At 50.1% G+C, this 130,966-nt stretch overlaps 1 protein-coding gene across 1 annotated transcript; it reads left to right on the forward strand.

The window, feature by feature from the left end:
- The first annotated feature begins 11,406 nt into the window (after positions 1 to 11,406).
- On the forward strand, positions 11,407 to 93,645 carry PCM1 (pericentriolar material 1). Its single transcript, XM_078148557.1, is given in 41 exon segments — positions 11,407 to 11,499; positions 16,292 to 16,411; positions 17,308 to 17,553; positions 18,236 to 18,505; positions 19,609 to 19,623; positions 19,626 to 19,781; positions 19,963 to 20,061; positions 20,063 to 20,080; positions 30,941 to 31,118; positions 35,569 to 35,678; positions 36,357 to 36,573; positions 41,527 to 41,725; positions 42,607 to 42,783; positions 43,254 to 43,411; positions 43,818 to 44,050; positions 44,553 to 44,704; positions 44,798 to 44,927; positions 45,191 to 45,343; positions 46,092 to 46,282; positions 48,883 to 49,077; positions 51,089 to 51,308; positions 51,383 to 51,528; positions 52,164 to 52,354; positions 56,775 to 56,949; positions 58,553 to 58,911; positions 61,420 to 61,584; positions 67,177 to 67,233; positions 68,820 to 68,992; positions 69,321 to 69,452; positions 77,312 to 77,432; positions 79,846 to 80,007; positions 81,643 to 81,779; positions 84,061 to 84,195; positions 86,545 to 86,742; positions 88,719 to 88,781; positions 89,275 to 89,425; positions 90,573 to 90,730; positions 91,544 to 91,631; positions 92,211 to 92,464; positions 92,877 to 92,969; positions 93,128 to 93,645. Coding segments are annotated over 40 exon segments (6,321 nt in total). The 5' UTR covers positions 11,407 to 11,499; positions 16,292 to 16,315; the 3' UTR covers positions 93,278 to 93,645.
- Positions 93,646 to 130,966: the final 37,321 nt, after the last annotated feature.

The following is a 130,966-nucleotide window of genomic DNA, read 5'->3' on the forward strand; positions in this document are numbered from 1 at the left end:
CAAATAAGCTTTGGATTTAACATACACCCTCAAAGTGGGAAAGAGTGGAGGAAAAGGTAGCGAACATCACAATCGTATCTGCTCTCTTTCAGGGGCAAATTCAGCCCTGGCCGGTCAGGACCCGCCTGCCTGTCCTCCGGACCTCCCGCTGCCCCTTGGCACTGGGCCAAGGCCCAGCCAGCAGAGGTGAGGGTAACCCGGCCCCAGAAGCTCTCATCTCTCTCAGTTCCATTCTCTCTTTTTCCCTTCTTAAGACTTGAGCCCCGGAGTCCCAGCTCACTTCTCTCTCTGGGGACACTTCTGCTCCCTCTTCCTTTTTGGATGAAAAGAGAAATGACTATTTTCAGAGAAGTCCAGACTCAGTGTTTCCAAGGGGTCCCACAGACAAGCCCTGAAGACTTGACCTCTTTCTGTCAGCAGATCTGGTCTCTGATGACGGCTGCATTCATGTAGATGTACACGTGTGCAGCCGTTAGACTGGGAACTCCCTGAGGACAGGCACTGCTTTTGTTTCTCTTTGTATCCCCAAGCCACACACAGTGCCTGGCATGTTAGCAGGAGCTTACGAAGTACTTGGTCATCAGCAGATGTGGCAGAGACTGGCCCGAGGGGAGAGGCCTTTTCTTTGACCACACTGAAATGCAGAAATTGCTGCGAGTACCACCATGACTTTAATGAACCCCTGCAAAGAACCCTTACCGCAGCAAGAGGCGGGGTTTAATGGACAAGACAGGAGGAGCTTCCTTAATCACCTTCTGCATCTTTTCAGTCAGTCGGAACATCCGAGTCTGGCATGTTCTCCTTTCTGACCCCTTTGCTACTGTTTGCAGTTTGTTCTGGGGCTGCCAGCGATTGACTCCAGTTCCAGGAAGGTCGGCAGGCTGTGTTTGCTTTTGCCTTCCCCTTTCCCAGTGTCTGGAATCCAGCCCTGGCCGCGTTTGTCTCCGCTGCCATCACACGCTGTCCACGGCTCCGTCGCTCGGGGGTCAGCAGGCAGCTCATGGAGAACATGGACCTGGTCTTCCTAGTGGATGGGCACACATCGAGTCAGCGGGGCGAAGGCTGTGAATGCTGACCACCAGAAACGGAGCAGGGGAGCGATTATCTGCAGAATTCAAGCCCAGAACCAGACAGAAGTCATGTCTTGGTATGATTGCCTCAGCTCCCCACTCGTCCCAGCTGAAGAGCAAGCTTGATTTCTTAGTCTAGTGAGCCAGATTTCACATGATGGGAAACTGGTTCCTACAGAACCCTCAGAGGAAGGCTTGATGGGGGTGGGGTGGGGTGGACGCACCCTGGAGTCACACAGGACAAGGGGGTCTACAGGGGCTGCACTCTGCCTCTGAGAGAAAATCCACCCCCTCAAGGATGCGCCCTGGCTACCACACCTTCCAGATGCCGCTCCATTAGCCTAGCACACTGGAAGTCTGTAAAACATTAGTAAGTAAGCGGCAACATCTACTTGAAAGAAGAAATGAGGAATTTTGGCCAAAGTTTCAAATCAATTCAATAAAGTTATTAAATACCTACTATGGCCCAGGGCCTGCGGAAAGAGAGAAAAAACCAAGAACTCCTGCCCTCGAGGAGCTTCCATTCTTATGGGGGGTGGGGTACAAAATGCACCCAGACAGTTAAGCAGAAGACAAACCTAGGAGGACATGAGCACCGTTAGGGGAACCAGGAGAAACAACACAATGACACTGATACTCCCAAGAGTCACAGCTTATCAACAACACTGACCTCAGTCCTTCCAAGTCATCGTCTGATGGCCAGCCTTGACCTGGATTTGTCTTGGGCTTGGAAGAAGTCTTTTGCCCAACTTCCCAGAGCCAATTCCACTAGGCAGGGGATTCCCAGGAAATCTACTGAGGTGGTTGTCAAAATGGGATGAGGCTTCATTCCAGTCCTGATTCACTTCACGAGGTTCACCATGTTCCCTTAGTAGCTAAAACAAGGCTAAATTCCAGAACACCCCAGAGCAAAGCCTCAGAAAGGACCCCATGTACTTTCATTGCCTTCCAACCAGGAATGTCTTCTGTCTACACTCCTTGCCAGGGGAAAAGCCTGCTGTAGTGGGAGATCTAAAAAGCTCCCTGGGGTGGGCAGCCGGAGATCCCTCCAGCCCTGCCCAGGCAGCCTCTGGCTTTCTCTTCTTGGTCTAGTCTTAGGATGGAACACGAAGGTCACCAGATCCGATCCCCTCTACATGTGCCAATGAGAGCCCATCCCACCTCCCAAGGCAGCCCCTCCATCTGCTTTGGGACATAGTTAGGGAGGTTTCTCTGACTTCCAGCATATCAGATCTAGGGATCAAACAAAAACTAGAGAGGATCCCAGGAAGTAAAGTGGATAAGTTGGATTGTGTGAAATTGAAAACATTTTGCACAAATCAATGTAGCCAAGATTAGAAGAAAAGTAGAAAATGAGGAGGGAGGAGAGATTTTTACAGTAAGTTTCTCTGATAAAGGCCTCATTTCCCAAATACGTAGGGAATGGAGCCAGATTTATAACAGTAAGAGCCGTCCCCCAATTGATAAACAGTTAAAGGATATGAACAGGCAGTTTTCAGAAGAAATCAAAGTTAGCAATAGTCATGTGGAAACAAATGCTCTAAATCACTAATCATTAGAGAAATATAATTTAAAACAACCCTAAGGTACCACCACATACCCATCAAATTGGCCAACATGATGGAAAAGAAAAATTGCAAATGCTGGAGGGGATGTGGAAAAATTGGGATGCTACTGCATTGTTGGTGGAGTTGTGAACTGATCCAACCATTCTTTAGAGCAATTTGGAACTATGCCCAAAGGGCTATCAAACTGTGTATACCCTTTGACCCAGCAATACCAAAAGGATAAAAGAAAAGGGAAAGCTATCTATACAAAAATATTCACAGCAGCTTTTTGTGGTGGCAAAGGATGCCCATCCATTGGGGAACAAGTTATGGTGTATGATTGGGGTGGAATACTACTGTGCTATAAGAAATGATGAGCAGGATGCTTTCCGAGAAACCTGCAAAGACACGAACCGATGCAGAGTGAAGTGAGCAGAACCAGAACATTGTACATATTAACAGACTCCTTGTGTGATGATCCACTGTGAAGGACTTAGCCACTCTGCTCAATACAATGATCAGGACAGTTCTAAAGGACTGCTGACCAAAGAATGGTGTCTACCTTCCCAGAGAGAACTGGTGAGTCAGTGCAGATTGCAGTGTGCTTTTCCCACTGTCTTTGTTTTTCTTGCTTCTTTTGGTAAGATGGCCAATATGGAACTACGTTTTGTGTGACTTCCCATGTATAATGGGTCTAGAATTGCTTGCTTTCTCAAAGGGTGAGGGAGAGGCTAGAGGAAGAGAGAGAATTTGGAAATGAAAATAAAAATAAAATAAAATAAAATAACCTTTTTTTAAGGAAAAAATTCTAAAATTCTTGTCTCTACTTCCTTTTCTCTTATTTCTTAACTGTGCCCTAGCCTGAGTATGACCCAAGGCTCTCCTGGCTCCTTTTCCTCTTCGCTAAGTTCTCTCAATAACCTCATTGCTCTGGTGCATTTATCGATCATCTCTTTGCTGATAATGCCCAGATCTACATATTCAGCCTCGTCTCTCTCCCGAGTTCCAGGCTTCTATCACCAGCTGACATTTCCAGGTGGATGCCCCAGAGACATCTGAAACTCAAGGTCAAAATATACTCACCATCTTTTCCCTTAAACCTTCCTTTCTTCTAAGCTCCACTGTTTCTGTCAAGGGCTCCACTATCCATTCTGCTTCCCGGGTTCCTGACTTCAGCATCGCCCTCAATTTCCCAGTCTCCCTCACTCCCTCACCCCACAAGTCCAAGCAGAGTCTTGTCCCACAAATTCTCCCATCCATGCTCTTCTTCCCTCTGACACCTCCCACCTCAGTTCAGGCCCTCCTCACCTTCACCTGGACAATTGCAGAGCTCTCAAACTTCTCCTCCCATCTCTCCCCACCTCAATACACCCTTCACCCAGCTTCCAAGGTCATCTTCTCTAAAAGCGGCTCTGATCACGTCACCCCCTACTCAATATGCTACAACGGCTCTCCAGGTCTACTAGGAGCAAACACAAACCTCTCTGCATTTGGCTTTTAAAGTTCTTCTCAAACCCATCTTTGCAGCTTCATTGTATATTACTCCCCTGACAGTGCCCAGTGCAGTGCCTGGCATACAGTAGGTGCTTAATAAAGAATTGAGTGACCGAATAATCAAGACAAAATAATAATAATAGCTCACATTTATGTCGTGCCAGATACTGTGCTGAACACTTTGCAGATATCATCTCCTAGACTCCACCAGGCTTTTGGTCGCCAGGTCACTTTTTCACTTTAACGAGATGAGGTAGCTGGGCCCTCTGCACTGCATGTGGGATGCTTTCTCAGAGGGGATCAGGAGCAAACCTGCCTTGCTTGTACAGATTGGTCACCTGAGGGATCGCTGGAAGACTTTTCCTTGTGAAATCACGTCAAACTGTTAGACGTGCACCAAAATGTCATTCTTCGGCTGATCTCAAGGCTAGGATTATGACAGCAACCCTCTTCTGCTTCTGGGCAGCAACCGAGGAAAGTTTTTACAAAGTTCTTAATGAACTAGAGTGGGGTATAGCAGCATCTATATTTCTGAAGTTATTAAAACTTCATAAAACTGAACCAAGCCTTTGGGACACCCTGGAAATATATTCGCTTTATATTTATGTTGCATATCAATTTGTATATATGTTGTCTCCCCCTTTAGAATGTAAGGATCATTTTTTGTATTCGTATTTTTATTTCCACTAACCTCTGTCAGTCAGTCAAAATGCATTTATTAAGCACCTACTAGGGCAGCTTGGTGGTGAAGTGGATAGAATGCTGGGGCTAGAATCAGGAAGACTCATCTTCCTGAGTTCAAACCTGGCTTCAGACATTAGCTGTGTGACCCTAGCTTGCCTCAGTTTCCTCATCTGTAAAATGAGCTGGAGAAGAAAATGGCAAACTACTTCAGTATCTTTGGCAAGAAAATCAGACATAGGAGAACATATACACCAGAAAATACAGAGCAAAGAAGCTCTCCCACTGGTAATGTAAGGGAGAGAGAGAGAGAGAGAGAGAGAGAGAGAGAGAGAGAGAGAGAGAGAGAGAGAGAGAGAGAGAGAGAGAGAGTCCCAGACCTCCCCTAACGGGGAGTTCCCTGAAATCTCTAGTATGACAGGCTGGAGACAGATGTGATGGAGACCCATGGCTCCTCTCATTGTAACGTGAAGTGGGGCTGGCACCACCCGTCTTCTCTCTTGAAGGTGGAAGTCAGAAGCACCAAAAATGACTGCAGAGTGTGAAGAGACTGCAGCAAGTGAAGAGGCTGGAGCTGTCTGTCCTCTCTCCCCACCTCTATTCCACCCCTCACAGCAGCCTTCATCTCCACCAATGAGAAGAGCCCCATACCAATGAGCTCAGGTTACAGAAGAAATAAGACAGGGACCATTTTCTGTCCAAGAGCTGAATCTCGTTAAGTGGCCTCTTGCCCACTTCCTTTTTTTGCTGAATTCCTCCAATGTCATTTGAAAAAAAAAATTAAAATGCAGGAATGTTGATATTCAAGTGTGGCAAAGGTTCCCAGACATGTCTCCTCCAGAAAGTCAGTGCAGAGTGGGGAAGGAGGGAAAAGGGAGGGAAAAAAGGAAGGGAGGGGAGGGAAGAAGAAGGGAAAAAGAGGAGGAGGGGAGGGAAGAAGAGAGAGGAGGAAGAGGAGGAGGAAGAGGAGTAGAAGAAGAAGAAGAAAGAAGAGGAAGGATGAGAAGAAAGGAAGTCCCTCCTATGTGCCAGGCATGATGGCAGGGCTCTAAAGGTAAAAGCTAGACCACCTCTGCTCTCATAGAAAGTCCAGGCTAGTTGGGGAACCACAGGGTTTGAGAGAAGGAAGGGAATTCAATAGTCATCTAGTCCATCCCATTGACAAAGAAATCCCCACTACAGCATATCCAGCAAGTGGTCATGTAGCCTCTGCTTGAAGACCCCCAAGCTGCGGTAGGGTGGGGGAGTCCAGCCCCTTCCCTAGACAGCTTAACCCACCTTCAGTTAGGAATGATCTCAAACCTCAATGTGCCTTTTTACTCCTTCACTACCAAGCTCCTGGTAATGCCCTCTACCCCACGACAGCCTTTTCAGTCCTTCTAGATGGGGCTCATCCCCTGCCCTGCCTCCCCTAGTCTTCCTCTTCTCCAGGCTAAACACCTTCCACTCCTCCAACCGACCTCCATCTGTCATGGGCTCCTAGGCCTTTCCCATTCTTAGCTGCTCTCCTCTGGACCCTCCCCAGCTGATCAATGCCTTCTTAATCTGTGGCGCCTAGTACTCCAGATGAGATCTGATGAGACAGAGTACAGCAGAACAGACACCTCCCTATGCCTGCAAGCCAGGACCCTCTTAATGCAGGCCGAGGCAATCAGCCTCTCCCCTTACTGACCCGCCTCGGATACCCTCCACTGCTCCAGCCCTCCATCTAGGATCCTAGGTCTGTCTCCAAGCCACTCTCCTGGACATTATTATGTCCTATGGGCCTCTGGAGATATCGGAGCCAGGAGATCAATGATGCCCTCTCCCCCAGCAGTGACGCTCCAAGGTATCACCATGCTGTGGAGGTGATTCTGACTGGGTACGCCCCTAGAATCTCCACCCCCACAACTTCCTTGAACTTCCCCACATGGTCACCTGAGGCATCAACCCATCCCAGTAATCCTCTCCACTGGCCTTCCGGTGTGGCCTACACCCAATCTCTCAGTTCTCCTCCGGCCCAGCCCAACCTTCATTGTCCACTGGGTCACTTCCCACCCTTAATTCTACGTAGACCCCCTTCTCTCTTGGCCACGTGGTCCAGGTCTCTGGCATCGGCTGGTCTTTCTCTGTTACCTCTCAATCACCCCAGACTATTTGGCCACCGCTAGACCCTTTCCACAGAGGGCAGCAGGAGAGGGAACTGCAGCCTGCAGAGCTAGGGAGGCGAAGGCAACAAGCCAGGCCTGGGGTGATGATGAGGGCCTGGAACTGCAAGTGGGGCAGAAAGGAAGGAAGACAGACAGAAGCACTTAAGCATCTACTATATGACAAGCACCATGCCGGGTGTGATCCTCACCACAGCACTAAGGCAGGTGATGTTATTAACCCCATTCTACAGGTGAGGAAACTGAGGCAGCCAAAGGGGAAATGACAGAGGGTCAAGCAGCTAGGGAGAGTCTTGAGGCCAAATTTAAACTCAGGTCCTCCTGACTCCAGACCCAGTGCTTTGTCCAATATACCACCCGGGTGCCTCAAGGGAGGAGAAAGGTATGGAACAGAGAGACTGACCCACGCAAACCCTGTCCTTTGTGTCATTCACTTGTTTCAGCTGTCTCCGACTCTCTGTGACCCCATTTGGGCTTTTCTTGGCAGAGATACTGTAGTGATTTGCCATTGTCTTCTCCAGCTCATTTTACAGATGAGGAAACCGAGGCAACCAGGGTGAAGTGACTTACCCATGGTCACGTAGCCAGTCCGTGTCTGAGGCCAAATTTGAACTTGGGCCTTCCTCAACCTAGGTCTAGCACTCTATCCATTGCACCACCTAGCTGCCTCTTGGCAGATCTGCCCTTCCCAGCGGGTTATACAGTGCAAATACTGTCTGACTGCCCCCCTTGCAACGAGCAGAATTTTGGTGAAGCTGCTTCTGGCATGCGAGCCGGAGGGACACTCCTTTCCCTTCAGAGAAGGTCCAAGCAAGGGTGTGCTGGAGCCAGCACAAACCAAAGCTCGTTGTTACTTTTTTTTTTAATTTTTTTTCGATTGTTACCTTTTCAGTGGGAGCATATAAACCTCAGAAAAGGGCAAATGCTACAAATCTAGACTTCTCATTTTGTGGACTGACCTTATAGAGTTTAAAAAGTGATGGAGAAAATAGTAACAATTCAGATTACAATGCGTTCTGGTTGATGGGGGCGGGGCCCAAGCCAAGATCTTTGCCCTTTGCGCCAAAGGGAATCTGACTCACAGGCCCCAGACCCTCACCTCCCTTGAAAGCCCTAGCTTACCTTTAGATCTTATTCAGATGCACCTTGAACCCTTACCCTGAATAGAATCTGGCTCCTGTTTGTCTACAGGACCCGGAAAACCCTTAAACCTTCAAATTTCCTAATCGACTCCCCTCATCTCCCTTTGAAAGCCTTAGCCTGACCTTTTAATCTTATTCAGATCTGGCTCCCTCTTGTCTATAGGCCGCAGAAAGGCCTTCCTTTATCTCCTTTCGAAAGTCCTTGATTTTGTACTGATGCCTTTCAAACTTCTGCTTTCTTGTTCCCTCCATTATCTATTCCCATTGTCTATTCAATCTCTCAGACCTCCCCAATTAGAATTCTTACCTAGACCCTTTTCCCAACCCCCTTCTCTGGCCACCCAAAGTTACTTCAGTATTTAAGATCCACCTTGGCCCTCATTCAGATGCTGAGAATCTCACGCTCAAAAGGCTGAGAACCTCTCATGCCTGCTCGTCTTCACGGGCATCACCTGGCCAATGTGATTTATCACTAATAAACTTTTCCCCTGGCTGAAGAAGACTTGAGTTGAATTCATTCAGCAGGGCCCGGTACCGCAATCTTGGGGTCCCAGCACCCCAAAACCCCTAGACCTCTTCACTGGTGTTGTGTTAAACATTGAACAGCACATCCCTGGCACCAGTATTGTTTGCTGCTGCACACTGTGGGCACGAAGCATCTTATCATCAGCTACATACAAAGGCCTGGGCGCACGGTCTCCGGTTCTCTTCCCTGGCGGCTTTTGGGGGAGGAGCAAGCACTGGGGGCTTCCCAGCATGAAAGAGACATCAGTCCTCTCTCCCACAGGGCTTCTGTGTGTGCATGAATAGCTATGTGACTTTTCTGCTTTGGCCTTGACTTTATTTTTCTGGATTTTATGCGAATGATAATCTTGAGAGCTTTGAAAGGCCCAAGAGCCATCACAGGTCTAGCAACTGGAGTCGACAGCTGCAGGAGCTGCCAGTGGCCACAGGAGCCAAGTGGGAGAAGCTAGCCCAGGGGGGGCTTCAGGTGTGAGCCCCCCCCCCCCGACGTTGTGCACGTGCAAGAAGGGGAGGGCACGCTCTGCACTGAGGAGGAATGTTTTGTGCGGGTCCCTCCAAGCCTGAGCCCACTCTCCAGGGACTGAATGTTGCAGAAAGGACATTGTGCCTGCCTCCTGATTTGGTGGGGCATTACTGTGCCTCAGTCCTTGCTACAGTAAATGTCCCCTTGCAAAAGCTAATTGGCTACCACTGGTTAATTAATATTGAAGACATGGTAACCGTTAAATGATGTTGGGCAGCACTCTGGTGAGGGATTGTAATGGTACTAGAAAACCTGACCCAGCCTCTCAACAGTTACCCCAAAAACTGAGGGGGAGAAGCAGCCCACAGCCCTTTGGAGAGGGTGCCCAGAGAAAGGAATGAGAGAGAGAGTGGGACAAAGGACATCAGACAGGAAGGACGAGAACCAGGGGAAAACAGCAGAACGGAAGCCACAGAGGTTAGAGCATCCTAGGACATGAGAGCTGCACTTAGAGGATGAATGACAGGAAGCCAGCAAGGACTGGAGATTTGGTCTAATCCCTTCATTTCACAGAAGCAGAAATTTGGGTTTCTTCAAGTGGAGGAGACGCTGCACTTCGGGCTGCAGCCACCTCAGGCCCCAGGTGTCCAGAGCCCCCACCTAGGAAGGAAGCAGCCTTGACTTTGTGGGAAACCGCACTTCGAGACAGCAGCAGTAAAGGTTCCAGGCAATCAATGGGGAGGAACGAAGCGTCCCTCATGCTCTGGAAATCCGGGAGCAGAAGCCCGCAGAGGGTTGGGGGGCAGGGCTGAGCAGGACTGGGATGGGCTGAGAGGTAGGAGCTGCCGGTCCACCTGCACCCAGTCCTCCGGGAGCATTCCAGCTCACAGCGCAAAGCTAAGCTTCCTCCCCCCACCCCCCATCTCTTTTTCTGTAGCTCTAGAGGGAAAGCAGCAGCCTTTCTGATCCTCTTAGTGGGAAATCTGTGGATCTTTGCAAACTCCTTTTGTCCAAGTTTGCTTTCCTCCGTGCTATTAAAAACAGTGGGTAACTGCTGAAATGTGTGTGCTGTTTGGCTGCAATGGGAAGAGAGATTGGTAAAAACCTGCAAGTCAGAAGAGCTAAAGAATTGGGTTTTCTTTCTAAAAATTCCCATTTCGTGCTGCCAGAGTGAGGTTTTGCGCTGGGGGCTTGTGTCAAAGCATGAATGGAGACGGGCTGTTTTCGCTAGGGCTTCCTCTCTGGGCATCGAAGTAGGGGCACTGCCGCAGCTACCTGCTGGCAAGGAGCCAGGCACCTGCATCAGCACCCCTCCAGCAGGGTGGGAGAAGGGCCGCTAAGAAGGAAGATCCCGCCCCAAGCACGGGGAGGGGAGGTGGGGGGAAGGGAGGGACAGGAGGAAGAGGAGAGGAGGGAGGAAGGAAGGAGTAGAAGGGGGAGGGAGAGAAGAAGAGGGGGAAGAGGACGTGAGGGAAGAGTAGAAGGGGGAGGGAGAGAAGAAGAGGGGGAAGAGGAGGTGGGGGAAAGGCGCAGGTGAGGGGGGAGGGGAGGGAGGAAAGGGGTAGAGGAGGGAGGGGAGAAGAGGAGAGGAAAGTGGGAGGGGTAAAAGGGGAGAGTGAGGAGTGGAGGGAAGAAGAGGTGGGGAAAAGGGGAGAGGCGGGGGAGGAAGGAGAAGGAGAGGAGGGAAGGGGAGTGGGGGAAGGGGCGGGCCCGGCGGCCAGGCCCGCTGGCAGCCCCCCCAAGGCGGTGAGTCAGCACGCTCGCTTGGGCCGGGCTAACTGCCCGCAGCTGCCCCGGGGCAGGGAGCAGGGATGCAGGTACCCAGGATGGGGAGGTGGGCGCGGGGAGTGCCCCGCCCTGTGAGGTGGGTCTTCCCGCATCCGGCGGGGCGGCAGCAGAGGCGGAGGTCTGAGCGCGGGGGCGGTCACTGGGCGGGGGGGTGGGGTCATTCAGTGTGGGACGGCGCCCCTGGAGGGGGCGTGCTGCCCAGACGTTGGAAAGCCGAGGCACCCCCAAGGGACCGCTCGAGAGACCCCCAACTCGACCAGATTCCGGCTGCACTTCAGCTCGGTGACGTGCGAGTAAGGTCCGCTCCCTCCTCGGGGCCCCCCTTGGCGCTCAGAAGGGGGAACCCTAAGGGGTGAGACGCGTCAGCAGCCGGCCTTCCGCAGGCGGCGCACGCGCGCTCTGCACTCTGGGACGTGTAGTGCTCCCCGCTCCACTGCCGTGACGGCCGCTCGTCTTACGTCACGTCGCGTTACGTCGCATCACATGATCTCTCCCCTACGCCGTCGGCGGCCTGCGTGCGTAGTGCGTGGGTTGCCGAGGCGACGGCGCAGGCCTGGGCGCGCGCCCCTTCCCCTCCCCCCACCTCCCCCCTTTCCAACCACAATGAGCTTCTAAGATGGCGGTTGGCCCGCAGGCGCCGAGGTAGAGGAGGAGGCCGAGGGGCCCAGGAGGTCGGGGGAGGGGGCGCCGGGGCGAGGTGGAGATGCGGGGGGAACCCGGTCAGGGTGCGTGAGTGGGGCCCGCGCGCTGGGGCGGGGACCCCGCGAGACCGCCCCACCCCCATCCCGGGAGGGGGAGGGGCGGGGAGTAAGGGGGCGGTCGCTGCTGACTGAGCGCGTGAGGCGCCGAGGGCCTCAGTTTACCCCGCTGCGACTGTCCTGAATATGTAAATGTGGACACGCCCGGAGGGGACGTGGGCGCGGTGTGAGCCCCCCCAGCCCTGGAGAAGTCCCAAGGCGCCCTCCCCCCCCCCCCGCTCCCCCTTCCCTGCTCCCCTCCCCCTCCCCCAGCCCCGCTGGCGGGCGCGTGCGCAGGACCTTTCCCGCCTTCCTGGGGCGGGGTCCTAGGCTCTAGTCGGGCAGTGTCCTGAGCCTGAGCGCGGCGTTCAGGCCCTCTTGCTGGAGCGGCTCCTAGGTCAGGGGTGCTGGAGGGAGGAGAGGAGGAGAGCCGGGGCTGGCTCTGGGCCTTGCAGGGGCCGGGGAGCCCGGAGTCCCCCCCCCCGCAGAGGAGGCTCCTGGAGGTGGGGGAGGGGCCGGGGGATCATTTGGAGGAAGAAACGCCTGCAGCCGGGGGGGGGGGGGGGGCACGGGGCTGGGCTTTGGAGGAAAGTGTGCGAGAGAGGGAGGCCAGGAAAGACCCAGGAGAAGCCAGGCGCTCAGGTCTGGGGGCGGGCACCGGTGGGAGGGGCTCGGGGTGCCAAGCCGGGGCCTCTGAGGCCGATGGAGTAGAGCCTCGGGTCAGTGACGAGGCCTTGGGCATGCCGGGCCAGAGTGAAGCGGTCTGAGCTGCTGTGGGCACGTGCGGGGTGTCCTCGATCAGACAGATGATGGAGACCGCCGCGGGTGCTGGGACAGTGGGGAAGTCTGATGTGGGCAGGTGGAGTTTGAGATGCCTCCGGAGCCTCCCTCCAGTTTGAAGGCATTGATTGACGTCGGAAGTCCTGGGTTCAAATGCCGCCTGGGGTGGTCACTATTGCGTGACTCACCTGCGGAGCCAGGGCCTTGGAGGCGGCCTCTACAGTCCCTTCCAGCTTGAGCTCTGATCTCAGGTCCTGCGCTCTGTCTACATCTGTGGGGACAGCGAGCGTAGAGCGGGTTCTCCCCTTCCTGGGGTCCCAAACCCTTCTCAGAGTCATGTTTGCAAGTGCCTCCACTACAAGGCATAGGGTGGAAGGAAACAGTGCTCGTGTGGTCGGGAGAGCGGGGTTCGGACGAGGCTGGTGACATTGAAATGGTTCTGTTTGAGCATCAGTTTCCCATTTGTAAACCGACGCTGATGTGGGGCTGGTGGCCACCATGACCTGACCTCTCAGGCTGCTCAGGGCATGTCAGGAGGCGCCTTCTCAGGAAGGTTGTCAAGGCTAAGGACAGCTCTTGGCCGTCCCCTGGAATCGATCTGGATCTGTTTAGAGGCCGTCGTGGCTGAGAGGAAACTGGGGCTGCTTCCTTGGGAGAAGCCGCGGCAGACCTGACCTCTCAAGAAGAGTCCCAAGGAATCACCGAGTCCGCACAGCTTCCCTCCCAGGAAGCCTTGAGTGTTGGTTTTCTGTTTCTGGGTTCCCATTGGCAGCAGCCTCACACTGTATGTTTGGTTACCAAACTGTCCAGAGTAAACTGGACTGTTGTTAAGGAGAGGAGTTACCCAAACAAATAGTTTGATCTTTTGAGAATCCTCCCAGGTGAGAGACTGTTTGTTTCTAGGCAGGTTAAGATTTTAGGTGGCACAAAATAAATATTTAGGGAAAACCCACCTGGCTTGTTTTCCTGCTGTTCCTTTGTGTTCTGTTGAATGCTGGTTCCTCTGGAAACTGGGCTGAAGACGCAGTTGGAGTCAAAAGAAGTCAGTGCTGGCCAAGAGGAAAGAGGAGTTGTCAGAGAAGTAGGAGGGAGCCCAGCACCTTGGAGTGCTGCATTTCAAAGAGGAGGGTGGTCTGTGATGTCTGCTGCTTCCACCCACCCTGGCCAGGGGGGAGTCTCCTGCTGATGGAAGCCATGGGGCCAAGATGGAGCCATATTTGGTGTGTATTGATGCTTGGCTTTTAGCTGGTGTTCTGAGCTGCACAGGGCTTTGGGGGGTGCATAAGCTCCCTCCTAGACTCACTCAGGTGCCCTGATTTGAGAGCACATGACCCCAGCCATAATAATTTGTGACATTTTTAGAATTTGGTGTGCTGCCTTGTCAGCCTCTGTTTCCTGTCTGTGAAATGAAGGTGCTGGATTCAGTGGCCCCTGAGATCCCTTCTAGATATTTACCATCAATATGTGTTCAGTGGCGGTTGGGTCCTTTTTCTAGCCCATTGACATTGAAGAGTAAGAAGCAATAATGGGGATAAAAGACTAAGGATTCATTTTTAAGAAGCCTACTCCAGATTGTTCTTCTGTTTTGCTGTATCTTAGATGTTACTACCTGAAGAAAAGGCAGATTTTCGTGAGAGGGCAGTTAGTAAACTCGGAGTGGGAATCCCAGGGTTGGAGATGTTGATGTGGGTGCTTCACTGCTCATACTTGTAGACTTCTGTTAGCTCATTCATGAAATGAGAATGGGATGGCAGGGTGAGCTGGGAGAAGGAATTGACAAGCTAGCCACCTCCCTTCACAGATGTCCAGGGGCAGAAAAGGAGGTGGTAACTTGCCCCATGCCCTCACCTGGCTGGCTCCAGAGAATAGTTGTTGTTAGGGGTAAGCCAGTGGCAGATCAGGTACTAGTGATGAGGGCAACATTGTGAGAGGCTGAGAAAGCCGAAGCTAAACTGCTCTGGCTGCTCTGAGCTCAGGAGATGGCGTCTCATACCTTTGCTTCCCATTCGGACTGGATTTCTGAGCCCAGGACTCTGGTTCTCTTCTCCAGTGCCATCCCACAAGGATTTCTCAGGCCGTATCCTAGGGGAGACGTAAAGACAAAGGAAGCAGTGCCTGCCTCTGTGGCATTGGGGGTCCAGGACAGACCAAGTGATGAACGTGAGGGGTGAACGCGGCCTGTGGGGGCATCTGAGGCAAGAAGGGTAGGGCAACTTTCCTGGAGATAATGGGTAACTGGAGATAGTAGGTAGGATCAGCTAGAGGAGAGGTAGGGCAGATGTGAGGAGGCGGAGCAGGACAGAATGGGCAGAGAGAGTGGTCCCGATTAGAGGAAGCCTCAGAGGCCAGGCTGAGGAGTTTGGATGGTATCAGTAGGCGGGTGATAGAAGTAGGGAGGTTTGGAGCAGAAGAAGATGATAATCACCTCTCTGGCTAACCCGAGTGGCAGAAGCTGGAGGCCACAAGAGTTATTTGGAGGTAAATGGAAGATGGTAACAGGCCTGTACCAGAGTAAGAGTTTGGGAAGTGATGGAGGGCGCATCAGCAGGGCTCGGGCAAGGAGAGGGGAGAAGAGAGACAGACGGTGCCAACATTTCCAACTTCTGGTGCCTTCCCTCCTGAGTTAACTTTATGTTTGTAATACCTATCACCTGATACATACTGTAATACCGATTTCTTGCCTTGCGAACGGATTGTTTCCTTCCAGCCATGAGCTCTAAACCCGCAACACTAGGATGAGCCGCGTCTGTGCCCTTGGGGGTCCTCATGCCATGGCTTTTTCCTCTCACTGTGGCTAAGCAAGAGTTGGCTAGAGATGAAGTTCCGTTCTCATGTGGTCTCCAGTAGCACTGTAGCAAACTGTAAGTGGGACTTACAGCCTGCTTGTATGGAGAACAGCCCCTAGCATTCAGGTCCATTTATTCCTTTGGTGGTGTGTGCCGAGGTCCCTTCCCTGTACACTGTTTCATTTTATGGACTGAGGAAGACACAAAGCGAATGGAGACTCTAAGAGGGATGGCCGTGATAATTGCCAGCTGGGCAGTGTGTATCATCAGGCTACAATAATGATAAGATTAGGATTTACCAAGTGCCACAGCAGGTATAACTTTGGAGAGTCTAATTCTGCTGTGGCAGAGTGGGAAGAAGAAGAAAAAATGGTTCCTAGTGACTGGCCTGGCCTGGAATGGGAGGACAGTACCAGGCAATCACAGAAGGCTTCCTGGAAGAGGCCCATTGGAGCCGGGCCTTAAATCCAGGAACAGGACAAAAGTGCACAGATGCTTTGTATTGAACACAAGTGAAGGCTCACGAGCGGCTCAAATCAGGGCATGGGATATGTGGTGGGGTGAGGCACAAGGAAAGTCAGTTGTGTCATGACATTGGGCAGGCCTTGAATGCCAGGCTAAGGAGTTTGGGCTTTATTCAGGTGCAGTTGGGAAACCAGTGAAGGGTTTTGAGCAGAAAGGTGACGTGGTCAGATCTGTATATAAGAAAGATTAATTTGGCATCACTATGAAAGAGGAATTAGAAATTGGGAGACCAGTTAGGAATCTGTTGCATTAGTCCGGGCATGTAGCTATGAGGGCCTGAACTAGGGAGGTGGCAGTGGGAATAGAAAGAGGGAGTGAATTTGAGATGTGGACCTAGAATCATGAGGACTTGGGCATGGTTGCATTGGGGAGGTGGTCGAGCTGAGAAAGGCAAGCTGAAAAAGAAGCCTGCCCCCAGGCAGTGTGGCCCTGCGATGTGGGATGTGTGTCTGGCAGCGTCCAGTTTGATGGGCATGATATCCTCTTTGGAGAGCCTTCTTTTGATGGTGGAGCGTCGTTAAAAGAGAATAAAACTTTCTCTTTTTTTATGTACTAAAAAGTCTGTCTCCTGGCTAGATCTGTTTGTAGCTTCTCTTTCCTTTACAGATAATTCTTGATTAATGGGACAGCATGGCCACCGGAGGAGTTCCTTTTGAAGAAGGCAGGAATGGTCAAGATTTGCCAAGCTGGAGTAACGAGAGTGTGGACGACCGGCTAAACAATATGGTACGAGTAGCCTAGAAATCGCAGTCACGTCGGGGGCCGTGTTTACTTGTAGTCACTGTTCCCCAAAGGATGAGCCCAGCTTAGCCCATGAAAACCCTGTCGCACGGATATGTTTATTCTGTCAGGAGAGCAGTATTAAGGGGGCTTAGTAATTGTTGAAACATAGAAGGGACTTTGGAGGTCTTACAGATGAGGAGAACAAGCATTGTGAGGTGACTGAAGTCACCCAGGTAGGAAGGAAAGAAACCCGGTCAAGACTAAGTGCGAAGCTCATGCCATTGGGGCCCTCTCCCCTGTCCCCTCAGGGTCATAGGCATTTAGCGGCGTCCATGGGCTCCAGCTGGCTTAGGTTGGCAGAAAGCAGTAGGTAGCTGTGGCCTCTGATGAAAGGATTGGTCATTCCCTGGTGGGCCACCGTCAGGGCTACCTCGTGGGACTTGGTTGCCTCCGATCTAAGTTTTCTCAGGATTCATCACAGACTAATGAAGAGTTCTGTGATCTCAGCAGGTTCTCTTAGTATGCATGAGGTAGAACCCCTGGGCTGCTATATTTCAACTGAAGCTTGGACACAGGATTATGGACCTTGGGTTAAAGTCAGTTCAGGGAGCATTTTAGTGCTTTAAACGTGCTGGGGACACAAAGACAGTGGTTAGTATGTGACAGGTGAGGGTTAGAGCTGGGGCCAGAGGGAGACCAGTTTCAGGGTGAGTAATTTCTAAAAAATTGGGCCAGTGAAAATTGTATCAGTCTATGAAACTACTTAACTGCCTGAAAACTGACACATTATATATTAGCATTTTAAGGCCAAGCAAATTTTGTTCCCTAAATAAAATATCTACCTTTGATAAAGGACTAATTAACTCTGACTTTATTGTTTTTTCTCCCTCCTTTTCAAGGATTGGGGTGGCCAACAAAAGAAAGCAAACAGATCAGCAGAGAAAAACAGGAAGAAATTTGGTGTCGAGAGTGAAAAGAGGGTAATGAATGACATTTCCCCTGAGTCGTCCCCAGGAGTTGGACGGAGAAAGATGAGGACTCCTCACACCTTTCCTCACAGCAGATATGTGACGCAGATGTCTGTTCCCGAGCAGACAGAACTGGACAAGCTGAAGCAGCGGATAAATTTCAGTGACTTAGATCAGGTTTGTGCATTGCTTGGGGGGGGGGAGATACCGTCCTTAAACCCAAGGTGGGGGCAAAGGCCTGTTGGGCTGACTCTGGGATGACTGAGGGCTGCTTCCTGGCAGGCTCCAGCAGGTCGGCTCTGAGGCCCGAGAACCAGAACGGTCTTGGTGTCGTACTCAGCTCATGCTTTGTGACCAGGCACACGGCAACATTGGTTCACAGGGCTGGTTCCAAGACTCATTTTAAGATGTGCTGTTCTGTTTGTCAGGGGCCTCGGTTCAGTGATGCTGGGTTTGGTGACTCCTCCAGAAGAGGTTGAGGTTTTTAGAGGGGGGTTTAGTTTTCCCAGCTTTGGGCCTCTCTTACCCAGGGAGCACCCCGTGCTGCGTGAGATTTGTGTCCTGGCAGATTCAAGCCCAGGGTGATGGAATCAGTTAGCGGTCTGAACTGGGTTTTTTAAGCCAGCCTCTTACACTGATGTGCCCGTGGACCCTTGGTTCTTAGACCTGCAGCCTCCCAGAAATCCGTGGACAAGTGCACATCATGACTGTCATTCAGAGGCATCAGGTGTATCCTCTCTGGCCCAGTATAGGGAGAGCCAGCTGAGAGCCGTGCCCAAGCAGTCTAAGGAGATGGTGAACTGAACGAGCAGGCCGTGGGTGCTCATGCTGGTGGGGGCGGGTTTCTTTTTCACTCTAGAGGAGCATCGGAAGCGACTCCCAAGGCAGAGCCACAGCTGCTAACAACAGACGTCAGCTTGCGGAAAACAGGAAGCCGCACAACTTTTTGTCGATGCAGATTAATACAAACAAGAGCAAAGATGTGGGCACAAGTCCTCAAACAAGGGAGATGAGTGGGTCGTCCCAGTGTAAAGAGCTATTTGCATCTGCTTTGAGTAAAGATCTTTTACAAAACTGTCAAGTCTCCGAGGAAGATGGGAGAGGAGAGCCTGCGATGGACAGCAGCCAGGTAATGCGCTTCTCACCTGTGTGTTCCTTCTGTGTTTTGCCCATGTTTTCCCCTCCCCAAAGGAGGAGGCCTTTGAAATGAAATCTGATGTGCTTGGGAGTTGCATGCATGCTTAGTTTTGTTAGGTTAAGTAGAAACTGATTTTTATTTGTTTTCTCCACTAGAGAAAAACATTCTAACTCGTCTTCCTAAGATGTTCAAAATATGTGAAAGTTTGCAGGACTATGGAGTGTTGAGGTTGAGGACCGCTGCTGCACACACAGGCCCTGTAGAAGTGACTGATCTGCAGAAAACTAGAGTAGAATAAAAGACGCTGACGTGTCTAGAGGGTTTCTAGTCCAAGTTCATTGTTCTTCCCTTCAGAAGAGCTCTGAGGACCTTCCAGTTACATTGGTGCCAGTGCTGGTGATTGTTGATAGAATGTTGGACTCAGTCCCGTGTCCCTGACGGTCACAAGCCTCTTCTGAAAAAGGACTACAATCATAGGTGTAACACCTACTTTATGGGCTGGTGGTCACGCTTGGAGGAGCACATTTGGGCAAAAAGCATTTTGTAGGTTTTTAAAGAGTACAGTGTAAATGTCAGCTGCTCTGCTGACTTTAGGGTAAGCCTTGTGACCGTCAGTCACTGTCGGACACATGTTAGATGCCATTCCTGGTGCCCGGCACATAGGTGTCAGCTAGTCCATGCTGGTGGACAGACATAGAGGACGTACGTGTGTCAGTGAGGGACACCAGCCAGAAAGTGCTTTTGGACTCCATCTCCCCTATCGGTTTGTTAGTGTTCTAGAGTCATTTGGGTTCTTTTTTGGACTTTAGTGTCTGATTGGAAGCAACTGCTTCTCCCCCCCCCCCCGCCCCAGCCTATTGTACTCTTGGGTTAATTTTAAAAAAACAACTGTGTGAGCCTAACTCCTTTTAACATTGCTCCTTCAAACGAACGATGTTGCCACCACGAGTGCTGGTGCGGGTACTCGGATCCCGCTCCATCTGCCGTGTGAGTATGAGGCCTGCAGCGGGTCGAGAACCTTTGGGGGTCAGTGACTGGCTAGTGCTCAGGTCTTCCCCACGTCCCCCTTAACTGACGGAATGTCCTCTCTGCAGATTGTGAGCAGGCTGGGGTTCAGATTCGGGACTATATTGCCAAGGCTAGTTCCATGCGGGATGATCTGGTAGAGAAAAATGAGAGATCCGCCAATGTTGAGCGCCTCACACACCTTATAGATCATCTCAAAGAGCAAGAAAAGTCCTACCTGAAATTTCTGCAAAAGATGCTTGTGAGTGTTAGACCCTTACCCCTGGTCCACTTTCAGTCCTGTGCCAGCGGGACTCCTGACCTGATGTGTGCTTTGATGGCATCGTGGGAGTGGTGTGTTGTGTTCAAGGCCAAGTGCGCCCATTTCATTTCTGTTGTCCCTTTTTAATAGCTGTGTGATTTATACCGCTACAATATTTCAGGCTAGAGAAAAGGAGGAGGACGATGTTCGCACTATAGATTCCGCTGTGGGATCTGGTTCTGTAGCTGAGAGCACATCGCTAATCATAGATGTGCAGTCTGGGGGCTTCAGACACCACGGTAAGCTGCCTTTCAGTCCTTACGCTGCTGGGGAGGAAGATGCCAATTCTTGTTGCACTTAGTGAGAGTCGTGACTTGGGTTGGAGCACACAAGCACGCACAGATGTGGCCCAGTAGGGAGCTCTCAGCACTTTCTGTGTCTTGGAACCCTCCGGGTCTGAGCGATTGGGCTTCCCTTTAATTAGCAAAGCTTAGGGATGTCATTCCAATACAGTTTCCTCATTGAGGAGCAGTTTTACCGTTTCTGAAAAGATGACGTTGTGGGAAGAAATCACTGCAGTCTCTTGCTGTCGTGGGAGATGTCAGTGTCTCTGGAGGCTTTCAGCTGGAGAGTTCCCAGAGTCCCATGTGTTTTGAACCTTTCAGGTGTCCCCATCTGTTCGAGGTTAGCCTGGCTGCTCACAGACCCCAGTGACCCCCAGACCCTGCAGATCAAGCTGCTTTACCCAGTGTTGAGGGGGCTGGCTTGGGCACTGGTAGATCAGAGGAGGAGATTGGACTCAGATGTTCCAGAAAAATGGGGGCTACCAAACATGGCTTTTCCTTGGAAGCTTTGGGCTGCGAGTAGGGTAGACTGATCATTTAGACTCAGAAAATGGGAGAGCACCAGGCCCGACTTTACCAGTGGCCCCTCCGTACCATGGTGCCTCTGAGGGTCCAGTGATAGCCACACAGCTCTCAGCACCGAGCCTGGCATACAGTAGGCGCTATAGAACCGTTCTCTGTTATTCTTACCCAGGAGCTGGTCTTTGCTCAGGCTCGATAGTTGAGCTTCATCAGTGAAATGCCCCTGGTGAAAGAAGGGAGCTCACAGAGTAGTCATTGGGAGCTTCTGGGGGGTATGGGGCAGGGTTTGAGAATAATGCACAAGATCCCCAGCATTAGGAAGCAAGTTACATTTCCTTTGGCTGCTTCATCTGTTAATGTTCACCCCACTTCCTTTCCTCCCTTCCTTGAAGAGGAAACTGCCTGTTTTCCCCTTCTTTCTGCCGTGGTACGACCAGCTGCTTGGACAAGTTGAGCAGATCAGGTGGAAGGGGGCTTCAGCAGAGGGACATTTGTTCTTCCAGCTAGCACAGATTTGCCCCCAAACCAACCTTCCCACTTTATTTATTTTGCCAGTTGTGATCAGGGGTGGGGGGATGGAGATATTCATCAGGATGGTGGTGGAGAGGCATTAGCTTCCAGTCAGAGGATGGTGAGGGGACGGGCAGTCAGACCTCGCCTGGGCAAGGGCCACTTGGCTGCCGCTCCAGGTCAGCCAGGATTCCCGCAACTTGAGGAGCGCTCTGCCTCTGGGAGGGCAAGGCCTGGGCGGGGTGGGCTGGTGAGTGGGTGGGCCTTGGTTATGAGGCTGCCTGTAAATATGTGTTAAACAGGAGTGTGTGTTAAGAGAATTAATGCACTACACTATTTAATAAAGGAGGCATCTTGTAGTCTGAGAATTCGGCCGTGCATTGAGGACAAACTAGGGGATTCAGCTTCCCAAGAACAGGTTTCAGACATTGACGTCCCTCCAAGTCCCAAAGGGAAAGGTGACAGACCTGCTCAGAATGACAGGGAGATATGGCCTGATAGGAAGTATAGCCAAGGACGTGGATTATCCGCAAAGGTACAGATGCTGCGCCCCTCTTGGGGAGCGGTGCTGGGCATGGGGGGGTGGGCAGGGATGGAGGGGGGCCTCTGTTGTGTGCCTGCTTTCTTGACTTTCTGTGGTGATCACCATTGCCGATGGTCCCTGTTATGAACCTCCAGGATTTGTAAGGGTTTTTCACATTGTATGAACCTGAAGATTAACCACTTGTCAAGCCCATCCCCTCTCTCTATGTGGAGGGCTCTGCCTCGAAAATATTTTCTGAGCTTCACAGCTTAGGAAGAGTTGCCTCTCGAGTGTGTCTGATGGTCTTGGATTCCAAGTGAAGTTCGTATTGGGGGAGCAGTGGTGGGGACCAGCCCTGGGGTAGCAGATCAGATTTCCTAGAGCTAGCAGGACTTAAAATCCAGCAGATCATTTTTTCCCTGCCTTTTGTCAGAAGGAAATGTTTTTAGTGTTTCCTTTTGCTTGTTTATATGTTAGTTGAAAATTCTTTCAACTCATTATTCCATAATCAGATTGAGTGCTGGGATCATTTCCTCCAGAGTTTCTCACAAATGTTTTCTGTTTTAATTTGCCATGTTTTGTCCTTAGTGTGTGTAGGATTCTAAGATAACTGCCCCTTGAAGTTAGCCCCATGGAAAGTAATTTAAGATAGAGTGTGTTTAATTTGACAGGAAATGCTGTTTTGTAAGACTTTCTTCCTTGGGATAAAACTCCTTTTGTTGGCTCAGAAATATTTCCTTTTTATTTTTATGGAATGGGGATTAGACCTATGATTTCATTTTTGTTGAAGATTCCCCCGCAGGCAGCGCCTTCTCCCAAGGCGATTGGGCATCCCTGGCCAGCGGCCAGCTCACTTAAGAGTCTTTGGGAGTCGCCTCAAGTCCTGTGAGAAAGGATTTGCTCATGGCCAGTATGTCAGGACTTGAACCCAGACCCAGGCTGGCTCTCTATGCACAAGACAGTGCTTGCTGCCTTTCTTTTATTCATGTGATTACTTTAAAATAAAGGCCAGACCAGATGGCTTAACCGGCGTTGTGTTGGTGACTTGGTGGACTTGTGTAGGAATTTGAAGTTGGTGATGAGAGGACAGCTGGTGGGAATGTGCCAGGTGGCTCTTTGATCTGTAGCCTGGCAGAAGGGGGAGGGCAGCGGGGGCTGGGCAGAGCAATGCTGGCAGAAAGTGGACTGGAAAAGGAGGCGCAGAGGGGCCTAGGCTATGGATGGACTTGGGGAAACCCGTTGACCTGTCCTTCAGTTATTCAGAAATAGCATTCTGAGAGAGGGCCCTAGGTTGTGCCAGACTGACTGCCAGAGGGTATATGTACACCCCCCCACCTACCACACACCACAAGCACATCACATGCACACCCCCCCCACAAATACCACATGTACATACACACACCACACATGTGTACACGTAACACACATATACCGCATACACAAATACCACATGCACACATACCCCACATATATACACTACACACACCACGCATGCACATATCCCACATACATACCACATGTACGCACATCACACACACAGAGTTAAAGACTCCTGTTAGAGAAGGGTCGTGTTGCTTACTGGTCTGTTTCCCTAGGGCGTGGTTGAGCAGATCGTGGCCGCTGCAGCCACAGATTCTAGTTGGTAAATATTCTTTTCAGACACGTCTGTAGGCAGTGTGTTTGGTTTAATTTACTGTTTTCATTTGATGCCTTGCCAGATGCTGCTTTGGATAAAGTGTGAGCTGAATATAAAGCTAAATTTGTATTCAGGTCAGATGATTCAGTTGCTTTCTGTTTGCTCTCCTGTTACCCTAGTTCAATGTAATTTTTCAAAACAATCTCCTTCTGAGATGCAATATGGCCAAGCAGCTACAGAGAGCTGGCCTTGTTGGCAGGAAGACCTGGGCTCAAGGCCTGCCCCGACACACCCCCCTGGGCAGGTAAGGGAGCCTCTCAAGGCTCCCAGGCAACTTTCAAAGATTGATTTACATTCTTGAGTGTGTTCTGGTCTGCTTTGGTCAAGGGTTGTGTGCCCCGGTCCCTGTACCGTGAAATCCCAGAGAGCTCTGTTCCTCCCCCTCCCACCCCCCAGTACATTAATTGAAAAAACAAACTTTGTGGTTTTGGATTTGCTCCCGTTTCCCTTCAGTTTTCCAGTTTTAGCATTCCTCATGAATAATGCCTCCTCCGCTTTATTTTGTCAGTCCCACATCAGTCAGAGTGATTTGTAATCCTTAGAAGAATGACATCCTTAATGCCAGACTCACCTCTTATCCATTTCTTTCCTCTGCCAGATGTCTCTCACGTGTCTTTCTCCCCAGGATCCCCTTTTCAAATGTTGTAGGATTCTGTCATTAAAACGGGAAAAGGAAAATCAGGATTCTACCAGAGAGCCAAAAGTTCACCTTGATCATTCATCAGGTTTAATTCACGGCAGCTTAGTGACTACAGAATGTTGGCTTAGCACCTGGAAGACCTGGGTTTGAGCATCACTTTGATACTCCCAGGTTGTGTGCGCCTGAGCAAGCCCCTTCTCTTTTCAGCACTTAAGTCTGGAAGCAGCAGAGGAGGTGCTGACAAACAGGCTGTTTTTTCCCAGTCTACCCTTGATTGTTACCCCTAGGTTTTAAGTGGAGCTTAAACTGGGTGAGTTACCGAAACATTGGAGAACATGCGTCCCCCACCTCTTGGATCAGTTTCTTAACCGTTAACGACGTGTATAGCATGGTACAGTCCTACAGCACCATGCCATCTCCTCTGGGCAGGTTTGGTAATTCTGGGACTTTGCAGCTTTTCAGTTTGTCCGTATCTTGGTTCAGTGTTCTTCCTTCCCTCTACGTCGCTCAGTTCCCTCAAAGTCTTCTAGGCCACTGGAGACTGAAGAAAAGAAAACAAACCAGCCTAGACACCTTTGGGGAGTGGATGCTTTACATATGGATGAAATTGCCCAGGCCTCAGAGCCTGCGGCTCTTGTAATGGCAGTCTCGGAGTAGTCTGGATTGAGAAGAAAGCGTCAACCTAAGGACCTTTCTCCAGTCTCTAGAATACCAGCCCTTGTATTACCTTGTCCATGGCAATTATTTTTTCTTTATAGCAAAAGTTAGCAGCTTTGTTTATTTTTTGGGTTGTTTTTTTTTTGTTTGTTTGTTTTTGGTAAAAGCAGTTTTTGCATTGTCCTTCCAATTTGAAGAAGCCTCTACATCATCATAGAAGGAGCAGGGACAGCCCGCTGCCCGTCAGGTCCCTCTGAAGGCTTTTGCCTCTCTTCAGACATCGTCACAAATGGTGTTTGTCAGTTCTTGGTATTGTCTTAACTTCTGACCACACTCACCTTTGTACTTTGGTGTGACTCATCCTGGTTCATTGTGGGCTTGAATGGTCCTTGAAAGGCTTGGCTTCAGTATCTGTAACAGTCACTGAAGCGTGTTCTTTGTGAGCTACGCATTTTACATTTCCATGGAGTAGTATCCACTCTCAAAAAGCACAGAAGTAATAACTCAGAGGAAGAAGAGCCATGAATCCATATCTGTAGGGCTGGCCCTCCAGCTGGCCCTCCACCGGCCAGACTAAGCAAAGGCCACTGGGGTAAGCTTTGGTTTCATTTGGGCCAGGTCAGTCTGGTGTCAGTCGAAGCACGCACCTGGTCATTGCTGCCACTCCGTGAAGCCATGTCGGCATTGTTACTCACACACCACTCTGTGTAGAAGAGAATTAACCAATGAGGCCTTTTCTTAAGACGTATTGTCATTCCCACCCCAGCAGTCACTGTGCTTCTGATTAGTGACTGTCAGAAAAGTCCTTCCTTCTCTGGTCTCACTTTCTTGAAACTTTGCCTGGTTGCTTCAGCCCCCACTGATCTTTCCTTCCTCTGCATTCCTGAAGCACTTACAGTCTGTGCTACCCAGTCTAGCTCTGAATTATGTGCTGTCTGGCTTTATTTGTTCATTGTTTCTGATAGGCTAGTTCTGGCTCTGCAGTGGGGGAGTGCTTTGAGCACCTCACCGACGCTGCACACATGGAGGTACATGCTAAGCATCTGGTCCCATGGTAGGTGCTCACCATCTCCTTGGTTGCTGGGGCAGCAGGCCTCCGTAAGTCAGCAGGAGGACCAAGGGGCTGCCTGCCTAGATGGTAGGCCCAGGGCTTACCACCTCTCCCTGTCCTTCATCTTCACCCGTGCAAAAAGGATTTTTATCCCCTCGCTGTCATTTTGGGGGTCAGTCAGGTAGTCTCTCTTGGCTTCTCAAGTTTCTTCCTCTCTAAAATAAAATAAATCCTTAACATTTCGGTTCCCTGCGCACTCACTATTTCCTGGAATCTCTGGATAAGCTTAGCCTTGCTCCAACATGAGAGGGATGCACGTAAGGGCTCAGCTTTCCATAGCTGCATACTGTTTTTGTGTTTTCTATGAAGGTTTAGCTCTTTTCTCCTAGTTTTATTTTCATCTTGCATCAGCTAATCATGTGTATATTCACGCTGAACTTCTTCCTAGGCCTCTGAGGGCCCCGCTGATCTACTCTGGGGGTCAGTTCCTGCACTTTGGCTGTGTCTGGTGAAAAGGAACCTTGGGTTTTAGCAGGAGTGGGTAGGGCATCATGGCAGCCTCCAGAGACAGAGGGGTGTTTGAGAACAAGCTGGACGGTCTCCCTCCAGTATACCACGTGTGCATGTACCCACTTCCTCATGTTGGGTGGTCCCATCAGCGATGGAGATTGCAGCCTGTTCCTGGCTGCAGAACCTTGCCTTGGTTCACCACAGCCCCTGCAGAGCTGGCCCCTGGGCTGCCTACCTGGTCCCCTTGGCCTTGGCCATGCTGACCAGCCCATCTTTTTGGATGCCCCCCACCTCTCCTTTGGCCTCTGTGTCTTCGGTTCCTGGAATCCCAGCCCTAGGGCTGGAAGGGACCTTTGAGACCATCATGTCCAACTCCCTCCTTTTCCAGATGAGGAAAATGAGGCTAGTGCAAGAGCACCCAGTAAGTGTTGGAGACAGGATCAGAGGATCCGAGTCCTGGCCAGTGCGGCCACATGGTGCTGTCAGCTTGGGGGCATCCTTGGAGCTCTGCACTTTCCTGAAGGCAGCCCACCGTGACTGTACACTTCTCCCTCCTCCGGAGGGTCGAGCCAGCCTCTTGAGTGGCTGCAGATCTCTCCTAGGAGGCTCATGGCTTTCCTGCCTCCCCCACAGCATCGGATGCCAGCAGGGGCATGTGGAGGACCTCACCATCAGAGGAAACGCCGCCTTCACCACGAGCTCTGCTATGGCGAGTGTCAGTCACCTGTTGGGGGCCTTGTGAACAGAGGCTTGGGATGTGTGAAGGGAGAAGCCTGCAGGGCCGTCCTCCTTGACTAAGTTTTCATCACCACCTTCTTTGTAAAGGATCAGTAGGCATGCACGGGAATCTTGTGTTTGCTCCATCTTCCATCTGTTGTCACCGCACTGCTGTCTGCCTCGGTTTGCTCAGCTGTCCAAGGGAGTCATAATGGCACTTTCCTGCTGGGGTTGTCATGAGGTTCCAGGGAGGTCATCTTTGTAGAAGCGCTTAGCCTGGGGCCTGGCACTGCCAGGGTGGATTTCTGTGGATGCTTATACCCTTCACCCTTCCACCTGCCTCTGTGTGTGTTGGTAGATGTGGAGCCGAGAGGGTGCTTCCTGCTGGAAAGGAGGCATAGAGGTTTTTGTGGCTCCCTTTTTTCCCTACGTTAACAAGGCCCAAGATTTCTCCCCACTGCTTTGGTATGTCCCCGTCTTTCTTTTAGCCTAGCATTAATGCCCTCGGCAGTTGTGGCCAATGTGGTCTGGCCCGGCTGCTTTTCCTGGAGAGGCAGCCTTGTCGGCCCCCCTGCCTCCTCTGCTCCCAGACGCAGACAACACTACTTTCCAGCCTTCCCATTTTACGGATGAGCAACTGAGGCAGGCGGGGTCACCAGAGTAGGCTTCCAGCCCACAGACCCCTGAGCTTTTCCTCTTGTACCACCCCACCTCCACTTCCAGGCCATTGGACCCCCTTCTAGCCTGATAGTGGTGAACGGAGTTTGTTTCTTAACCTCTGCTAATCTTTTTACTTGTGGACTTCCCTGTTTCCATCCTTCCATGCTGTCTTCATCATCATCATCACCAGACATTTATTAAGCGCTTCCTGTGTTCCAGGCTCTGTGCTACGCGCTGGGGATGCAAAGAAAGGTACAGATAGGGTGCGTGCCCTCCAGCAGCTCTCCTGCCCCGTGGGGGAGCCGAGGTGTGAATCATGATGTAAACACGCATTCGTGCAGAGTAAGTGAGAGGTGACCCTCGAGGGAGGGAAGGCAAAAGGGGAGCTTGGCTTCTCTCGTCTCTGCCCGTTTGTCCTTGGCAGTAGCCATTAGTGTGTCTGCTGCATACCAGATGGTCCCCTAGCCCGTGAAATGCTGCTTCTTGTAAGATCAGCAATGCTGGTCCCTCTCTTTGTATCCCATCCATCCTTTCACTGCGGCTTCCTTCTTCACTTCTCCCTGGCGACCAGACCCCCAGGAGTGACACCCTTCATTTCCTCCAGCAGCGTGTGCGGCCCCTTAGACAAGGCCTCACATTTGGGGCAAGGGCCAAGTCCAAGTTTTTAGGCTGCCTGATAACTGGGGCTCAGCCCCCTCTACTCTGGCCACGCAGGAGCGGGGGCCATTTTATTTTAGGGAGACTTCATCCCCCAGTGGTAGGCCAGGCTTCTGCTAGTGGTGAGCCTCGAAAGCAGACTCCTCCTGGTTCTGAGCCTTTCCAGCCTTGGCTGCCTGGAACCCAGTGTCATCCCCAGCCCACAAGTGAGCAGAGGAAGGCGGGGCCCCGAGCGACACTTTTACAGGTGACCCTGACGAGGGAGTTTCCAGCAGGAACGCCCCAGGTGGAGGGGAGAGACATGGCAGCCCACAGGCATTGGCCTCAGAAAGCTCTTGTGAGCCAGACTCTGAGTGAGCGGCCGTCTCCACTGCCTGAGTGTGGAGAAATGTAAGGTGTACAGCAGCAGCATCTAGTTATGCTTCTGGGGTGTGGTCCTCTAAAAGGTCAGTCACTCCCTAGGAAGAGGAGCCATCTGATGGTCATTTGTAGAGGATTTCCCTGAGGTACTCGCCTCATCCGCTGTAGTGACCACAAAGACTGGTTCAGTGCTGGGCATCTTCCAGTAAGACAGAGAACATCTCTGTTGGGTCAGGATATACTATAGCCTTGATTACCCCAGCTACCAGAGGTTCTTTTTGAGGTCTGACTTCCACCAGGTTTCCTTCTCTTTTGTCATTTCTGGCATTCTTCTCTCCTTTCCCCCCCCCACTTGTGTTGTCTGTAGTTCTTAATAAAAACTGACAGCGAGTGCAGAGCATAGGAGGGGGTAGCAGCCTCTTCTTTCAGCCTTCAGTCTGGAGGGCATGTGCAGGTAATGCAGAGCTTTTCTTCCCGTCCTGAGACAAGTCAGATGTGTCAGGCGCCGGATACACAGAGGGTGACCGATGGCTGATGAGAAGGAATGGGGTTTTGTGTGGTCAGGTTACACAGGGCAGGCAGGGTTGGAAAAGGCAGAGTTGGTCCATGGAGGCCACGCTCGTTGGCTGGCACCTGCTTGTTCTCTCTTCTTCAGTCCTCTCGGCCTTGATTATGTTACCAGAATGTCCCTGACCCAAACTGTGCTGACCAGACAGGAATGTTCAGAGCTGACATGGTTATCACTAACTGCCTCCAAGTCCCCATGGTGTATACAGATAGCTACAGTATAGCTCTCAGCAGTATAAAGTGGGTGGGATTATCTGTTTCATATGCACATTCATATTTCCTACCACGTCATCGTGGAGCTCGCATAATGGTGGACTCCTTTTCAATGGCAGTTGTAGTACAGAAGGAGAGCATCTCAGCAGTATTATAGGGGGACTTGAGAGACTTCTTACTGACCAGGAGTTAATGAGGGACTGGCGTTCCAGAAGGCTGTAAAATCATAGTTACTCTCACTTGCTTGGGGTGTTCTTTGTTCAGATCCCGACAAGTATGTAAGTGTTTGTGAATGGAATTGGGAGGGACAGTCACACAGAAGTGACTTTCTTTTCTTCTCCCTGATTTCTCCAGAGAACCAAAACATGTCCGTAAACTAGTTCAGTGCAGCTTGACTTCACAAAGAGGAGGTATATTCAGTGAACAACCTAGGTTCTCTTTTGCAAACTCTTTAGACATCCTTATCCACTTAAGAAAACCTTGACCCTACCAGACTTTTGGGGGGTGGAAATTTAGAGTTAACGTAAATTCAGATTTGGGGGAAAGTTTCTAATAAAAATGTTAAGTATGAGGCATCTTATATTCTATTTTAAGATACCTCACTGGGAAATAATATATCAGAAAGTCAGTGATAAAAAGAAAAGTCTGTTACAATTTGTGCCACCATTTTCTGACTTGCACATTAAGCTATTATATCTTTTGAGGGGTCTCATGCTTAAGTATGTGACTTTAAGAAGTCATGTTTTTCGTCTGGAAGGGTTGCCTTTATCCTTTTTTGACTAGAGTTTTTGGAATGAAATTTAAAATCTGCTCGTTAGTTTTAAGTGGGATAGGGCAGTTGTATAGATACTACCTTTGAGCAGGACCACACCGAGGTTAACCTTGTTGGCATTAGTAAGAAACTGGCTTCTCTGAAGGTGGGGCATCAGGGTCAGTGATGTGATCCTCATTGTGAGAGAAAAAACTTGAAGACCAGTGACTTACCTTAAAATGGAACATTGCACATTTCTGAGCTATTTCCATAATCTAAGAGTATCTACCATATTAATAAGATGAAATTAATAACTGAAGTTTCATATAATTGAGTTAAAACTTTACCATATAAAAGTATCAAGTCAGTCCTTCCTGTCTTTGGTTAGTAGTGCCAGGAGTATTTCTGAAGGGTTTGGGGAGGTTTTCTTTTTGGTGCCAACTGTAGAGAAGGTGTCCTAATGTGGCTTGTCTGAAAGACATGGTGCTGGGGTACTGCCCAAATGTGTGCTTTTGTGGTCCTTCTCTAATTCCATATGCCCTCTCTCTGTTCCCCTGAATGTGTCTTCTCCCTCTTCCTTGTCTCCTTCCTGTGTTCACTGCCTTCATAGAGAGTGCTCTGTTTCTGGAGCCATTCAGATCTTACGCTCTTACTCCAGACTATGAAAAGCTTGTTCTGAGGGGTTTATCTTTTACTAGTGTAAAGATGTAGTTGTGTGTCTGGGGGTGCAGTCGAACACTTGGACAACTCGGAATTAAGCATGGATTGATTTATTCCTCAGGCCAGAGATCCTCAGCAGCAGCCCAGGGAAGAGCTGGAGAGCTTGAAGAAACAACATGATTTGTTAAAAAGAATGTTACAGCAGCAGGAGGAGTTGAGAGCTTTACAAGGAAGGCAGGCAGCTCTCCTGGCTCTGCAGCACAAGGCTGAGCAAGCCATCTCTGTAATGGATGATTCTGGTAAGCCAGGGAGAAGGGGGAGAACCAAAATGTTGGAGGTTGGCCCCCAGTACTGGGCTCCTGATCTTAGGGTTGAGTCAGAGACCTGTGCAGCCAGAAAAGGTGTCCCTAGCAGCTCCTGGACCGTGCGGCTCAGGCTGGGCCTGGGTTTGTGCACCCTGTTGTGGGGCTAGGATCCTCAGTGCTCCCACTCCCAGCTTGTATACTCAGCACTTGTCCACAGCTGAGGTAGATCACAAGTTCCGTGGCACTGAACAAAGTGGCCGTGGTCTCTGATGCCACGGGTGTATCCTCAGGTATTAGGTCACAATATCAAGCAGTTCAATCAGAAAAATCAGATTCTTCTCATTTTTTATAGCACCTCCCCTGTTCAATATTAAATTAAGGATGGTTATGTATTTCTGATTCCTTTCTCTTTGACAAAGGGCTTGCATCTAGGTGGTGCGTGTCAGTGGAGAGAAGGAGGTATGTTGTACAAAGGTAGAAACGACAGGATTTGGCAGCCAGTCAGATTTAGGAGGAATCGGGGGGGACACCCAAGTTGTGAGCCTGGGAGACTAGGAGGAGACTGTTGTCTTCTACAGTGATAGGGAAGGGGTCGGGGAGAAGTGTTTAGGGGGAAAGAGAATGATCTCTGTTTTGAACATGTTGAGTTTGAAGTGTCTACCATACACCCAGTTGGAGATGTTTAATGGGTGGTTGGAGAGCTGGAGATCTTCTGAGAGGTTAAGACAATGTAAGTACATTGAGGACAATCTTGGGAGCTGACGAGATCCCCAAGTAAAGCAGTGTGGAGGGAGAAGAGAAGAGGGCCCTGGGCAAAGCCCTGAGGGACGCCTACGGTTAGGGAGCAAGATGTGGAGGAGGCTCCAGCAAAGGAGACAGGGAAGGAGTGGTCAGAGAGGTGGGAGGAGAACCAGGAGAGAGGCTTGCGTCCTGAAAACTGAGAGAGGAGAGAGGGATCACCAAGGAGCAGGAGGACCAAGAAGAGGCCACTGGCTTTGGTAACGAAGAGACTGCTTGTCACTGTGGTGAGAATGGACTCGGTGGAGAGAGAGAGAGCAGAGGCGGAAGGCTCAAGTGAGGATTTTGGAGAAGGTGTAGACATGGGCATGTTTGTAGACAACAGAGAAGGAGCCAGGGCACAGGCAGAGTTGGGAGATGACCAAACGCATGGACAAGTCAGTGAGCCTCCGTTGACTTCCGTGGGACCAAGCGATCTCTGGGGTCCTCTTCATTTCCTGATTCCGTGATTGTACAGTGTCAGAGAGTAGAAAGTAAGTTTAAAGAAGCTTGTCTCTGATTTTAAAAGTAAAGTGAAATCATGAAATGTGCAGTGTATTTTACTGTGGATTTTTTATATCATAAAGAGTTGTGGCATAGATTTAAAATCAAATTCTCTGTGTCTCTTAGAAATATCTTGGAGGAAACTTGTGAATAAAAAACGTAATTATATGTTGTTATTGTTAATAAGGATAGAAATAATAAGGTTTAGAAAACCCTTTCCTTCCATCCCCATCTCTTCAGTGTCAGTGTTCTCTCCCTCCTTGCCAATCACCACCCGGGTGGGGGGCTCTCCCTTTTTAGACTTTCCACAGAGGTTCAGCCCTCCAGTTGATATGGCTTCCACGTGCTGCTGCAGCCTGAGTGCCTAACCCTGAATGTGTGCCACTCCCTGCTTCGACTCCAGGGCAGGCCCAACTCCTTTGCTGATCAGACGTATCCTCAGCACTAACCTTCAGCCGTTAGATCATCATTGGCAGAAGGCTGCTATAGCCTATCGAACCTGTTGTACACAGCTTTTTTTTTTTTTATGCCTTTGGGTCATCTGTAGCATGGATTCTGCAGAGACTAAGGCTGTGAATCATGAAACAACTCCTCAAAGCCTCATCAGAAACACTATGTTGAAGTGACGGGTTCAGGAGAAGGGAGCGGCACGCCTGAGAGGGGTGCCTTGGGATCCTCAGATGCAGCCCAAATGTCTGGCTGGAGCCTCAGTCCCAAGAAGCCCTTTTCCATTGGGACCTGCCCAAGACTCTAGAAGTAACAGGGTCAAGCTCAAACCAAGACGGCCCCTGTGGACTGCATATGAACTTAGGAAGACACGTATTCTATCTGTGTTCTATTGTATTTTTAGTTGTTAAACAATTCTCCATTCCTTTTTAATCTCTTTGGGGGCGCTCTGAGGCCCTGTTCTAGAACAGTGAGTGGGATGGCATGGAGCAAGGCTGTTTGTCCCCGCCGGTGCCTGGAGCCTTGTCAATCAAGCCTTGTCAATCATCTGGCTATGGAGGAATGTCATGTGACCTTGATGGTATAGGAGAGACTCCTTGCTGAGGAGACTGGCCTGCCTCTGAGGTGCCCAGGGAGGAGCCTTTTCTTTTCGTATGTCACTCGGCCCCTTTCAGCCAGTCTTTTGGCTGTAAAGATTTGGACCATTTCCTGGTTCAAGAGCCTCTGATGTGCTGGGTTCTGGGAAGGAGAAAGCGGGCTCTCCCTCAAGGCACTTCTGTGGTGCTTAGGGAAACTGTCTATACATAGAGGATGAAACACAAACTGCTTTGGGGAGGGTGAGTGCACTGACGAGCAGAACCAGGAAAGGTTTCTGCCATGAGCCAAGCCTTCAAGGAAGAGGCAGACGCGAGTGGGATGTGAATTGCAGGTGTTGGCCTGGAGACAGATGGGAGAAACATGTTGGGGGACGTGGCTGCAAGTCAGTTTGGCAGAACTAGGGTGTTGAGAAGGCGCATAGCATGAAGTCTACAAAGGAAAGCTGAAGCCAAGACAGCGATGTGTCCAGGGGAAGCATTTATGGTTGTTTCTAGAGGCATGAGGGGCCCTCAAGATTCCTAAGCAGCAGAATGGCCTGGGGAGACCTTTCCTCTCAGGGTGATTTTTGTGGGTGTGGGAAAGGAAGCAGGGGGACCACCCTCCAGAAGGTGAGAAGCGTGTGAACTAAGGAAGGACCTGTGTGAGATTATGGTGTGGGTGTGGAAGCGAGAAGACCTGGCATCAGATTGAATGTTGGAGCACAGGTAGAGGGAAGATTGGGTCGGGCATGACTCTAGGATTGCAAACCTGGGCGACTAGAAGAATGGCAGCCTCACTGACAGAAGTTCTGAGTTGGGGAGGATTTAAAAGGGAAGGCATGCAGATGCAGTGGGATGTCTGGGAAAAAATTCTGGCAGGCACTTGATCACTGCCTCCTGCTTGGTCCTCTGCTCCAAGTCTCCCCTCTTTGATCCGTCTCCCACCCAGCTGCTGTAGTGATTTTCCTCTAGTATGTGTCCAGTACGTCACTCCCTGTTCAGTAAGCCACAGTGGCTTCCTGTTGCCAGCCCCTCTCTGCAGCCTGTGGGGACTTGACTCTGCCGTCCAGCTACCCTGGCCTTCTTGGTGCATGCCATGAAGCATGCTGTCCCTGGGCCGTGTCACAGGCCAAGCCCAGGTGTGGAAACCCTGATCAGGATGGCTTTTGAAGGGAACAGGGAAGAAAAGGCTACTCACTAGCTTCCATTGTAAAACTCACACTTGCATAGCACTCAGCCAAGGGCACCGGGCGCTGGGGGAGAGCCTCAGTCTGGACAATAAAGGGATTGCTCTGCTGGAGCGAATGCCCAGTTTGTAGTGGACTGCCCCCACAGGTTTCCATTTTGTCAGTCAGGAAGCATTTCCTTCGTGCCAACCATGTGCCCGGCACCCTGCTGAGTGCAGGGTTACAAAGACAAAGAACTGTGTCTCTTACAATCCAGTGGGGGAAGACGGCATACGAAAGGAAGCTCAAAGCAGGGATGGGGGCGTGGGAGAGAAGTCAGAGGGATGCAGCCGGCTGGGCCTGGGCCTGCATCTTGAGGGGGCTTTGGGCTTCCTTGCCCACCCAGCTGCACCCAGACTGAGAGTCGCGGGAAAGGCCTCTGGCACCCCTCCACTTTGTATCCCCCCCAGCCCCAGCAGTGCATTCTATGGTGTCTGACTGATTGTTGGTCCGATGTCTGAAAGGCAGCATTGTGGCTCGGAGATGCCGTCATGCCCAGCAACAGCAGGAGTCACGTGCCGGAAGCTGCTCTTTGGGCATGAGCTCCTGCTGCATACCTGGCACTGTGCTAGGGTCTGGGCGTCCAGCTCTGGTAGAGTAGAAAGAGGGCTGAGCGATGGGCTCAGCTCTGCCACAGCCCGACAGTCACTTCCACAACCCCATCATCATTTTGCTCGTCTGTAAAATGGGAATAGTTACCGTTGTACCATCTCCCAGTTGTAGATGGAGTGAGATCACTGAGTTAGTGCATCGTGTACACACCAGCTCTGCTGGTGTTTTTGAACAGTCATACTGTGAGTCTTGGAAGGCCAGGAAGGGCACCCCAGGGGCCTGGGAGGAGGGAGGGGCTCTTACTACAATATTCTTCCTCCTGTGGTCATGGGAACAAAATGAGCTTTGTTGTTTGCTTTCTAGTTGTAACGGAAACCACGGGTAGCATATCTGGCATCAGTATAACATCGGAGCTCAATGAAGAGCTGAATGACTTGATCCAGCGTTTTCATAATCAGCTGCACGACTCCCAGGTACCCTTTTATCTCACACAGCGCAAGTTATGCGGAAATCTGCCTTCCTCAGAAGAACATTCCTTTGATGTTAAGGATAAGAATAATTGACTTCCCTTTGTGCCCCTGTGTTTGAGGGTTTGTGTTGGTGGGGGGAGGGGGGTTAAATAATCGTGACTTGTCCCTGAATATCCCTGCATGCCATTTGGGGAGAATTTTAAGTCAGACTTTATAAAGATCTTTAAGAGAAAGTGTGTGCACGACTTGAGCCTGTTTAGGGGAAGTGGTGAAGGTGATTCTTGGCAGGTAGGAACAGATGAGGGTGTCCCGGTGCTGGTGTGATGGTGGAGAAAGGACGTCGAGTCTTCAGCCCCTGCTCTGGGTAGCCGAGTGCTTCGGCTGCCCAGGGCTGGGCATTCCCGCCGTGAATACAGGAAGGTTTCAACGTGTCCAGTGCCTGGGTTGTAGTGGGGGTGTCATTCCACTTAGTGGTAGCATTTGGCTCCCTCACAAGGTTCGCTTGACTGAGGCTACTAGTCCTCTCGGGGGGGGGGGGGGACTAGTGATCTGTAGGTTTATGTGGAGGAAAACAAGCAAGCCAGAACATAACCTTCTTTTATTCAGAGTAATTTAATGCTTGTTATAACACATAAACGTGTATCTGAATAAGGATGCATGTATGTTATTTTCCTCTTTAAGGCCCCAGCTGTTCCAGATAATAGGAGACAAGCAGAAAGCCTTTCATTAACCAGGGAGGTTTCCCAAAGCAGGAATTCATCTGTCTCAGAACAGCTGTCTGATGAAAAAGTTCAACTTTTTACCAAAATGCGAGTGTTACAAGAAAAGAAACAGAAAATGGACAAACTGCTTGGGGAACTTCACACACTGCGTGATCAGCACCTCAATAACTCTGCTTGTAAGTACATCTGAGTCAGCCCCAGGGGCCTGACAGGACGAGGAGGCTTGGTCCCTGGCTGTCTTCAGGGGCTGCCAGGGTCGGGGGGAGGGACAGGATGTTGTCCCTAGCCCAAGGAATAGCTGTGTAGAAAAGTCTGCTGGACCTGAAGTCTACCCAGTCAGGTATTCATTTCTTTATTTGTTTAATTTTGGATTCTGTTTGATTTTGAGTCGTCTGTTGTCCCCGTCTCGCCGACCCCCCATTGCGAAGACAAGAAGTACAAAACCCATTATAAATGTGAAGTCATGCAAAACAAATTTCTCCGTGCAGTTAGCCATGTTTTTTTCCCCCTCCCACCTCCCCCCCAAAAAAAGAAAAAGAGAAAACAATCTGATTCATTCTGTTCTCTGAGTTCATCATTTCTCTTTCTGGAGATGGATAGTAATATTTTTGTCATGAGTGTTTTGGAATTGCCTTAGATTCGTGTTTTGATCAGGGTAGCCAAGTCGTGTGCAGTTGATATTGTACAAGATTGTTACTGTGTATGAGGTTTCCTGGTTCTGCTCATTTCAACTTTGCATCAGTTCATATAGGTCTTCCCAGGAAACCATCCTCCTTCTCAGTTCTTTTTTTTTTTAATTTATTTTTAATTTACATACTGAAACTTAAATGTACAATAAGAAAAGAAAAAGAAACATAATATAAACCTGCATATTAAAACTTAAATACAAAATAAGAGAAAAAGCATTGCCATGTGCACAGCAGAACGTAAGAGAGGATGCAAAATAGACCACAATAAATTTCCAGTTCAAGAAAGCCTCTATAATAAATACTGCACATTGTGTTCAGAGCTGCCAGCTTCTCTTTGCTTCCTTGTCATTTTTTTTTGTTCTCCGCTGTGCGTTTTTTACTTTGTTCTTTTTTCCGCCTTCCTCTCCCCACTCCCCCAAGAAGGCTACAATTAAGTGTAGATACATTTTCATATATATATATATGTATATACATACACATACATATACACACACAAACATATATACATGCTTATGCACATGCATACACTTACAGACACCTTTACTTAGATATCTGTAAACATAGTCATATATAGACATAGGCATTCATTTGCATCTATGTAGGACTGTACTGTACTGTTTCTCTGAGGGTAGATAACACCTTCCTTCATAAGCCCAAGTCTTCCCATATTTTTCTGAGCCCACCAACTCATCATTCCATACAACACAGCAATCTTCCAACCATATATGGTCTAGTTATTTTAAATAGTCCAAAATGCTATTGATTAATATGACTAACATATACTATAGTTTCCCTGTTCTTCTTTTTTGATTAAATCTATTTGAGATTTAATTTTGGGATCATGATTACTACTGCAGCTTTTTTCCTGAATAAATTCTTTTTTATTCTTTTTTTTTTTTTTTTGGTGAGGTGATCGGGGTTAAGTGACTTGCCCAGGGTCACACAGCTAGTAAATGTCAAGTGTTTGGTCTGAGGCTGGATTTGAACTCAGGTTCTCCTGACTTCAGGGCCCATGCTCTATCCACTGCACTGTCTACCTGCCCTGCTGAATAAATTCTACTCATGATCTTTATTTTATGTTTGTGTGTCTCTTATTTCCTATCCCTCCTGACTCTTCTACTTTACTTCTACCCCTTACCTTGCCCTCCTGTTACTTAACCTACCCCCCTCCAAAGATCCCTTCCTTATCCTTTTTCTGTTAATCTAAACACCCTTCTCTACCCCCCCCTTATCCTATTCCCTCACCTTCTTATTTATACATTTAGAAGACTCTTATACCGTTCTAAATGTAAATATTGTTCTCTTTTTAACCCAGATGTGATGTGAGTAGGGTTCCCTCTAAAAATCCCTCCCTATCCCCTTAGCTTTTTATTTCTTTCTGAATTTAGAAGACTTATACTGTGTATCAGAATTATTTTTTTTTTTTACTTTTTGGCTTTTTGGTGAGGCATTCAGGATTAAGTGACTTGCCCGGTGTCACGCAGCTAGTGAGTGTCAAGTGTCTGAGGTCAGATTTGAACTCAGGTCTTCCTGACTCCAAGGCTAAAGCTCTATCTACTGTGCCACCTAGCTGCCCCTAAGATCTTTTTTTTTATTGTAGCTTTCGGGTAGTTCGATTACTCTTATGTTTTCTCTTCTTGATCTGATCTCCAGGTCCATTGTTTTTCTTATGAGATGTTTCACATTTTCTTCAGTTCTTTCATTTTTTATGTTTTGTTTTATTATTTCTTGGTCTCTTATAACTTCACTGGCTTCCTTTTATCCAGTTCTGATTTTCAAGGAGTCATTTTCTTCCTTGAAGATTCTGGATCTCCTTTTCCAGTTGGCTGACTTTCTTTTCATAATCTTGTTTTTCTTGGCTTGTTCCTTTTTTTTTTTCTTAGTCTCTCTCATTTGATTTTTAAAGTCTTTTTAAAGTTCTTTTATGAATTCTTTTTAGACAAGTGACCATTTAACATTGGGGTAGGAGAGGCTTTTTTTGCTTCAGTATACCTCTTCTGAAGATGAACCCCGCTCTTCTCTATTCCCATAATAACTTTCTATGGTTAGGTTCCTTCTCTTTTGGCTGCTCATTTTTTTAAGTTTGTTATTTATAATCACCTCTAGTCCTGGGGTATGGGGGTTGGTGCCTCTGGCCTCAGATCTTCCTTCAGTTCTCTTCTCTGGCCTGGAACTGAAACCAAGAACTCTGCCCTCCTGTAGGTGCCCACAGCCAGCGGCATCCCCCCCACTGCTTCTGCACTCACCGGCATGTGCTGGTTCCTTCTCACCCAGGAGCTGGTATCCTTTATCAGCAGAGGTTTCCTCAATCTTCCCCCACACAGACACCTGACTGCCACACTGCCCAGGAGGTGAAAGTTCCAGTGGCTGGGGCTGAGGCAGCCTTCCAAGCCAGCTGGCCCCAGCAGCACTAACCTGGAGGTGTTCACACTTCACAGGGACCAAACCTGGGTCCTTGGATTGGATTTTTCTTCATATCTTCTCCGGTTGTCTATTCTGCTTCAACTCTTGGTTATTTACTGCTCTACGTTTGCCCTGACATGCTGTTTTATCTTGTTTGTGGTGGAAATCTGGAGAGCTTGGAATTTTCTGAACCACTCTGCCATCTTTCCCTTATCATTTCTTATGGCACAGTAGTATTCCTCCACAATCATGTACCATCACTTGTTCAGCTACCCCCTCTCTCTCACCACAAAGAGAACTGCTATAACTATTTTGGTACAAATGGGTCCTTTCTCTTTTTTCTTTTTTGATCTCTGTGTAATGCAGACCTAGTAGTGGTATTGCTGAGTCAAAGGGTATGCACAGTTTTATAGTTCCACAGTGCTCTCCAGAATGGTTGGACTGGTTGACAATTCCACACGTAGTGCAGTAGACATGTATGAAGTTCCTACTCTGTACCAAATACCATGTTCCTCCTGACTTTTTCACTACCAAACTCTGACCTTCAGAAAGTTCTTTTGCCTCTCAGGATCTTTGCATTTGGATAAATAAAATGGCCATGGAACAGGATGGGTAATAGCATCGCACATTCCTTTTCCACAATGGATGGATGGATGGATGGATGGATGGATAGATGGATGGGTGGGTGGATGGATGGATGGATGGATGGATGGTGGATGGTGGATGGGTGGATGGTGGATGGGTGGGTGGGTGGAATTACCCCCAAAGGTGAGAGTGATGTTGACTTACAATGCAGATCACTTGGTGCATCTCGTGGTGCCAGAGTTGGGGCTCAGAGGACACAGACCTAGAGTTGAAGGGCCATCAGGTTCAGCCCTGCCATTTTGTAGATGGAAACTGATGCTCAAAGAGTTAGTGACTCACCCAAGATCACACAGGCAGACCCCTGCGTGGATCCCTGCCAGGATTTGAATCCAGGTTCTCTGGTTCTAGGTTCAGTGCTCTTTGTTCCTTTTACACAAGAGACACAGAGAGGAAAATAAAATGGGCATGAAGTAAGAAGTTAGGTCATATGCTGAAGTTTGGAATTTGGAAAAACTGAGTAAGAGGAAGGTTAATGATACTTAAATTATTTTCTTTACTTTTCCTGAAGAGATAGTGAGATAATTCAGTGGATAGAGTCAAGAAGACCTGAGTTCAAATCCTCTCTTGGGTAGTTAGTCTCAGCCTCAGTTTCCCCATCTATAAAATGAAGGTGTTGGACCTTGTGACTTCTAAGGTCCCTTCCAGCTCTGATCTATGAGTTGTGATGCGTTTCTGAGAGAGTTGGAGAAGAGATCTGCTCCTCTCCAACCTTCCCTGGGCTCACCTTTGGTGCCTTGACTGCACTGTTTGAGAATGGGTATGTGCCATCCCCACCCATATTTTATAGCTACCTTGGCTCTTATTGTTTGCTTATTGTTTTCACCATTGCTGAGAAGTGAAGCTCAATATGGTTGCTATGGGAACATTGAGGCAGCAGAGACTATGGAAGGGGGCCTTGGAATGGGATGTGAACCCACTGGGTCTTTGTGAAGGGCTAGAGTTTGCAGGGATGCCTAAGCCAAAAGAGGACTGTAGGATGTTTCAGTGAAGGGGTGTATGGGTAGGTAGGTTGGTGGATAGATGGATGGATGGGTGGGTGGATGGGTGGATAGATTGATGGATGGATGGGTCAGTGGATAGGTGGATGGATGGGTCAGTGGGTAGATAGATGGGTGATGGGTGGATGATCAGTGGGTGGGGGGTGGATGGATGGATGGATTGATTGGGTGGATGGATGGATGGTTCAGTGGATAGAAGGGTGGATGGATGGATGGGTTAGTGGGTGGGGGGTAGATGGGTGGATAGATGGGTGGGTAGGTAGATGGATGGGTCAGTGGATAGATGGGTGAATGGATGGATGGGTCAGTGGATAGATGGATGGGTGGATGGCTTGGCATCACTGAACATGGTCATACTTTGGCTTCCAATGGATGCCGTTTTTCCTATTTCTAGTTTTGCCCTCACCTTCCCCTCAGAGGAGTGTGGATCAAAGGAGCAGCGGTTCAGCAGCCTCTGCCCCAGTGGGCTTGGTCCCAGCTGCCAACGGAGAGCCCTCCAGTCGTGCCCCCTCATCTGCTTATCCGCCTGATGCGCTGGCTTCTCGGAATGAGAGTGAAACTGAAGAGCACCTGAACCCGACGGAGAAGCTCCAGTAAGGGCATGACACCCTGTGGGGACCTTGCACGGGGTCAGGTTGGGGGGGCACTTGGAAGGTTGTAGGAAAGACATCTGGGAACCAGGGTGTGCAGCTGTTAAAGGTTCCTGGGTGTCGTCGTCATCAAGGGGGAATGCTGTTTGTGCTTCAAGTCCTTCCAGGGAAGTGCAGGCCATGGCGTGGAAGGCGGCGTAGGCACCGGTAGGCTTGCTGCTCGGAATCGCCTCGTCTTACGTTTAGGGATCAGGGCCCCATCGTCGGTCCCTCGGAGCGGGCACTTTACCAAGAGCTGTTTCTGGCAGTGCTGGCTCAGGGCAGGGCGATTTCTGTAGACCATAGGGCAAACAAGCACCTCCTAGAAGTGAAGGCCCAGGAAAGCCTGAGTTGTGTACATTGCCATCATCTCCTGAACCTCCCTGGGCCTGTCTGAGAAGGAGACTGTTCCCCGTGCCATGTGGGGACACTGGTTTCATCACTTTCTAGCTCCAGCTCCACCTACTTAATTGAGATACAGCTGGGGCTGACCCACTTGGACTTTGGGGCTGCTTTGCGGGGCATGTGCTCAGTTCAGGACGTTGGAAGGAACGGCATGGGTTCATCTGTGGGGATTTTTGTGAAATAAAATGTTTAGATGTGAGGCAGCTAGGTGGAGCAGTGGAGCGAGCACTGGGGTCCAGAAGACCTGGGTTCAGGTCCAGCTTTGCACACTGCATAACCGTGTGGCCCTGAGCAAGCCACTTGACCGCTGTCTGCCTCAGTTTCCTCATCTGTGATTATAGTGAGATTATTCAGATGAGATGACACATTTAAATCACTCAGTGAATCTTGAAGCTTTCTCTCAGTTGGTTATATGGAGCCTGGTGATCTCTGTCCTGCAGAAAATTGAATGAAGTTCGGAAGAGACTGAATGAATTGAGGGAATTAGTTCATTATTATGAACAGACGTCAGATATGATGACCGATGCTGTGAATGAGAACACCAGAGATGAAGACGAGACGGAAGAATCTGAATACGACTCGGACCACGAGAACCCTGGGCCCATCACCAACATCCGGTGAGAAGGAGGATTCCGCGTCCTCTCTCCCCCAACCTGCGCATTTCTCGTGGGCTAGGGTCTCTGTAAGTCAGGCTTTGGGAAGGACCTGGGGAGCTCCAGCACCTCCTGGGCGTCGAGGAGTCTGAGCACCCGGCAGTCAGTGAGTAAAGGCACTGATGTGCTCCCTGGGTGCCAGGCCCTGGGCTCTGCCCTCTGTGGGCTTCGCCTCGGAGCGGGCAGGGCAGCCCTGGCATGTGCTGGTGGAGCCCAGGCGTGGGGCTTGGCTTTCCCCTTCCTCCGTAGTAGCCAGGTCCTCCTCACTGACGCTGCAGCCCTCCCAGAGGAGCCAGAGTGAGAGGGGGTGAGGGTGGGGGGATGAACGTGCCAAGGCGCAGCGGTTCAGGGGTTCATCCAGAGACAGGAGGCTTGGACTTGGCTGAGCAGGAGCCCTAAGAAGGAGCTGCCTCAGCGACTCTGGCTCCCTTTAGGAACCCCCAGGGCACTGCAGGTTGGGCCGAAGTGAACAGTAACATGAACGCACAGTGCGTCGTCAACAACAGGGACGGGAGAAGCCTGAACGCCAACTGTGAGATCAACAACAGATCCGCCGCAAACTTGCGCCCCCTGAACGTGTCCTCCTCTCTCGGTAAGCAGGCGCCAGGCACCTGCGCTGCCTTCCCCGGCGCTGGACGAGCGCTCCCTCTGACGTCGCGGGGCTGTGTCTCAGGCTCTCACACACGCACACAGTGCCCCTTGTCTGTAAGAGCACTTGTCACCTCCAGGATCCTGGGCAGAATGCTGTGTTTGACATTTGGAGGCGTCCAGCCTGTCCAGTCTCCTGGAAGTCCCACCTAAACTCTCACCCACCCCTCTTTCTTCCAGCGCCTTCTTCCTCATCATTGTTTCCTGTTTATCTCCTATTTATCACATTAGTATCATCTCAGATTCATTGGTTGTTCTCCCCTCCACTAGATTGTTTGTATCCCCTGGGCCTGAAATACAGTAGGCACTTAATAAATGTTTCTCCACTGACGAATTGATTTTCCATGTAGAGTGCCGATATAACAGAGAGGGAGTACAAGATCTCGGTGGAGGACAGGGGGAGGATGAGGAGGAGGAGGAAGAGGCTGAAGAGGACGGAGGCAGCGAAGCGTCATTATCCACTCACAGAAGCAGCTTGGGGGACGATGCCCCCGAGGACCCTGACTTTGAACAGAAGGTCAGCAGGCTGATGGCTGCTAAGCAGAAGCTGAGACAGTTACAGGATCTGGTCACTATGGTGCAGGTGAGGCCGGAGGGGAAGAGGTGACCCCCGCACGAAGGGTGAGACCCATTCGAGTGGAGGTGGCAGGTGACAAGGGGCTGAGCTTTCGGGCCCTGCTACCTCATGTGTGTCCCGCTCACTATAGACCTTCTCTTCTGCTCCTCCTGAGGTTGGTGAGGAAGCAGTCCACCCTTGAGCTTTCTTTATCTGCTTTGTGATGAAACCTTATCCTACAATGTATGGACCATTCTCAACTCGGGGGCTCGGGCAGCCTGGACACTCTGCAGTTGGAGGGTGCCAGCCAGACTCCTCTCTTGGCTGGGGTCTCGGGTGGTTCGGTGTCTGTTCCCAAATCACTTTCGTCTTCACAATCTTGTCCGAATCCTAGTCGTTGTTTGCCAACTCAGCTCTGTGGGGGCTAAAAGAGTGATCCCAGAAGGCCATTGAGGCTGGGATGGTTGGTGTCTGTGGGTGTCGGGATCCCATTGATGGAGCTGGTGGTTTGGGGTCACTCGTGTCACAGGAGGACAATGGTGAGCCCGGCGCCATCTCAGCCAGCACATCTCACCTGGAGGACTTCTTCCCAGTGGAGGAGCCGGAGGCCAGTCAGCACTCCAATAACGTGAGAGCCAGCAGCAGTAAGGCGCAGGAGGCCGGGCTCAACGACAAGGCGAGGTATGCTCTCTCAGCCATGGGGACTCTGGCTTCGGCTGTGGCCGCCTCTGGTGCCTGGTCAGGGGCACATGTGGCACCTCCCTCTTGTGGCAGAGAGAAGTTCTATGAAGCCAAATTGCAGCAGCAGCAGAAAGAACTCAAACAGCTGCAGGAGGAAAGAAAGATGCTGATTGAGATTCAGGAGAAAATCCAGGCCCTGCAGAAGGCGTGTCCTGACCTCCAGGTAGCTCTGGCCCAGGGCCGCCTCCGCCAGCCGTGGGCAGGTGTCCCGCACCAGGTTCTCTCGAACTGGTGGGGGGGGGTGTCTCAGAGAGACTTAGCCTCAGTGTCCCCATCTGCCCTGTGAAAGGCCTCTGAGATCACTTGTGATCTCGATGCTGAGGACCCCAGTGAGTCGTCGTTCCTTGGCTCCCATTGGGGGTGGGGCAGAACCATGACTTACAATGTTCACCTATGGGAGGCAAACCTGTTTGACTCCCTTTCCAGCTTTCTCCTGCCAATGTGGGTAACTGCTCCTCTAAGAAGCACGTGCAGGCGCTGACCTCCACACCAGCTGTGAATGAGCGTGACAACAGCCCTGCCCACAAAGCAGGCTTTGCAGCAGAAGAACCAGCTGGGGCAGTGGGGGCAGATAACGAGGTAGGTGGGGGTGGAGGGGTATGCGTGGTGCCTCTGCCTCTGCTGTGAGGCTCCTTTCAGGTCTGCTTTGAAAAGTCTCTGGAGAGTCGAGGCTTCACGTCTGCTCAAGCAGCCACATGGCTGACGTGCCCGCCCTCCCTGAGCAAGATGCAGATTTAGATTTAAAAAAGAGAACTCTTGGAAATGTTGAGGTCTCAATTTTTCAGGCTTAATCTGAGTCTAAAAATAATTATCAGTGTGTATCCGAGACACTGTTGGCACCATTTCATAGCAATTTCAAGGTGTTTTTGGTTTCTTTCATCAGATTGTACATATCAAATGGGGAAATTTTCTGAGAGCAGGATTGTCCTGGGTTTGACTTTGTTGTCTGAATTCGTTTTCTAGAGAGCATACAGTCTTTTAGAAAAGTGTGTGGGAAATACTGGTCTGGCATCCGTTTTCATCAGCCTAAGTGAACATCTGCCATGTTTCTCTTCTGATTGAGGTGCCGGCTCGACCTTCATTGTATGCCTTTTGTTTCCATGTCCATGGCATTTATTAAGCGTCTGCTGTGTGCTTGCTGAGCGCTGTGCTGAGCTGAGCCCTCAAAAAGGAAGTTTTATTGGAAGCTGGTGTTTTTAGCCCATACTTCAGCCTTTGAAATGGCTATTTTTAAACGGCAAATCAAGAAGTAGGTGTTGGCAGCGTGTATTTGCCTAAGTGTTTTGTTGGAGCTCACTTTGCTTTCCTTTTTTTTTTTTTTAAACAGCTGTGGTCAGAAATGCGAAGACATGAGATTTTAAGGGAAGAATTACGACAGAGAAGAAAGCAGCTGGAAGCCCTCATGGCTGAGCACCAGCGGAGGCGAGATTTAACGGAGACGGGGTCCACAGCCGCCGTGTCAGTCAGGAGCGATGTCTCTGAGAATCCGTGCACCCCGCGGCAGAGCAGAACGGAGAAGTAAGAACCCCGCCTGAGCCACTTGTTCTGCACCCGGCTCCTCTGGACAGCTGGCCCATCTCAGTGCGCTCTCCCTGCCCTTCCTGGCCATGGGGCCAACTCTGGAACACTCTGGTGCACTGTCTCCTCTCCTACCCCTCTCCTTTCTCTCCTTCTCTCTCTCTCTCTGTCTCTGTCTCTCTCTCACCATCTTCCCCTGAGGCCTGCTGGGTCTCTATAACCCAGCTCCAGAGCTCCATTTCTTGGGCTCTACCTGGTCTGACCTTGGTCTGGTAGAGTGAAGGGAGCAGCCCCGGTCTTGGGTTCAGAAGATGCTGGCCCGAACGCTTCCCTGGGTAGCTTGGGGACCCTGGTCAAGGCGTTTGCGCCTTGGTTTCCTTCACTGCTGAAGTGCAGAGGCCAGCCTCTCTTGGGTGCCACTATCTCGTGCTCCACTGAGCGCTCAGGGGGCCATGGCGCCCTTCTCGTGTCTATCCCATTGGCTCTTTTGCGGTGCTTATATCCTTGCTGCCGCGTCCCAGTCGGGGGAAGCATCGTGCGTGTTGCTCATTCTTCTGTGCCTTCTCGTTGGCCTCAGACGCTGTGTCTGCCCAGAGCCACAGGCTCCCGGTGCCATTCTTTCAAGGCCGGGCCTCGCTTTCTGTTCATCCTGAGCGATTGTCAGGCTGGGGGTGCCACAGTGCACAAAGCACCCGGCCTGGAGTCAGGAAGTCCAGCCTCAGACAGTTCCTAGCTGTGTGACCCTGGGCAGGTCACTTCACTCTATTTGCCTCAGTGTCCTTAGATGTAAAAGAGGGATAAGAAAAGCACCTTGCTCCTAGGGTGTTGTGAGGATACAGTAAGATAATCATGGGAAAGTGTTTAGCACAGTGGCTGACATGCAATAGCTGCTATATAAGTGTGAGCTAGTCCTGGTAATGGTAGTGGTAGTATTCTGCCCAAGCATTAGTAGTTACTATTATCCTTCCCTGGCTCTGTGTCGTCCATACAGCTTTAGAAACATCTACATCTGACTCTTTGGACTCCTCCCCTTCTCCTCTTCCTCTCTGTGCTCACGAGAGCTTGCCTTTGCTGCTGGGCGGGGGTCCTCAGTAGAGTTCTGGGCGGCAGTCTCTCCCATTTCAGCTCTGTGCTGCAGAGAGCAAGGGCCAGGCCAGTGGAGGACGGGCTTTTATCTCCTCCTCGTCAGAGGCTCCTAAAGGAGCATTCTCCCATTGGGCCAGGAGCGTGGCAATCAATAGCTGTAGGCCCAGACGGAGCTGCCTCCCGCAGCGTCAGCACCGACGTTTCCTGTGATGCTCTGGCGGGCTCATGGTCGCCTTCTTCCTTTCATCCACGCATTCTGTACTGTGCTCCAGTGATGCCCTTCCTGGCCTCCCCTTGTCCTGGTGCTCGGCCCACTGAGGCCCCACAGGCCATCTTGCATGGCTTCAGACTTGAACCTGTCTCATCACACCTCAGATCCTACTTGCGGCTGCCGCCAGCACTCCCCTTCCTGAAGGCTGCTCCCCAATGTGTAAAACCTCACAGGACGGTGGTGGGGAGGGGCGCTCCCTGCATCTTAGCCATTGGTACTGGGCATTTGTGTGGAGACGTGATAGGTCACGTCTTTCTGTGACTCTCTTCATCAGCATACAGTTTGCAGCACACAGTGCGGAGAGCTCTGGGCCTGCCTCCAGGTCATTGTGAGATACCCATAAAGTGCTTAGCACAATGTCTGACACATAGTAGGAACTTAATAAATGCTGGTCCCCCTCCCTTCCTAACCTTGGTTAACCTTGGTAAGTGCTGTTTACAGTTGAGGAAACTGAGGCAGGCAGCGCTGAAGGGACTGGTGCAGTGCCCGAGGCTGGACCTGATAATAACAGTAGCGGGCATTTCTAGAGCACATCCTAGTGCCAAGGACTCTAGAGTCTTGGTCTCCTCGGTTCCTCACGTCGGCCCTGAGAGCTGGTGCTGTTGTGACCGGCCCAGAGTGGCGCACAGCTGGTGAGTGCCTACTCTTCCCCGCTCCCAGACCAGCGCTCTGCGCTCTGCGGAGCTCCTTCCTCCCTGTTCTTCATTTGTTCATTTCAGATATTCTCCGTGGTGGTCTGTCTTGGTGGGTCCACCTCCTCCTCAGTTTAAAGCCCTTCCATAGCACATTCATTTGCACCAGCCTTCTGTAGAGGTGGTCCTTCCCTGGCCATGAGCCTGCCTTGACTGCCTGTTCGCTCCCCAGATGCGCCTGCCTCTCCTGATGTGCTTGCCGGTCATGACAGCACCCCCGGAGCTCCTGCGGCCTTCAGCTTCATTCCCATGAGGCGCCAGACGGCCCAGGACCAGTGAGGACAATAACTGTCCTAGAGCCAGAGACTGGAAGTCCAGGTGGCAGCTGGGGCGCCGTTCTTGGCGTGGCTGCCCTTGGCAGCAGCAGACAGGGATGGAGAGCTAGCTGCAGGGAGCTAGGACTGGAGCTGCCAGAGCTGGTCTGGGAAGGCCAGGGGCAGCGCCCCTCCAGCAGTGACAGCATTAGCCATGGCATGTCTGTAACAGGGATTATGGCTGAAGATATTTGGCATGTGGGCAAAATTGACTGTATTTTATGTCATAATCATTAGAACAATGGCAACTTGGGGAGGTTCTACCCAGTGTGCCCTGGATGAAGAAGGCGAAGAAGACGGGTACCTTTCTGACGGAGTCACTCAAGCAGAAGAGGAGGAGGAGGAGGACGCCAGCTCCAATGATGGCTTTGCTGTGTATCCTCCTAATGGCGTGACTCATAATCCCCGTGGGGCCAAGGAGGACAAGGCTAGGTTAGTGTGGGGCCTTTTCTCTGGAGGGGCAGGGCAGAGGAAAGACCGCAGAATGGGGAGTCAGGAAGGCTGGGTGCCTGCCGGGCCTTAGTGGTGCCCTGGGGAGAAGGCGTGTAAGGGCCTGGTCACCAGATCCCCCAGGAGGTGGCAATGCCTGCAGGGAGGCTGGCCCACCGAGCTCATCTGTATCCCACACTCTGCCATCTTGGGGGTGACCTAGATGTGGAGAGTGCTGACGAGTGGTTGGGATGGGGTGAATGGCCCACTTTGGCTTTTGTTTTTGTTTTTCTGTGTGATCCTTGTTTTAAGGAGTAGTACCTGGCTTGGTCTTCCCCCAGGTCTTTACACCCTTGCATTGTCACGTGAAGCTGTGACATTTAGCAGTGTTGTCAGGGTCTCTAGAAGAGGGAAAGTGTGGTTTCCAGTCATTTATCTGAAAACAAAAAACCTTGTTTTCCTTACATTTATTTCAACTTTCAGTGAGTGATACCATTTCTTACTTTTGCTAAAGCACTGTAAAAGGTTGTCAGGTATTTACAGCAGTGGAGGAGCTTTAGGCAGCATCATGTATTGAGATCCTTGTTAGAAGCAAAGGGTCTGACTTAATCAGACAGATGATTGTCCTTCAGGATGGACTGGGGAGGGGTTCATGGTCATCTCCTGCTGTTCTCTTGGGTCCCCCCTACTGGTGGAATGCACCTCCACCTGTCCCGTCATTGCTCACGGGTCTTGTTTGGGAGGCATTAGCTTCTTCAGCCCCTCTTTTGGAAAAGCTTCTTATCCGTAGCTGAAACCATTATCAAAATTAACTGCAGATTCCAGAGTCCCCAGTTCCAAACTTGTGTTCCCCAAATGCCCTTTTATGAATCAGCTGTATAAAATGCTGAATGCGTGTTCCCATAGAATAGGAAGGGGAACTGAACTGTGATTTCAGCGGCACCACAAAGTCTCAGTGAGAAAACTCCCTCTGCCCCAGCAGAGCTCAGTCCCTTCCCTGAGCATTGCCTGGAGTGAGACGGAGGGTGTGGCATGGTCCTGTGGGGGGACACTACCGATCGACGTGATCTGAGATGCTGTTTATTTTACGATGTTTACTTTGTTCCGTTACATTTGTCCTAATTACATGTCCACACAGTTGGGGCATATTGGCCCTCCAGAGTTGACCCCCATGGCCCAGAGCAGTGAGTGTTTAAAGCCGTGTCTTCTTCCCGGCTTGAGGTCTCGCTTTCTGTCCATCAGGCCTTGCACCTTCCCTCCTTTCTCAGAGAAAGAATGCTGTCAGTGGGTTTTACCACCCAGCTTGCTTTTCAGAATACTTGTCTGCCCTGGTCCCCAGGGAAAACCATCCCCCAGCCACGGCAGCTACTTAAAAAAGGAATGGAGCACCTCAGGGAACCTTTCCTCTCTGTGGTTCGGAGTTGGGTTTTTAGCACCCTAGTGCACAGGTGAAACAGCGAGGTCAGAGTGGGGAGGGAGAAGACGGACGCACATCGCCCAGGGCTCCTTCTGGCTGTGGCTGGAGAAATCAGCGAGGCCTTTCCCTCCATTGAGATCCCTTTGCTCCATGTCGGCCTTCACAGTACCAGGAGATGTTCCATAAGGATTCTGCAGTATCTCATTCACGTAAAAGTCCTGCCTAGCTGGCTTTTGGCTACATCTCTGTGAAGAATCTCAGAAGCACCATGGCCTCCTTTGTGTTCTGGTTGGTCAGGACTCAGCAGCCCACGAGTTAGAAGGAACGAGCTGCCTGTCGAACGGTGGCACGCACCTCGTGAAGTGACCCCCCACGTGCCACTGGGGCTAGGATGGGGTGGGCCGATGTCTTCACCAGGGCTGAGATCCTGCTCAGTTCTCGGCCTCCCCTCCAGACATGCTTTGTTTAGTCTGCACGCAGTGGAGATGCTGTGGCCGAGCAGATGGCGCTGGCCTCCCAACCTCCCCTGGCTGGCCCCCCGCCTCCCCCTCCCCATGAGGTGGCGCTCAGTGGCCCATGTTATCAATTACCCCTCAGGTGGAAGGCCAGCCGTCCTCTCTCTGCAGATGGAAATTACCGTCCCCTGGCCAAGACGAGGCAGCAGAACATCAGCATGCGGCGGCAGGAGAACCTTCGCTGGGTGTCAGAGCTCTCGTACGTCGAGGAGAAAGAGCAGTGGCAGGAGCAGATCGGCCAGCTCAGGAAGCAGCTGGACTTCAGCGTCAGCATCTGCCAGACTCTGATGCAGGACCAGCAGGTGGGCTGGCGGGATGCAAGTGGGGCGGCGCTGGGTGGCGCTGGTGCACCGCTGACGGGGCCTTTCTGTTCTAGACCCTCTCGTGTCTGCTGCAGACTCTGCTCACGGGACCCTACAGCGTCATGCCCAGTAATGTGGCATCCCCCCAGGTCCATCTGATCATGCACCAGTTAAACCAATGCTATACTCAGTTAACATGGCAGCAGAGTAACGTTCAGAGGTAGGAACCAGCTCAAGTCGCCAGGACAGCGGGGGCTGGGCCCTCCTGCCCCCTGGCTCTGTGAGCCTGGGCAAGGGTGGCCGACTCTGCTGGGCCCTTATAATGCTCCCCTCCATTGCTAGTGAGTCTTTCCTCTCTGTACTTGGGGAGTGACGGGAGCAGGGAGGCTGTTTACTTAGGGCTCTCTAGAGTGCTTTTGGACTTTTTAACCCAGAGAGGTGGGACTCATGACAGCTCATTTTAATTTCTGCCACTAACGGGCTGGGTGACTCTGCGCTAATAAGCCTCAGTCACTAACCTGTGTGGCAGAGACATCATGAGGAAGGTGAGGGACGCCAGGCGTTGCACCAAATGGCTGGTGGCATTGGTGGCTAGTGGTGGGAATCCCATTTCCCCTAGCCTCAGTTTTTAGACTGCTATTCGAGAAAAGAAATGGAGTTGCTTCCCTCTGCTCCAGTGAAGCCAGGGGCAAGGGAGGCCTGGAGGCAGTGGTGTGTCCAGGGCTGCCTTTCCAGTAGAGGCCCCCCCCCGGGATAGACACACATGCCCCCGCCTCCCAGGAGGACTTCCTGTCATTTCTTAGTGTCCCTCTTTCTGGGGCAGTCACAGAAGCAGACTCATCATTTTCTTTGCAGGTTGAGACAGATGCTGAGTGAACTGATGCGCCAGCGTGAGCACCAGCCTGAGAAGGCAGGCAGGAAGGAGCGAGGCAGCAGCGCGCCACCGCCCCCCTCACCGGCTTTGTTCTGTCCCTTCAGCTTCCCTGCCCAGCCCATGAGTCTCTTTAACCTCCCGGGATTTTCCCATTTCTCTTCATTTGCACCAGGTATATTTGTTCTTCTTTTCTTTTTTCTTTTTCTTTTTTTTTTTTTAAAGGCAGTTGGGGTTAAGTGACTTGCCCAGGGTCACACAGCTAGTAAGTGTCTGAGGCCAGGTTTGAACTCGGGTCCTTCTGACTCCAGGGCTGGTGCTCTGTCCACTGTGCCACCTCACTGACCCCTGTACCAGGCATATTCGGAGACCATAAAGGGAGCTCAAACAAATGGCACGCTGTTGAGAATTACGTCTTTACTGACCTGTGAATTTTTTTAAAAGGCCATTGTTAAAGGGGGTTGTATGTTTTCAAAGACTGCTGGTAATGTTTTCACGCTGTCCACAGCAAGGACTTCAATTGTTCTTCTGTTTCCTGGGCTTATTGAACAGCTTAAATCAACTGGGGAGTGCATTTTGTAGGGACTGCTTTTTTTCCGTTGAGGGTTTGGAGGGCCCTGGAGTGTTTGCTCTCCCAAGATGGCACCTCTGATCGCTGTTCTCTTTACCCAGGAGCAGACCTCTTGAAGCCCATGCCTGATGTCTCACTGGGGCAGGGGCCTGCTCTCTGGCAAGGGCCCACTCGGTGCTGGGGGTAACGGCCCCAGCCACGGCCTCCCGGGTCTCTGCTGCCTCTTCTGTCTGGAGGCAGTGCAACCCTGAAGCCAGTCTGTCTGGAGCAGCTGCAGGCTCAGGGTGAGGTCTGGAAGGCCTCGCTTCCCAAGGGGCAGTGAAGCACAAGCCTTGACCAGCCCTCCTCCCCAGCAACATTCTTCTCGCTGTGTCGAGAAGGGCTGTGGAGCCTGCTTCTGGGGAGGAGGAACACTGTCCGCCCCCCCAGCCACCCGAGTAGGAAGAGCCGAGCCCTGGCTCCTTCCGTTGTATCGCACCACCACTCTGCCTTCTGTCTGTCTTTGTACCCACAGCCCTTAGCTCGGTGCCTGCATAGAGGGGCTGCTTCCTCTGTGCTAGCCGACTGACTGGCCGGCAGCATGAGTCCGCTGTGAGACCTGGAGTCCGGTCCTGACGATAGCACGTGTTTGCACCCCCTTGGTGGGGCTTTTGCCCTAATGACGCCAGAGATGGCCTCCTTCAATGTCTGCAGGGCCTGGGGGCAGACGATGTCAACAAGTGGAGTTGGTAGATTCTGCAACTCATTTTTACCATTGGAGTTCTACCCGTGAGAGCCTTGTCTAGGGACCGGTATTGAGAGACCATAGGCTCATTGGAGCAGAGCCCAAATATTAAAATAGCAGCAAGTGTGACGTGGAGATGCCATCAAGGAGCATCCATCAGTTCCGATCACCACTGTTTGCCATGCCAACTTAATGGACATGAAGCACCGCTAGAAGGAGGACGCGGCGCTCGACGTCCTTGCCTGACCGAGGGAGAGTCTTTGTGCCGTTTGAAAAGTGCCACAGAGGGGGACGGTGGAAGATTCTGAGTACTTTCCCCTGACAGACTTGCAAAGAGTAGCGGAGGGTGAGACCCAAATAACCACCTGCGTTCCAAGGGAATTTGTAGAGGCGACTGGAGGTAGAGCCCCTGCTCACCGTGTTTCCCTGGGTCTAAGATGTCCGGGGTGTGACCCTTTCCTCTGATGAGGCAGAAGCCATCAGAGCCGACCGGCCATTGCTCATGCTGCTGAGGAAAGGGATGTAAAATAAGACCAGCTCCACCTATTCCACTGCTCCAAGGAGAGCAGAGGAGACTTGCTGTTGATGTGCTCTTGGCCTGTGCCAAGAATCTCCTGACGCTTTTGGGATATTTGGCGAGTTGTTCCCTTGCTGCCCTTGTGACGGCCTTGCCTCTAGCACAGGTCATCTCTGTGAACACCTGTGGATTCCCCTGACCGTGCTAGAGTCTCCTGCGCTACACTGGTAATGCCTCTTCTGTGAGGGGTTGGGGGGTCAGGAGTCAAGGACGGGGCCCTGCTGCCGTTGATAGCGAGAGTCCTTGCAGAGCTTTTCCTAGTTTGTCGTCGTCATTTTCCACCTTCTGTTTCATCACTGAATGCCTCGGGATGATATGGCTGCTTAGACCTCTTCTCAAGCTCCCTGTTAACGTGGGTTTTCCTTCCTTCCTCCTCTTTGTTGTATGAGTCGGGCTGGCTCGTGGTCTTGCATCCTCCTTCTCTGTAAGGTTGTACAAGCCTGTTGATAGTCTAACTCAGGGTTTCCTTTGGGGCCCTCCTCTCGCTCTCTTTGGCAAATAGACTTGGGGTTTGCTGACTGGGCTTTTTCATCTCTTGGCCTCTTTCTCATGGCGACAGATTGGCTTCGGCTGAACTGCTGTTTCAGAATGGTTATAATCTGTATTTGTGTCCTTCTGTTCGTCCAAAGGAGCTGGTACAGACAGCTCAGGAGGGAACTGGTGCTTGATTCTTGGGGTGTCTTTTCCCTGTTTTTATTCTCATTTTGTGCAGATTTTTATCTGTGCCCTGACAAGCCAGTGGTTGGATTTAGGAAGGACTTCCGCATCACAAATAAGTTCCTCTTTGTTTCCAGTGTGATCGCTTTCAGCTTTTGTGGTCTTGTTTGGGGCTGGACATATTTGGTGCCTTCCACTTCTGTTCTTGAAGAAGTGATTTCTGATATACAGGTGTCATGCATTATTCTTGATCCAGTTGCTCTCCTCTTCCCAACTTGGTATTGAAGACATCAATGATGGATTTCCTTTGGAGGGTCTTAGCAGGTTCTCTGTAGAATAACACTCTAGTCTCCGCAGCAGATGGTGGGGCTTCAGCTGCAGCTGTGTGTGGTGCTCTTTTGTGCAGATCACTCATGACGATCCCTCTTATACAAGCTGGATAAGTGGCCTGTATCCCAGCGATTTCCTCTTGCCTTGGGATATAACATGAGATCAGCTTCTCCAATTCCTTTATGCATTTTCCCAGAGAGAATCTGGGATCCTTTGTTCTGTTTCACTGCAACCTGCTCTTACCTTCTGGCTTCTGTCATGGCAAGAATGGGTCCAAGATCGATAGCAGTCAGGACCTCCTGTCCCATGTCCACTTGTCAGCCACTGTGGGCCTCGATCTCACACTTAGGTTACCAACTGCAAAGGTAACCTCTATCAGAGCCCTCTGTGCACCCTTTCTGCTAGTCTGCCCCATCCTTGCACAATCAGAAGGGAGCCGGGGAGGAGTCGGGGCCATTGTGTGTTTTTGTTGACTAGGCCGTGGCCCACGAGATCTGCTAGTCCGAGTGGCCGGCTTAGAAGCCCCTGGGCACCAGTCGCTTATCACGTGCCTGGCGTGTAGCAGGTCTCTCCCTGTCAGAGAGCTTCCATTCTGATGGCCAGAGTAGGGGTTGGGCTCGTGGGTTACCACAGCCTCCTGGTCCCTGGGGCATCTTCTCCGTAGCTTGGTGGGTCCTCGGGTGGATGCAGCTTGGAAGAAGCACTGAGGTGGTACGCGTGGGAAAAGAGCTTTATTGGGGCCCACGGTCATTTGGGCGGTCAACAAGCATTGATACGTGCTTCTCATCCTGGCACTAGAGCTTACCAGATGTCTGGCCTTCTCTGGGCCTCGGTGACCTACTTGTAAAATGAGGGTCATTTCTGGCTCTGACTCTGGGGTCCTGTATCCTGAGTGAGCTAGCCTTGAAGAAGCCCTGAGGAGCGACAGATGGGAGAAACATCAACTCTCTGCTGGCATGTTTAGAGGGCTCTCTCATCATCCATGGCAGTTTTAGGGCACAGAACCGCATTTGCTAGGAAAATTAGAAATGGCTTTTAAGGCTGTGGAGCTAGAATGCCCAGCCCCTGCTGGAGCCCGCACAGTTTTGAGAGCATCAAAGTGTCGATTTTCAGTACATTTGAGAGTGGAAAAAATGACACGCCGGTAGTGGCAGGTGGTGCCGCAGACACTGGGAACTGCCCAGCCCCGGGCCTGTTTTCTCAGTTCTGTGCAGCCTCACCCTTACCCAGGCAGATCAGTCACCAGGTTGGATTTGAGCTCTGCATTCGTTCCGCGAATCCATCATGCCTCACGTATCTGCCCTCGGCAGCTTCCCCATCGTTCACAAGATCCCTCTGGAGGCTGCAGACCTCCTCCACAAGGTCTGTCATCCCTGAGAAGACAGCAGCCTTGCCCCAAACTAAACGGACAAAGAGTTCCTCTCCTGCAGCCACTCAATCGCGTGCCACCGGTCGCACAGGCAGGCGGCCATGACTCCTGGGGTAGCCATGGAAGGTCAACCAGTGTGGATGGGGAGAAGGGGTGGTGAGGGAGGGCCTCCGCCCTTCCTAGGACCGCGTGGGCATGGACAGTGTTGCCAGGTGAGGTCCTGGGCCTCAGAGCCGTTCCTGAAGTGAGTGGCCCTGAGTGTAAAAAGCTGTGTAGAAGGTTTCATTGTTGCGGGCTTGAAATGCCCTCATTGTAGAAATTGCATTCGTTAGTATGCGTTGTTACATCTGTGACTTTACTCTGACAGGTATGAATTTCAACCCTTTGTTTTCATCTAACTTTGGAGATTTGGCACAAAACATCCCTCCACCCGGTGAGCAGCAGCCACAACCAACAGATCAGAATATGCCAGGGAAAACTGAGTATGTGGCATTTCCAAAACCCTTCGAGAGCAGTTCCTCCACTGGAGCCGAGAACCAAAGGTATTCTATTCACAGAGAAGGTGGGGGGGAGCAAGGTGTTTGTATGTGTGGGCACACGTGTGTGCGTGCACACGCACCCTTTGACCCTTTGATACATCAGTGTACACTTTGAAAGTGTAATTGTGAAGGATATTCACAGGATAGCCAAGAAGGGGAGCTGTCAGGCCATACACCTGCTGTTGGCCACAGGGACTGCCCTGAGGGCCTTTGATCAGCTGGTTGAAGGCTTGGCTCTAGGATGGCCACAGTCTGAGTGGCCTTCTGGCCTAGGATCCCCCTGAGATGCTGCTGGCCTTAGCCCATTGGTGTGCACACACACACCCTTTCCCCCCTTTACTGATTTTTATCTCTGCTCCATGAGAGCCCGCCCGACTTCAGTGCACACACCCACACATGCCCCTAGGGGCTGGGGCTGCAGAGTGAAAGGGCTCCAGGCTGTGAGGGCTGCCTGCAGCATGAGCAAGTCCACACAGAGGGGTTGAAGAGGCTCCTCCCAAGACTTGGTTTGTGGGCATGTTCCTAGGTCCGTGCTTCAGGGCAGCTGGACAGCGCTGGCCTCAGAGCTGCTCAAGAAGGGGTATTCTAGGGCCCTGGAATCTTCTTCAGACAGTTGTGCTTGGTTTCCCAGACAAGGGGTTCCACTTAATTTTCTAACCTAGATGTTTGGAGATGAAGGTTTGGGGCACTAAAAATAAGGACAGGAGGCATAAAACCTCCTGTTGGACAGAGCAGGTCTGTGCCACAGAACCAGAAAACAAACAAGAAGTAAGCCCAGCCAGGTGTTTCTGAACTGTAACAATGCGTCTTCCAGGCAGGCCCCATCTTTCATGCACTCATACAGAGAAGCAAGTCTGCCTCTTTCTTCATTCATCTCGCTGTCTGGTGGGTCCCCTTCTTCAGCCAGCTGGGTTTGGGGAGTTCTCAGGCTTTGACCATTTGTTTGGCAGACAAATGCTAGGTCCTCCTTCCAGCCATCCCAGCTCTGGAAACAGTACCAGGAATGCGGGAGGCTCTTCTTGGGGTAGATCCGAATGTCCAGTTTGATCAGGCGTCCATGGGCAGTGTTGGGGCCCTGCTTTCCTTGGGCAGGATCTGGGACTCCCTCAATTTAAGCAGACTCCGTACGATCACAGGCTTCTCTGAAGTCTTCCTCACATGGTGAGTTGGTACCTTTGGGGCTCAGCCCAGGCCCAGAATAACCATAGGGGTGGGGTGTGTCTCTGGACCAGCAGGGCAGCATATGGGCCTTGACAAACCTTGGTTCTGTCTGAACTAGCTGGCCCTCAGTCCTATCCCTCTCCTCCACTTCAGAGTCCATTTTTCCTGGGAGTATCTGCACTCCTATCTGTTCTCTGCTGCAGTCTCATGCCAGAGAAAGAAAGAGCTTGTGCTTTGGGGTCTTAGAACAAGCCTGGTTTGCAGCTCCACTTAGGCAGCATTCACCTAGGCTGTGGTACAGACTTCTGTGGAAACATTCTGGTGACTGGCCCCCAGTGATTCTGCATCCCCAAATCTGCCTCTCGGTGTGAAGTGTAAGGGATTGCCCCTGGGGTGGAGAGTGGAGAAATGTATCGGGTAAAAGTTCTTTTGTTTTCCTGATAAGAAACCAAAAGCAGCCTGAAGAGGAGGTGGAAAGCAGTCAACCGGCCTGGCTGTTTGAGCAAGAAGGGGGTCTCGAGAAGCCATTCGTCAAGACTGGATTTGCAGCGTCTGGGCAGAAAACTGCCCACGGCGATCGCCCAGGTCAGCTCGAGGCCAGCCAGAGAAGGCGGCAGTTCGACGAAGAGTCCTTGGAGAGCTTCAGCAGCATGCCCGACCCCATAGACCCAACCACAGTCACAAAAACGTTCAGAACTCGGAAGGCATCTGCACAGGCCAGCCTGGCCTCCAGAGACAAGACCCCCAAGTCAAAGATGAAGAAGAAGGCTTCTGCGCAGCTGAAAGCTAGAGTGAAAAGCACCAGTAAGTGCTGGGGACTGGGGCCTGGGGCCCCGTATTTAGAGCCGTTGACCTGGCCGGGGCCGTCCTGTGAGGTGCTGCCGGGCATTGGGCGCTGCAGGTCCACGGTTAAAAAGGGAGGAGCTGAGACTGCGGGAGATCAGTAACCGGGGCTGGGGGCGTGTCCAGCCCAGGCTTCCACATTGCTCTCACTAATGTGAAGTACTTGATTTGGTTAAATTTTTTTTTAATTCCGTAGATCAAATTTAAGAAGGTGCCATTTAATGCCACTAACGTTCCAGTCCACATTCTTTTGTGAAGTCCGTAGCAGATCAGCTCTGCAAGTCTTGTGATCATGCAGAAGCAATCTCCTGCCTACCCCCCTACCCCCCCGGTTGCTGTTGTCCCAGTCCTGTTTGTGCAGGCTCCCCATCTTAGGGCCAAGCGACATGACCATTCTGCCGTCTACACGGTGTTTGTCTTATCCTCATTCCTCCTTTGTCCCTGGGTCACTGCAGCCCAGGCTCCCCCATCCTGTCTCTCTGAGCTAAGCCCCTTTAAGATCCGTGGCGCACAGGCAGGCTGCTCCCTCACCAGCCTGATGTGGCCCCTGTGGACATACAGCTTTCTCACTGGCTGCCTCTCCATCTGATCCTTTTCCACGGTTCTCTGGACCAGAAGTGTTCGTGGCAGTGACCAAACTCCCCACCCCTCATGAGCATCACACTTGGTTGGTCGTACTTTCCTCCTGGATGTGCCTCTCAAAAGGAAGGGCAGCCTGAAAAGCCATGGCCCTTCTCACATCCAGAGCCTTAGCACATGACCTCCAGGCTCTGCACCCATCGCCCATCACTCGTCTTTCTCCCCCGCCCCTAGGCTTTGCTCTTCAGTGCCAGGGTTTGACTTGCTCCTGTTCACAGTCTCTTGCTTTTCTGCCCAGGACAACCTGGGGCATCCCTAGTGATTACCACTACAGAAGGCTAGAGAGGCCGGCAGACTTCATCTTTCAGGCATTCCTGGCACCAGAATCTCAGCAGGGCCTTTGTTGCACACTTGCATTGCCGACTGCTTGTTAAGTTCCTCACAAGCCCTCCGCCAAAGGCGCCCTTGTTACCCACGTCTTCCACCTTGTTGATTTCCCCGATCTCTCCCCTCTGGCGCACTTAATGTATGATGTTCCACGTTATATGGAGTGTGTGTTTGGGTCTTATTCCCTGTGAGCTCCAGGAAGAGAGAGGTCTTCTGTAAATGCTTTTCTTTACAAATGAGCAATGATTATTTGTTATCGTGTTAGTGACAGATTTGTGTCATGCATATTCCCCAGTGCACATACGAAATGCTGGATGAATGGGAAGGCTCTAATTCGCTTTAATTCTATGGAAAGCTATTACGCATTGTTGTGCTTCAGACACTTCGAGATGCTAGAAGTGCCAGGAGGATAAATGATACAGTGTCTGCCTGAAAAGAGAGTCTGTGATCGAATGGAGACTGTATCATGTGAACAAAGAAGGCAGGATGTAAGAGGGTCCCCTCCAGGTCAGAAAAGGCTTTCTGGAGCCATCATTGCACAGAAGGTGGGCCTTGAGGGAAGATGGTATTTGTTCAACAAGGGCGATGGTCCCCAAGCATTCAGCCTGGGGAAAGAGATGGCCATCTCCTGGTTTGGTGAAGAGCCAGCAATCTCACTGATTGCACTGGGCCATCGATGAACGTCAGTACTGTGGAATAACGTTAGAAAGGGAGGTTAGAGAGTGCTTTCGGTGCCAACCAAAGGCCTTCCGATCTATAGGCAGGAGGGAAATGAGGCTTTTGAATGACATGGTCAGGTGTGTGCCTTAGGAAGCTTATTTTGGCATCTGTGGGAAAGATGGACTGAGAAGGGAAAGAGATCGGGGAGGAGACAGAATAGTCCAGGTGAGAGGCAGACACCATGGATCTGTGTTGGGGGAAGAGGAAGATTATTGTGGAGGTGGAATGAGCCAAGCTTCATAACACGACAGCCAGGAGACCAGTAATCCAGATCAGAGGTCACGAAAGCCCAGTAGTGAACGCTGAAGAACAGCTCTTTAGCTGTAGACATTTAAGTAGTTTTCATTCATTTGATTGGCATTTTATTTGGGATCATGGACTAAACTTTCCCACTAAATCTAAGTTAGGAATATAGCTAATGTTCTATACATGCTGTCACTCCATCCTTAGTGGGGTACCTGAGGGGCTCCAAATGAGCCTGAGTCTTGTCTCTACCCTTTTCTGGGGCTGTTTCCAAGAATCCTGATGAGATCTCCTTTCCATCCACACCCCTCACCTGTAATCTCTTACCAGGCAGACACTTGGAAGACGAGAGCAAATTCCCCAGGTGTGGGTGCTAATTTATCCCCTCCACATTTCTTTTGACTTCACCTGCCTGATCCTTGGGGCCCCAGTTCTCCTCTGCTAGCATGGCATTGACTCTCAGAATGACTGTAAACTGGGTTACGCTTTCAGTGAGCCAGGCGCGCCTGATGACAACACTTGTCCCTTTTTTCACCGAAGGGTATGAAAGTGCCAGTATGTCTAGTACGTGTGAGCCTTGCAAGAGCAGGAACAGGCATGCAGCCCAGACCGAGGAGCCTGTTCCAGCAAAAGTATTCAGCAGAAAGAATCATGAGCAGCTGGAAAAAATTATAAAGTATAGTCGATCAACAGAGATGTCCTCAGGTAAGGGGGTGGGAAGAAGTGCCTGCCGTGCCAGACTGGCACAGTTTGGTCCAATTGAGGTTCACAACTGCTTTTGTGTGTGCCTGCCCTTGGTTTTCAAAAGCATCCTTTACTTTCTTCTGACTTGATACCTGGGATCCAGAAAGTCCTGCTTCTTCAGTACGGGAGCAGCAAAGTGGCACAGGGGTTAGAGCTCTGGCCTTGCAGTCAGGATGACCTGAGTTCAAATCCGGCCTCAGACACTTGACGCTTACTAGCTGTGTGACCCTGGACAAGTCGCTTAACCCCATTGCCTAGCCCAAAAAAGCAGAAACAAAAACAAGAAGAAAAAATCTTCAATAGAATATGTAGAAATGAGACGTATGCTCAGCAAGCTGACCTCATCTCTTAGTTCTGTGTGTGCGCTGATCATTAGAACCTGCTCGTGAAGCCCCAAAGGACATTCTGGGCCAGATCTCAACCTTCCCTCTGGTGCCTTCAGCTGATCCCCTGAGCGTTTCACTTTTGTCCTGCCCTCCCGTGAAGGTGCTGACAAGTGAGACCAAGTGTGAAGGGCTGTAGAGATGTTAGGTGCTGCTGCTGTTGTTAATGACTACATAGATACCAAACAGCAGCACTGGTGTAATTCATGGGATAGCAGAGACACCTTGAGTCAGCTAGGTCAGGCCCTTCATTTTGCAGATGAGGAAACTGAGGCCCACAGAGTGAAGTGAACTGTCTGAGGTCACACGTGTTAAGTGGTAAATCTAGGCAGACCTCTGGCTGCAAATTCAGCAGTCATAGGATCCCACAGTCTTAGAATTGAAGTCACCTGAGCAGCTGTCCTGTGCAAGACCTGTCCAAAAAGGATTCCCCACCGTGCCGTACCCAGTAAGTTGTCATGCGTTGTTTGTCATGACATTAGGGAGGTGATGCCATGACATGCAAGTGAACTGGATTTAAGTGAGGCAGGGCAGTGTAAAGTCACCAGCCTCACTTTCTCCTCTGGAGCCATCTGGGTCCAGTGGCCAGGTATAGATCAGGATGACTGGGGCCCTGGATGAAGTGGGAGACCCTGGCCTTTTTAAGCTAAGGTCTTTCCCAGGTCTCAGTTTGATTGAGGCAACACTCAATCACTGATCAAGGCTAGGTAAGAAATGAGGCAGAGAATGGCCTCTTTTACCTAGTTTAAAAAAAAAAAACAGACCACAAAACAAAAACAGTCTGGCAGGGGAAGACCCTCGGGGTTTCTGGCCAAAACAGAAACAATTGATATTTACTCTCACTCTGAGCCATCAGAACCCAAACAGTGACTGAGAGAGGCTTGGGCTGGGACCTGTTGTTGGCTGGTCAGTGGGAGCCAGAGTGATTTGGGTTTAAGGCATGGTCCTTAAAGAAATGTAGCCTGTAAACCTCAAGATAGCTTGAGATCTCTTTGATCTCAAAATCCAAATTTATATTCCTTTGGGCAGAGCACCTGCAGGTAAGGGTTATGATTCCCAATGTGGACAGTTGTCATCCAGTACCCTCTTGGAAGCTTCCAGTGACAAGGAACTCCTTTGAGGGCAGCCTGAGCCACTTTTGGATGGTTCTAATTGTTGGGAAATTGAAATTTGCAACAGAACAAGTGTCTTGTACTTGACAGCCCTCAAATATCTGAAAACAGTTACCCTTTATGGCTACCCAGGCCCCAGATCTCTTCTCCAGGCTGTGATCTCTAGTATTCTCATTGGGCATGGCCCTGGGGCCTGTCACTCTCCTGGCTGCCCACCTCTAGATCTTCTCTCACTTAATGCAGTCTTTTCTAAACTGTGGTGCTCAGAAGTAGATGCGGTCTTCCTACTGTGGTCTGACCTCCTTCTTCCTAAGTGGCCTGGGACCCCATTCACTTTTTTGCTGTTGACGCCTGTTGGAACTTGCAGCCCCCCCTCCAAACCTTGAGCCCTGAGCTCCGTGTCTGGCCAGCACCCTCCTCCTCCATCGTCCACTTGTGAAAGCCAGTCGTTGGAAGTCCTGCAGACTGTGTGTGCAGGACTCCTCTTTTCCAGCCATTCCCTGTTGTTTCGTGGATACCCTCAACCTGCCAATGCCTTTGTAAAATGAGGTTCCGGGACAGCCCCTGCCTGCTGACCTCCCCAAGCAGGGACACTCCTTGCGCTTTGAGCCTCAAACAGAGTCGCTGGTCAGCCACTATGTCACACCATGGCCCATGTTGAACCCCCAGATCTTTTTCCCATGAATTGCTTTCCAGCCCTGCCTTCAGCATCTTGTATTTCTGACATTGATGTTTTGAACCAAGGTGTCAGACTTTACATTTATCTCTATTGAACTGCCTTCCCCCCCCCCCATTAGAATGTAAACTCTTTGTGGGTTGTTATTCTTTGTTTTTGTGTCTCAGCACCTGGCACTTGGTAGGTGCTTAATGGTGCTTACAGGTGCGTGGCTCAATGGGAGTGGTGTAGGGTGTTGGTCTAGGGCTGCTTTCTGCCAGGCTGCTTTCTATTTCCATTCCTTGTTTATCAGACTCAGAATCTTCACAGTATTTTGTTTTCTAGTCCTTCTGGGTCTTGGTAGTCTAAGCTGTTCCCCTGACACAGTTTTTTATTTAGCTCAGCTTGTTTTGATGCGTATTGTGTCACATAATTTGGTTTTAGATCTGTTGATGTTAGGTCTCCCTAATGCTAGGCTCCCTTCTTTCCTGCCTTTTTTCCCCCCTCCATTTTTCTCCTCAAGATTCTAGATGTTTTTGTTTCTCCAAGTGAATTTTCAGATTTGCTTGTTTAGTTCTATAAAGTCACCCTTGGTAGTTGGATGTAGCGCTAGATTGGTGTCTGTGGGAATGAATGAATGAATGAATGAATGAATGAATGAATGAATGAAGTGTTGATTAAACGCTTGTTGTAGGCCACGCATCACATAGCCTCATTTCTTTTGTGTCAGCAGGGCCACATGTGAACAATGACTCTCTCAGGAGCAGGCCTCTTGTGGTTCCGTAGACAGCGTTTTATAGTTGTTTGATGAGTTTTATGAGTTTGTCTTGGCCGAGCAACTCCAATATTTTATGGGCTTTGTAGTGATTTTGAATACAGGGTTTCCAAGCATTTTCTAGAGTTTTTTATATAGTACTGTCTAGAAACACTGCTTGTATTGCGTATTGGAGGGTTGTTTTACATCCTGCTACTTCTCTGAAGTTATTGCCCTTTTTCTTAGTTTCTTTACTGATTCTCTGGAGTTTTCTAAGTAAACCACCAGGTTATCTGCCATCAGATAACACTGTCTTTTTTTGACCACTGTTTATACCTTTGAATTCTCTCTGCTTTTATTTCTGTAGCCAGCCTTTCTAGTATTGTGTCAGATCACAGTGGGGAGAGTAGGCGCTCTGGACTTCTTGGCAAAAGCATTCGAGCCATCCGCTCAGTGAGCATTTGTGAAGTGCCTGCTGTGTGCTCAGCCCCAGAGCTGAGTAAGGAAGAGAAGCGGCCCTTCTCCCCAGGAGGAATGGCCCTCGTGCTTAAGGCCAGTTCTGATCCCCCGGAGGAAGTCGAGTCTTCCCATGCGTGATCTCTGACGACACGAGTCAGCATCCACTGCTCTCTCTTCTCCTGACTAGTTGTGCTTCGTCTAGTCCTGGTGACTGGGGCTCCTCAAGGGCAGCTTCTTTCGTGTCCTCCCAGGTGCCAGCTCTGCCTGGGCTCTCCAGTCTGTCATCCTCTCCCTCCTGGGCTTCTCCTCTTTACCCTCCTCAGTGTGTGTGAGCTCTCTGGCCTAGGGAACTCTCAGGGAAGGAAATTCCCTTTACCAGAGCACATTAGTCCCTTCTCTTTACCTTAGGGCCTTGGAAAGTTGCGTCAGGCCTCTGATGTTACATGTGACTTGTTGGGGTCATACAGTCAGCATGGGTCACAGGCAAGATCCTCCTGTGTTTTCCCTGAAGTGTCTCAGATCTGCTTTCCTGATGTGTAGGAAGTGTTAAGTCTCTCTGTGTGAGCCGTGTCTAGCTTTCCATGCAGTTGTTTTCCTCCCTAGGTGGCTGCCACTTCTACCCTGGCGGCCAGCCCCTCCTTGTTGATAAGAATCAAGTCCAGAATCGGGGGGTGGGGGCCTTATTTCTTCCTCTGCCTTAGGAAGGGTTAGATCATTACACTCGGGATGATGAGCTATTCTACATCACACTGCAAAGAGCTCAGGCAGATGTCTGGCTGAAGGGGAGCTCCTTCCGGGTCAGGCTGATAGTAATGTTTCCCAGACTCCTTATCTATTTCCTGTTTTGGTCCAAGTGGTCCATGATGTAGTCCTCTTACCACCAACCTCCATCCCTCCACTAACTTCTTTTAAATAAATTTTGCTGACATTCTTTTGTATCTTCCGTCACCACAGTATTCCATTTATCCCTTCCCCCTCTCAGAAAGTCCTCCCATGTGACTAGTAGTGTTTTTTTTTGAGAGCATCAAAAAAAAAAATCCACACAGCTGATCCGTTCATTGAAGAAGTCCAAAACATGTCAATCAGTCAGTTGCACCTGTGGGCCTCCCCACCTCCACAAAAGGATGGGTTCCTCAATTAAAATCGATCTATTATGATATATTACTCCCTCCCTCAAGGGCTATAAAATTGTGAGCACGGCCTGCATTTTATGTAAGAGAACTGACATAAAGTACGAGATGGGGAAGAGGTGGCTAGAGCATTTGCAGAAACACCTGAGGACGTGGCTGTGCCGTGAGCTTCCTAGGCATCCCCGGATGTGTCCATCAGGCAAACTGGTGCAGGCCCGTGCTGCCTTGGGTGAGGCACAGAGCCTAGGGCCGGGGGCGTATCCTGCTATCCTCCGCAGAACTGGCCAGACCCCCATGAGGAGGACCCTGTGCAGTGCAGCTGAATCAGGGGTGCTTGAATTGTGGGTACCTAAATGCTGTCTTTAGGGGTTTGAAGAGCTTCCCAGCATGAGTGGGGCAGATTGCTCTGCTTGATCCCAGAGAACAGAACCAAGACTAAAGGGGGTGGTTTTTAAGAAGTTGAGAGGTAAGGAACACTTGCAAACCCTTAGAACTGTCGGGAGCAGGAGTGAGCTCCCCAAGGGAAGTGGTGGCTTCCCCCTCCTGAGAAGGCATCAAGCAGAGTCAGGTGACGAACTCCTGCCCACACCTGTGGGGCTTAAACTAGAGGCCTTCCAGCTCCCACATCCCATGGTTCCCCTGAGTGGGCCTGGGCTGCAGTGTCCTTACATGACCTCCAGAGGCAGCCGGGCCAACCAGAGCAGAGGGTTTCAGGTGGACAGAGGGAAGGTTTCCTCTTCCTTTGGCCTAGGCCACAGGCTGCCTCGTGCCCACCCTGAATGCAGAAGGTAGAGTCACACTTGCTGGTGTTCATGTCAGGTCAGTCATCATTTTCTGTGGTGGATCTTTGGGGGCTTTTGTGATGGGGTGTGCCTTCACACGGTAACAGAATTCAGAGTGTAAAACTATAAAAAAAACTCCTCCTTTGGTCTCAAAAACAACTTGAAAGAGAGTTTGGGTTTGTTTTTAAATTCCAGTGACTCATAGATAAACCCTGTGTTTACTACTCATCCACATTTTGTGTTCATCGTTGTATCTGTCCCTTCCCCTTTCCCTACAGCACATGCTAGGAGAATACTTCAGCAGTCTAACAGAAATACATGCAAGGAAGCACCAGGTAATGCACCAACCGCTTAGTTTCAATTTCTGAAGAAAAGCCTCTGTCCGAATTTCTCATCCCAGACTTAGTGCTGTCAATTTACTCTGTTTTAGTTGCAGTTTAATGTATCTGTGGGCGAGTATTTGACTAAAAAAATTGTTTAAACAAACAAAAAAACCCACTGTTTGAGGGATCTGATAATTTTATAATTTCAGTTACTATTGTCAACTTTTACTTGGTAGGGCAGTGTGGGTGTGTGTGTGTCTATACACGTGTATGGGAATGTGTGTGTGGGTCTCCTTACAAGTATGCATTTCTGTGTGCACGCACGCAGGTGTGTGATTTTCAGCTTGACATTTGGAGCAGATAATGTTTGGCTTTTTGAGTTATTTAGCATGTAGTCATGAGATATTTAAAGCACCATTTTCCATAAATTAGAATTTAGAGTTATTCCTGATTCCTTGTATTTGCCTTGTTGCTGCTCCTTGGAGAGGCCAAAATCCTAGACTTTGCTGAGTTTTTAATTAGTAATATCTCCCATGGAAGTCAATGACAGTCTGATTATACAGAGTTTCAAATTATACAGGCTTTCAGAGAGTTTTCTGAAGTGTCATTCTTGTATTTAAACTGGAGACTTACTGTCTTTTCATACTATTGTAGTTCTATAGCAACAATCAGTGAGGAAGAAACAGGAGGGTTAACATTTTTAAGAGTGGGGAAGGGGAAGCAAGCAGAGCCTGTGGAAGCCAGAAATTGAACATCTTAGGGACACTTACAGGTAAACAGCATCTGCAGCATTCAGAAGGTCACTCCAGGAAGCAGCAGACTGCATTCCTCACCTGTCGTGACCCCCAGCATTCCCAGTCTAAGAGGGGTCAGCTACACAGGCCCTCACACACACCCCCCCCACACACACACACCCCCTACCCCTCCTCTAATGGGACGTGTACATTAGTATAGAAAGTAACCATTTACTGAGATAAAAAGATGTCACTAATGGATAAGACGCTATAAGCCATTTATTTTGTGTCATGTGCATACGTGTGTGTGTGTGTGTGTGTGTGTGTGTGTAGAGAAGCAGAGAACGTACAATACAGAACCTTGACTTTTTGCTTACTGAATTTTCCAGAGTGTGTATTTCAGAGGAGCTCATTGTGTGACCTTGGTCAAGTCACTTAGTTCCCACTGATTTAAAAGGAGCTGTTCCAGCTCCAAAATTCTGTGACTTTAGGAATCACCTTGTGGGCCTTTCCAGGAAGAGCTGGTGTGTGTGTGGTTCTGTCACCACCTCTTTGGGAAGACCTGCAGGAAACAGTATATCTCATCTCATGGATGTACTAAGTAAAGTTTCCATTAAATTTTGTTAGAAAAGACACAGAAATGTGGAGGAAAGTGAGTTTGTGAGGCTATGTTGCAGGCCTGAAGCACCGTGTGGAAGAAGAGACACTAGACAGCACTCGCTTCGTCCTGAAAACACCCCAGCCTCAGTAACTTGTGGCTTGGGAGGACAGGAAGGGCCTGGAAGACTAGCGCTGTCATAGTCACTAGGAGGAAGCACCCAGCAGTTCATCCGTTTTGATTGTCTAATCTTTTCTGTCTTCCAGAAACTGGAAGTGATTTTTCTATGTTTGAAGCTTTGAGAGATACTATTTATTCTGAAGTAGCAACGTTGATTTCTCAAAACGAATCCCGTCCTCATTTTCTCATTGAGCTTTTCCATGAACTCCAGCTACTTAACACAGACTATTTGAGACAGAGGGCACTGTATGCACTGCAGGTAAAGAAGGGCCTCGACTCCCCTCAGCCGGGGCCCTCATTTCTCTCTGTGTCTGCACGGGGGCATCGTTGTGGACCAGCGGTCTTCTCTTGCTGTTCTCTGTACTTTGTGGCTACTTTACTGCTATAGCTGCACATCATGGCCCTTAGTGTAAATTCTCTTCTGAAAAGGTGACTTCATACCTTATATTGCCTCTATTGTCTCCATTTTAAAAGGGCGAGTACATTTAAATGTGACATGCTGAAAAATTATCATTAAAGTTATTGTTTGTTAATAATAGGTTTTTAATGATTATTTAAGTAATTAACTGCCTTATTTCTTTGTCTAGGACATAGTCAACAGGCATATTTCTGAGACTAATGAAAAAGGAGGTGAAAATGCCAAATCAGTGAATTCTACTACTTGGATAGCCTCGAACTCAGAACTTACTCCCAGTGAAAGCCTTGCCACTACCGATGACGTAAGCTATTGATGTTTCATAAGATGTAGGTGTGTTTTCATTCTACAGCAAATTGGCACCTACTTATTTTACTTCTTTTTGTGAATACACTCAAATGTATGTTGTTTTATGTTAGATGTAATTAGACTGTGGAAGTGCATTTCCCCTTTTAGCATGAATTTGGAGTCCCTTATTGATTTGCAGTCATTCACTTGTGAGAAGGGGACTTGTCAACAGTTAAGAACTGAAATTACCTCTGGAGGTTACGTCCATTGACCCAGTAGTATTGAGGGGGACGGTCCCTGGCTGGCTCACCAATGGATGCTAGCTGCCAGCCAGACCAGTGATCTGGACCCAGCACCACAGTGTGCAATCAGCGTGTAATCAGGCAAAGAGAACCAGAAGTGTAGGGGAGGACCCCAGCAGCTACTCTCATACAGACATTTCTGCAGTGGTCATGCTCAAGGTGGACCATGTGGGCCCTCAGCAAGCATGATAAAACATACCAGCCTCTAGGGATAGAAAGGCAAAAGTGAAAGTCCCTGTCCTTGGGCCCTTTATGTTCTAATGGGGGCACCACACATACATCTGCAGGTTTACATGAAAGGGATCTAAGATAAATCTCAGGGGGGAGGACCTTCATAGCAGGGAGACTGGGGAAGGGCATCATGTAGAAGGTGATGCTGGAGAGGCAGAGTTAGTGCAAAAGCAAAAATGGAGACGAGATGGGACGTCATGTGGGAGGAACAGGGAGGCCAGTGGGGCTGGTTTCCTTTTCCTAGCAATCGTTATTTCCAAGATTTCAACAGAAAGTTTTGGTTGAACGTTGCCATATGCACAGTATATATAAAATCTTAAAGTATTTCCACCTATGCTTCTTACCTTCTCTCCCTTACTCACCTGTACAATCTGACTCTCATCCCACTGGCAGACTTAGTTTGCTTATACGTAGATCTGTCGATGTCCAATCCCGGCCCAGAAATCTTCCATGGTTCTCTCTTGTCCACTGAGTTAAAACTAAGTTCCTTTGTTGTATTCAGGGTCTGTTACCAGCTGCTCTTTCCATCTTCATCCTTTTCTACTCTCTATGGCCTCCTCATGCCAGCCAATTTGGGCAGCTGTCTGCCCCAGAACACTTATGCTCTTGTGTCCCACACTTTCATTCCTGCTTTTCCTTATCCCTGTTAAATTCTTACCCTATCCTTTGTAGTCCAAATGCAGCGTCCTTCAGGAAGCCTGCCCTGATACCTCTCCCCTCCAAGGAAGAACACTGAGAATTATCTTCTTCCCCCACCTCCCCTTTATTTCGTCTAATAAAGGTCGTCATAGAGACCATTCACCTTAGCCTCCAGGGAAGTCTCCTTTTTCTGGGCAGCTCTACATACGGCCTGCCCTACATACTTATAACCTGTTTTAAGTAGCCTCCTCCATACAACACAAGGAAAGAATCCAGGGATACCAGAGAATCCCATGTCCAGGCCTACAGAGTCTGACCACATAATTCACAGTATCCAGGAACCACATCTGTGTTTGCTTCTCCTTATCATGGCACTGAGATTTCTTGCTTCCTTGTTCTGACTCCTGCAACTCAAAGCTTGGCCCAGGTTCTTGGTTTAGTCCAGAAATTCCTTGGTAGGTCAGGAACGTCCTCATTGCTCTCTGGCTGCCAGTTGGCGTTTCTGGATTTCCCAGCATGGCCTCAAGAAATGCCAAACCAGCTCTGCCTCCCTCCTTGGGCCATGACATTCCCTGAAAAGGGCTTCTGAGTTGCATCCCTCTGGGCAAACAAGTGTGTGTCTGTCTGGCCTCTCTTCAAAGCCAAGCCCAAAGGCATCGCTTAGAGTTAGGAACTTCATCATCGCCAGGGCAGCATTTTGGGGGGAACCACCTTCTGAGGCAGAAGGAGTTCCTGTCTTCTCCAAGATGTTACTTCATCTAGGAAGTTTCATCTCTCACTACCCTACTGTATACCGTGTGAGAGCAGGAACCATGTATTCTGGCTTTCCCCCAGTGCTTAACACAGTACTCTGTGCACAGCCTTGTAATAAATGCTTATTCAATTGAATGTCTAGTATTTACTTTGTAAACAAATTTATGATCTGTCCTTTTTTAATAACACTTACCATGCAACATGGTAATAAGGCATATGTGGTAAAGGGCGTGTAAATGCACATAATTGGTAGCCTTGAATCAGCGAGACCAGTGAAGAGGAAGCTAGGGGGATAATCCAGGTGAGAATTGCAAAAGGCGTCTGCCAAGATAATGAGTGAGCAGAGCTTCTGGGAAAGTTGAAGAGAAATGAGGTGGAGAGAATCCATGAGACTTGCCAGTTAATTGGGCATGGTAGGTATGTGGAGAGTGACTCTGAGATTGCAAATGTGGACGACTAGAAGGACAGAAACAGTGAGGAAACAGAGGAGGGGAAATGGAAGGATGTGCTGATGCTGGGGAGTTCTGGTTTGGAGTAGCCACACAGAGATGTGCCTCATCTGGTTTTACATGTAGCTGCTAAACTGAGTCAGCTTAGTTTGGCTTTTGGTTTGGGTGTGTTACAAGGAGTGACTGAATGTAGGGAGGGATGTGTTTGGAAAGAAAGGGGTTAAAGAGTGATCTGGGAAAGAGTGTCTAGACCAGGCAAGTACTCACCAGTGGAAGCTTTGAGGGATCACTTTGCATCAGGGATTCTTCACCTCTCCTGTGGCCTGGACCCTTGGGGCAGTCTCGTGAAACCTGTGGAGCCCTCCTCCGGGTAAGGGGTTTGGTTTTTATTTATTTTTTTACACTCACAATTGAAGGAAATACCATGCTACAGTTAGCTGGTGGAAGGAAAGATGTCGTGTTTCTCTCATCCATGTTCACCATCCACTACCATGAATCCCTGTTTTATGTGATTTCTCGGGGAGGAGGAAGATTCCAAAAGGATAAAGGAGAACCCCACAGTTCTTATGCAAAAAAGAGAGTGTCAAAACCGACCTTGCCTCTAGTCTTTACAGAGTCTGCCTGAAAACAGCCAGTGTGGAGGGGATTTTTTTCTGGGAGTGTGGGCAGAGGTGTGCAGGGATCTCCATGGCTGACCCCCCCCCCCTTGTGGTCCCACAGCTCTTTGAAAGGTACAGTGAGTACAAAGTCTACTCAGTTTATAGATTGGATTAAAACAACTGGAGGGGCAGGTAGGTGGTGAAGTGGATAGAGCACTGGCCCTGGAGTCAGGAGGACCTGAGTTCAAATCTGGTCTCAGACCAGACACTTGACCCTTACTAGCTGTGTGACCCTGGGCAAGTCACTTTGCCAAAAAAAAAAATTGACTCAGAGATGCTGTTTCACAGGCCTTCTCTAGGGGCACTGGCTGCCAGAGACAATCAGTAAGCTGGCACAGAGGTGGTGTCCCCAGGACTCGGCGGCTGTGGTGCACGTGGTGCTTTGTACCCCGTAGTTTAGTTTCGCTGCAATGAAGCACCTTCCTTTTCAGAGGCAAGGAGAGTAGCTGGAAGCATTTGCCCTCAACAGGGGTCTCCCGTACCTTTGTTAAAACCATGGAAGGTCCTTTGGTCAAGACAGTTGCCAGTAGAACCCCCTTCAGTGACCCAGACCATCAGCATCAAGGAAGGTGGAGATCCAGATGGAAGGAGGACATTCCCAGCATGAAGTGGGAGCCCGTGATGGAGCCTTCAGAGACCAGGCAGCCAATGAAGGAGGGCTTATGTAGTGCCTGCTGTGTGCCAGGTACCAGGCAAGGCCGTACAAAGCTAGAAGCATCCTGTACTAAAGAGGGGTATCCATTCTAAGACGGGCGGATGGCAAGGAAACGTCGGCGTCAGTAGGAACAAGCCCAGGATTTACATCATGGTTTACTGCAGGATAGTTTAGGAGGGAAGGCACAAGCATTGAGGGAGGAACAGGAGTAGGTGCAGAAGATGGCTCTTGGGCTTCATCTTCAAGGAAGAACAGACCCGCGTGAGAAGCGGGTGCATCCTAGGCTGGCCAGGGGCGGCTAGTGCAAAAACACAGAGGAGACGGAGGATCGGGGCTTGTGAAGGACAAGGAGGAGGCCAGGTTGGCTGGACCTCTTAGTGCAGGAAGACCAGTATGGAGTTCAGCCTCAGAGGCAGCTATAGGCCCATGCTGAGGCTGTGCATTTGTACATGTCTCTAGAATAGGCCCCGACACACCGGCGGACCCCAGAGACAAAGAAAAGGAAGAGAGCTGGATGCCAGCGTTTGAGCCCATGGTGTGCTTTGAGCAGGCCCACAGAGCTTTCCAGCAGAAAGATCCATCTTCTTAATGCAGATATTCTCCGAGTTAGGCTGGGTGACTTTGGACCCCTGTGAGATGGAGAAGCAAATAAGCTGCCAAGAATTTCCAGTGATGACCTATGTACCAGAAGTACCAGCCTCCTTGGAACCACAGACCAGGCCTGTGAGGAACTGCAGGCATGATATTCTGGGATTAATGAGATGAGCACAGAGCAGGCACGTTGAGCTGGCAGGTGCCTTGCCCAGAGGAACATAGAGCTACCTCTGAAGTGTGTTAGAGGGGTAGATCTTCAGCCCTAGTGTTGTTGACCTCAAGCCTGGCTGTATCCACTACCACAGAAGGTCTCTCAATGTGCTAATTGGCATTACTATTCCTAAAATCAGCCTTCTGTCTTCCAAGGCAGCTGTCCTAGGTCTTCGATTATAGATTACGCACTCAGCACCGCATTGAACGCTAGCTTGAACAGAGCAAATACGTGTTTCTCAAGCACTTGAGAGTCTTGGGGCAGAGAAGTGGAACATAGTTGGCTAGGAGAAGAATTGATCTGGTCGTCCTGTTTTATCAGCTGTCCTCATCTGTCAGGTTATCTGCCCTTCGGCCTCACTGTCCTTAAGCCTGTTCTTCACCCTCACTGCCACCTCCAATCCCTCCATCCCTCGCTACTTTCTTGTTATTATTGTTTAGTTGTTTTTAGTTACGTCCAACTCTTTCTGACCCCATTTGGGGTTTTCTTGGCAGAGATACTGGAGTGGTTTGCCATTTCCTTCTCCAGCTCATTTGACAGATGAGGAAACTGAAGCAGATGAGGTTAAGTCTCCCATCTGAGGCGGTTTTAAACTTGGGTCTTCCTGACTGCAGGCCCAGCGCTCTAACTACTTGTGCCATCTAGCTCCAAGAAGCTGGAGCATGCATAGCAACCACACCCCCACAAAACCATCTTGGCAGATGGGCTAACCCAGGCTGAGAGTAACTGAGGTGGGTGTCTTCCCCAAGCGTGTGAAGACTTCCCGCAGTGGAATGGGCGGGTGAGGACCATTCAGCAGCCATGAAGGTGGCTGAAGTAGGTGCTATGGAGCACTTAGAGCTGGGTCAGACGTGGAAGATGCCAGGGCCACCCCTGCATCTTGGGCCATCGCCACAGAAAGAGTGAAGCTGAGGCCTGTGCGCAGCGCAGCCTTGCTGCCATCTGGCTCACGCCCCGTGTGTTGCTGGGCCTCCTCTAAAATGGAGGGAGGGATGACCCAGATGGGGCGCCATGGGGAAAGTGCTCTTCACACCTGTCCTATGGCCAGCTGCCAAAACCACCCTCACAAAACCTTCACGAGAGCCTGCTGTCTTGTCTGCCATGTGCCTTGACCTTTTTCTCCTGGTTGCCTCCACTTCCTCTCCTCAGCCTCTGTGGTCTGGTTCGCAACAAAGTCACTGATGATTTCTGTTTTAAAAATAGATTTGATTGATACGGTTTATTTTCACATTTCTAAGACTTCCTCCTGTATCTGAATAATCTCTGAAATGCTGAATCTGATCTGTCCTTCTTCTTGACCCCTGCTCCATTTCGAATTCTCCGCCCTCCCTTTTCTCAGTTGTCACGACATTGTTCTCTCCCACCTGACTTCATCCGTCATCATCCATACTACCCTCTCTACCTGCATATTGCTCTGTCCAAAGCCCTTTACTCCCTCTGTCCTGTCCCCATAAGTTTCTAAGAGGTTTACTGCCATTCCAGATGAAGGCATTGTCATCCTCCCAGCGATTGTCCCGGGCTTCTCACTGCCTGCCACCTCTCAGCTGCCCAGCCATTGTACTTCCAGCGTGTCTGACATCTGGCACTCTTGGGCCCTCATTGACTTCCACCCAGATAACTGGAAAGGCCCCTCCTTGGCCCGTTCTCCATGTCCTTCCCACTTCTGCCAAAGGAACTTGGCTTAAGCACAGATCCAGGTGGCTCACCCATGGACACAGCTGACGCCAGGAGGGTCCTGTTGCCGCTGGGGCCCATGAATATGGGTGGTTTTTAAAAATTGTATTTTGGTACCTGCACTTCAGTGCACTTAGATTCCCTCGTATTCCTATGTATCACATGCATTTAAAACTGGGCTTCTGAGAATGGGGCTCCTGCCAGAGGGGTCCACGGCACAAAAGGAGCCATGCTCTAGTCTAAAATTTAAACTCCCGTGCTTGTTTCGCTTCTGGGGTGCCACTCAGGCCAGCCCCAACCTGCTTCATTGCCCCCCTCCTGCATAAAGCAACATATAGCCAAACAGGCCTGTCTGCATCTTTCATGCCTGGAGCCCAGTCCCTCCCTGTCGCCACCCGGAGTGCGGTGCACAGGTGACCGGTCCGTCCTGTCTCCTCTGACACACCATCCCCTGCTCGCTTCGGCTTCCCTGGCTTTCCTGGCTTCCCTGTTGCCTACAAACCCGTCCTTGGCTCCTCCGTCCTCAGAAAACTCCGACTCGACCCACGCATCCCTTCTGGCTGTGGTTCGTAGCTGCTTCCTTCTTGGCTAAACCCTGAGAAGGCCATCTAGTTAGTGCCTTATCCTCTCCTCCTGTGTTCCCTTCAAAGCCCTTGCTGTCTGGCCTCTGACCTCATCATTCTGCCAGACTGGCTCTCTGCAAAGTTCCAGGGACCTTGTAGTTGTCGAATCCAGTTCTCATCCTGGAGCGCATGCCCTTTGTAGCCTTGGACTCTGGATCGCGCTGTCCTGGTTCTCCTCCTCCCTCTCTGACCGCTCCTTCTCTGCTCCTTGACTGGGTCCTCCCCCAGGGCTCTGTCCTAGGCCTTGTGTCAAGGGGCGGTCTGAAAAAGAGGCTCAGAGGTACCTGTCCAGCCCCAGCCTCTCCCCCGACCCTGTTCTCTCATCTTGAGCTGACCTCTCATAGACCTTCCCCCTTCCCCAACTTGCCTGTTTTTGTGGGAGCTACCAGCATCCTTCCAGTCTCTGGCGCTTGCAGGAGCTTTTCTCTGGAACCAGCTGTCCTCCTCAGGCACCTCTCTCTGCAGTCTGTCCTCAAGACTTCCATTCTGCCCCGTCCTCTCCTCTGCCACTGCTGCCGGCCTGCTGGTCACTCCGGGCCAGCATCCACTGTGGAGCACACATCAGGCCCTGTCGCTGTCCTGAGCTTCCTGTTACCTCCGACCCCCCTCCACATCCTGGCCCCCCTCCTCTCCAGCCTTGACTGGCCTCTGTCTCCGCAGCAACACCCTCCTTTGTCATTTCCACCTCCTGGCTGCCTTTAAGGCGCGGCTACATTCTCACCTTCCATGAGGTGACGTGTGACTTCTGATCTTCCCAAATATCTTCTTGTAGCCCTGAAGTCTTTTTTGTAGGAAATAATCCTTCCATCCCGACTCCATGAGCAAGTTAATCCATTGGGATGAATGAGTTTCTGTTGCAGGAGGTTCAGATGCTTTTTTAAGTTTCACGTGTCCCAGAGGAATTGGAAAGCAGCAGTGGAGAGGCGCAGACCTTGAGTTACTGGGTTATTACAGATTTAAAGCTAAAAGACTCCTTCTCAAGCCTGAGTCTATAAATGCTCAGTTTCTGGGCTGGATGCTTACCATTAACTGTTATGTTCCTCTGGAAATAAGAACCTTTTGTTTTTCTTTGTTTTGTATCTTAGGAAACTTTTGAGAAGAATTTTGAAAGAGAAACCCATAAAGTCAGTGAGCTGAATGAAGCCGATAATGCCAGTACCTTGTCTACATCTTCCAACTTTGAGCCCTTTGCCACCGATGATCTTGGTAAGGTCCTACATTGGTGTTTCCTGGACTTGGGCCGTCCTGTCTGTCCCCTCGTTTTGCCACCTGGGCAGACAGAGCCTCGGGAACCTCACTGGTCTGGCGGGATGTCCCCCGGCTCACAGGCGCACATGGGATTGGCCCCAGCCCTCAGTCGGTCTCTCCACTGTCACGTGCCATTTCTGGAAGAACCTGCAGCCCAGAAAGGGGGAGGGACTTGCCGATGTGCCCCCACCACCGTGCTGTGGGCCAGTCCTGGACTGCATGTCCGTGGGAGGGGAAGGGCACAGTCCTGAGGAGGGAGAGCCGAGCCCCAAAGGAGCTGTGACCACCTCCCCAGAGCTGAATGTGTCGGCTTTCCCAGAGACTCGTTAGGTCCCTAGGGCGCTGGGTCCAGAGCCAAACTGGCTTCTTCTAGGGGGTTTCAGAGCTCTTGTGAGAGAACAGGAAATGAGTCAGACACTAAGGCTTTATCGAGCACTGCTGGTGACTCGGCCAGGTGCTCGGCACATAGGCTCAAACAAAATACTTCGTGCGCGTGAGCTTCCATTCCATCAAGGGGAGCAGGTAAACGAAGACGCAGAGACTGAGTCTATGTGAGGTAACTGGGGAGAGGTGATCAGCCACCCACCCCCTCCCCCACCTGGAGTACCCTTCGAACTGAGCTTTGCAGGAAGCTAGGCATTCCAAGAGGCAGAAGTGAGGAGAGAGAAGGGGCCAGGGCAGGGACAGGCGGGAGCTACTCTGAAGGACAGTCACCATGGCCACGTGGCCAGGAGACGGAGGGACTAGAGGCGGGGAGACGAGGCAGCAGGCTTTTGCCACAGGAGGGAGTGGGAGGCAGAGAACATTGGTGCGTGGAAAGGGTGCAGACTGAGCTGAAGGGTTACTGAGAGGCTGCCGCCCTGTCTGGAGGGGAAGGCGGCCCCTCCAGGAACCATGTAGAGGCAGCATTGAGCGGCCCGATGTGGAGGGATGCCATCACCTGGTGTGGGCCCCCAGGGCCTCGCTGGTTTTGAGGGACGCCCTGGGGCCTGTCCTGAAAGGCTAGAGTTAGGAAATGGGGAGACCCTTAGCTTTATTTTACCAAGGCCACCAGGTGGTGCCATGGAGAGAGCACCAGGCCCGGGCCAGGAAGACTGGGATTCAGATCTGACCTCAGACAGTTACCTGGCTGGATGACCCTGGCCAAGTCACTTACCCCTGTTTGCCTCAGTTACCTTGTCTGTAAAGTGGAGATCCTAATGGCACCCAGGGGATTCCCAAGGCTGTTGAGAGGATCGAGTGAGATAATGTTGGTGTCTATATCATAGCTCAGTGCCTGGCACACAGTAGGTGCTATGTAATAGCTGTTCTGAGCACGCTGAGAGACCTCATTCGGAGGCCAGGTCTCCTCTTCAGAAGCAATCGTGCCCAGGCACTAGGGGGCTGGACTGGGACTCGGGAAGAACTGGGTATGAATCCCGTCTGTCTCCTGGATTTACCGGCTGCGTGACTCTAGTTACTTCCCCTTTGATCCATAAATGGAGATGCGAGTAGCCCCTGCCACCTACGCCGTGTGTCATGTGGGTCAGGGTGATCATGCTCATGTTTCCAATGTGGGCTGCCAAGGTCAAGGGCAGTGTTCTGGAGGACCTCCTCTTTTTCCATGGCACCTGTACCATCTTTCTGTCTCTCCCCCTCCCCATCTCCATCTCTGTCTCTCTCTACCCCTCCTCCCCCCGCTCCCTCTCCATCTCTATCTCTCTCCCTCTTCCCCCCATCTCCGTCTCTCTCTCCCTCTCTTCCCCTCTCTCTCCCTCTCCTCCCTCTCCCCCTCCATCTCCATCTCTCCCTCTTCCCCCTGCTCCCTCTCCATATCTCGCTCTCTCTGTCTCTCTCCCTCTCTCCCCCCCTTCCCCCCTCCATCTCCATCTCCATCTGTCCCTCTCCACCCCCACACTCCCTCTCCATCTCCATCTTTCTCCCTCTCCCCTCCATCTCCATCTCTCTCTCTCTCTCTCTCTCTCTCTCTCTCTCTCTCTCTCTCTCTCTCTCTCTCTCTCTCTCTCTCTCTCTTTCTCTCTTTCTCTCTTTCTCTTTCTCTTTTTTAAAGGAAGGCATGGGCAAGACTGGACCCATGATTTCACTGATGTTGGGAACTTCCCTGAGAGCCTCCCTCCCCAGGGCCCATGCTTCAGAATGAACAGGTGGTAGGAGTGAACTGCCTGTCGCCCTGAGAGGCTCCGTGCAGCAACAGGGCTGTTTCTCCTTGGCTGTCTTAATTCATTGTTCTTTCATTCGTAGTTTTGTTTGTTTCTTTGGAGGGATAGCCTTTTTTATTTCAGTCAGCTCAGGCATCATTTTTATCCGCGCATTTTCTAAGTGTGGTATAGAAAAAGGCAGCCCTTTAAACGTGTGTCTGTTTCCAATGCAGGCAACACCGTCATCCACTTGGACCAAGCATTGGCTAGGATGAGAGAGTATGAGCGAATGAAAATTGAGGCTGAAAGTGACCTGAGCGCGGAGAGTGCTGGGGCCACCGCCTCTGCTGTCCCCGCCGCCGCTGCCTCCGTCACCACCGCTTCCACCTTAGAAGGTCAGGCCTTGGGTGGGCGGGACCCAAATACGGCGCCTCGCCTGCCTGTCCTCAAAGGCAGAATGGGGACAACAGATGAGCCTCCGAAGGAGGCATTGGGCATCAGGGCAGGTGTGAGAAAGAAAGCGGGAGAGGCCATGCTGGGGTGTTTACACGGATGCTCGGTCCTAGAGGCAGGCAGACCCGCAGCCGGGAAATTCCTGACTGTCTGACCATATCCTGGGGAATGACTTGAGTAAGACTGTAGGGCGTCCTGCTGACGAAACCCAGCCACAGTCACAGTCGTGACAAAAACTGACCCTAAGAAGCAGGAGATATAGGTGAAGCTAAGCACTGAGTGATTCTCATAGAAACGAAGCACACGTAGGTGAGTCAAGCCGATAAAACAAAAAACATCCTTCATTTGAAAATGACTTTAAAAATTCAGTGCAACGCTCTGATGGCGCTGTGATCCCAACAGTGTGTAACTCCTTCTGCCAGTGCAGATTGCAGCCCATCCCTACTTTCCTCCCACCCACTCCGTCCCTTGGTGTCCTTCATCCTTAAAAGCTCCTCACATGACCCAGTCATCTTCTCAAGTTCCTGGCCTACGCCTCTCCTTCCTTCTGTCGTCACACTTTTAGAGAAAACAACATATGTTCTAGGGCCTCCGTTTCTTCTCTCCCATTTTGCCCCTGATAAGATGGCTTCCAACCTTATCACTCAAAGCCGTTCTCCCCAAAGTTACCCAGGATCCCCACAGGGGAAAACCAAATGGAAAAAGCACATGTGTTGTGCAGCCTCTGCTAGACAGCCAGACGTTGTAGACAGCCCACAGAGGTGGTCCAGTCCATCCAGATAGAGGATGAAGCGCGTTGGACGAGAATGAGTGCTAAGTGCTGGCGAGATTCCTGCCCTCTGGGAGCTTACGCTCACAAGGGGGCCAGTAGCACAGAAAAGGCCCCTGGAAAGAGAGTGGAGCTGAGGGCAGGGCAGAGAAGGGTCTCTGAGGTTCCTAGAGAGGTAAGCCTGGAGCTCAGAGGCTGCGTCCGGGTGCTGGGCCAGAGGATAAACACAGGCTGAGGACTGTTCAGCCTCATGACGACCTTGGGAGACAGGAGCTCATCTTAAGCCTATGGACTTTTCTGACACAAGGATATTCCTAGCTTCTGATTATCAGTAGTGCGACAAACACACCTACAATGACCCTGTCCCCCCCTGTTTACAAGGCAGCATGTGCTAGTGTGCTCCAGATAGGAAGGGGGAAATGCCCCACAGGGAGAACAGTGACAAATGGGAGGATTAGGAAACCCTCCACACAGGAGATGGCGCCCTGTTGAGCCTTGAAGGAGGCTAAGGCTTTAAGAGATGGAAGTGAAGAGGGGCCCACCACCACCGGTCTGTAGGAAGTCCTCAAGACAAGACCCGCAGTGCCAGCTGGGTGGATGTCATACAGCAAAGAGCAGAAGAAAGGGAAACGTGCAGGGAAGGCGGCTGGAGATGGATGGGGGGCGGCTCCAAGGAGTTAATGGTCTAGAGGACGGGTGGTGGAGGCCTGAACTGGGCTTGGGGTGTCGGGGGAGGAGATGTGGTGTCTGTGTGTAAAAGAGTGCCCAGTGCCGTACTGATCCAGCAGTCTTTGTCTTTTTCAACTAGAATCTACAAAGCTGGAGAATCGGGGCACGCCACAAGGTCTTGGAGAGGTGGCTGCCGTCCCTTGTCCTCGGATCGACACTCAGCAGCTGGACCGGCAGATCAAAGCCATTATGAAGGAGGTCATTCCATTTCTAAAGGTAAGGAGACCGGGGCTGCTGGCTGTGCTTATGATGCTCAGGAGAGCCCCAGGCTTGCGAAATGGGATGTTTTGGGCCTTCGGGCTCCTCGGCATTATGGGAAACAGTGGTAGTCATTGCCTTGCTTTTGTCCATGTAGAAATTGCCCACTAAAATCTAGCAGATAACCATCTTTCTCATAGCCTTACTGTCAGATACATTTGTTTCTTTAATAGGCATTGGAAAAGGAAAGCCTTCTCTTCACCTTCGTGTGGCTTTCTCTAGTGAAGTGTTTGAGAGAGGCTTGCTGTGTTATTTATATACAGGGCATCTGTTAAAAAGGATTTCCAGATTAGTAGAAGACCTGGGGAAGAGTCGATGTGACTGAGCCAGAGTGGGCCTGCCACACTCAAGTGCCAGCAGCTAGTACTTAGAGGCTGGAGACTGTGGGACTCTTTGTATCTGTAAAAAAAAAAAAGCATAGGGCTCAGGGAGGAAAGGTGAAATCTAGACTCCATGGTAGGTGTGGCTGAAGAGCGGTGGGGGCTTTTTGGTTGGTTTGCGTTGGTGACCCACTGATCACTGTTAAAACAAGACGTAAGCATGTGAGTTGTCAGTGAAATGTGGGACATCGTTGAGTAGAAGGATTTCCTCTGGATGATGAAAGTCTCGCATTTCTACAAAGTTGATCTGAAGGAAATCAGGGGAAGGGGCGGGGGAAACAAGTCCTTGGACCAGGTTTTGAACTTTGTGAAAATAGGAAGAGCTGGTGACTTGGGGGCCTTTTTATCCCTCCCCCAAAATCTCTGTCTTATAAACAAATCATGCTCCTGCCACATTGATAAGTTTATTGATTTAGAGCTGAGCTGTCCAACCTGGGGTTCCAGGAACAGTGACAGGACTGTCCCATAGGGGCATACTCAATCTGTGGTCATCCCCCAGGAGAACACGTAGGCCCAGGGCTGGTTGGACTCCAAGAGACAGAGCTGCTCATGACAGGGCCCGAGAGACAAGGCCTTCCCAGAACTGATTGTGAGCGGCCAGGGATAGCAAGGCTGGTTATGGGTAAAGACCGGCAGTCCCCGAGCCTTGCTATCTGTCCGATACATTTGAGCAGGGCAGAGGAGAATGAATAAGCCTGGTGGGCAGCTGTCCTTAGGGGTCTGCCCTCCAGTCCCTCACCCTATTCCCCTGGGGGAGTGGGCAGAGGAGGTTATCCAGGCTGTCCTGTCTCTGGCTTCAGATCCTAACACCTGCTGCCTCTTCATTCATTTCCAGACTGCTTGTTTGTGATAGAGAATATATTTTCCCATTTAAAAACAGGTAGAATTCATTCGTCATCACCAGACCAGTGTACAAAAAAAGCCATTTGAATCCATTGTGTGATTTAATTGCTGTACATTCATAATGGAGAATCATTTTAAATTCAGCACACTAGTGATTGAGCCAACCTGAAAGAGAACATAGAACCAAAAATAGGTTTTTTTCCCCATGAATTCAGCCAATATTATTGAGCTGCTCCCATAAAAGGCAGACCGCAGATCTCGTTAGAGGAGGGGCCTGATGGGTTCCAGAGGGGGCTCCTGGGCACTTCTTAGGGCTTAGAAGCCAGGGTGGCTGTCCCTTCATTTCACTTCCAACTCACTTTTCCTAGTCCATCTGAGAGGCGTGCCCCAAGCAAAGGTAGTCTCCACCTTAGTGCTCTCAAATCTTAGGGATAAAACGGTAGAGATTTTCCAGAAACAAGTGTCAGGAGAGAAGAGGCACAAAGCTGTAAGGAATGTCTGTTTTTAACTGAGAAAAAGATCACCCGGGTGTTGCAGTTTTAAGGTGTTGGGGGGGGGTGTCTCGAATGAATTCACAGTCAGACCACCTGTAATCCAGGTGCAGGCATTTATTGAGGATTGACGCCCTTCAGAAGCGGGACATAGTAAGAAAACACAGGCCAATTTGTAGTGTGGTGCTGCTGCTTACAGGCAACGAAAACTATGAATATGAAAAAGGCAAGGATTAGGTGGTAGAGGAGGGGCCTGGTCGAGCTTGCCCTGCTTGCCTGGGGCCACGTGGATGTTGGGATTGTGGCTGAGCACAAGGACCTGGGGGCAGCTTTATTAGGATCCCATCCCCTGGTGAAGTTAACTTCACTTTGAGAGAAGGAGGGAGAAAGTGGGGAGCACAGAGTGGGCTTGAGGCGTGAGGGGAAAGGGAGGAAGTGTTTGCAGCCAGGGCCCGTGGACTTGAGCAGCGTCCGGTGTGTCCCGTGTGCACCAGGGGTCTCATGCTCCGTCCTGCCCTTTTCTAGGAGCACATGGACGAGGTGTGCTCTTCGCAGCTGCTGACCTCCGTGAGACGGATGGTTCTGACCCTGACCCAGCAAAATGACGAGAGCAAAGAATTTGTGAATTTCTTTCACAAGCAGCTGGGAAGCATACTGCAGGTGAGAGCCCCCCCACTGTGCTCCCTGCGGCAGCGTCACCCGCAGGGGGTCTCATCTCCCTCGTGCTGCTGCCCTTCCCCATCCCCTCCCCTCGAGGGGGATGGGGACGGGCAGCCTTCTGCCGCAAGGGGTCTGTCCGGCATTGCGTTTTATCACAGTGACGGACGCCGTAGGCCGGTGTGGTCCGAGGCTGGCTGCCCTCAGAGGTTTAGGGGCCCCGGCTTAGTGAAATGCTGTGCTGGCATCCAGCGCTCCCTCAGCAGAGGCATTGGCAAGGAAGGGACCCTTCCCCCCTCCCCCCTCATTGTCTTCATTGGTTTTTAATAAACTCTATCAGACCCCAGCCGTTCATTTCCCCTGCCCCGTCTGCAGGCCTTTTCTTTGTTTACCCACTTATTACAGTTCTGTTCTTTTATACATGTTGGGTATGGACCTGGACAGATGATTTCATTAGCATGTAAGGAACTCACCGTCTGCCACCCACATGCCCTGAGCTCTCCCCAGGGACGGGACTCGACCACAGGCTTCTTGACCTCCAGGCCAGCTCTCTCCACAGCCACCAGCTCTCCTGTCATCCTCTTCTGCCCTGCAGGGGGACCCAGCCACAGGGCACACTTGATTCAGCCTTCTCCTAGGGCCAGAGCTACCACGTGTTGGCACTTTGGGCTCACCCGCTGCCATCCTAGTGCTGTTCTCTCAGACATCCTAACCCCCACCCCACCCCAGCCATACAGGACAGTGGTTGTGCTCGCGATCTTGGGTCACCCACCGATTCGCCATCTCTGTACGCATGGGCACTCCAGTCTCTGCCTTTTAGCCCCATACCAGCCACCCCCTCCTCCCTTCCTCGTCTGGACCCTCCACGGCGTCTTGTCATGAGTCCTTTCCTTCCTTGCCCTGCCGATGCCCGGCCTCCGATCGCTCCCACCATCTGCCGCCCTTGGTCTTACCTGTATGCTGCAGAGACGTGATGGCGCAGCCCTCCCTGCCACCCAGCAACCCCCTCCCCCACTTCCCTGGTCTACACCCTCTCCCTGCATTCTTTTCCAGACGTCCCATGCCTTCTCCCTCCCCCTTGCTTTCAGCTGAGAACCTTGCCTCAGTTTAGCGCAGATGGAGCTCCTCTTCTGCCCTCCTCCTTGTCTTGGATGCCTTCTCCTGCCCTCTCACCCCCTTCCCACCTTCTGCATCACTCCCATTCATCTTCAGTCTCCCCCTGCCTGCCTATAAACCCGCCTTCTCAAAGGCTGTCCCCTGATTGTTCTGGCCCCTCTGGCTATTTTTCTCCCCCTCTTCATGGCTAAACTTCTGGAGGAGGCCTTAAGTCAGCGCCCCATGTCTGCTGCTTTCACCCTCTTCTGAATTCTTGGCACGCTGGCTTCTAGCCTCAGCGTTCTGGCTCCTGGGCCTCTCAGTAGCCTCCTACTCTCTGTTCCTTGATCCTCTCTCCCAGTTCCACTCTTCCCTGTCGTCTTTGGTCAATCCCCCTGCAGGCTCTGTTAGAGGTCCTCGTCTCTTCCCCCTCTAGACGGCTTCACTTGGGGATTCACCTGCCATCTTTGATGGGTTTGTCCAGCCCTGACCTCTCTCTTGACCACTGGCTGCTCTCATCTAGACAGCCAGATTCAGGATGTCCAAAAGTGCACCTGTTGTCTTGCCCCCAAACCTTCCTGCTGCCAGACCTGCCTGTTGTTGGGGAGGTCACCTCCCAGCCTGCGTCACTCAGGCTTGCGAACCGTGATGGGGCCTGGAATCCTCCCCATCTCTTTTCCTGAGCCGTTGCGCTGGCCATTTGGGGAAGTGCCTGCTGGGGATCCTCGTCATTTAGGGTTAGCGGTGTCAGGCAGACACTTGGTATGGTGTTGAGGTTAGGAGCAAATGCTGTGTGCGGCTCTCTGCACCGTCTGGGTTCTCCTGTTTCTCCCATTGTTGGGTAGTTCAGCTGAGGTGAGTCACTGAAGGTAGACTGAGTGGGCCCATGAGACGCAGGTCCCACCCCATCCCTCATCCTGCGGATCCCTGCACCGGTCACCTCATCTCTCCCAATCATCAGAGCCTGATGATGCCTGAGGCGCTTACCTTGCTCCCAGTGGTGGTCGTGGGGAAGTGCCTGACGTACTCTGATGTGGTCCAGGGATGACAGCTGCCTGCCTTACCAGTATTCTAGAACAGGGCTTCTTAAACGTTTTCCATCCGCGGCCCCTTCAGTGCCTCTTAGGCCTCCATGGAGTCCCGACCCTGTTTAAGAAGCGCTGTTCTCAAAGACCTCCTTCACCTTTCCCCAGGATGTTTTGTCTGTACTAGTTGCTTTTGGCCATCCTCACTTGACTGGTACTTGTCTTTTAACAGGATTCACTGGCAAAATTTGCTGGTCGAAAACTGAAGGACTGCGGCGAGGACCTGCTGGTGGAGATATCTGAAGTGTTGTTTAATGAGCTGGCTTTCTTCAAGCTCATGCAGGATCTGGACAGTAACAGCGTCTCTGCCAAGCAGCGATGCAAGAGGAAAATGGAAACCACCGGCGTGGTGCCATCGTACGCAAAAGAGGTAAATGGTCGTGGTGTGTTTTTAGAAACAGCTTCTAGGACACAGAGACGTTTTCCATGATCATCTGAGTGGGTGGATGGATGGATGGATGGATGGATGGATGGATGGATGGATGGATGGATGGATGGATGGATGGGTGGGTGGATGGGTGGATGGATGGATAGAGGGGTGGATGGATGGATGGATGGATGGATGGATGGGTAGATGGATGGATGGATGGGATAACATTTACTCAGCACTTACTGCGTGCTGAGCAGTGCTCGATGCCGAGAGAACAGACGCCAGATATGACAGTCTCTGGATTCTGGGAGTTCCTCTCCACCTTCCTAAGGGGAAGCGAGGCAGACGGGGACAGGGAGTGGTAGTGGTTTGATTGCTGTCCCCGGAGCAGACCGTGGAAGGAGCTGGGGAGAAGAAGACTCATGTGGGAGGCCAGGCCGGGGACATGGCTGGGTGGTGTGTATGGGGCTGACCAGAGACAGGGTGATAGGTGTTAGATTAGAACAGCTGTGCCCAAGGCCCAGTTCCACAGCTGGGTAGATGAATGGGGGTGGGCCATCCCAGCTGTGGGGAGGGGCTGCCGAGGTACCTGGCACGTGCCTGGGCTCCTTGAGAATCGGCCCGTTACCCTTGGCCCGTGTTCTGTGCTATCCTTTGTGAGGATACAGAGAGACCCCAGGTGGGAAGCCTCGGGCAGAGCTCTTGGGAAGGCGGGTGGACGAGCTGTGGACGCTGGCAGGAGATCGATTGGCGTGGAACGATCACGTGGGCAGGACCTCTGTCGATCTGCAGCGTCCAGGGTCTTAACGGCCCCTGACCGCTCTGAATGTCGTCAGGAGCTGCAGCCGAGCCTGCTTTGGAGGGTGGGAGTTGGGGGGAGCAGGCCTGAGGGCCCCGCTGCCCATGGCGAGCCCTGCGGGGGCCTCTGGGGCTCCAGTTAGCACAAGCCAAGAGAGTGAAGGATGCCCGTGTCCATTAGTAGGTAGAGTGGCTGGGGAGCCCCACTGCTGCCTCTCAGAGATGCCTTTGTAGGGAGCTATGGGCCAGGGAGCAGCTCAGAAGCCAGGACCCTGGGACAGTGAGGCATGCATTTCTGAAAACCGTTAGCCTTTTTGGTTGATGGTGAGGAGATAACAGCCACCCATTTTTGTCAGTCACTCGTCAGTCTCACCATTTATTAAGCCCCTCCTCTGTGCCAGGCTCTGGGAAGACAGAAAGAGGCAAAGTCTTTTCCCTTTCCAGGACCTTTTGCTGGCAAGGCCCCTGACTTTAGTCCCCAAGTCTGGGGGGGAAGGGGTTGTGCTACGCCAGGCTGCCTTTTGGAGATTCCCCCATCCTTGAGTTTTTCTGTCGGGAAACTGTGACCTCAGTTGCAGGAGCGTGATCGTGCAGGCAGGAAGGCCTGGGTTTAGGCATCCCTGGGCCGCTCTGGGGCTCATCGCCTCTCCGCTCAGTGCCCCAGCCATCTCTGGGCATCGGCGAGGGCAGACTGCCCTGCCTGACCTTGAGATGTCCCTTCGGGGGCACTTGAGGCACCTGAGATGGGGGTGGGGATGGCTTTGCCTGCTCCACCTACGAAGGAAGGACCTGCCCAGCCAGGAAGTGTCTGAGGCAGGACTCGAAACCCAGAACTTCCTGACTGCTGTCCCATTCCCAGCCAGGCCAGGCCCGCCCAAGTCTGGCAGCATCAGTACGGGCTCAGCAGCCTGACCCAAATGACAGGAAAACTTGCTGACCCTGCCGTCGTGCTTCCGTAAATACAGCTGAGGAAATGTTCTCCTGCAGCCTGTGCTTTTGTGTCAGTAGAAGGTCCTTCTCCCTGCAGCACACAGGGCCCAGCGTTGGGACTCTGGCTGCGTCCCTCCCGTGTTAGCGCCCTGGACATTTGAGCGGCTGGTTGCCAAGTAGCTGCTCCTCAGTGCTTTCCTCACCGTGTCGGATAAAAGGAACTGAAAACGTGAATTGTTTTCTCACAGGCCAAACGAGTTCTTGAGGGAGACCTCGGCTTGCCTGCTGGACAAGTGGATGATGAAGACAAAGTATGTTGTTGAAGCCCTCCTTGGTTTTGGCCCATTCCGTGGCCTTCCTGCATCAGTGCCCACCGATGCTTAGGGTTAGCGGTAGTTCCGTTGGTGGTGGGCTTGCAGGTTTTCCCGCTGTCTGAGCACGGAATCCCTTCTTAGCTGACGAGCCCTTTCTGATGGCTCCCTCCTTTATTTTATTTTTTATTTTTTTGGCATTTTGCTAGGCAGTGGAGTTAAGTGACTGCCCAGGGTCACACAGCTAGTGAGTGTCATGTATCTGAGGCCAGATTTGAACTCGGGTCCTCCTGACTCCAGGGCCGGTGCTCTATCCACTGAGCCACCTCGCTGCCCCCACTCCCTCTCTCCTTTCTTCCTGATCAGAAATGATGGGCAGTGCTGCATAAAATTGTTTCGCTGTAGCCTCTCCTCTTCTCCTGAGCATTGTTTGGCCCCACTTCTCTGTCCCAAGGAGCGCAGGTGCTAATCCCTCCCTTGTGCTTGCGGCTAGGACAGGGACGAGACGGAGACAGTGAAACAGCCTCCGCCGCTGCTACCACTGCCTGAGGTGTACGATGGCGGTGAGGCCTCTAAGAACACGAGGTCTGACGTGTCTGATCAGGAGGACGATGAAGAGAGTGAAGGATGCCCCGTGTCCATTAGTAAGTGGGGCGGCTGGGCACGCCACTGCTGCCTCTCAGAGGTGCCTTTGGAGGGAGCCAGAGGCACCCTGGGCAGGGCAGGGCAGGGGAGGAGGCTCCCACATGCACTGGAGAACATTCATGTGCCAGTGGTTGGGCCGCTGTCCGCCATCTTTGGAAGATGATGGTGCTTGGACTTGGCTTCTCAGCTGAATTCTAGAACAGAGAGTGTTAAGAGTTAGGGAGCATCTAGAAAAGGGAGGAATCCCTGTCACAGAGTCCTGGCTGGCCCGGTTACCCTAGAGCTGCTGATGGGGAGGAGCTGCAGAGAGTTAACTGTGTTTTAGCCAAGCGTGGAGCCCGTCTCATGCTGTCCTAGTGGACAAGGTGGAGGTGTGTGCCACGTGGTGGTGTGGCTGGCCGTGGCCGCTAGTGGTTGTCAGTGGGCGGCCCTGGGGTCTGTGTGTGGCTGCTTAGTGTTTGTATCAGGGACTTAGATGAAAGCAGAGGTGTCAGTCTCCTCTGATATGATGGGGACACCACGTTGGGGTGCAGAAGATCTCGGTGTTTGGCCTACCCTCATAGGATCCCTTGACACATCAGGCTAAGTGGCTGGTCTGGCACTGGGGTCCCAGAAAACGCAGTGCCCCCTGAGGAATGGGGTGGGGATGGCTCTGTGCCACGGTGGCGTCCTAGGCAGCCCGGGGCAGGCGAAGGGAGCACCTGGAGTCCGGACGGGGAAGGGCCCACGTGCATCTGGTGGGGGGTTGTAGGACAGCCAGAAGTGGCTAGGGTTTGTTCCAGGCTTGCAGAGGCTGAAAGAGCGCGCTAGCTCCGGGGTTAGATCTCGCCTCATCCCCATGTGACCACGGGGCAAGTCCTTCCCCACCCCCCTGGGCCTGTACTTCCTCCTCTAAAATGAGGGTGCTGGGTTCCAAGGCGGGGCCCCTCGGGCCCGCTGCAGGCCCAGCATCATGGGGTTCTACAGAGGGCTGGAGAGAGCTTTGTCAAAGGAAAGTGCACGGGCTCAGCGGCCTCTGCTGTGGTCTGTTCAGCTAGTGACAGACCCCTGCTACGAGGCCGTGAACTGTTGTGGGGAGGGGGCTCAGGGAGCCGCGGCGGATGTGTCTGAGACAGCGGGACTCAGGCGGGGCCTTCTTCCCTTCAGATTTATCCAAAGCGGAAACACAGGCTTTGACCAACTATGGGAGCGGAGAAGACGAGAATGAGGACGAGGAGATTGAGGAGTTTGAAGAAGGGCCTGTGGATGTCCAGACGTCCCTGCAGGCCAACAACGAAGCGACCGAGGAGAATGAACAGGACCAGGTACCAGGGCAGAGATGATTGTGCACGAACCCTGGAGGGATGATGCGAGGGGCTAGGCATGGGGTACCGTGTCCCCATTCATGTGCCAAGCAGGCCCCCTCCTCAGCCTGCAGGTCAGCAGGGGCTGTCCCTGGTGGGGTAAGGTCTCGAGGCCTGGCTGGTGGCCTGCAGGGGCGAGCCTGGACTGCAGGCCAGCCTCTGCACCACACACAGGGGAGAAAGCCGGATGAGGCGCTGGTCCCTCGCTGGCGCAGGGCCACAGAGAAGCATGCTCTTCTGGCCCGGGAAGAGGGAAGGGACCGCAGGCTTGTCCAGGGTGGGCACGAGGCACCCGGGTAAGGAGCAAAGAGAAAGCAAAGAAAGAAAGAAATCCCTGTTGGAGGAATTGCCCCCCGCTTCCTTCAGAGAGCCTCCCGTGAACCATTAGCTGCAGAGGCCAGGGATGGGCCAGGTTGCATTTGGGACCTAGGAATTTCTAGCATCATGTCAAAAAGCAGCGTGCACCACAAGCCTGGGCTCCCTGTGTCTTGTGGGAAGGCTCTCCAAAGCTGGCAGGCACAGACCAACAAGCCTGGCTCTGGGGCCCCATTGTGGAGCTCCCTGGGCCCTGGTCATCTGGCAGCTGACCCAGTGGTAACCTGCACAGGAGTCAGCCTGACTTTGGGGCTGGTTTCTCCCCACTGCCCCTGGGGCTCTACAGCTCCTCGCCCTCCTCTGCTGCCATGGTTGTGCAGTAGAAAGCGAGGGGCAGCTGCGAGTCAGCCATAAACACCGCCCCTTCCATCTGCACAGTGACTGTCTGTTTTCTCCTAGGTTCTACAGAGTGAATTTGAGAAGCCCGTGGACAGAGAAGGGCTCCCACGTGAGCAGGAACCTCCTAATGGCCAAAGCAGCCAGAGAGGTGAGAGGCTCACGGGTGTTCCCGCGCTCTTGTCCGTGGTCCCTGGGCACGTCCCTCACAGGGCACAGCCTGGAGGGTTTCAGATGAATCTGATGCGCTTTTGGTTCATGTAAATTTGGAGTGACCGCCATCTGATTTGTGGTTGTTACTGATCTTTGGTTAGAAAGTCTTTTGTGGTAAATATGAACAGGTTAGTCTGTACAGGCAGCCCTGTGGAAAGCCCCGATAGGTTGGTTTTTTTTTTTTACATATTTAACCTTGTAGAGAAATAAAACGGTGAAGAGGAGGAGAGCGTTTGGCCCTGTGCCGGCATGCGCCTCTAGGCCCTGCTGCGCCAGGGCAAGGCTGGGGTCCTGTGTTGGGGCAGAACAAGGGAACCAGGCACACTCCAGGCCTTGAGAGACCGCGTCATCTCTCAGGTCCCTTTAGTGACTTCCATGCATGCAGTGTTGGGCACCTTTTCACTTGGAGACCCCGCGGGCTGTGAATGTTCATTGATCCCCATCGTCCTACTGTACAAGCCTGGTGCCTGGCACAGGGATGAAGGTGCTGACGCTGTGTTGGCTGATTGGATGACAGGGGCCCGCGACGACTCTCCCGCCATGCCGTGCTACCTTAACATCTTGGACAAAGAGCAGTCCCTCGGCCCACCCCCTGTGGAGTCCCCCCTGCCCGGCAGCGGGCCCCAACAAGAGCCGAAGCCGTCTTTACCCATCGCCGAGGCTGAGGCCTCTGTGCCCAGAAGCACCCAGGCAAAATCTGCTTCTGACACTCCTGAGAGCTCGGTGGCCGGAAGTCCTGACACTGAATCGCCGGTGCTAGTCAATGAATATGTATGTATCGCCTGTCCTCGGGAACGCCCGCTGGGGGGGCTGTCTCTCTCTTTCTCTCTGAAATAAACTGGGTCATGCCAAGTGGAATCCAGACCCTGAATGTCACGGGAGGGTTCTGCTTCACCTCACCTTCCTTATCAGTTCCTCCCAAGTTATTTTGGTAGCTTGTGCTGGGTCAGTGATCCGTGCACGTTTCCCTTGCTGCTGCCCAAGAGGGGACAGAGAGGGGGGAACCAGAGCCCATGAGTTAAAAAAGCCTCAGAGTCATGGGTACAAGGAAGGAAAGACCTTAGCAGCAGGAGAGCGGAGGTGGGGTGAAAGCCAGAGGGGCTTTGGAGGAGGAAAGCATCCAGGTAAGAGCAGCTCAGGCAGGGGTGTGGCTGGGTTTCAGGCCTGTGCTTCTTCTGAGCAGGAAGCAGGATCTGGTCATTTAAGTCAGAAGTCTGATGAGGAGGACTTTGTCAGAGTGGAGGACTTGCCCCTGAAGCTGACCGTTTATTCTGAGGTACTTGGCTTTCAGCTTTCCTGGAGGCCCCAGCGCTGGGGCTGGTGGCGGGGGGTGCACACAGGGCGGGGAGGCCGGGCAGTGGCTGCTGGCCCTGCTGCTCGGACCTCTGGTTCCATCCCTGGGGGCTCGCTCCTTTTCCTTTCCTACCTCCAAAGGCAGATCTGATGAAGAAAATGGCAGCAGAGGAGCAGAGTAACCATTTATCTGAGGAAATACTAGCCGTGACTCACAGTGAGGAATTGGCCGGGGACCCTCAGACCCTGAAGGAGCCTGGTGAGGGGGCCAGTCCTCCGTGCGATCTCTGACCAGCCTTGGGCTTCGCTGCTTCCCGGGAATGCCTCCGCGGGAGCCACCGCCCCTCCTCACTGGACTGCCCACAGCGCGTGAGAGACGCGCGGGTGCCTGCCTCCCCCTCCCTCCACCAGTGCATACCTTCCCAGGGCACACTAACTACACATGTTTCCATCTGTATAAAAATGTACATCAGTGTGTGACCTGCTGCCTTAGAACTGGGACGCTCCCCTCCTCCGCTCAGGCAGGTCGCACGCACGGTGCAGCGGCGGGATCCTCCCAAGATTCGAGGCTTGCTTCTCTTTTTTATTTTTTCATTGTGATTTGTTTAGTAACTTTAAACTTAAAATGTAGTTTTAAATAAAGTTTGGACTTGTCTGTAGAGAGTCTTTTCTGAGCGTTCTGTTGCATGCTCCAACGACTTGGCAGTCACCAGCACGGAGTTTAGGAAGGCCCGGGGCACACTGGCCCTCCCACACAGCATGTGGGAGGAGGGGCATGGGCGTGGCCGGGGGTCAGTTGGGAGGGGTCCCTGAGGGCTTTCCTTCGTGCATCTGACAGTGCTCCAGAAGGGCCCTCAGAGAAGAGAAGGGTGCGGAGGGAGCACCAGAGACAAGACTTGAACCCAGGTCTTTGGGACTGCAGCAGCCAACACTAGGGTCCCTCTGCCCTCAGCTACTTCCTCTAGGTCTACTGCGGCGGACAAGGGGGGCTTTGCCTGGAGGAGAGGGAAGCCCGACTCTTTGTAGAGGGCACATCTCCCTGGGTCCTTCCTACATGCGAGGCAGGGACAGCTGAGAAAACCGAGTCCGGCTGCTCCGCACCACCCAGCCCTGTCGCTCCAAAGCAGGAGTCGAGGCAGTCTTGGCCCGGAGGCCAGCGGTCTGCCCGCGAGGCCATGCCGCTGCAATTCGGAGAGCAAGAGAACGACGACGGGTCATCTCTGACTCCCAAGGCTGGTTCCTGGCACGGGTAAACTGAGGTTCAGAGAAAGGGTCATCTAGGTAGTACGTACCCAGCACCAAACCCACTGCTTTCAGCATTACGTTGCCTTTCCAGTTTGTTTTCTTAACCTGTCTTCCTGGCCATGTGCCCATTTTAGAAACAGACCCGTGAGGTACGATGTCAGGCTCTAATCACCTCATCGTAAGAGTATCTAGAAGCCCAAGGTGGGCATACCACCCACCGTGTTTTCATTTTGCCTACTACACCTGTCTGGTCAGGCGGTCATGTGATTCCTCTGTCTCTGACCATTCCTTCCCCTGTATCTCCCCAGAACCCCTGCAAAAGCAAGAGAAATGTGGTATTTGAAGCTATGTGAAAGGATGGTTGTCCCCTGCCCCCTCTTCCTGAAGGCTGCGCTCAGTCGTCCCTAGAGGGCGCTCTTGCGCCACCTTGGGTTTTTCTGCCATCTTCTATTCCCAAGGGTCACCTGGAGGTAGATTCCCGTTGGCCTATTTCCTAGTTCCATGTTGGGGAAAGGACATCTTTGGGCACAAGCCGGCTCCTTGGGAGGCCAAGACGCTCCCCAGCCCTGAAATGCTGATGTGGGATCTAAATGAGAAGCCGTCACTCCCTCACCAGGTGGAGTGTGCGCCTCTGTTTCTGGGCCCATTGTGAGCATTCTTTATTTCCTCCCGTGCCCACTGAGAAGGTGGGTGTCCCAGAGACGGGATACACTGTTCTTACTTCCCTCTGTCCTCCTGGCCCTCTCTGCAGCCTTTGGCCTGGGTGATCCCCCCCTCCCCTCCTCCCTCTCTGACCGCTCCTCCTGTCTCCTTGGCTGGACGCCCCTCCAGATCACTCCCTCTCACCATAGGTGTCCCTCTGTCCTGGGCTCTACTCTTCTCCATCCAGACTACTTCACTTGGTGATCTCATCAACCGTTTATGCTGATGATTCTCAAATCTGCTTACCCACCCTAACCTCTCCCATAATCTCATCTTAGGGTCTTTCTTCTCCAAGCCTCCTTGCTCTTCTGAACATCCCTGTGCCCCTCAAACATACAACCATGGTCCCCGTCCTGTGTGGCTCCCGCCGAAGCTAGGCCTGACTGTAGGAAATGCATGGGATGGCGCCCAGATGGCCCAGAGAGCTGAGCTGGCTGCGTGGCCCGGTGTTCTAACATTCTTCTGAGGCTCCCGATGACGCCCCCAGGACCACAGAGACGCTCACCTGGCCCTCCAAATGAAAGTCTGGCATCTGTTTCTGCATCTGTAAAGGGGAGTCTGTTTTTTCATTTGCTCTTTACACCCCCAAAGGCCCTTTCAGTCCAGGGTTTTGTGATCCTGAAAGGGGGGTGTTGTTAGAAGTATTCTCATCTTTGAGGAGAAGGGGGCAGGGATGGGGCAGTGATAGGTGGTAGATGAAGAGACGTGAGCATCAAAGGCAAAATTCAAGCAAGGTGAGAGAGTGCAGCAAAGTAGCAGAACCACAGATGGGCACAGATGGGCACCTGGGCCCTCTCTGTCCTTAGCCCTCAAGTGGGCTATTGGCATCGGTCAGAGCAGGAGAATTTGGGCCCTACCTCCTTCCCTGGCAGGCTGCATCACCCCAGACCCTCCTGTGGTTTCCTTCCCTTTTCCCCCTGGAGCCTGGTCATGGAGGCCTGTGCCCCCAAAGCTGCTGTGGCTTAGACAAGCAGTTACCCTTTCCCAAAATAGAGCTCTAGACCAAGAAGGGGCCAAAGGCAAAGAAATGACTGGCCCTTTCCTCAGCCTCAAACCCAGAAGCTTGTGAGGTCAATGCTGTGTGAGACCCAGATTCCCTGCCAACCTGGCCAGGTGTTTTCCTGCCAAGATTCAAGCAGCTACCATGGGAATAGGCGGCCTTCAGGCCCCCAGAGAAGCTCCCTGAATCTCACGAGGACAAAGTGAGGGTCTCCCTGGGAATGGCAGAGAGGTCCTTCACCGCAGCAGCACAAAATGTGCCCACAACATGCTGGGAAATTCCTCCGGGGAACAGATGTCAACAAGTGAAGATACCCACAAAATAAACGGCCCCCAGTAAGGGCACAGCCCTCTCAGTCTACACAAATCCTGGGGATACATGGGCTGAGTTTAAATCTGAAAAAGTCTGAGACACAAAACTGCCTTGGCATTTGATTTAATTAGCAAGGCTGACTATTGCCCACGAAATCAGGTGATAATCACCCAGTGACTAGAGATGTTTGACAGGTTTACAGAGCTTATTGTATAACAGCAAAAGAAGAACCCTATTCACGAAGATACTATGTGTTCATAACACTGGTGATTATTCATAGGCTTTGCAGTAATAGGGAAGTATTGCTAGAACAGGCAAACAGGTGGATTTGCAGCATTCAGCTGCTGGCCATTGGGATGTGCAGGGGAGTTTCGGGTGGGGGTGGGGGGTAACTGCTAGACTGAATACTGGATTAGATTAGGACTCAGTTCTACCCTTCTGGGAACTTTTGAGGGAAGGCTCACTGAAAAGGGGGCCTGATCTTGAGTAGGCTGGAAGGCCGCCCCCCCACCCTCCAGCTGTCGGAAAAGGAAACTTGGCCTTCGGTCAAGAGTCCTGGGCCTTTCATCCTGTGGTTACCTAATTCCTACAAAGAAATATTTCCCATTCTAACTTCTCTGCTATCAAATGTTTTCAGTCTCTCTGGTCACTAAAGCGGAAGGGAAGATTTGTGCCAGCCTAGCCGTTAGTTAGCTAAGGAAGGGAAACAATCCTACAATCAAACTAAAGCAAATCAAAGTAATCTATACTAACTGCTTTAGAGGTCGCCATTGCAGATGCAAACATGATGAGCTTTTATGCTGAAATGACCCTAGACCTTCTTCCCAAGTTCCTCCCTGTCCTGTCCCCTCAGGTACCAGTGCGCCTACTTCGCCAGGGAGTTGGCCCCCACCCTCTCCCCTTCCCCACAGCTCAAAGCTTCTGTGACTTCTCCAGGCTGAGTGATTGGGGGACTCTCCTGGCCAAGGTCAACCAGCCCACCCACTTGCGCCTTCAACCCTCTGCCGTCTCCTCTATCCATTCCAATAATACTCTTCCACCTGACTGGTTCCTTCCCCTTGGACAGTCAGTGGGCAGACCTACGCACCTATGTGCTGGGCACTGCGCAAGGTGCCAGGAATTCAGAGACAGGAGCAGAGTCCCTGCCCTTGGGCAGCTTACAGCCTCTCAGGGGAGATCACATGTGCATATGGAAGTATTCGCAAAATGGAGGCCAGCATCTGGTCCCTGGAGGGATCACAAAAGGCTCCTTGGAGAAGGTCACACTTGAACTGTATCTCAAAGGAAAACTGGGATTTTACAAAAGTAAAAGTGAGGAAGGAGGGCATAATAGGCATAGGGAACAGCCTGGTCAAAGGCCTGGAAAGCAGAAATGGAGTGTCATGTATGAAGACCAGGAAGAAGGCTAGACTATAAAGGGGAGCGCTTAGCACGATGCCTGGCACACGTAGGCACTTAAGAAATGTGTCTTGGCTGAAGCAGAAACAGCAAGATACAGCAACAAAGAGCTTGGCTATGTGGGGTGGAGCAGATGGGGATTCTCTGCATACAGATGACAAATGGAGGTAACTGAGGTGGAGAGCAAAAATAAAAGAGGGTCCCTGAGGGCAGAACTTTGGGGGATGCACGAAATTAGAGGCTGTCCTGCGGGTGCTGAGCCAGCAGAGGAGACGGAGGACCCGGGTCAGGCAGGGAGAAGAGTTCCCAGATCCCACAGAGGAAGGGCCAAGAGGAGAAGGCAATCCCGGCGCAGGGGCTGCAGAGGCCAAAGACTGAGAGCGTGGAGAGGCCGTTGGAGCTGGCCACGAGGACACCAATGGTGACTTAGGAGAGCAGACACCAAACCGCCAACCATGAGAAGGGAGGACGGGAAACGGAAGCGACAGGAGAAGGCGCCTTCTTCTAGGTGTTCAGCTCTGAAGGGAAGGGGGGGGTGGTGGCCGCTGGTGAGGATCGCAGGATCCAGGGAGGGATTTCATGGGGGCGGATCTGCGGGCAGCAGAGAAGGAGCCCGTGGGCAAAGATAATTGAAGATGGTGATTAAAGAAAGAGGGGGTGGACAAGAGGGCAACGTGCTGGGGAGGACAGAAGGTGATGAGGTGAAGAGAAAGGCCGCCTCCTCGCCATCCAGGGAGCGAAGAGGAGAGAATGAGGGGCCGTGTTAAGGGACTGTGAGACCGAGAGAAGGAGGAACCCACAGCAGATTTTCCAGTAAAATATGAGTCAAGGTCCTTAGCTGACGTTCATAACAGAATGGGGCTCCGTGGGACACCATGGAAGGGGAGGAGGGACTAGGACAGGGACTGACATGGATAGGGACGGGGCAAAGATATGAGGAGAGAAGAGAAGGTCAGGAAGAGCTTGTACAGGGAGCAGGACGGAATGAAAGGATGGTCTTGCTATGGCATGGGCCCAGTTGTGATTAGGGAATGGACACGTGTAATAGACCCCATCAGCAGTCACGTCCTCCAATGCGTTCAAGGGGTCCCTAGCCTTAAAGGAGGTGGGGGAGGGGGTGGCAAGGATTCCACTGACCCTGGTGCCCTCTCAAGCCCTTGGGCTAGGTCATCCTTCCCTTTCACTGCTAAGTGTCTGGGAAATAAACAAATGCACTAAAACCAGCCACTTGCACAGCACCCAAACCGCCCTCGGTAGAAACTGGAAGAATTTCCTGGTCACCTCCTGAAAGAAAACCGCAAATGAAAACCCCCAGGAATGTTCTAGCCCAAATCTAGAGCAAAAACAGGAAGAAAATTATAGACCAATTTCTCTAAGTTCTTTAAATTAAAAAATGCAAATATTTTAAATAAAATACTAGCAAGGAGAGGACGCCTCCCGAAGAGCAAACGCAACGTATTTGACCAGGCTGGGTTTATACCAGGAATGCGAGGCTGGTTCAGCAGTAACAAAACTGTAAGCATAAGTGATCATATCAATAACAAACCCAACAAAAACGATATGATTTTTCAATAGATGCTGAAAAAATCTTTTGAGAAAATATAACAGCTACTCCTACTGAAAATATTAGAAAGCGTGGGAGTAAATGGAGCTTTTCCTAAAATGAAAAGTTGTCCCTATCATCTAAAATCATTGTCTGTGAGAGGGATAAGCCAGAAGCTTTTCTAAAAAGATTAGAGGTGAATCAAGAATGTCCATGAGCACAATTACGATTTGATATGGTCCTGGAAATGCCGGCTCTAGCAATAAGACAAGACATTGAAAGTATCGGCAAAGAGGTGGCAAAACTATCACTTTTTACAGATGATAGGATTGCCTACTTAGAGAAGCCTAGAGAGTCAATGAACAGCTAGTTGGAATAATAGCTTAGCAAAGCTGCCGGATACGAAATGGACCCACACAAACCATCAGCATTTCTGTATATGACCAACAAAGCCCAGCAGAAGGAGATGGAAAGAGAATTCTATTCAATTTAACTGCAGGCAACATAAAATACTTGGGAGTCTACCTGCCAAGGCCCATACAGGAACTCTATAAATACAATGACAAAACACCCCACACAAATAAAGATGTCACTGGAGAATAATAAAGAAATACTAAATGCTGGACAACTGCTAATCGCTCGTGGATAGCTTGAGCCAGTGTAATACAAATGACGATATTACCAAGATTGATTGACTCACTCGGTGCCATTTCAATCAAACTACCAAAGAATTCATTTTGTAGAGCAAGAAAAAATGACAACAAAATTCATCCAAAGGAACAAAAAGTGAAAAATCTCAAGGGAATCAATGAAAATAACAAGTGGGAAGGGACATGGAGCCAAGATGGCAGAGGAGAAGGAAGCGATGCAGCTGAGCTCCCATTCACCAGCCCTCTCCGTCAGACAGATCTATAAAATGCACCAGATCGAACCCTGAGGAAGTCCCAAAAAAACCCTCACAAGTCCTTTGTCTAGCCCACATCATCACAGGAGATCTGTAGGCGGCCCCACGGGGATAGGGCAAGAGCACAATACACAGCGTCATCACCCACCGCCCAGTTCTAGACCCCAGATCCAGGGAGGGCTGAGAAAGGGACTGACTGTGCAGGGCAGCTGCGTTCCCGGGAGGGAGGCACGGGGCAGTGTACCGACAACAGAGATCAGAACTCACCACCACCAGCGGCAGCAGCATGGCTCAAAGCCCAGGCACAGGGCAGGGTCTCACTCCCCACGTCCAGCCGAGCCCTCAGAGGAGTAACCAGGGTGGGGGCCGCAGGGGGGCCCAGAATTCTGCCACTGAACCAGCAGAGTCCAGCCGGCTGGCAGGGGCAGAGTCCAGCAGCATCTCCTCGAGCTCAGACCAGAGGGCAGCAATCCGCCCTGGATCAGACCCTTCTGGGGGCTCCGAAAGCTTGAAGGTCCCCAGAACTCGGAATAACACAACCCTCAGCACCCCAAGGGGATGCAACAGGACCAGCCAGCCCTTGCCTCCAAAAGGGCCACGAAGGCCAACCCTCACACCAAGTCCCTGGGAGAAAGGGCAGACCACAAAAGAACCCCACCCTCCTGAGATATTGGCCGGGGGGGGGGGGGGGGGGGGAGGTCTCTGAAGACACAGATATAGAAGAGAATGACTCCAGAATATCTCAGAGGAAAGCGCAGTGGAGATTCTGCACTGGAATGCTCGGGAAAGATGAAGCAAGCAAGAGTTAAACATGTTTGTCTAAATGGAATGAGCGTTTGAGAAAAAAAATGGAGAAGAAATGAAAACTGTGGCAGAGAGAATGGGAAGGGGAGTCAAGACTTAACGCAGAAGGTAAAAACCCTGCCCAAGCAAGATTAGATAAGACAGAGAGAGAAACAGAGAGGCAGAGAGACAGAATCAGACGGACAGACCAGAGAGGACAGAGACACAGACAGCAGAGAGACAAAGAGACGACAGAGAGAGAGAGAGAAGTAGCCTGTGTGTGTTAGAGCCAAGGTGTGAGAGGAGAAAAGTCCTGGGTAACAAAGCTAGAAGTAGACCCAGGACTTTAAAAGCCAAATAAAAGGATTTATGTTCTACCCTACTGGCAAAGTGGAGCAATGATGTCATGGGACATGCAGAGGGATCTCAGTGGCCGCTGGGCGGTGGAGAGGTTGAAGAGCAAGGGCCCAAAGGCGGGGGGCCAAGCAGGGCCGCTGTCATAGCCCAGCTGGTGTGAGGAGGGCCTGGGTTAGCGTGGCCACTGTGTGGACGGACAGCCAGGTCAGGAGGGGAGAGCTGAGGAGGTCTTGTGGCCCTGGGGGTCTTGCTTTGGGTACCGACCTGATCCATCCTGTCTGCTGCTGAGGCAGAAGGTTGAGGAGGCTGTGAAAAGGGAAGGGGCACCTGCTCCTCAGCTGACCTACTCAAATAAGTCAGGAGCTGGAGTAGATATAAGACCAGGACCCGAGGCGAGAGAGGAGGGGAGAACGGCTGGGTTTGGGGGATGAGGCCCAAGGTCTTCTCCTAGAGAACAGTCCCCACGGGGCCCTCCTCCACCGAGGATGGAGGACCCCTCCCAGGACCTCCCCCAACGCCTCCCACCCCCTGCTCCTCTCCAGAGGACAAGGCAGCAGCCCCTCCTGGCGAGTGCTAACCCTTCACTCCTCCTTTGTGGCCTCATCCATCCACATCCCTCTCAGGTAGCACAGGCTACCAAAGGCCCCTTCCCTGGCCTTGTCCCATCCCCTAGTCTCTTCTGCCCACCCAGGCCAGCTCCGTCCCTTGGAGGGCCCGAGCTCACACTACCCTCCCCTTCCATTGTGCCCTCTGCCACTCTGCTTTCTCATTAACAAACATCCTTCTTCACAGTAGACCTCTTCTCTGTCATCCTTCCAGTTCCTCCAAATGACAGAAACCTGACTCTCTCCAGAAGGTGCCACCACCCTCTCCAGCACTGGACGTCCCTTTGCTCGTGGCCCTCTGTCCACTGGCCAGGAGGAGGAGGAGGAGGGGGAGGCTGCTTCTTGCTTCCCATGGTCACCTCCAGACCCTCCCCTGCCACCGTCCCACTTCCCATCACCTATCCGGATGTACTGGAGAGGGACTGACCCAGCTCTTGGCCCTCACCTCCAGCCATATGACACTGATTTCAGTGGCTGCCGACCCCATTAGCCCCATTCTCCTTCCTTCCTCAAGGACTACCTACCTTGCAGTCTCCCCACTCCCTCCATCCCAAACCACACAGTTAGCCTTGGGGACACCAATGTCTACATTGCTGATCCATCAAATTACCCTTGCTCACCAGTTCTTCAGTTCCCATGGTCTTCGCCTCCTCTCCACCTCAGCCATCCGTGCAGGGATGGCCATAGCCTGGACTTGGCCATTATCTCCATGGTGCACTACTCCACAATTTCTCTATTTGACCACTACCTTCAGTCCTTCCAGCTGTCCCTGTGTGCCCTCTCCTAAAGCCAGTCTTTCCTCACTCCTACCTCCAGCCCTACACTCTTCCCTGGTTTTCCAGGCTTTGGGTTCACTCTCTTCCTTCAAAAGACTCCAACCTTTAGTTAACCAGTTCAGTCTCTCCCTCTTGTCCTATGGCACGGCCCATTCCCTGTCCAGACTCAGCTTCTAACCACCTACACGCCACCCACGCTCCTGAGCAGAAAGCCTTGCCTTCTGTCACTGAAAATATGGAGACCCTTTTCTACCCAGCCGCACACTTCAAATCCCTTCCACAGCCCCCCAAGCTCTTTCGTCTGGTCTAGTCTTGAAAGAGGTGACTCTTCCCCCTGCCAAAACCAAGCCCTCCATGTGTGCCCTCGTTCCCTTTGCCCTTCCCATCAACCCCTTCTCTCTCTTAGCCTAATTTTAATCTCTCCCTTTCCAATGGCCCCTTGCCTTTGGCTTCAGACCAGGCCAGATCGGCCCCATTCTTCAATAGCCTTCCTCGGACCCTACCATCCCCTCAAGCTAACCTCATCCTATACCTATGATCCCTTTAACAGTGACACCTAGAAAAAGCCATCCATCCTCAGTGGCTTCACTTTATCCCCTCCCACTCCTTTCCCAGCCCTTCACAGCTCATCTCTTTGTGGCTAAACTCAAAGACCTCCTCGATCTGCATGGACACTGTTGGCCCAAGAAGGGATGGGTCCTGGAGCCTGTCTGCACCATGTCCATCATGTTGCTCTGTCCTTCTCCTCTTGCCCAAATCATCATCCGTGTCCTAGCCCTGGCCCCAGTCTGTCCTGGGTCCATGGGTCCATATCTCTCTCTGCTTCTGTCTGTCCATCTGTTGGTCCCTCTGCCTATCTCCCACCACCACCACCACCACCATCACCATCACTGCCACTACTGCTGCCGCCACCCGCCATCCACCATCGGCCCCCTGTGTTCAAGACACATTTCCTCGTAAATGACTCCTGTACCCAGCATCTCTCCTGAGCTCTGGTTTCTCCTTCAAGCCTCAGAGACATCTCAAATTCAACATGTCCAGTAAACACCCTAAACTTAACATGTCCAAAATGGAATTCATTCTCTCTCTCCCGAAGCCCCCCTTCCCTAACACTGTCGGGGATAACCCACACCCCCTAGGAGTCATCCTGGATTCTCAATAGCTCCCCCCCCCATTGCCAATCTGTTACCAAGGCCTGTGGATTGCCATATTTGCAGCATGTCTCAAATACCCTCCTTCTCTCCTCTGACACTGTCCCAGCCCAGGGGCAGGGCCTGTCAACTCATGCCTGCTGGTCATCAGCCTGCCTCGTGTTTCCCCCTCCAATCCATCCTCCATTCAGCCACAAAAATGCTTGTCCTGAAGCACGGGTCCAATTATGTCATCCCCCTACTTGGTCACCTCCCATGGCTCCCTCCGGCCTCCAGGACCGCCTAGGAAATGCCCTGTTTGGCATTCAAAGCCCTTCGTCACCAGCCTCTCCTACCTCTCCTTATGCCTGGCTGCCCTGCTCTTTGCTCCAAGCCCCTCCATCTCTGGGCCCAGGGCACTCTCAGGGCCGCCCCCAGGCCTGGAGTGTTCTCCCTCCCCTCCCTGACCACAGACCGCCCTGCTTCCTCTAAGTCCCAGCTAAAATCCCACCTTCTCAGGGAAGCCCTCCCAGCCCCTCTTCTCTCTACTGCATTTCCTGTTGCTCCTGTGGAGAGCTGGCTTTGTGTAGAGTTATTTGCTTCTGGTCTCCTCCCTTAGATTGGAAGCTCCTTGAGGGCAGGGCCTCTTGCCTCTTCTTGTGTTTCTGGCTCTTAGCACAGTGCTTGGCACATAGCAGGCACTTAACGAACGTGGATGGATGGACGGACGTCCAAAACTGTGGGGCGCGCCTTAGGCTCCTCCTACCTCAGTGACCCACTGTCCGAGCCAGCCTCTCCGCTATCAGCCAGGGAGACCCTGGCCAAGTCTCTCGCCCTCCCTGGGCTTTGGCTTCCTCCCCTGCACAGTGATCTTGGACGAGACATTCCCCAAGGTCTTCCTCAGCTCACGATCTGTGACTCTGTGGTCTCAGATGACGGTCTAAGCCCCTGCATCTACCATAGCGCGTCCTCTCCCCTTTCCCCCTCCCTGTCCTCAGGGTCAGAGCACAAAGTGTCCGCCCGCCCGCCCCTTCTAAGGGATGGCCAAAGCTGGTATCTCCCGGCCTGCCTTCCTAGACGTGATCCCGAGTGCCTCCGACTGTGAGTCAGGGGTCCGGCACGGCCCCAGCGGTTCTTAGCACCGACATCCTAGAGGGGGTGCTCCTTGGCTCTTCGTTGTGTTGGCTGCCTGATGTCTACAGGAGCCTTTGGTTCCAAGGCTCAGGCACAACCCATCCCTGCTGCCCACCAGCTCCGTGGGCTTCCCAGCTGCCAGATATGCCATCCCCTGCAGATGCTCATCAGCACTGGCAGCAGAGGCCAGTGTGGGCTGGCCCCCGAGACACGGCCCAGTCTTGCCCTCTTTCCTCCCACACAACAGATTCCTTGGCCTTTCTGGGTGTTGTAAAGGACTCTTGGCACAGGAGGGAGCTCACCCACCTGGGGAAGACTTGGGAGGATCCGTCTGTGCTCCTAGCAGCCTCTCCTTGAGGTCCTCTGATCTCCCAAAGCCAAGCCACCAAGGTGGCCCCTGATGTCTCCCTTGCCTGTCCCCGCCACCCTCCTAGCATAGACCCTTCATTACCACCACCAGTTTGTGGCCATTCTGTAGAGCTGTCATGGAGGGCAGAATGACTATATGGGCAAGGCAGGAAGCCCAGGGGTCTTCAGGGGAAAGGGGCATGGGGAGTTTTTATTCTGATTTAGGCAAATGCTCTGATATTTTAATGCCAAAATCACTGGGAAAACCAGTGAAGTGGAAGAGACCTCAATGGCCAATAATTTATTGCTACCCATTCGTGAAAGGAATCCTTTCCATAACATTCCCGACAATTAGATGTCCAGCCTATGTCCGAAGACCTTTAAAGAGGAGGCCCCCACCACCTTCTGAGGTGGCCCGCCCCACTGTGGGGCAATTCCCATGGTTAGGAAGGCTTTCCTGACCTCCCCCAAACTGGCCTCTGTGGGCCATCCCCCACGCTCCTGGAGCAATGAGGCTGATCCCTTCCCATCTGTCAGCCCTTCAGATACTTCCAGATGACTATTCTTGTGCCCAATTCCTTCCACTAATCCTCCTATGACATAGGGCTGGAGATGTCCAATCCCTTCAACTACTCCTCTGATGACATGGACTCAAGCTCTCTCCCCCATCCTGGCTGCCTCTCGCCAGTCTCCAGCTCATCAATGTCCTTCTTAAGCAGCAGAGCCCAGGACTGAACCCAGTCCTCCAATGTCCCTAAGGCACTCCACTGGAGACCTCCTGCCTCATTGACATTAAGCCATCTGTAATTACTCCTCGAACCCAGCCATCAGCCAGTGCTGAATCCATCTGAATATATTCGTCTAATCCATCTTCTCCATATCATCACAATAATAATACCTAGCATTTACCTAATGTTTTACAGTTTATAAGCATTTCATAAATGATCTTCACAAAACTTCTGAGAGGGGGATATTATTATTACCCTCATTTTACAGTTGAAGAACTTAGACAGATGATAAGTGACTTGCCCAGGGTCACACAGCTAGTAAGTGGCTGAGACTGGATTTGAACTCCTGGCTCCCGGGCCAGAGCTCTATCCACCCCACCACCTGACTGCTTCTGCACCACCCAGCTGCCTCCATCAGGACAGTATGAGACATTTTACAAAAAGATTTGTTAAAGCCTAGGTGACCTGTGTCATCTGCTACTTTAGCAATCCTGTCAAAAAGGAAATAAAGGTGAGTCTGACATGGCCTGTGCTTGCTGACACCAGGTTGGCTGTTGGTAATTATGGCTTCCCTTCCTAGATGTCCATTAACCACTGCTTTATTGACCTATTCCAGAGTTCTCCCAGGAATCAGCCCACCTTCTCTGTTGGGTCCCTCTCCTGCGCCTTTCCCAAACAAGGGACGGGGAGAAGAAACAAATGTATGAGCGGGTCTACCTTGATCTAGCACCTCTCCAGCCAGTCTTCATTAATCAGAGATTGCCGCCTACATGGCACTGAGGAAAAGTGATGAATGAAATGCACCTGCCCACTCTTCCTCCTTCAGTAGCTCCTAGACACTTGGCATAAAACAGTGCTTGGAGGAAGGCCACCTTGGTTTGAGGGGAAGCCCCCCATCGCTCATGAAGTAAAAAGCGGTACTCACATCCAGGACTTTGTTTTCTTTCAACGTTCAGGTTTGGGTTTAAGCACCTGGGTCTGGGGGAGGAAAACTCAGGAATCTGCTATGACGACAATTCACAGCCAACTCCTCCAGGGTTGTCCCTACATCTGGGGCCTGGTAGCCCTGTAAACCTAGTCTAGGGCAGGCGAGAGGACAACAAAGATAAAGAGAAGGGCAGAGAGGAGGTAAATAAGAGAAATTCCCTGGCAAAAACAGGGGACCATTACGATGACCTTGGAGATCCTGGAGTCCAACCCTTCACCCACTTGACAGATGGGGAAACTGAGGCCCAGAGAGGGGCTGACTCCAATGCTTTTCCGCCTCCCCCACTCTCTGCTGTTGTGCATCGCAATAGTCTCCCATTCCAAAGGGAGGGGGCAGAGGTCTGGGAGGAGGAGGAAGAGGGAGGCTGGAGTCATGCATCCTGGACACTCTTTGGGGATGGCCGCCATATTGCAGTTTCACTTGGTTGTCTTTGCCCCTAGAGGTGGCAGGAGAACGCAGAGGAGGAACGCCTCCCCAGAGGTCTGGATGACAAACGGATGCCCCGCACTACCAAGCTGAAGCTTTGTGCCAGGCTTTGTGAGCAGTTCCCCAACCTCATCTAGTTCTCATTTCTGTCCCTTCTAGTGGCATCAAAGCTGGGGCACGGCTTGACCCCAGTGGCCGTGTGGTCCCTTCCTCACTCCCTCACTCCAATCCCTGGCCTCCTGTGTGGCCTGAGAGTGGGCCCCTCAGTGCAGTTAGAACCCAGCCCAACTCAGGAAAACACAGAAGCCTCATAAGAAAAGGGCCCTGCCCCTCACCCCCACCCACAGCACTGGCCTTTTATCTTTTGGTGGAAAAGAGTGAATGCATAGCATGGAAGGAGCTGTTATGGAGAGTTATCTTTGCTCCCAAATCCTCCCCGCTCCTGCCTTCCCTATGACTGTGGAGGGCATCAGCATTCCCCCCATACCCTTGGGCTCACCCCCCCATGTGTTATCCTCAGTCCCTCACTCTGTCTCATCCCCCTGTCCCCACCTCTAATCTGTGGCCAAGGCCTGTGGTCTGATCTTTGTGATCTCTCTCCACGTACACCCCCTTCTTTCCCCTGACATTTCCACCACCTGGTGCAGGTCCTCATCACTTCACACCTGGACTGCTACAGCAGCCTGATGGTGGGTCGGCCTGCTTCAAGCCTCTCCTACCCCCACTCAGCTGTCAAAACAACATCCCTGGAGGCAGAGTCAGCATTTCTACCCAGCTCTTCCAACACACCCCTTCCACGACATCTCAGAAAATGCACCAGACCAAATTCTGATAGAGAAAGCTCAGAAAGAGGACAGGGAGTCATTTTTCCAGCCCAGAAGACAAGACAGGCCTGTGGACACTGGGGAAGGGTGAGGAGCATACTAGCTCCCGGGGACAGTCAGGGGCCTGAGACTGACCACCAGGGCAGGAGGAGATCCCAGGGGGCCTCTGAGTCAGACCTAGGAGTGGGAACAGGTATCACCTGGCATTTTACCCAGTTCCCAGTCACAGACCCAGACCAGAGACAAGTGGTCTGGATCTCCAGGTGACTTTCCGTCTCCTACTACCCAGGCCCAGGTCACAGTTCCAGGGTGGGACAGAGAGGTCACAGTCACCAGTGAGAAGCTCCAGCTATGCACAGAGCAAGGAACAAGTCCCAGAACCCCAGCTGAGAGGCTCAGGACCCAAGAGCAGAGCAGAGACTCAGTCCCAGCCTTTAGTCCTGCTCATGTCTGCAGAGGAATAACAGGGGAGGTCTGCTGGCATTCAGTCACTCTGACTCTACAAAACCTTCCAGGAGGCTAAGAGTGACTGATTCCAGCAGCCAAAAGACCCGAACCAGGCCAGGAACTTGGAGAACACAGACCAGGAGGGCAGGCCCCCCACCTGAGCCTTGAAAGAGGCAGACGCTCAAGCCAGACATGCCCTCTCAGAGGCCAGCAGAGCCCAACACTAACAAAGTGCAAAGTCAGTGAACGGGCTGGAAGAATGAACAGAAGAAGAACCCAACCACAAAGAGCTACTCTGGGGACAAAGATGCCCAAGACACAAACCCAGAAGAAGACAATGGCTCAAAAACATCTACAAGCAAAGCCACAAAGAAAAAATGCAAATTGGACACTACCCAACAAAAATTCTTGGAAGAAATGTTTAAAATAGCAAAAATAAATATTTTAAAAACCAAATGAAAAGGTAGAGGAAACACATGGGAAAAGAAATGGGAGCTATGCAAGAAAATCAAATTAACAGCTTGGTACAAGAGGTGTAAAAAAATACTAAAGAAATTAACTCCTTAAAAGTCAGACTTGGCCAAATAGAAGATACTGATTCCATGAAACATCAAGAAATAATAAAGGTAAAAGGCTGAAAAAAAATAGAATAAAATGTGAAATATCACACAGGAAAAAGAACTGACACCAAAACAAACCAACAAAAAAAAAAAGAAAAATTGACTCAGAAAACAGACTGAGGATTTAAGAATCATTGGGCTATCTTAAGACAATCATCACAAAAAATTCCTTGACATCACATTTCAAGAAATTAAAAAGGGGGTGTGGCTAGGTGGCACAGTGAATAGAGCACTGGCCCTGGAGTCAAGAGGACCGGAGTTCAAATCCAGCTTCAGACACATAACATTCACTATCTGTGTGACTCTGGGCGAGTCATTTAACCCCAGCTGCCTCGCAAAAAAAAAAAGAAAAAAGAAAAGAAATTAAAAAGGGAAATTTCCCAGATACCTTAGAACCAGAGGTCAAAGTAGAAATCAAAAGAATCCATCAGTCATCTCCTGAAAGAAATCCCAAAATGAAAATTCCCAGGAATATTACAATCATAATCCACAACTCCCGAGTCAAAGAGAAAATGCTGCAACCAGCCAGAAAGAAAGAATTCAAGTACTATGGAACCACAGTCAGAATTGTACAAGATTTAGTAGCTACCCCTATAAAGAAACAGAGGGCTTGGAACATGATGTTGCAGAAGGCAAAGGAAATAGGATTATAATCAAGAATGATCTACCCAGGAAAACTTCCTTCAGAGGGGAAAATGGATATTTAATGAAATAGAAAACTTTCAAGCATTCCTGATAAAAAGATCAGAGCTGAATAGAAAATCTGACATTGAAACACAGCACTCAAGAGAAACATGAAAGGGTAAATACAAAATAGAAATCATAAAGATTAAATAAGGTTAAACTGTTTATGTGCCTAGATATGGGAAGAGGATACATGTTACATCTCAGAACTTTGTGATCACTGGGGCTCTTTGAAGGAACCTAATAAGAGGGCCTAGGTGAGATTTCATTATGTTGGGATGATCTCAAAAGAAGAATGGAAAGGTGGGAAAGAGGAATAGACTGAAAGAGAGAGGAAGGAGAGGAAGAAAGGATAATTACCTCACATAAATGGGACATGCAAGGAAGAATGTGTACAATGGAGGGTACAGTGTCAGGGGGAGGGTTACTGGACAACATTTGAACCTCATTCACATATGAATTGGTTCAAGGAGGAAAGAATAAAGACACCCAGAGCTGGATTCAGAAATTCATCTTACCCAGTAGAGAAGATGGCAGGAAAGGGGGTAAGAGAAACTTGTGAAATAGGGAAATTAGAAGGAGGGTAGTTAAAGTCGGCAATGGTCAGGAGCAATACAGATTCTTGAGGAGGGGACAAGAGCAGAAAGAAGAGAGAAGGATAAGTATAAGGAAATAGGATGAAGGGAAATGCATCGTTAACCATCATAACTGTGAATACAAATGGGATGAACTCACTCATAAAATGGAAGAGGACAGCAAAATGGATTAGAAGCCAGAGTTTAACAATATGTTGTTTACCAGAAACACATTTGAAATAGAGAGATGCGTATAGAATTGAAATAAGATGCTGGAGTAGAATCTATTCTGCTTCAGCTGAAGTAAAAAACGAAAAAAGAAAAAGAAGGCAGGGATAGCAATCATGATCTCAGACAAAGCCAAAGCAAAAATAGGTCTAATTAAGAGAGAAACAGACAAACCCCATTTTGCTAAAAGATAGCAAGATGATGAATTAATATCAATACTGAACATCTATGCACCAAATCGCATAGGACCCAAACTCTCAAATGAAAAGTTAAATGACTAATAGTGGGGGAGGGGGAGGGACTCCTCTTAGGCCTAGAGAGATCTAACTATACAATAACCTAGAGAAAAGTAAAGGAGACTAACAGAATTTTAGAAAAAGCTAGACGTGATAGACTTGTGGAGAATACTGAATGGGAACAGAGAGAAGTAAACCCCTTTCTCTCAATGGCCAGATCCAGTGGTCTTGACCTCTCTGCAGTCTTGGACAAGACTTCTTGACCACCTCCTCTACTTGGGGCTCCTTTCTCTGCATGTTTTCATGAGGCTTACCTCTCTCAGTTCTCCTCCCAGCTGTTTGGCCTTTTCTGTCTCCAACACTAGATCTTCATGTCATACCCACCAACTGTGGGTGACCCCTAGGCTCTGTCCTGGACCGTTTCCTCTGTATACTCTCGGTGCCTTCATCAGCTCCCATTGGTAGAATTATTAACTCTGTGCAGATGACTCTCACATAGCTATCTATTTTTGTTGTCATTTCCATTGTGTCCTACTCTTCACGACCCCATTTGGGGTTTTCTTGGCAAAGACACTGAAATGGTTTGCCAGTTCCTTCTCCAGATCATTTTATAAATGAAAAGACTGAAGCAAACAGAGTTAAGTGACTTGCCCAGAGTCACACAACTAGTAAGTGTCTGAGGCCAGACTTGACCTTCCTGACTCCAGGCCTGGTGCTCTATCCATTGGGCCGCCCACCCGGCTTATCTATCTATAGACATGTCTGTATCTCCATCCCTAATTTCCCTCCTGAGCTCCAGTCCGACATCACTAATTGACTATTGGAAGTCACACCACCACAGACACCTCAAACTCAACATGTAGAAAACAGAGCTTATCTTTCCTCCTGACCTCAGCCATCTTTCTAAGCTGCTTTATTTCCACTAAGGACACCCTCCCTGAAGTGAAGAAGTCTTCAATCCCTACTCTCATTCATCCGCCATATGCATGTCCCTCCCACCTCTTCCATGGATCCTTTTCTCTTCACTCCTACAGACACCTCCCTTTCACCAGGTCCTCGTCACTTCTTACCTGGAATACTGACATCATCTCATAACTGACTTCCCTGCTTTGAATGTCTCCCCTCTCCAATCCTTCCTCCGTGCAGCCCCCCAAGATCTTTTCCCTCTGCCCTCCAAGATAAAACATACCTGGCTTTGAAAGCACCTCACAGCTTGTCCCCTTCCTGCCTTTCCAGTCTTCTTACATCTCACCCCTGCCAAGAGAGTTGTTCAGGGAGAGGGTCCACACTCAGTCCTGCCCAATGACTTACTCCTCTCACCAGGGTCCCCCACAGAACAGGAGCCAGGCATCCCAAGAGGAGGCCTTCCCAGGACAGCCTACTGTCATTCCCAGGGCCTAAGGACAAAGCCTACCCATCCATGATTCCCAGCTCCCTGCCCCCCCCCCCCCCCCGTTACCTGCTGGCAGCTGTGTGGGGTTGGGTCCTCAGGGAAGTCTTCACCACTCCAGGCCACTGCAGCTCCTGCAGAAGATGAAGGCACCAGACAGAGCAGCTCTGGCAGCCCCCAGAGAGCACTGCCATCTTTGGGCTCTCTGGCCGCTCCGGGCTGCTGGGCTCAGCAGGGCGACCACACTCATCCTCCTGGTCGCTGATGGACAGGCAGCCCGGCAGCTGGGAGAGCTGGGGGAAGGGAGCCCATGTGGGAAGGGCAAAGGGGCTGCAGGTGAATCTCTGGCAGAAGGGACGAAGGAGGCCTCTCACAGCTGGGAGCTGTAAGGATCCCACTTGAGGGTCCTCTGGTCCACTCTCCTAAGCTTTCCTCCCCTGGAGGCTGGAGCACAGGATATTGCAGATATTGATTCCCCCAAAGCCACTTCAGATCAGGAGCTGAGCCAGGCTGAGGGGCTGATCCTCTGCCCCTCCCCGCCCCCAGCACCATGGTTCCTCACTTGGTCCTCTCTGAGGCTTCCCAGTAGGAGGGGGAGGGTCCCATGGGGGATGGGGCCGAGGGGAAGCAGCTGAAGTTTTTCAAAGGAGGAATACTAGCTCATGTCTGCATGGAGATGGGGAGGCTGGCCAAGAAGAAACTCTCTGTACGACCCTGGGAGGAAGGCAGCTAAATGTGACCGTTATCATCCGTGTTTACAGAGGAGGAAACTGAGGCCCGGAGATGGATGGCTGCCTACTGAGGGCAGGCTGGGGCTCGGGCCCAGGCGTTTGAACTCCAAATCCAGCATTCTCTAGACGGTGCCAATGACTTGCTTAGTAAGTGCCTGCTGCGTGCCGGGCACTGGGCCGGGTGCTGGGGCTGCAGAGACGACTCGCCCAGGAGGCAATGTGGGTGCGTGATGGGATAGTACCTTGGGGGGAGGGAGCGGGGAAGGCCTCCTAGACAATGTGGCCCTTGAGCTGGGCTGTGAAGACACTGGGGACTCTGAGAGGTCTCACAAGAAGCAGGGGCAGAGAGGGAGTAATCCCAGGGCTGATGATGGGGGAAATCAAAGACAGAGAGATTAGGGTCTGGGCTTGTTAAGAGAGAGGGGGCAGCTCTTTTAGGTACAAACTGACATTGTCGACCAATTCCTTCTGCTCCATCCTATTCTTTGTAAAGAGAAGCAGAAACCCGACTCTTTCCTGGACTCGGAAGACCTAAGTTCAAAGCTGGCCTCAGACGCTTACTGGCTGTGTGACCCTGGGCAAGTCACTTCACCCTGTTTGCCTCAGTTTCTTCATCTATAAAATAGGATAACAATAGCACCTGTCTCACAGCATTGTTATGGGGATCAAATCAGATCCTGATTGTGAAGTCTATAAAAAAATCGATAGAAATTTAGGAGCCTGAATAGAATTTTTAGAAAAGGCAAATATGATGAATCTCTGGTGATTACTGAACAGGAATAGAAAAGAATGTGCGTGTTCTCAGCTATGCATGGCATTTTACAAAAATTGACAATGTGCTAAGGGATAAAAACCTCATAAAGAAAAGTAAAAATATTAATAAACCCTTCTGACCATAGCACAACAAAATTGTGATCAATAAAGGGCATTTGAAGACAGGATTCAAACTTAAATAGAGACTGAAGTTAGACCCAAAGAATGTGTGGGTCCGAGAAAAAGCCACAGAGACCTGGTCTAGGGCTGGAAGCTGGCAAGAGCTTCTGAACTAAGCCTTGTTCCCTACAGAAATCTGCAGCTTCCAACCGCCTTCTAAGATCGCCCCAAGTTGTACCGGCCAGGTCTACTTCCTTCTGGCACAGCCCCATGGGAGATGACCCCAGGGTGTCCCCAGAGCCTGGGGCTCCCTGATCTTGGCCTGATGTCTTTGCCTGCCACCTGCCAGGGCGAGGGGAACTTGACCCACCCCCATCTCCTTCATCCCTTGTGTGGGCTTAGAAAACCACAAATTAGCATCATCTACATTGTATTGTATTTTTATTTACTTAAATGTTTTCCAGTTACATTTTAATCTAGTATCTACCACCAGGATGCTTTCAGGGCCTCGCTTGCCAACGGGCAGATTTGATACTCTGTCTTATGTGGCAGAGGAGCTCATTGATTCTATTGCTAGAGGCAGTTAGATAGGGATAAAGGGCCTGACCCGGAATCTGAAAGAACTGAGTTCAAATACAGACTGAGATACTTACTAGCTGTGTGACCCTGGACCAGTCACTTAACCTCTTGGTCTTAGTTTCCTCATCCGTAAAATGGGGAAAATAATCCTATCTCCTAGGATTGTTGTCAGGATAAAATGAGATAACTTTTATAAAGTGCTTTGCAAACCTTAAAATGCCCTTCTGTCATTTCTTTGGTCAATCTTCCTCAGGGAGCCAAGTTTGACCTTTCAGGCCACCATCTTAACCAGAAACCAATGTTTTCCAGTAGGCCCAGGACTTTCAATCAGTCAGTCAATATTTATTAGGTACCTACTGTGTGTCAGGCACTGTGCTAAGTGTTAGGGATAGAAAAAGAGGCAAAAGAGAGGGGGGACCCAAGACTGAGGCTTGGCAGGGAGCAATCAGTGAAATAAGGAGACCAGAGAACTGAGGAGGAAGTGCAGAGTTGACTCGGTTCACCCAGGGGTCAAGAGGGGGAGAGAGTGGCCGGAGCAGGAGACATGGCCTGGGAGAGAGTCGAGGGGTCAAGGGACTGGAGCTGAGGATGGAGAGTGGGGTTATGTGAGGGAAGGCAGAGGCAGGGGTCCAAGCCAAGAGCTTACGGCTGGATAAGGGGATTTCAGATGTGTTGAACATGGAAGTGTTGCCTTTCTGGGGCAAGATCCGGGGATGAGCATCTTTGGGTGTGGCTCTCCCATGGAAGGCAAGTAGGTGAGTGATTGAAGCATCTGAAGGGGAGACAACACGCACATTGAAGTCCCCTTGTCTGAGGCAGGCGTTGGGAGGATTGTAAGCCCAAGACTGAGCTCATGAAGGAAGGAAGGGGAGGGACCGGGGGGTCATAGACAACAGCCACGAAGATTTTGATCAGGTGGTAGAGATGATAGCATGAACCTCCAAGGACCAGGGGTGACAGAGTGATGGAGGAAGGGGGAGAAACTGGACAGGGTGATGGGGAGCGAGGAGCACCCCAACTACCCCACCTCAACCAGGAGTGAAGGGGCAGCTGGCGTGGGGAAGGGCAGAAAGAACGCTATTGAAGGGTCATTGATTTGGAGCTGTGAGGCCATCTTCTCCACCCATCCCCCATTGACAGAGGAGGAGACTGAGCCCCAGAGAGGTGACTTTCCCAAGGTCAGACAGACTCCAAGTCCAGGTCTCCAGCCACTGCAGTATTCTGCCTCACCTATGTATTTATGTACCTTGCTCTCCTTGGGTGAGTGAACTCCAGAGACTGGGCCTAGATTCAGATGGTTCATGATTCCCCCACCTTATGGTCCCTGGGGATGATAAACATTATTCCTGGAAACAAGGGATGCCCGGGCTCCCTTCTTCCTATCATGTCATAACAGCATTTGAAAATGGCGGACCTGCCTGACCTCGTTCTTTCCAGAATGGGGGGTAATCGGCATGACCTTATCGACATGGCTACTCTGGAGCTCAGGGGATATTTGGCCTGCTCATGGGAGGTCACTGAGTAGACACCTACCTTCAGGCACGTGGTGCTGTCATGGCCCACACAGGTTGTTTTTCAAGATCAAGTTGGTTTCGTGGAAACAGGAGTCAGCGTGATGATGGGGGAGAGGTGGTGGTGAGGCTGCATCAGGTGTAGGAACAATCAAAGCCAGAGAAGCCAGGCGTGGTGGGAGCTGGCGGCTCCAAAGCATTGCCCTCCAGACAAAGGGCGTGGGCAGCTGCTGGCCCACTCCATAGATAAGGACTCAGGTGTCTCTTGGAAATGGTCCTTCCCGACCTCTGCCCTAGTAGAGGAGCACGGGGACAGAGGATGGAGGGAGGAGGTGACAGCCAAGCCTGCTGCTGGCCTGGCTGCAGGAGCAGACACGGCCATCCCAACGATTCCAACGGCCTCATTGGACACGTGAGGGGCCCGGGGCCCATTGCCGAGGCAAGGCAGCAGGTTTGAACCCAGGTGCTCTGGGTGTGTGTAGTGTGCTTTCCCCCCACAACACACTGCTAAAATGTAATAGAGGTGAGACTGTTTTCTGACTCAACCCCACCTAGAGAGCACCATGGACTGACATTGGGTGAGAGACAATTTGTAGCAGATGGAGAGGTGGCTGGGGAGTCGGGAGGGCTGAGTCCTGCCTCTGACACATCCACGTAACCCTGGACGAGGCACTCGGACCCTCAGTGCCCTCAGGCAAGACTCAAGTGCAGAGAAGGTGCCAGCAGGCAATGGCATCAGTAGAGGGAGTTTTCTCCTCCGGGAGTTCCCTAGATGAGTGGAATCACATTTCTAGACAAAAAGCTTCCAGGCTTCCTCTGAAGTTCTCTCCTCAGTGACGTGTGGGGTTGAGACTACTGGGTCCTCAAAGGCCAGAGGGAGGCTTGCCAGCCAGGCTTAGAGTACAAGCTCAGGGTAGATAATGTGCTTGTCACTCAAGGTTTACCTGACTGTGGAGAGGCTGTGGAGAGGTCACCATCCATGGTGGCCAATGAAGAACCGACCAGGGGCAGCGAGGCGGTGCAGTGGGGAGAGCGCCAGCTCCGGAGTCAGCAGGACCTGGGTTCAAATCCAGCCTCAGACACTTACCTGGGCAAGTCCCTTAACCCTAAAAAGAGAGAAAGAGAAAGAATCAACCGGCTGTGAAGGCGACTGGGCTCTGCACAGCTGGAGTCAGAGATCCCCGAGTGCTGCTAACCAGGTCTGCCTCCGTATACCAGCCACACGCCAGCCCTCTCCACAGTGGATGGACGGCTTGACAGACGCGGCACTACTGCTAGGTGAAGGTCCTTCAGTCAATCAAAGTGCATTTACTGTTCGATGCTTTATTCTGAATTTAATGACTATAAAAGGAGTTGTCCAACAGAAAAGGATATCATGGACTAAATCAAACAGGAAAGGCTGGTTACATGTGAGACCAGAAGCATCTTCGATAGAGAGCGTGGATTCTACATGGCACTTCCAGAGCTGTCCTGCTTGCCTGGGTCTTCTCCGCACTTTCTTCTGTTCTCTCCTGCGCGTTTAAAAACTTCTGATTCCTCTGCTATTTCCCCTTCTTTTTGTCGAGCTCGTTGCTATCACCCTCAGCCAGCCAGCCTCCCCCAAATCCTTCAGATAGTAAGACAAGCAAAACAGATCCACGTGTCTGCTGCTCCCCAGTCTGTTAGGAGGAACGCAGCCGACACCGTCTTTGGTCTCCTGGAAATGGGGTTCGTCTTTGCATTGATCGGTGACTTGACTTTCCTTCTGATGGTGTTGTTACTGTAGCAAACGTTCCCCTGGCTCTGCTCACTTCATTCTGCACCAGTTCACCCACATCTTCCCAAGGTACTCTGAAACCATCCTTCTCACTATTTCTTATGGTGAATAGTATTCTATTATGTAGGCCAAACTCCGGCCTCACAATTCCAGAATGAGACTGGCTACATCTTCCTCTCGGGACTCTAGGGGCGCCCCTGAAGTGTTGGGAGTGATTCTCCACAGCAATTGGCTCAAGCCCCACTGGTGTGCTCCTTGCTACACACACACACACACACACACACACACACACACACACACAGTGCATGATCACTTGAGAATTATTTAATCAGCCAGCCTTAAGTAACTTTTAGAAAAAGGTAATTGCTATAACGGTACAATAATAACAGATCATACTATTGTATATATATTGTGTGTGTGTGTATATATATATATATATATATATATATGAAAATTATTATTATATATATACATATATTGTATATACAATCTGCCCCACCCCTCCCCACCCTCTCCCACAAGTACATAGAGAGTCTATGGGAGAGTAGTCTGGAGCTTAGAAAGTACACACAGCTTTCTTACGGTAACTGGTTTCTGGAATTCCTTTGCTTTCATTTGTGGGGTGCTCAAAAAAATTCCCCTTAAGCACAGTGAATCTGCCAATCCATAGAGTCTTGGCTTTTGAACTAGGGACACTGCTAGGACATCAGTGAGAGCCTGGGAATTTCATCATCCTCCAGACCCTTCCCAGTTTCCAAGGTTCTCTTTTGGCCAAGAAGAGATGGGAGTGGCAAGGAGAAAGAGAGACCTAGATGAGGCTGAAGTTAAGGTCTTTCCTTCTGACACTCACCCCAAGCACTTCCTCCTGAAGGGTGTCCTGGAAAGTCTCCCTTGCTGCAGTTGCTGGAATTTGTCCCTTCTCAACCTGCCTGATAACTGATAGACAATCTTTGGGGTATGATCAAGCTTCTTTGGCCTCTCCAAACATGTTGCACAATTCATTCCTTTTAGCACATTGTGCTAAATGATTGGATTTATGATTGGCCTGTGATTAAATTGGTTGGGCATCTTGTCACTGACTTTAGGTGGGTAAATTTGATTTGAGTAAATCCAGTCCCTCAACCCTACATTCATATTCCTGTACCACAATTGGTGCAGCCATCCCCTAGCTGATGGGGGCCTGTTTTATCTCCTGTTCTTTGCTATAACAAAAAGAGCTGCTACAGATATTTTCGTACTGAATGGGATGTCCCAGTGAAGACTTCCCAGTGTAATTAAGGTAATGAGTTCAGAAGGTAGTGTGAGAAATGAACTCTCAGAAGTGAAGCCTCCTCAAAGGGTCAATAATTCTTGATTATTACTTTCAAAATCCTCCCCCACTCAGACCCTGTTTTAAAGCACTTAACAGAAAGAATAAGCCCTGCCTCACCCACAACCTGAGCCATTTGCCCTTGGCAGCTGCCTGGCCTCTTTCCTTGTCTTTGAATTTCGCTCCTAGAATGTAAGCCCCACCTCCCAGTCAGAATGCAAGCCCACCCCCAGTTAAGGGGGTAAGGGATAGTGGTGGGTGGAGACTTGTTTGCATAGTGGGCGGAGAATTGCTTTTATAAGGCGGCCCCTGTTACTCGGGTCTCAGCCATCTTGGGAGATTGTAGTAAAGGTTACCTTTGCTTTCCACCTTGAGAAGTCTCTGAGTTTACTTTGGGTTGGGGTCACTGTCCCACACAGTACCCATGGGACTTTCATCTCTTTCTTTGAGCTCTTTGGGCTTCTGGACCTACTAGGGGCTCACAGTGTTGTGATTTTGGGGGCACAGCTCCAAATTGCTTTTAAAAATGAAAGGACTAAGTTCATGACCAAAGAAAAGGTAGAGATTCAGAGGAAGTAAAATAAGTCATTTAGATTACATAAATTTGAGTGGTTTTGTATACACAAAACCAATGTAACCAAGACTAGAAGAAAAGCAGGAAACTGAGAAAAAAAATCTTCATAGCAAGTTTCTCTAATAAAGACCTCATGCTTCAAATATATAGGGAACTGAGCCAAATTTATAAAAATGGGAGCCACTTCCCAAACGATAAACAGTCAAAGGATATGAACAGGCAGTTTTCAGAGGAAGAAGTCAAAGCTATCGATAGTCATATAAAAATATAAATCACTAATAATTAAAGAAATGAAATTAAAACAACTATGACCTTAACTTTTTATGTTAGGTTGGGACCCCAAAATCAGAACACGTGGGTCCTGTCTAAAAGAATTCAACCCAAGCCTTCTTTCAGCCAAAGACAAGTTTTTTTAGAACATCCATCATATTGGGCAGACTCTCAAAGAGTCTGAATGTTAGTGAGCTATTGGCTAGATTGTAAGAATCTGAACACCTTAATGGTGACAAGATGGACCTTATAAACAGAAAGGCTGTGAGAGGGATCTAGGAGTGGCCAAGGAGTTTGAGGGAACAGTGAGGTAATAGAATGCAAGGGACCAGCACCACGTGGCCAAGGGAGAATGGAGCCTAGCTAGGATTAAGGGTGGAAAATGGCCAGGGGCCATAGGGAGAGAAGACAATAGAGGGCTGGGCTAGGTTAAGGGTAACAGAGATTGGGTATAGCCACAATAAAAGGCCAGTTGATAGGATTAAAGCTTCAGGGGAACTCCAGAGATTTGGCCTTGTGGGAAAGTTCAAGGTTTTTCCTTTTTGGGGTCTAGATCCCATACTCATAACTTATCAGATTGGCTGAAATGACAGAACAGAAAAATTCCAAATGCTGATGGGGATATGGAAAAATAGGGACACTAATGCACTGCTGGTGGAGTTGTGAACTGATCCAATCATTCTAAAGAACAATGCAGAACTATATATACCTAAAAAATCAAAGAGCTGTGCAAATCCATTGATCCAGCAATACCACTGCTAGGTTTATACTCAAAAGAGATCAAAGGAAAAGGAACTGAAAATGGCGGGAAAAGCTGTGGTATATGAATGTAATGGAATATTATTTTTAAAAATTTTAAATAATACTTTATTCGTTCCCAATTACATGTAAAAATCAAAAATTGTTTTGAGTTCCAATTTTTCTCCCTCCTTCTTTCACCTTCCCCCTCCCTGTGATGGTAAGCAATTTGATATAATTATACGTGTGCTGTCGTGTAAAACATTTCCATAGTAGTCATGTTGTGAAAGAAGACACAGACCCAGAGAAAAAAACTATGAAAAAAATGCAGTGAAAAATAATATGCTTCCATCTGCATTCAGACTCCATCAGCTCTTTCTCTCCCTTTGGATAGTATTTTTCATCATGAATCCTCTGGAATTGTCTTGGATCGTTGTGTCTCTGAATATAGCTAAGTCATTTGTAGTTGATCATACATTATTGCTATTAGTGTATACAGTGTTCTCCCGGTTCTGCTCACTTCACTTTGTATCAGTTTGTGTGAGTCTTTCCAGGTTTTTCTGAAATCAGCCTGCGTATCATTTCTTAAAGCACAAAAGTAATGAAATATTATTATGCTGAAAGAAATGCTGACGGGGTGTCATTGAGGTTTAGAGTTGGGAGAGCTGATTCAGGTGTGAAAGAACTCACTTAGACCTTCTCCGTAATCATTGGGAGCTTCATTGACACAAAAGTAGTGGACTAGTTCTGAAAAGAGGACTAGCCACTTACAGAGGGATGGGGACAGTTTTATTAGGAGAGGATGAGGAAGATGATTGCTTACAAGATAATTTTAGAAGTTTTGTGGGGGTTAAAAGGATCTTATGACATAGGATAAGGGAGACAAAGGGAATTCTTTATGGTAGGTTAAAGATTAGAGGACAGGGGGAGCCTACGGCTAAGGGAAACAAAAGCAATTCTTTTGGTACTGGTTCGAGATAAAGGGGAAAGGACTAGGAGGCCTTTCAAGTTACAGAATAAATTGGGGTTTCACAAATTCCTAGAAAAGCAACATCAATATCCTCTTAAACCTTAGGGCACTGTATGTCTTCCACTTCAGTGTGGTTCCTGGAAAACATGGGAAGACTTACTATGAACTGATGTAAAGTGAATTAAGAAGAACCAGAAGAACATTGAACACAATAACAGAGATACTGCAAAAGAATCAACTGTGAAAGATTTAGTAACTCTGATCAACACAATGACCCACTCAGTTCCAAAGGACTCATGATAAAAAAGGCTATCCACCTCCAGACAGAGAATTGATGCATGCAGAGTACAAATTGAAGCGTATTTTTTCTCTTTCTTTTTTCCTTCTTCTTTCCCCCACAGAACATGGCTAATGCAGAAGTGTTTTGCTTGACTTCATGTATGTAATGGGTATCACATTTCTTGCCTTCTCAGTGGGTGGGGGAGGGGTGGAGGAAGGAAGAGAATTTGGAACTGAAAATTAAATAAAATTTTTAAAAAATCATGCCTAATTTAAAAAAATCTTTGTTACACAGCATGGCTTGCAAGGGATGGGAGAGGGGATGGGAAATTTTTAGAAACAGTCTTTCTTTTTCTTAGTTTTTTTAATTTTTGCATGGCTAATATGGGAATGTGTTTTGCATGACTTCATACAAATAAAGGGTGTTACATTGTTTGTGTGGGAGAGGAGCAAGGGGGAGGGAGAGAATTTGGAAATAAAAAATAAAAGAACGAATGTTAAAAAAATAAATTACTATTGGGGAAAAAAAGAAATTTTTAGAAATGAAACATACATAAAAACACAAGTCTCAGTGCTCAGAGACTTGCTTTGAGATGACACAACACTCGCTTTGTCACGGGGAAGAGTTTGTGTCAGAGAACTGGCCAATAGCCAAGAGGAATTGACTACTCTAATGTTAAAAAAGAAACAAAGACAACTTCTGTTTTCATCCTCTTCCTTTCTCCTCAACTTGGGCTTAGAAGTCTCTGGGTCTTTCCTTTATAGGAGAAGAATCCCTACTCCATGTGGGAAAAATTATTTAGTATATTGTTTAAGAATTATTATACTATTAAACCTAATCTAGGTGATTAAAGAATGCTGCCCCACCCCAGTAATTGTCTAAATGCTGGAGAAGGCTACAAGGTATTCCAGGTTCCCCCAGGTCTGGATCCACCCAAAGCATTCATGTTTTGGGTTACACACTCAGAACTTGTGATGGGTCTGCCCAAGCTTAGGTTTTGGCTTATGGGTCAGAGGGATTTATATCTAAATCCTATTTAATGTAAACCTTCCAGAGCCACACCTCCTTTCTGGCTTGCTTTCCTCTACCAAATGACCTAATACATTTCTTTCTAAAACTATTTCATATTTTGGGTCCCTTCTCACAAACGATATCCACCACCTACCCCTACCATTGGATCAACTACTCTACTTGGCTTCCAGCCACTCTACTGCTGAAATGAGCCTACGCTTGGGCCTCTGGGCCCTAGCTGTCTTTTCCAGAAAATCAGTTTAAAAAATTTTTCAGAGAGGGAGATGAAAATTATGAGCAATATTGCCTCATAAAAAAAGAAAAGCAGTGAAGGATAAAACAGATTTAAAGAAAACATAGCTTTTAGAGGCCCAACCAGGGCCAAAGGGGAAGGATTCCCTAGAGATGGTGAGGTGCCCCAGAGCCTCCTGTCTGCAGATGATATCATGCTGGTTCCAAGCTCTGGACTGTCACAGAACCTCCTAGGCAAAATCTTTGACCATTCCAAAGAGCCTAGTCTAGCCATCCACACATGAAACATCAAGTGGGGGGGCAGCTAGGTGGCACAGTGGATAGAGCACCAGCCCTGAAGTCAGGAGGACCTGAGTTCAAATCCGGCCTCAGACCAAACACTTGACACTTACTAGCTGTGTGACCCTGGGCAAGTCACTTAACCCCAATTGCCAAAAAAAAAAAAAAAAGAAAGAAAGAAAGAAAAAGAAACATCGAGTGGGTGTCAGACACATAACACTTACTAGCTGTGTGACTGTGGACAAGTCATTTAACCCCTTTGCCTAGCCTCCCCCCAAAAAAATTCAAGTGGGTGAAAAGCATCTCTTTCCAGATTTTGGTATGTCCTTAGATACTTGGTCTGTAATGGTCGCCCATCAATGTATGTGTCTTGGATGATAGATGAGGAACTGGCTCCAGAACTAAAAGAGGAACAGCAGACTGAACAACAGTTCAGGGAATTGCAGAGTTCCTTTCTACAAAGACCTACAGCATCTTTTAGAAATAAAACCAAAAAAAGATGGCACATTCATCATAGGGGATTGAATGCTAAAACAGGAAATCCAAAGATGATTGGAATAACAGGCAGGTTTGGCCTTGGAGTACAAAATGAAGCAGGGCAGAGACTGATAGTTTTGTCAAGATATCTCACTGGTTGCAGCAAACACTCTTTTTCAAGAACCCAAAAGGTGGCTCTACATACAAGATGTTCAATACTGAAATCAGATTGATTATGTGTTTTGCAGCCAAAGGTTAAGAAACTCTACACAGTCAGAGCAAGACCTGGGGCTGACTGTGGCTCAGATCATGAGCTTCTCATTGCAAAACTCAGACTTAAACTGAAGAAAGTAGGGAAAACCGTCAGACCGTGTAGGTAGGACCTAAACAACATCCCTTATGAATATGAAGCGGAGGCGATGAATAGATTTAAGGAATTAGATCAGAGAGAAGAGTGCCTGAAGAACTATGGACAGAGGTTGGCAATATCGTACAGTAGGCAGCAACAAAGAACGTCCCAAAGAAAAAGAAGAGCAAGAAAGCAAAATGGTGATGTGGTGAGGCTTCAAGGAGAAAGGGGAAGATATACTCAAATAAATGCAGTAAATAAGTACAAATAAGTACAGCAAGGAGAGATAAGGAGATTTTCTTACCTGAGTAATGCAAAAAAAAAATAGAATGAGAAAGGCAAGAAATCTCTTCAAGAAAATCACAGATACCAAGGGAATGTTGCATGCAAAAATGGGAATGATTGGGATTTAACAGAAGAAGAGATCAAGAAGAGGTGGTAAGGATGCACAAAAGAACCACAGGAGAAAGGTCTTAACATCACTGATAACCAGGATGGTGTGGTTACTGAGGAGAACCAGACATTCTGGAGAATGAAGTCAAGTGGGCCTCAGGAAGCATGGCTAACAGTAAGGCTGGTGGAGGTGATGGCATTCCAGCTGAGCTATTTAAAATCCTAAAGGATGATGCTGTTAAATGCTGCACTCAATATGCCAGCAAATGTGGAAAACTCAACAGTGGCCACTGGATCGGAAAAGATCAGCTTACATCCCAATCCTAGAGAAAGGCAGATGCTTTGCTATTAATATGGTAATTATATTAATAATTTTCTAATATGAAGCCAACCCTGAATCCTTAGTATAGATCTGTGAGCTAGTGAAAATCAGAGAGTTTTTCATTCGTATGAAGGGGTGCTGGCACCAGAGGAGTGGATTGTGAGATGGTGAAAACTGATCACTCCCCAACCCTAGGATGTATATACGCTAGGTAGGGTTTACTGACCTGGAGACCAGGCATTGTCCCATGCCCGGGTCACTCGCTGTAGCACAGTTAAAGTTAAGCTTCCTGGGGCCCTGCCCTTCCTTTTGATTTAGACACTTTAGAGAATAACATGATTTTGGTAGTCTAGATGAGGACGTTGGTAAACTAAAGTCATCAGGTCGAATCCAGCTGCCCCCTCCTTTGGTATGGTCTGAGAGCTAAGATTAGTTTAACGTGTTAAAGTGGTTTGATTGTACTTAAAACTGTAAAAAACAAACAAAAACAACCCTGTTCTTAGCTCACAGGCCATTCAAAATGGGCGGGAGCAGGATTTGGCCTGTCCAGACTCCTGAGATTGCAGCCTGGCCTAACAGAGGATGGGGAGGCTTCCTATTAATGTCTTTCTTTTAGCCGTAAGCTGTTCATCAGCCTTGGACAAGAGCGCACGTCTTGCTGCATGTCTGAATCCTCAGCCGCCCGTGGAGCAAGGAGCGATGGAGGCTGGGCCCCCATGTTGCTCTCTTGGCATCTGTCATCCTTCCCTAAGGACCATCCCTTTGTGGCAGCTTTGCTCTTCGGAAAGAACTCCTCTGTGTGTCCTGCAAAACGCTACAAGGTCGTGATGCACACCTCATTGCTGTCTGCCATACAGCCTCTTTGCTGATATTTTATTGACTCTTTGTGTCAATATTCATTAAGGTTATTGGTCTATAGCTTTCTTTCACTGATTTGTTTCTCCCTGGTTTAGTCCTATTTGTATCATAGAAGGAATTCCTATTTTTCCAAACAATTTATATAAAATTGGAATTGTTCTTGATAAACTTACTTATAAATCTATCTGGTCCCATTTTTTTTCCCTTGGGAGTTCACTCGTGGCTTATTCAATTTCTTTTTCTGACATTGAGTTATTTAAATTCTCTATTTCTTCTAGTAATCTAGGTATTTTATGTTTTTGTAGATATTCATCCATTTCATTTAAATTGTCACCTTTGTTAGTATATAATTGGGCAAACTAGCTTCTAGTTATTTCCTGTATTTCTTTGTTATGATTTATCCTTTTAAAATCTTTGATCCTGGCAATTTGGATACTAGCAAATACTTTATTAGTTTTTTAAAAACACAGCTTATAATTTTACTTCTCAGTTCAAAGGATGGGTTCTTTGCTTTCATTTTTATTAATCTCTTGAGAAGTTCCGTTTTGGCATTTAGTGGGGGTATTTTAAATTGTTGGGTTTTTCAGTTGCACGCCACATTAATTTTATTTCTCTTTTTGTTGAATAACATGTTTTGAGAGAGAAATCTTACCCGCAGGTACTGTGACTATATCCCTAAAGTTTTGGTGTGATGTATCACTGTTGTCATCTTCTTTGATAAAATTTTCTACTATTTCTATACATTATTTTTTGACTCAGAAATTCTTTAGGATTAACTTGTTTAGACTCCAATTAAGTTTTAATCTTTTCTTTAAAGGCCTTTTGTTGAACAGAATTTCATTGCACTAAATATTTCTGCTTTTCGCACTTGTTGGCGAGGTTATTATGCCCACATACATGGAGAATATTTGTACAGGTGCCCTACTGGATGAAAAATACACTCCCTTTCATTTCCATTCAGTAATTGCCAGAGATTTAGCATATCTAACTTTTCCTTTCTCTTTTTTTGCACTTAATAATATATTTTTCCAATTACATGTAAATACAGTTTTCAACATTCATTTTGTAAGACTTTTAGTCTCAAAATTTTCTCTCTCCCTCCCTTCCCTCCCCCCTCCCCAAGACAGTAACCAATCTGATATAGATTATACATGAACAATCATGTCTAACTTTTTTACATGTTTTTTTATTTTATTAATTTATTTTGATTTATCAACAATCACTTCCATACGCTTTTGAGTTTAAAATTTTTCTCCCCCTTCCTCCCCTCCACCCTCCCCAAGATGGCACGCAATCTGATATAGGCTATACATTTACATTCCTATTAAACATATTTTCACATTAGTGGTGTTGTAAGTAAAAATTAAAACCAATAGGAGGAACCATCAGAAAGAAGAAACAAAACTCAACAGAAGAGAAAAAAAAATAGCAATTCAACTTCCATAGTTCTTTCTTTGGATGTGGATGGCACTTTCCATCATGAGGCCTCTGGAGATGTCTTAGATCTTTGTATCGCTGGGAAGGGTTACGTTTATCAATATTAGTTATCGCACAACGTGGCCGTTATTGTGTATAACTTTCTCTTGGTTCTGCTCACTTCACTCAGCATCAGACCACACAAGTCTTTCCAGGTTTTTCTGAAGTCAGCCTGTTCATCATTTCTTACAGCACAATAGTATTCCATTACATTCATATACCACAACTTGCTCAGCCATTCCCAATGGATGGGCATCCTCTCAATTTCCAATTCTTTGCCAGCACAAAAAGAGCTGCTATGAATATTTTTGTACATGTGGGTCCTTTTCCCATTTGTATGATCTCTTTGGGATATAGCCCTAAAAGTGCTATTGCTGGGTCAAAGGGTATGCACATTTTTATAGCCCTTTGGGCATAGTTCCAAATTGTTCTCCAAAATGGTTGGATCATTTCACAACTCCACCAACAATGCATTAGCGTTCCAATTTTCCCACATCTTCTCCAACATTTATCATTTTCCTGTTTTGTCATGTTGGCCAATCTGATAGGTGTGATGTGGTACCTCAGAGTAGTTTTGATTTGCATTTCTCTAATCAATAATGATTTAGAGCATTTTTCATATACTATAGATGGCTTTAATTTCTTCATCTGAGAACTGTCTGTTCATATCCTTTGACCATTTATCAATTGGGGAATGGCTTGTATTTTTATAAATCTAACTTTTCTAAAAAGCTATTTGGGTCATTAATTTCTTTCTTGTTTATCTTTTGGTTAGATCTTAATAGATCTGAGAGAGGAATATTAAAGTCTCCAACTTTTTTTATTTTTACTATTTTCCCCTTTAATTTAATTAACTTTACCTTTAAGTATTTAGCTGCTATGCCATTCTACGCGCACACACACACATATGTATAGTTGATATTTTCTATGGTACTTTTAAACATAATGTAGTTTCTCTATTTTGATTGTTATGTTATCTGAGAACATGATTGCTGATTTCATTTTTCTGATTTCATTTGAAATCATATTTTGCCCAGGACCTTTCTTTTAACTCTGAATCTATTTCAAGTTTCACGTGTATCTCTTATAAACATGTTAGATTCTGCTTCCTAATACATTCTGCTACCTTCCTCTGTCCTAGGGGTGAATTCATCCCATTTCCTCTTTGCCCTCTCCACCCCACCCCCACCCCAACCCCATTTACAAAGAAGAAGATATTGAAGAATATGCTCATCTCTAATGATCTATATTTTATGCATTGTGCTTCTATTGTATCACAATGTGCTGCTCTTCCCCTCACCTAGACTTAGCTCATAGATTGTTGACCTTTCTTTCATTTCTCTGTCCACCTCCTTCATGCTTCAGACTTCCAAAAAGGGATTTTCTTTTGCTTAAGGCTAATCCTTTCAGGGCAGCTAGGTGGTGCAGTAAATAGAGCTCTGGCCTTGGAGACAGGAGTACCTGAGTTCAAATCCAGCCTCAGATACTTAACACTTACTAGCTCTGTGACCTTGGGCAAGTCACTTAACCCTGATAGCCTCACCCCCCCCAAAAAAAAGCAAAAAAAAAAGACTAATCCTTTCCTGAACCTGCCCCTCCCTCTTAATCCCCAGGTCCCCTCTCCTAGTGCCCTTCCTTGTTGAGTTAATAAAATGCTGGATTCTCTCTGTGTGTATATTCAACTCTCCTCGGATTCAGATGAAAATGAGGTTCCTATGTAGCCCACTTCCCCATCCCTTCCTCCCTGTCTGCCGTCTTGTCACCGAACACTGCTTATGTGAGATTTCCACATAAATTGAAAATTATGTCAATTGCCATCTCCTTCCTTCCTCTTTCTACTTAAATATATTCTTTTTCCCCCTTAAGATCATTAAAATACAATAAAAATGTAGCATCCCCTTGGTTTACTTGATTATTTTTCATTCTGGTGCCCTTAATAAACCCTTGCTGGAGTAGTTTTGAGAAAAGGAAAGGGAATAGGCATTTTTAGAGTGCCAGGTACTGTGCTAAAGGCTTCCTCAAACAGCACTGGGAGGTGGGAGTTATTATCCCCATTTTACAGTTGAGGAAACTGAGGCAAACTGAGGTTAGGTGAGTTGCCCAGGGTTACAGCTAGAAGCTTTAAATTGAGATCCTCCTGACCCCAGGTCCAGGGCTCTCTCCCCTGGGCCACCAGCTGCCTCTGAGCAAAGGTAGGAAGATAAGGTGCTTCCTCTCACACCTGCCATCTTTCAGTAGCTCATGCTTAGCACCATACTAAGGGCTGGGGATGCAAGATCAAAGTCAAAGAGGTCCTGCCCTCAAATAGCTTACATTCCAGGACAGGTGGGGAGGACCACTCAGACACATAAAGATATAAAAAACAAACACATGACTGCAATGAAGGCCTCACACGGAAGGTGATGTGCAAATTGAGCTTTGAAGAAACCTACAGATTCTAAGGCACAGAGATGGTGGTGGATTGTCATGAGAGAGGAGGCAAGGTCAGTTGGAAACATTGTGAAAGGCTTCAGGTGACAGAGACAATGATAAAAAAGGGAAGTCCCCTTCAAAATACCTTTAAAAATCATAAAATACCAGGATTCAATCTCCAAATTCAATGCTTGTCTGGATTCAATGAGAAAAATGCTCCTTAAAGAAACAACAATCAGCTTAAATCATTGGAAGAATACTCAGTGTCCATGGCTAGGACATGCCGATATAATACAAATGACAATGCAATCAAAATTGATTGACAGATTTAGTGCCATTCCAATCAAAGTGCCAACGGGTCTGCTTTACAGAACTAGACAAATTCATAACAAGTTCATTTACAGGAGCAAAGGATTTTGAGTTACGAAAGGATGTAATGAAGTAAGGCAAAGAGGAAGGGAGATGAGAACCTCTGACTAGATTATGAAACAAGTCATCAGAATAATTTGGTAATGGCTAAAAATGATAGAAAAGTAGATCAATGGTCCAGAGGAGATAAGGCAGAATCAGAAATAATTGAACTCATTAACTGGAGGCTCAGTAAATCAGCAACCATGAATTTCTTAGGAAAGAACTCACTATTTGATAAGAACTGTTGGGAAAACTGGAAATTAGTCTGGCAGAAATTAGGTTTGGAGTAACATCTTATACTACATTCCACAACAAATTGAAAATGGATACGTGATTGGTATATTGAAAAAAACGTAATTAAAAAATTAGAAGAGAAGCAGATGATATGCAGGTGTGAGTAAGGAGGTGAATTCTTCACTAAAAAAGAGAATTATAAAAAATACAGCAAATAATTTTGAGTACATGTGCTGGAAAAGCTTTTGTACAAGAAAAATGAATGCTTCTAGGATAAGGGAAATGGTCCACTGAGAAAAAAAACCCTTTGTATCCATCATCTCTAATAAGGGTTTGTTATCCAAGACATATGGAAAATAACTAGAAATACGTGAGACCAAAAGCCATTCCCCAGCTGATAAGTGGTTAAAGGATATGAACAAAATTATCAAAAGAATTGCAAACTCCTAACGATTGATCATATGAAAGAATGCCCCAAATCATTTATAGAAGAAAGGCAAATTAAAGGACCCCTGAGGTTTCACCTCACCTC

The sequence above is a fragment of the Phascolarctos cinereus genome, unplaced genomic scaffold (assembly GCF_003287225.1).
Source record: "Phascolarctos cinereus isolate Bilbo 61053 unplaced genomic scaffold, phaCin_HiC Scaffold_9;HRSCAF=440, whole genome shotgun sequence".
In the NCBI taxonomy this organism is placed as follows: Eukaryota; Metazoa; Chordata; class Mammalia; order Diprotodontia; family Phascolarctidae; genus Phascolarctos; species Phascolarctos cinereus.